Below are 144,179 nucleotides of genomic sequence, written 5' to 3'. Positions count from 1 at the left end.
CTTCTCTCCCGGGCACATGGCTATACTTCGGAATGAAATTCTAGCATTCAAGCAAGAGCCCAATGAACCACTACACGAGATATGCGAACGATATAGAACAATAAATAAAACCAACCAATGTGTAGTGAATCGACAAACTTTCTTTCGAGGGATCAACACAACCAACCAATGTGTAGTGAATTAACTTGACAGTGGGAACTTCATGACTACGCCTTATGTGGAGGCATGTGATATTTTGGATGAAATGGCGGACACTTCTTTGGCGTGGCAATCCCAGGCCAATGTTCCACAAGGTGATCCCAATGTAATTCACCTTCATAAAGAGTTGCATGACCATGGGCAAGCCATAGCCGAATTGACCACCACCATGAACCAATTGGCAAAGGCTCAACTTCAACAAGTGCAAAACCTGAGGCAAGTCAATGCAATGGAGGGAGTAATCATGATGGTGAACAAACGGAGAACAAAGGGTTCGCGAGTGCAACAAGGAGTGGACAATTTTGTGCAAGAAGATAGTGGGTTTGAACAAGATGACTCTTACAATGACCAAGAATAAGAAGTCCAATATGTGAACAACTTTCAAGGGCAAAGAAACAACTTCCAAGGCCCAGGCCAACAACAATGGAGACCTCAAAACAATCAAAGAAATTGGAATTCTCACAACCAAGGTAATTGGAGCGGTGGAAACAATCAAAGCAATTAGAATAACAACAACAATCAAGGAAATTGGAGTGGTGGCAATAATCAAGGGAATTGGCATAACAACAATAACCAAGGCAATTGGGGAGGCAACAATCAAGGCGGTTAGATTAACAATCAAAGAAATCGGGGGTCTGGTTTTCAAAGGCCCCTAATATATCATCAACCGAGCAACCCGCCTCCTTATCATTCCCATGGTCCTAGCTGTTCCAACAATGAAATGGGATGTATTGAGAACATGTTCAAGCAAATTATGGAGAAGAGTGTTGATTCTGATGCCCAACTTGCCTCACACAACACATCGATTCGCAACTTAGAAGTGCAAATGGGGCAAATCTCTCAAGCTCTAAATTCTCATCCTAAAGGAGCACTACCAAGTGACACAGTGGTGAACCCAAAGGTTGGTAACAAAATGGGGCATTCCATGGCCGTTACTACAAGAAATAGAAAAGGTGGGAATGCACCCACCTCAAGTCAAAGGAAACTTGTGGATGATGAGGAAGTAGTACAAGAAGAAGAGATCCCGAACAATGTAGTGCATGAAAATGATGAACTGTGGATTGATATTGATAACAATGTGGAAGAGACTCAAAAGGAAGTGAACCCATCTAGGCATCATGCTAATGACATACAGGATACGGTAGTGCAAAAGGCTAAGGAACCATTGCCTAAGCCTCCTCCTCTGTATCCACGAAGGCTTGCCAAGCAAAATGGCGAGAATCAATTAAAAAGGCTCATTGACATGATGAATAGTCTCTCGATCAATGTGCCATTAGTTGAAGCTTTGGAACAAATGCCAGTTATACAAAGTTTATGAAAGATTTGGTGACAAAAAAGCGGTTGATGAATTTTGAAACTATCAAAGTCACTCATCAAGTGAGTGCAATTGTGCATTCAATGGCTCCTAAATTGGAAGATCCCGGTGCTTTCACAATCCCTTGTACCATTAGAAGTGTCGAGTTTGCTAAAGTTCTTTGTGATCTTGGGGCAAGTATCATTTGATGCCCTATTTGATTTTTAAGACTTTGGGAATTGGGCAACCAAGACCCACATCTATGAGATTACAAATGGCCGATCGCACCATGAAGAGACCATTGGGAGTGATTGAAGATGTATTAGTTCGTGTTGATAAATTTATTCTTCTGGCGGATTTCATCATTTTTTATTGTGAAGTGGACTATGAGGTACTTATTATTCTTGGAAGACCTTTCCTTACTACGGGGAAGGCTCTTATTGACAAAGGAAGCCGGAGAACTCACTTTCCGGGTGGGGTGATGAAAAGATGGTGTTCCACGTGTGCAAATCGATGTGGCAACCAAATAGCAATGAAGTTTATTATTTTGTGGACTTGGTGACCGAAGTGATTGTTTATTATACAAGTGCCACGATTAATGTGGGTGATATGTTGGATTTCGTCTTGCTCAACTTTGATAATGATGAGATAGATGGTTTAATGGATTGTGTGAATTCTTTGCAAGGAATGGGGTCGTACAACTATGCACCCCGGAAACTCACTTTGGATCTTGAAAATAGGAAAACTCCTCCTACAAAGCCTTCAATTGAAGAGCCTCCAACCTTGTAGTTGAAGACATTGACTCCACATCTTCGGTATGAATTTCTTGGCCCATGTTCTACTTTACCTATTATTCTTTCCTCTTGTTTGACTAACGTGCAGGTTGACTCTACATTGGCGGTGCCCCACAAGAGGAAGAAGGCTATTGGGTGGACTTTGGAGGATATTCGGGGAATAATCCCCGCATTTTTCATGCACAAAATTAACTTGGAGGAAGATGTCAAACCATCTATTGAACATCAAAGGAGACTCAATGAGGCTATGCAAGACATGGTCAAAAAGGGGATTATCAAGTGGTTGGATGACGGGGTTGTCTACCCCATTTCCGATAGTTCGTGGACTTCTCCGGTGCAATGTGTCCCAAAGAAGGGGGGTATGATGGTAGTCACCAATGACAAGCATGAGTTGATTCTCACAAGAACGATGACCGGGTGGAGAGTGTATATGGACTATCGCAAGCTAAACAAAGTCACAAGGAAGGATCATTTTCCACTTTCCTTCCTTGACCAAATGCTTGAAAGGTTTGCCGGTCGTACTTTCTTTTGCTTTCTAGATGGATATTCGGGCTACAACCAAATCCTTATTGCTCTGTAGGATCAAGAGAAAATAACTTTTGCATATCCCTATGGTACTTTCGCCTTCAAGGGGATGCCATTTGGTCTATGTAATGCACCGATGACTTTTCAAAGGTGTATGATCGCGATCTTCAAAGAAGGTGGTTGCGGATTCCTTTTATGATTTCTTGGTAAATATGGATAAAGTATTAGCAAGATGTGAAGAAACGAACTTGATGCTAAATTGGGAGAAATACCATTTCATGGTCAAGGAATGAATTTTCCTTCGCCACAAGATCTCAAAGAATGGCATATAAGTCGATAAGGCAAAGATTGAGGTGATTTCTAAATCTCCACCTCCGACTTCGGTGAAAGGCGTGCGGTGTTTCTTAGGTCACGCGGGGTTTTACCGGCGCTTCATAAAGGATTTCCCTAAAGTGGTGAACCCGTTGTACAAGCTCTTAGAGAAAGATGCAAAGTTTCACTTCAATTATGATTGCATGAGAGCCTTTGAATTGCTAAAGTTCAAGTTGACAACCACTCCCATTATCACCGCTCCTATTTGGAGTATCCTTTTTGAGCTCATGTGCGACGCTAGCAATGTAGCGGTAGGGGCTATTTTGGGGCAACGCATCAATAAGATTTTTCATCTGGTCTACTATGCAAGTAATACCATAAATAGTGCCTAAGTCAACTATACTGATACGAAGAAAGAGCTCCTCGCCATTGTGTTTTCAATTGAGAAGTTTCGCCCGTACTTGATGGGTGCCAAGGTTATTGTTCATACGCATCATGCGTCACTTCGTTATCTTATGAGAGAAAGATTCAAAAGCTCGGTTGATGCGATGGGTGCTATTGTTGCAAGAGTTTTATATTGACATCCAAGATCAAAAAGGGAGTGAAAATCAAAAAGCGGAACACTTGTCTCGTTTGGAAGAGGAGGGGAGGCCGCATGATGGCCTTGAGATCAATGCCTCCTTCCCCGATGAGCAACTCTTGGCTATTTCAATGAAGGAGGTGTCGTAGTTTGCAGATATAGCAAACTACCTTGTGTGTGGAATCATCCCGGATGAGTTCTCTTCAAATCAAAGGAAGAAGCTCAAACGGGATTGTCAATATTATTATTGGTATGAGCCATAGGTTTTCCGGATCTGCACGGATGGGTAATTAGAAGATTTTTACCGGAAGAACAGCAAAGTGAAATTCTTGGGGCTTGCTATTCTTCGCCTTATGGTGGTCACCATGGCGAATCAAGAACGGAGACCAAAGTGCAAAGTTGCGGTTTCTATTGTCCCACTCTTTACAAAGATGCAAGTGATGTGGTGAAAAGATGTGATGAATGTCAATGGGCCGGTGGAATCTCGAAGAAGAATAAAATTCCTTTCAATACCATTTTGGAGATTGATATCTTTGATATGTGGGGTATTGACTTCATGGGTCCTTTTGTGAGTTTTTGTGGAAACACCTACATCTTGGTCGTCGTTGATTATGTGTCTAAATGGGTTGAGGCAATTGCTCTACCCAACAATGAAGCGAGAAGTGTGGTGGCATTCTTGAAGAAGAATATTTTCACAAGGTTTGGTACTCTGCGGTCTAAGCGATGGGGGGTCGTATTTTTGCAACCAGACTTTTGACACTTTTCTTAGCAAGTATGGTGTCACTCATAAAGTTACGACTCCCTATCATCCACAAGCTAGCGTTCAAGTGGAAGTCTCCAACCGGTGAACAAAGAGTATCTTGCCAAAAATAGTGAATGCTAATCGGACAGATTGGTCAAGAAAGCTTGATTATGCATTATGGGCTCATCGGACTACTTTTAAGACACCTATCGGAATGTCTCCATACCGATTGGTGTTCGGCAAAACTTGTCATCTTCCGGTGGAACTTGAGCACAGATCCATGTTGGCTTTAAAGAAATTGAATCTTGATTGGGATGCAGCCGCTAACTTGAGGGTTGCACATTTGAATGAATTGGATGAATTCCGGTACCATGCCTATGTAAGTTCGTCCTTGTACAAAGAGAAGATGAAGTACATTCATGACAAATACATTTGGAACAAAGAGTTCAAGGTGGGAGATCTTGTTTTGTTGTTCAACCCACGGTTGAGGATGTTTCCGGAAAGCTAAAATCTAAATGGAGTGGTCCCTTCGAAATTGTGGGTGTGACGCCTTTTGGTGCATTGGACTTGAAGAACAAAAACAATGAGGTATTCTGAGTCAATGGTCAACAGGTGAAGCACTACTTGGGAAAGGTTGGTGATGGCCACGTTGTGGCAGTGATTCATTTCAAATGATGGTAATCTGCATCATGCCGCGACGTTAAATCAGGTGCTTCTTGGGAGGCAACACATGTTTCTTTTTCTTTTCTTTTCTTTTCTTCTTTTGTAGTTAGGTGTTATTTTTGTGCTAACTAGATTTGATGTGTGTTGAAGGGATAAGTGTGCTTTACAGGAATTGTGCCCAAAAATCTGGTTAAGGGTGGAAAGAAATACGGACCGCAATTGTATTGTGCGGACCGCATAATTATGGTTGTGACAGCAAAAGGTGCTCTGCGGCCGCACAACTACATTGCAGACCGCACAAGTTGAAGGTGGAAAATGTCAACTCTCTGAAGTTGGTCCGTCAGAGAAATGGCCGATCTGCGGATGCGACACGAATTCTGCAGTCTGCAACAAAATCTATGGCCGCACACCAAATTATGCGGACCGCAACAACGCAAGGGAAACTGGGCCTTGAGTTAACAAAGTGCGGACCGCACACAAGTCCCCTTCCCTTGCCAGAAACCGTTCAGTATAAATATAGGAGCTAGGGCATTGTTCCCCCTTTTCCCTCTCTGAGCTCACAAAGTGCACCAATTTGAAATTTCTTGTTAAATTAGCTACTCACAAGCCTAACAATTGTTGATCACTCATCTCTTGCATTCATTCATATCTGGTTTGTTTCATCATCTTAATTAATTTCTTTTAAGTTTTGATTTTTAGTGAAAGTTTGGACCATTTGTCTTGATTGAATCTATTTAAACAACCATCTAGGGTAAATATGTAGTGGTAAACTGGACAATGCTCTAAGAGGACTGGGTAAATTAATTTTCATGCATAGATGTTGTTTCCGTGTCAAAATTGTGAAGAAATGTCACGCCCTAGGTAAAATATTGATCGTCTGTTCCTAATTGTTGGAAACTGTGGCCGCACAAGAAATTGTGTGGTCCACAGAAGTTAAGGTTTAGAGCACTATAGTAAGGCATGGTTCTACGGCAGCAATGAAAAATGTGCAGACCACAAAAATCCCATTGCGGCTGCAGAACAACCTAATCTCTGTGATCAGAGAGTTGTCATTTTGGTGACTCTCAAGAGCGGCCGCAAGACTATTTGTGCGGACCGTAGAAAACTGGTTGTGGTTGCAAAAAAAAACAACTCTCTATCATCAGAGAGTTGGCATATTGGTGATGTCTGAATTGCGACCGCAACGATAAATGTGCGGACCTCAATCCATTTTTGCGGTCACAAAGAAACATTGTGCAGTCCGCAATGGCCATTCTACGGCCGCAATGAGAATTCTGCGGACCGCAATTCCCTACCATGCATGCATGTCACTACTGTGTTTTTCACTGTAATATCTGGTATGTCCTTGCATTCATTCTGTGTCTGAACTTGAATTGCAACTAATAATCGCCTTTGTTTGGTACAGAACATGGTTCAATCTAAAGGACGAGGCAATACTTCAAAAGGAAGGGGTGACCCTTCTCGGGGATGAGAGAAGAGACCCTTACCTAGTTCCCAGCAGCCTAAAAGCAGAAAGAAGTTAGCAGTCGATAGAGGGAGAGGTGAAGACCTCTCGGAGACCAGTTCTTATGTCCCGTCTAAGGACATCTCCGAGGGAAACTAAGCCTCAGTTCATGAGCAGCCGACTGTGCAATCAAGTCCACCACGGAGATATTAGCTCAGGGATGAGACGTATTCATCACATAGCACCTCCGGGGGTTCGGAGGGTGCCAGTCAAGATTCTGAGCCTTCCACTACACTTGTCCCCCAGGCACTAGAGACATCAGTTCTGTACATCCCAGATGATGGCCGAGGGGGAGATGCTACAGTTGCCAGCCTTGAGCGGTCGAAGAAGAAAGAGGTGTGGGAGGACCAGTTCATCAGTTTGGCTACCTTTTCTAGCTTCCGTGAGTGGTGTCCAGTGAGATCGCTCACTATTGAGTGACAGTTCCAGTTGAGAGATCTAGAAAAGTACAACCCTATAGTTTTGAGGCAGTTTCGAGAGCGCAAGGAGTGGATGTGGTTCGCCCAGAGCGTGGTGGATGCAAAGGAATACCTTATCCAGGAGTTCTACACTAATTTGGCGCATATCAAGAAAGGGATAAAGGTGACTAAAGTGAAGAACCTCAAGGTGTGTTTTGACCAGCACACATTGAACACCTATTTGGGGTTTAAGTATCTCGAGCCCACAGAGTACATAGAAAATTTTGCACTTGGGGATACAGCTCGCTCGTGGCTAGCTGAGATTCTAGCAGCTCCTGGCCACCACCACCATGGATCATAGCAGGGGTTTCAATTCATAGAAACACTCTGAGTTTTGATGCAAAGGGGTGGCATACCTTTGTATGCAGCCGACTAGACCCATGCCAGAATGAGACATATTTTTCGCTCTCGCAAGCAGTTTTAATGGCTTCCATCATGGCTGGGTACCCGATCAATGTGGGTGCCGTGATGTTGGCCAATATCTCCGTGGTCGCCAGGAAAGCAGACACATCCTACCCGTATCCTAACACTATTACAGAGTATCTTACGGATGCGAGGGTGGAGCCGAGCGATTTTGATACGAAGGTGCAGGAAAAGAAGCCCTTCTCATGGTACTCGTTGATGGATGCCCACAAACCTAAGAGAAAGGGCTGATAAGCCATCGATGGTTACTGCATAGGCAATTGATATTCCATTCACTTCAGCTGAGCCTTCGGCTAGTGCAAAAGCTATGCCTCCACCTCCAGCCTCAGTGCCTTCAGCAGCCCCTATTATAGGTTCAACCTCGGCTTTAAAGCCGGTGCCGATGTCTACTGCTCCACTCTCTGCTCTGAGTCTCCCAAACATTGGCGAGCCTCAACAACTAGATGCAGATAGCTACGGCAAAGCTGTCTGAAATATCCAATACTATTGTAGCACAGTCCTCCATTCTGGCACCTCGGATGCCCCCAACAATGGAAGAAACATTGAAGAAGCTCCTGGAAAACCAGAACACGATTATGGCTACATTGGTGCAACATGGGTCAGTGATAGAAGAGCTGGGAAAGGAAGTGAAAAATATGAGAAAGTCTCAGGCCTCCAGGAAGTCAATGTACAAGCTCCGGATACATGTTACCAAGCTTGCAGTAGACGGAGACATTCCCTTTGACATGCTGATTAACCCATACCATCCAGGCCCAGATCTAGCAGCACCTTCAACACCAACTGGCTACTCTAAGGAACAAGACCTTGCTGCTGACACTACCGAGGCAGTGCGTCAGATGTTCACCAACCCAGTCACTCCCATAGTTGAGGATGATCAGATCCAGTTGGATGAGATTGAGGTCAGTGACGCTGCTGTGGACAAAGAGATGGCCAAGGAGCCACAAGGAGTTTTCTTTACTTTTACCATTCCTTTACTCTTATTTTGTTATGCATTGGGGACAATGCTTATTTTTTTTCGGGGGGTGGAGTTTATTTGATCTAATTTGATGATTCTGAGACAATTGGTTTGTAATAACTTGACAGTATTTTCTTCTCTTCCCTTATTCTGTATATATTCTCTCTTTTCTTCTCTCATTATGTATATATCTTCTCTCATTATGTATATTCGTTATGCTTTCAATAGTTTTTACTTGTAGCTTCTTTACATTTGTTTTTCTTATTAGTTAGTGTTTAAATTAGTAAGCTTCTTTTTGATTTAGTAGATTCTTCTTATGTTTTCGTAGTTAATAAGCCTTGGTTTTCTTAATGCCACAGTACTTTCCAAAGGTAGTTTTTGTGTGAACCGGGTGACTCTTCCCAACGATGGATGGCGTGACAACCTTCTTAAGGGAATGAGTCCATTTTTGTGTTTAGGTAATTATAGTAGTAGTAATGTATAAAAAGACATAATTAAGTCATGCTCGAAGAGTCAAACATGTTTCACTTGGTACCAACACACTTAACTACGTGCTTATGGTTAGAAACAAGTTTTTTGGAAAGAAATATCTCTAGTTAGTGACTTTGTGACTCTTGTGTTGACTTAGGCAATCATCAAGTGGTTAATCGAACCATAGTGATTTTCAATCTAGAATGTATTCGTTGTGGGCCCTCAACTCTATCCTCTTTAACAATCCAGTTGCGTGTGGGGTGAGATGTTTTGTTGCTAGTCCAACTACCCGTGTTAATGGTCTAGAACTTGCTCTGAATGTGTTTCATGGCGAAATCTTAAGTTTTTCTTGGGTTGAAAAGTGATTGTAGGATTTTCTTGACCCGCTTGAGTTTTTTCATTACCTACCAATATTGTTATCCCTAGTCAGCCCATTTGAGCCTTGAGTCTTTCTCATTTGATAACCATGTTACAAGCCTTTACCCGTTTTGTCGTGACCTTCTCTTGGCACCCGAGCTTTCCTTTAATACTCGTGTGAAGTATGGAGAAATCAAAGAGGGAGAAAATGAATGTCATGATCAAGAAAGAGAGATGTTAAGTCTCTCTAGTTCCCCAAGGAAAAGAAAGTGCCTCAAAGAATTGGCAAAGCATGAACCGAGAATAAAAAGTGAAGTGCTTAAGGAAAGGTGAACCCACTCAACCATAGGGTATCCAACCTTAGTCCAAAAGCCTTCATTACATCCCGAAAAAACCCTACGTGATTTCAAACTGAGTGAGCTTACATTAATGGCAATCTATATGAGGGGCAAGCTTATGGTACTTGAAACCATACTTGCAACTTTCTCTTGAGAGAGATGAATGAACCTTTCGCAAATCTTTGGATTGAGTGCTAAAATTCTTAAGTGAGCTAGGGGGACAGAGAGTAGAGGAGGAGGAGTTTGGGGACCACAATGACCTATATGAGAAAGTGAGCTCCCCTGATGAATAAAGTCAAGTCTTGATGCTCAATTGTCACATTAGAACTATATGTGCATAAACGTTTAACTTGTCACCTTGTTGATAATACATAAGTAATGTGGGTAATTGTTGGTCCCAACTGATGTGTGAATGGCTCACATTTGACTGGATGAAATGACCCTTAACTTGTGGAGGTGCGAACTATTTAGTTTGCTTGAGGACAAGAAAAAACTTAAGTTTGGGGGAGTTGATAAGTGGGGATTTTGACTACTTATTAGCACCTTTTAGCTTTTGTTTTAGTCTAAAAGCGTTGAATGGTGTTCCCGAAACTGATGAAATGTGCAAAATTGTAGAATTGTTGTACGTTGGACTCCCGAGATGACATCCGACTCAAAAAAGAGTAATCTAAACACAAGACAATAAAAGGCACATAAGCTCACAAAGTGCGGACCACCGAATTCCATTTGCGGCCGTAAAAAATGAAGAAATTCCCAGCAGGTTTTCAAGCAAACTGCGGACCGCACAGGATTTGTGCAGCCGCAAATGACGAGCTGGAGATCAACTTCAGAGGGTGAGCAAATTTTCAAAGTTCAAGTCCCTCAAATTTGCGGACCGCACAAGCATTGTGCGACTGCAGAAGAAGTGACTTGTGGCCGCAGAAGTAAAGATGCGGACCGCAGAAGACCAGATTGCGGCCGCAATGATAACTATGTGGATCGCAAAAACATTGCCTCGCGGCCGCAGTTGAGAATTGTGTGGCCGCAGAATCCAATTCTCCTGCAAGATAAAGAATTCTGCTGACCGCACATGGAATTGTGTGGCCGCAGAACGAAAGCCTTGTATAAATAGACGAGTTTCACAAAATTAGGTTAATTTATGACATCAGCAAATCCTGTAGCAGTTTTTCTGTGCCTCTTTTGGAAGTTTTCTATATTTTGGAGTATTTTACTATAGATTTTATCATTTTAACTTTACAATATGAGTTTAATTGGTATTTCTTCTTCTATTTCTTCAATTTTAAGCATGAGTAGCTATATTATTACTAGGGTTGTGACCCAACCCTAGTGTGTAAACCTTATGGGTATCTAACTTAGTGCTTGTTTATGATTGGGTGTTTATTATTTAGCCTTGTTCATGCTTTAATTTGTGGAATTAATGGTTGCAAACATGAGTTCATGCCTAATTGACTTAGTCTCTACTTGAGAAAGAGAGGCTTAGTCTAAGAAAACTTGGCTAACAAGAAATTGGGTCAATCAAGAGATTGATTAACCCAATTAAAGAGTTCAACCTAGAGATAGTAATAACCCGACTTGAGCTTTTATCAACCATTTGTGTGATACCCATTTGGACTTGAGAAATCCAAATTGGGCAAAACTACTCCTTGACCGAAATGTATTGAGTGGGTAATTGAGAGTTGATAGCTATAATACACCCCGATCAACAAAACAAGAATTAAGGTTTATATCTCATTAGCCGAACACCTAGGTGATGGTCATAGCCCTAGGCCTTTTTATAAACTTGAAAAACAACAAAAACAACTATCCTAGTATTATTCCTTTACTTTACAATATTTAGTTTTAAAATAGAAATAGAAACAACACCAATTTGTGGAAGTGCAAATTAAGATAGTTCAAATTCACGCACTAGATTATAAACTCTTAACTCCTATCTAACTCCATGTGGATTCGATCATGACTCTTTGTTGGGTTACTATAATTGCAATCGACCGATTCATACCTTGTATTGAGGTGTGAATTGTGCGCGATAGGTCAGGGACTACGAGGCGGTACCTTGGGAGCACCCCTTTTGTTTACCTCTATTTGTTGTATTGTTGTTGTTGTTTCTTAACTTGTAAGATTCTTGTTTCCTTACGTGTTGTAGTTGTCTTCTTGAATTCCGCATTGTTATCTTCTGTGAATTTCTATGGTTACACTTCTTTGTAGGGGTGTTCATAAATCCGAAAAACCGAACCAAACCGACCAAAAAATCTGATACTTTTTAGGTTTGGTTTGATTTTGGTTTTGAATGTTCAAAACCAATCAAATTTGGCTTGGTTTCGGTTTTAATCAAAAAATAACCGAAAAAACAGAACCAAACCGACTATAGAAGTAGCTATTTAATATATATATATATATATATATATATATATATATATATATATATATATATATAAAGTTTCTAAAATTTTATGGTACATATTAGTCATTTGTATTTTTTTCTAGTTCTTTGCTATTATAATAATCTAATTCTTTTCTTTTATATTCTAGTTTGATTGGTAGTTTTCTTTTTCTAAGTACATGAATTTATTTCATGTTAAAAATTATTGATTTTTAATTGAGTAATTAAATTATTCATCAGTATTTGATTCAATTATTATCAATATATCTTGGTAAAAGATAGATTACTCAAAGAGCAATTGATTTGATAGTGTTATGTTGAAAATGTACTTGCCGGAATATGTGTTTGGTAGTGTATGTCTCATATTTAAGAAAACAAAACGATCAAATAACCGAAAAAATCAAAAAACCGACAAAACCCGATAAAAACCGAATCGATAAAAACTGAATTAATTGGTTTGGTTTGGTTCCAATATTTGAAGAACCGACTTACTTGGTTTGGTTTCTTTTTAGGGTAAAACCGATCCAAACTGAACCATGAGCACCCTACCTATTTGTCATCACATTACATTACTATATCTTCTGCCTTATTTCCTATTATTTACAGTAGGGCCCTGACCTGACCTCGTCACTACTCTACCGAGGTTAGGCTTGGCACTTACTGGATAATATTGTGGTGTACTCATACTACGCTTCTGTACATCGTATAGTGCAAATCTAGGTATTTCCTGTCAGACCAAGTACCAGTGAGCTAGTCCGTACATGGAGACTTCAAGGTACATTTGCCAGCGTCTGCAGACCTCGTAGTTCCCCTCTATCTTTATTATGTTATTTTCATCACTCCTCATTAGACTTTGATGTATAGAGATATTTAGTATTTTTGTTTAGAGCTTGTGACTTATTTCTATCGGGTTTTAAGAGTTGTAACTATTTTGAATCGCAGTTTTTATTTATTTTAAATGTTGAGGTTTGAGTTCCAGCTTTATATTCAGTTATTCCTCAAACCTTTTAGGCTTTCCTAGTCTTAGAGACTAGGCTCCATCACGACATCCTACGGAGGAAAATTTGCGGTCATGAAAAATGGGATGATAACACAAGACTATTAATTAACATGTTATATAAAAACTATTAACTAACATTATTTTCCAAAAATAATAACTTACAACTTATTTACACATCCATTGTCTGTGCCCCAGATTGCAACTTGACCAACTTGGCTTCATAATCGTACATTTTCCATAGTAACACCTAGGTACGTCATTGCATCCAGACATGTCGTAATGCTCAAAAATAAAAAATTAATTGAAAGTTGTTCTATTCGTTTCGTTACAACACAAATAATAACTAAAATGCGCGAGGTTTTTATAGGAAGTTACGAGTAATTTTAGGTTACATAACGCATATTAGCGATACGTTATGTATCGCGTGCTAATGATTCTTCAGGTCGACAGCTTTTACATGTCGATAGCTTTTTTAGGTTGACATGACAATACATATAATGCATATGGGTGACATTCTATGTATCGCGTGCTAATGATTCTTTAGGGTACAAGTGGGTGCAGCTTTTCAGATCGATATCTTTTCAGGTCGACAACTTTTTCAGATCGACATGACAATACACATAACGCATATTGGTGACGCGCTATGTTTCGCATGATAATAATTCTTTAGGGTACAAGTGGTCCAGATTGACAGCTTGTTTAGGTCGACAGTTTTTTCAGGTCGACAATTGCTTTAGCTCGACATGACAATACACATAAGGCATATTGGTGATGCCTACGTTTAATATACAAGTTCGTGCAGTTTAGTTCTTCTTAAGTTAAACCAAAAGATTAGTATTCAAAGACCATTTGAAAAACCATTACAACATCTATTTCAGAAATGCCACTAACATTTAATAAGTGGTTTAAGAAGAGGCAAAAAGGTGAAGGTAGTTCAACAGATCCACATGGAACACGTCAGAACACACTTGATCCTTACCTTGAAAAACATATGCTAGGTTGCTATACTGATTTAGTTGATGAAAATTGGTATGGTGTTCTAAATCCCTTGGAAAATAAGACTATCAATATACATACTGATCTCAAAGTTGCAGGGCACATTATTGAGGACGAAGCGCATTCTGAAAATCCTGAAGGTATGAGAATTTGGGGAGAAAAACTACAATGAGTTCCCCTTTACTCAAAACGGTGTAATTGTGAAGTACTATGTCACTGAATGGGCTAGCTATACCACAAGCACTGTCTGTAACCTTCCAAACAAACACACATAAAGATGAACCAGAAGTGATTCAGCATTTGATGAAGGAGCTTTTAGAAATGGAAAAGGGACTAGTCGTTCATCATGCACTGGATGATCTTAATTACCTGGAAGAAATGGAGGATCATTATAGGGATTTATTAGAAGATGAAAAATTACATAGAGACAATGATTATCCTGTTTGTTGTCGAGTGGGAGGGACTACCTAAGTTTATACCACAAACTTTGGACGTAGAAGTCCCAAATTATTATAGAAATCAAGCAAGTGATCTTATTGATGATAGCGATGAAATACAAGAAATGGGTGTCACCTGGGGCCTAGATTACGATGCCCTCGGTCCGGAAGGGTGCGTACAAGATATTGACGAAGAGGATGAAGACAATGACAATGAAATAGTGCCAGACAGTGACGATAATAGCAAATGAAAATTGTTATTTATTTCTTGGGGTGTATGTTAAATTGTTGTATTGAATCTTTAATATTAAATATCAATTAGATTTAACCCCATTGGAAACATAATTTTATTTTAGAAATTTTGTAAACTGAACATTTACAGACTTCTAGTACAACAAACAACATTGCAATAAAACATTATGTTTATCCTTGATAATTGGGCACATTGGATGAACTATCACCTGAAGCTAATTACCACTGGTTCCCAAACCAACTGAAGGACATTTACGATGATTGTGTCCTATTTGGGAACATATGCCACATTTACGCACAGAAACGGTATCACCAATATCCATTTGGTTCTGTATTCACATTCTTTTTTGCATTTGCTGTTGACGCACATAATCCTTGTTACACACCATTTTAAATGGTTTCGGCGGCCAATAATGCTCAACACCCAATGGCTGCAACTGTCCATTGTACGTGTTTAAGTATGCAGTAACACTATATTCCTTATCAACGTACCTCTTTGTCGCGAAACTTGTATATTGAAAGCACTTCATGACATGTGAGCATGGCAAATAATAGAATGACCATTTTCTACAGGAGCATAATCTTCTGGATTCATTGACGGTGTGTGTATTATTCCCGCGGTTGTGATACAGACCAATGCGAACTTCAAAACTATTTCAGTCGTAGCAATACTGAAAATATGTATGACATTGTGCTCGCTTCCTATATTTCTCAAATCGTTTCATTGGTTTTGGCATAAATTCAAAACCCCTTTACATCAATGATGATGCACCTCTAGATCTTTCAGCAAACCTCTCTGCCATTTGTTTGAATGACATTCGCACCATAGCAGTGACAGACAATCCACGTGCAGACTCCAATAACCCGTTGAAAGACTCTGACACATTTTTAGTCAAAATTCGCCATCTTCTACCACCATCTTTATGCATAGTCTACATGTCAATCTCATGTCGCATCAACCAACGATAGGCTTATGGGTCTTCCTGCCTAATCAATTCCACCTGAATTTACACTCTTGGTGATCCGTTGCACCCATCCACATTGAATCATGTAAGTCCTTATTTGGATAAGCCCTCTAGAAATTGGCCTTCAAGTGCCTAACATAGTAACGATGGTAGGCATATGGTTCCTTCTATGCACGTAAGTTCTGTACATAACTTAAAATACCGCCATGCCGATCAGATATTAGACAAATACCTGAACGTTGTCTCACAACATGCTCCTTCAAGTGGTTCAAAACTAATTTCCACGTCTCTTGGCGTTCATTGGCATAAATAGCAAATTCTAGGGTCAATATACTTCCATTAGCATCTACTGCAACGGCGATCAACAACTTAATATCATACTTTCCATAGACATGAGTTTCGTCTATGGATATTACCGGTCGACAATGCACAAAACCATCAATGGTTGGTTTAAATGCCCAGAACACATATCTAAATATGTATTCTAGTATTCCCGGGCTCCGCTCAAGCTTCCATTCAAGAACAGTCCTAGGGTTAAAGTGTTGTAATGCAGTCATGTACCTGGGTAGAGCGGTAAAGGACTTATCCCAGTTACCATAAATAATTTCAAACGTACGTTTACGCCCGAGAAATGCCTTTCTTTTGGTAATGGTACATCCATATACCTGGTGGACAGATGGTATATACTCTTTAATCTTGTACCTTATGGACGCTTCAATGTGTGGAATCAAGACAAGAGAAATCAAGTCAACATTCAAGTTAAAATGATTCCCACTGAATGTGTCCATTTCACAAGTATGGGTGCCAATGTATTTCCCCACAATCCACATATTTGTTTTCAACATTCTCGCATGCAACATCCATGTACAACCTTGAAACCATCTACTAAAAATACCCTTGTATACTTCTGGAGATGACTTATCAACCACGATCTCACGGCACTCTTTTATGTTGTATATTCGCATCGCCCTGCTTAGGCGCGCTTTATCAGCAAAAAGCAGCACTATTGCTCTAGATTCATCCCATATTGCTGTCAGAATTTCATCAAGATCCTTTGTAAGGGCATCCACATCCCGCATACTTAGCAACTGATCAAGGTATGAAATCTCCCTTGAATGAAATGGCATATGGGACTCATACACTCTCGGTCTAACGGGAGGTGGAGCATGCTCCCTCCTTACATCAGGTTCATCATTCACTTCCTCATCATCATCACCCTCATCAGGGAAGGGTGTGTCATCTCCAGACTTATCAACATTGTTGTCATAAACATTGTCATATGCCTGACTCTACGCATCTGTAACGACCCGACCGGTAGTTTTGAGCTCTAGTATGTCGTTTGGTAGTTTGAGACCTCGAGTAGCTTCACTTCATGTTTTATGACTTGTATGTGTGGTTGGAATTAAATATCGAGAAATTCGGAGTTGTTTCGGAAGAAAAATTCTCAATTCGAAAGCTTTAAGTTGGGAGAGTTGACCAAGGTTTGACTTTTGAGCAAACGACTGCGAAATGGAATTTTTATAATTTCAATAGCTTCATATGGTGATTTCGAACTTAGACGTATGTATGGATTTGGATTTGGAAGTCCGTTGTACAATTCGGTGCATTTTGGCAAAAAGTTGGAAAGTTAAAGTTTTGAAATATTCATAAATTTGACCGAAGTTGACTTGGTTGATATCGAGCTCGGATTTTGATTCCGGAAATTGGAACATGTCCATTATTTCATTTATGACTTGTGTGCAAAATTTGAAGTCATTCCGGATTGATTTGATACGCTTCGGCGCAAATTATAGAATTTAGAAATTTCATAAGTCATAATTCGATTCGATGCGCGATTCGTAGTTTCTGTGTTGTTAGATGTGATTTGAAGCCTTGACTAAGTTCGTATCATAGACTTGTTGGTATGATTTGATGGGGTCCCGAGGGGCTTGGGTGAATTTGGGTCATTAGTTGAGAGATTAGTAAAGTTAAGAAATTTGGAGATTGACCATGGTCAATATGAGGTCACGAAGACCTCTTTTTAGTGTTTTGAGAGCATGAGCAGGTCTGTAGCGTGTGTTATGATTGAAATTCATATATGATTTGTGTTCGGGAGGTTCCGGATGAGTTTCGGGTTAATTTCAGATCATTTCGGAGAAGTTTGGGTTTTCTGGTTTCTGGTGAGGCACTGTTCATTCGCAATTTGCGAACACTGTTCATTCGCAATAGCGAACAATTATTTTGGAGTTTACTGTTCATTCACAAATGAGTACCTGGGTAGAAGACTTAAGGATCAAAACTTGGTCATTTTTCCATTTTCGTTTTGGATTTTGGAGCTCGGTGTTTGGGCGATTTTGAGGAGTTCCTCACGACTTTGACTTGAGTAAGTGTTCTATATCCTAAAGTGATTATATTTCATGATTCCATGGTTATATTAATCAATTATTAGTGAATCCATTGCAAGAAAATGAGATTTTTGGCAAAATCTTTCAAAAACGATAAAATGAAGATTTGGAGGTCGATTCATTATCGGAATTTGATACAATTGGTATGGTTGAACTCGTATCGGAATGGGTGTTCGGATTTTGTGAATTTTCATCGGGTTCCGAGAAGCGGGCCCCTAGTTGACTTTCGGGTTGACTTTTTAAAGTAAAATTCAAAGTTAACGTTTTATTATCCAGAATTGTTTTCGATAAATTTTAATGATGTTATTTAATTAATTTGGCTAGATTTAAGTCGTACGAAGGTCATTTCACACGAGAAGGCTATTTTGGAATATCGGCTAGGTAAGTCTCTTGTCTAACCTTGTGAGGGGAAAAACTACCTCTAGGTGACGTGATTGTTATGTGCTACTAGTTATGGGTGCTACGTATGCACGAGGTGACGAGAGTCCGTACGTAGTTAAAGCATGTTTATGTCCGAGTAAACTTAGTACTTTGTCATGTAATATTTGAATTATTTGAACTTATTATGCTGGTTTAATCAATCGAATTTATATATATCGAGCCTTATCACCTTGAAATGTTGGCAAGTTATTTGAGAAACGGTAAAGGTTGCATTCACTTTATACTCATGTACTGTATTGTAATCACGTGTCTCGTAATGCGATAAGTTCCTTTCTTTAATCATGTGTCTCGTAATGCGATAAGTTCCTTTCTTTCTTGTGGACGGGCCGAATGTCTCGGCAGTATAATAGATGCATCTATGGTTCGTGTCACTCGACCCTCGACAGAATGCACATTATTCTGGATCGGATCTTATGTCCTCAGCATAATCGTTCGTTATATCGCTAGCAGTCAGAATGTTCACGAGATTATCCTTCCACTGATGCCCGGCACTTTATATGGTATTTCCTTATCCGCTTGATATAGGCACATGATATTTCTAAGTTGTTGAGATAGAATACGAGATTCAGAGATTGATATCGTTAAAAGAAATTTTGGAAGATTATGTTAGCTACAGATTTACCTCACTACTAATGTTATGCTTCTTATATGTTTATGATTTACCATATTGATTTATTGGACCATTAGTAAGTGTCGATGTCGACCTCTCGTCACTACTTCTCCGGGGTTAGGCTAGATACTTATTGGGTATGCGTTGATTTACGTACTCATACTGCACTTCTTCACTAAATGTGCGGGATCTGACAGGTTCATTTAGTGATCATCCTAGCGTGTAGGCATAGTTGTTGAGGAGACTTTATGTGAGTTGCATTCCAGGCTACGCATCGCAGTCCACAAAGTCCCCCATCATACTATTCACCTTGTCATGTCTTATTTACATCTCAAATAGATGTTTTTTATTATTTTAATCCTTGGTAAATTCTCATGCACTTGTGACACCGGGTTTTGGGATATACCAGTTGATGCTTATGGTTCTGTATATTATTATCACATTTCATTTCTTTTATAAACTACTAAATTTCCTTCCTTATTAAAATTTATGATTTCGAAAGTAATAAAATGAACAACTAATGCGATAGTTCACTGTTGGCTTACCTAACAGCGACATTGGGCGTCACCATGACCTATAGCGGGTTTTGGGTCGTGACAGCTTGGTATCAGAGCGTTAGGTTCAGTTAGGTTTCACGAGTCATGAGCAAGTCTAGTAGAGTCTTGCGTATCGATACGGAGACGTCTTTACTTATCTTCAAGAGGCTACAAGACTGTTAGGAGCAGTTCCCTTCTTGATTGCTCATCGTGTGATTTGATTCCTTTGAGGCTTATGACTTTATTTTCTTCCTACTCAATCTTATGCGATGTGGAGCACTTGTTATCGATTGGGCATCGAGGAGTTGTAATGGTACTACAAATGTGGTGCAAGATGTTTTTCCCTCTGTATTCGAGTAAGCTATTATCATTGCCTTGCGTAAGGATGTTCTGTCATTTCAGCCCAGTATCTGTATTTCTTATGGTTTCGAGGCTATGCACATATTATTATGATGTTCATGCGTTGTTATAGCACAGTGTTGGTGTAATGGTAGGGTGCTTATCTATGTGTCGAGGCAGTGAATGACTCGAAAGAGGGATTTCTCAGTGTATGGTTTAGAGGTTCAGCATTTAATTCCAGCGGAGGAAAGGAAGGCGGACTATGAATGTTCCGGTTTTGGTTAACAGAGTAGCGAGACTTGATATTTTCGAGCATGGTGGAATTCTCATTTGTGGATTGGTGTCGTCGTCCCTGTTGGAATGCATTAAGGCCTATGGGTGCTAGGGTCTCCTTTAATTTGCCTTCGGGCAGGGTGTTGTAGAATGGTACTCAAGCAACGGTTATCAGATATGGCAGTGTATGTTGGCTTCGGAGTCAAATCGGTGCTCCTAATGTTGATGGCTCAAGGGAGATAATCTTTATGAAGTCTCAAAGTTGGTGGCATATTACTCGTTCGGGTGCTACAAAGATGGATTATGATTTGAGGTAGTATCTTGGCAGCAAGGGAGGAGGAAGGGCATGGTGGATGGTGTCTCGCAGTGGTTGAATTGCCATCAGGTCATGTATGAAAAATAGAGGTCGGTTAGTTGCTTAAAGGAGATGGGTTAACCGAAGTGGGAGTGGCAGAGTAGCGTATGGATCCTGTGGTAGGATAGCCACTTGCCTTGAGAAAGTTTAGAGTGATTTGGGAATCATGGTGGAAAGTGACTAGGTATACGAATTTTACTTGGGATGGTGCCTACTGTACTGAGGAAGATTGAATATGGCAGAGAAGAGTTTGTTTGAAATGAAGAGGGGTGTGAAAACTTGATTATTGTTTTTAGATGCAACGTGACTTCGAGTTTGGAATGTATTGTCGGACTTTCAGTTGATGTCTATGGGTAATGAACATACTCTTATAGCTGGCGGGCGAGCATGGTCTCAAGAGGGTTTGCTGATTTCATGGCAGTTGTACCCAGTGCAACGTCGTTGAAAGATGTCGGGGTGAAATTCCACAGGTGAGCTATCTCCTATGAGCAGGACAGCGGTTGCATGAATTCTAATGAAGCTTCTATGAAGAGTTGTACTTACTACCCAACGGGAGGTCAAATAGGCAATTGTGCCTGATAATTTGGGTTGTTTTATGAAAAGTTTAACAAGAGATTTCGAGAAATTTGGCTGGTTAATAGTGCGAGATCATGGTGATTGAGAAGGAGGAATCTTTGGGGGTTCTAGATTTATGAGATAGTAGCTTAAAGCTAAGTGGGGGAGCCCACCGTCCACGATTGGATCGCGTGGTTGTCGGCTTGTGCGGTTTCTGGCTATCGGTGCATTGGTGGATTATTTATGACTAAGAAAAGAAAACATCAGGGGTAATTCGAGCAAAGAACTTGATGAATGTGTGTTATAGTTCGCCTTATCGATTCATGTGCAGGTTATTGGGAAGACTCAGAGTTTGTGCTTATTGTGGATGTGATGTACGAGGAAAGGAATTCATCTGGCTGCTTCTTTGGGAGTGTTCATGTGCTATCAGTGCACTAGGATTGGGTTATATATTCAGGACCAAGTGGTTCTAATGGGTTCAAGAATGTAAGAGCGGTGTCTAAGGACTTTTGGGTTCGTTATATGACTGAAAACCGGGATTTTGTAGTAGAGTATGAAGAATACTTGGGAAATTTTTTATGTTATCATCGGGCCTGCGGGGCAGTATTAGAGAAGTGGGAGAAACAGTTTCGGATTCGCGGAAGATCTTTTAGAATAGGTGTACCAGTTGGAGATGCTATTATGCGTGTGATGAGGGTATGAGGTGGTTCATTGGTATTGAGACGATGTGGTCTCGTGAAGGGTCACTCGGGATGTGAGTTGTTGAGTTTAGTTATGTTTTTGAATGGAGCTATTATTATTTCTAAGGCAAGTTAAGAGCAAATTGGAAGAAGTGGGGTCGGTTAGTAATGATTTCAATCAGCATGATTGTGACAACGATCAGTTCCTTTGGCGAGTTAATTTATACAGGTGGTTGTGGTTGTGTGGGGGGGCTTGACCGCCACCACAATTTGATTGATTTGAGAGCTATTTGATTCTAATAGTTTTGTTGTGTGTAAATGGATCCCGGAAGAGTTATGGCAGTTTAGACCACGACTTGATGTTTGTATTTTTTGTGGTTATGGGAATTCAGTTGCATGTTGCAATGGTTCTTCTGAAATGAGTTAAGTGAAAGGTTTCTAGCCAATGAAGCTTTTTTTTTACTAGTAGCTCAGGGGTTATGATGAAGCTCTGGGATTTTCGCGTAGCAGCACGTTAGGTGCAGTGAGGGGCATGGAAATTGGAAGTTGAGGATCAAGGTTGCGGTTTGGTGTTGATGAGAATGTCAAGAGCTCAGAGGAGTGGGGGAGAATTTCAGATGTTCAGAGTATGTTGGCACTATTTTTGGGCAGCCTGAGGATGGTGTGTTTCGTGGTAGGAGTGTTGGGTATTAAAATGCGGATGTTTGGCCAGTATTATAGAAATAGCATGGTCGATGGCCATTAATGTTCAGATTTTACTACCTGGTGTGGAAGGTTGTGGGAGTATATCCCACGGGAAGATCATATAGGTGTGACGTATAAGTCATTCGATTGTTAGGTATTTAAAAGAGGTATGGAGATTTTGGTACTGTCGCCAATGGGAGAGGTTATGACTGAGAGGCGCTCTATTCCTCTGGTTGTAGACTGTGGGAGTTTTTTCAGGATTTGACGGTTGTTCTTATGTGTCATGAATAGGGTCATTGTAGATCCTTGCAAGGTTAGTGGCCCAGTATGGGATGATCGAAATTAGCTTGAGGTCCGCTAGCAAACTTAATGTGGATGTGTGCTCTACATCAGATCAGATCAGATGTGTTCATTCAACATAGCACTGCTTATGGAGGAATCTTCGGGTGTTGGGTGTTATTCATGTCGTCAGCTATTCTCTGTAATACTCTATTATGCCATGTGGGTTGTGAGATGGCCTAATTATTCGCACGTGTGTTGTGGTCCTCTGTAGCTTATCATTATTGCACCTTAGTCGAGCTCGAGTTTTGTAGCGCATGGCGCTATCCGTCTCCCCAGGGTTGTATTTTTGCACTTGGCGTGCTTGTGGTCGATATTCGGGTATTACGTAGGTATAAGCATTATGGCTTGATGGTTATTTCTTTATTTATTGTTATGTGTGGATCGGGCGGTACGTCGACGCGGGTATGTTGCTTGGATCGGGTTGCACGCCGCAACGGTGTTATATTTGGATTGGGTTGCACGCCCCAATGGTATCATGCGTGGATCGGGTTGCACGCCGCAACAGTGAGGTGTTGTGTACGGTTCCCTATACTTATTTTTGTGTATTTTGCTCCTCATTTCTTGAGGAGGGTTCATAGCATCTGTTTGACCATTTTATTCGTTACGCTGGCCGAGTAGTTCTTTTCCAGAGTTCATGTTTCCTTAGGTATCACATTTGAGTTTGTAGCTTGTTGGCATATTGATGGCGTCATATGAGATTTTTAGCGGTGTTTGAGTTATCTTATTGCCCGAGCAGTTGTACTGGGTGAGACAAGATTATTGGACCTGAAATCAGTGCAATCAGATTTATATAAGGTATATTAGAGGGGAAGAATCCGTGAGTTATTGATTTGACGGGTGATTATGAGTTCTTGCGCATCCCTTTCATCGTTGCAGTATTGTGAGGATTGAAACCAGACTTATATGTGTTATGAGGTATACTACGGGCATCGGGTCAGTGAATTTACAGTTGTAGTGCTTGGAGGAGGTTACCATGGGCAAATGAGTTATGCGGTGCATTTTGTGTTGTCAGCATGGGTGCATGATCTTGTGTGGGTTCAGCATTGATACTATGTTCGTATGTTAGAATCAGGTCTTGTAGAGAAATTCGGAGGTTGGAATTTGGTTCTAAGGCTTATTGACTAAATAAAAGGGAGGATCTTCAGTATGTCTCGAGCTAATGTGCTCAACTGGGTTGTGGTGGAACGGGTAGGTGCACAAGGTGTTGAACAGTGATTTTGGGGCAACTCCGGGGCAGTTCTTGGCACGTTCGAGGACGAACGTATGTTTAAGTGGAGGAGAATGTAACGACCCGACCAGTTGTTTTGAGCTCTAGCTCCCCGTTCGGCAGTTTGAGGCCACTAGTAGCTTCACTTCATGTTGTATGACTTGTACGTGTGGTCAGAATTTAATTTCAGGAAGTTCGGAGTTGTTTCAGAAGGAAAAATCTCAATTCGAAAGCTTTAAGTTGGGAGAGTTGACCAAGGTTTGACTTTTGAGAAAATGACTTTTGAATGGAATTTTTATGATTTTAATAGTTTTATATGGTAATTTCGGACTTAGGCGTATGTCCATATTTGGATTTGGAAGCCCGTAGGACAATTCGGCGCATTTTGGCGAAAAGTTGAAAAGTTAATGTTTTGAAATATTCATAAATTTGACCGGAAGTTGACTTGGTTGATATCGAGCTTGGATTTTGATTCCTGAAATTGGAACATGTCCATTATGTCATTTATGACTTGTGTGTAAATTTTAAAGTCATTCCGGATTGATTTGATACGCTTCGGCGCAAATTATAGAATTTGGAAATTTCATAACTCATAATTCGATTCGAGGCACGATTCGTAGTTTCGGTATTGTTTGATGTTATTTGAGGCCTCGACAAAGTTTGTATCATATTTTGGGACTTGTTGGTATGATTTGATGGGGTCCCGAGGAGCTTGGGTGTATTTTGGATCATTGGTTGAGAGACTAGTAAAGTTAAAAAATTTGGAGTTTGACCATGTTCAATATCGAGTCGAGACGACCTCTTTTCAGTCTTTTGAGTGCGCGAGCAGGTCTAGCGTGTTTTATGATTGAGGTTCATATATGGTTTGTGTCCGGGAGATTTCGGATGAGTTTCGGGGTGGTTGCGGATTATTTCGGAGAAGTTTGGGTTTTCTGGTTTCTTGTGAGGCACTGTTCATTCACAATTGCGAACATTGTTCATTTGCAATTGCGAACAATTATTTTGGAGTTTACTGTTCATTCGCAAATGCGAAATTTTTGTCCGCAAATGCAAACCTCGGCAGAAGACTTAAGGATCGAAACTTGGTCATTTTTTTATTTTCGTTTTTGATTTTGGAGCTGGGTTTTTGGGCGATTTTGAGGAGTTCCTCGCAACTTTGACTTGGATAAGTGTTTTATATCCTAAAGTGATTATATTTCATGATTCCATGGTTATATTCATCAATTATTAGTAAATCAATTGCAAGAACTGAGAATTTTGGCAAAATCTTTCGAAAATGATAAAATGAAGATTTGGAGGTCGATTCGTTATCGGAATTTGATAAAATTGGTATGGTTGAAATTGTATCGGAATGGGTGTTCAGATTTTGTGAATATTTGTCGGATTCCGAGATGCGGGCCCCGGTTTGACTTTTTAAAGTAAAATTTAAAGTCAACATTTTATTATCCAGAATTATTTCCAGAAATTTTAATGATGTTATGTAATTAATTTGGCTATATTTGAGCCGTCCGGAGGTCATTTCACGCGAGAAGGATATTTTGAAATATCGTCTAGTTAAGCCTCTTGTCTAACCTTGTGAGGGGGAAAACTACCCCTAGGTGACGTGATTATTATGTGCTACTAGTTGTGGGTGCTACGTATGCACGAGGGGATGAGAGCCCGTACGTAGTTAAAGCATGTTTATGTCCGGGTAAACTTAGGACTTTGTCATGTAATATTTGAATTATTTGAACTTATTCTGCTGGCTTAATCAATCGAATTTATAAATTGAAATTGATTTAGAAACACATGTATATATGTTAGGCCGAGCCTTATCACCTTGAGTTGTTGGGAAGTTATTTGAGAAACGGTAAAGGTTGCATTCACTTTATACTCATGTACTGTATTGTAATCACGTGTCTCGTAATGCGATAAGTTTCTTTCTTTCTTGTGGAGCGAGCTGAACGCCTCGACAGTATAATAGATGCACATATAGTTCGTGTCGCTCGACCCTCAGCAGTGTACATATTATTCTGGACGGATTGTATGTCCTCGGCATAATCGTGCGTTATATCGCTAGCAGTCAGAATGTTCACGAGATTATCCTTCCACTGATGCCTGGAACTTTATATGGTATTTCCTTATCCGTTTGATATTGGCACATGATATTTCTGAGTTGTTGAGATAGAATACGAGATTGAGAGATTGATATCGTTAAAAGAAATTTTGGAAGATTGTGTTAGCTACAGATTTACCTCACTACTACTGTTGTACTTTTTATCTGTTTATGATTTACCATATTGATTTATTGGACCATTAGTAAGTATCGATGCCGACTTCTCATCACTACTTCTCCGGGGTTAGGCTAGATACTTAGTGGGTACGCGTTGATTTACGTACTCATGTTGCACTTCTGCACTTGTCACGACCCAAAATCCCACCACAGGCGTCGTGATGGCACCTAGTCTCTAAGACTAGGTAAGCCGACTTCTATTACATTTTGAAGCCATTCTTTTTTTATATATAAATAATCAAAACTAACAGCGGAATAAATATGAATATACAACCTCCCAAGACTGGTAGTACTGAGTCACGAACTCTAACTAAATACATGGAATGATCACGAGGACCAAATATACAATATTGTTTGATTACAAGTTAACAGTACAATGAAATGAAAAGATTCTAAGGGACTGCGACGACCAAGCAGCTCTACATTGAATCCTTACGATCCCGCTTTAACTCTGCTCAAGTCCGATATCTCTAATACCTGGATCTGCACAAAAATGTGCAGAAGTGTAGTATGAGTACACCACGCTCGGTACCCAGTAAGTATCAAGACTAACCTCAATGGAGTAGAGACGAGGTACAGTCAAGACACTCACTAGTCTAATAACATGTGCAATATAATATATAAAATAATAGAAAACAAATAACATCAAGGCAACATAAAACAACCATTGATATGCACAGTAAGACAATAAAATCACCATTTAATATCGCTCAACAATTAATAAATACAATTACACCCAATTAAATCAAGTTCATTAATTAAATATCTTCCACATATAATTCTTACGAATAAAACTCTTTTTCAAATATAATTTCGTTGAATAAATATCTTTCAAATAAAATTCTTTCATATAATTCTTCTTGAATAAAAATCCTTTCAAAGAAATATTTTGCATATAATTCTTTCGATTAAAGAGTCACCATGTGACACCTCATTTCAAAATCATAAAAATAAGGGTCTCAGCCCATTTTTATATTTTTTTTATAAACACGGGTCTCGGTCCATTTTTCATATCTCTACGGCACTTCGTGCCCATAATTAAATCATCATATTTTTCCGGCACCTCGTGCCCTCATTTCATATCTCAACTGCACGGACAACTCACGTGCCAATATCCTCAATGTATATAAGATCCACATGATCAATATATTTTTTAATAAAGTAAGGTTAAAATCGGTAAATCAAGTAAGAAATCAATAAATGAATGAATTTATTTTAGAATCATTTGGGTGGAGAAAATAACATTTCAAATAAAATAAAATATCAGATAAACTACTGATTTGGATATAAAATTTATTAAATTAAAACATATTAGAATTTTTCTTTTATTTAAAACAACTCAATCATCAAAACAAGTACAACCCAAAAATGCAAAGTCTCGTACGAAAAAGTCGAGGTCAACACAATACCTCAAGAAATACAAAACACTTAATATTAGGTGAAATAATACATCACGAAAAATACAAGAATTTACAAATTTCAGAAAAATAAAATAACCAAATGCAAGTGCAGCCATAGAGAAATATCAATAAAAGGGCACTCCCGAGGTACTGCCTCGTAGTCCCAAATCATAAATAAATTCACAATATCTCATTTCCTTATATTACCGCGGGAGCCTTCACATTTAATTTTAAAGAAATTATTTTTTTCGAAATAGCATCCCGCATTTTTAGCCATCCTTATCACACCGCATAACTTATAGTAATTCCCCTACTAGCCACGCGTTTCAAGCCACCCTTATCTCACCGCATGCGTTTCAACACCCTGACCTTATATCACCGCATGACTTCTAGTAGTTCCCCCTAGTAGCCACGTGTTTCAAACCACCCTTATCTCACCGCATGCGTATCAATATCACAATATTTCACATATCGTACCTCAAGTGCCCAAATATCACAGCATAATACAACTTGTACCTCAAGTGCTCAAATATCACAGCATAATACAACTTGCACCTCAAGTGCCCAAATCTTAAAGCATATCACAAATTGCACATCAAGTGTTCAAATCTTTCAACACATCACAAATTTCACATCAAGTGCTCAAATCTTACAATATATCACAAATTGCACATTAAGTGCTCAAATCTTACAACACATCACAAATTTCACATCAAGTGCTCAAATCTTACAACATATCACAAATTGCACATCAAATGCCCAAATATTACAACTTGCCATAGAAATCAACAATATATTATTTTTCACAATAAGGAGCACATGGCTCGACCAAACAATATGCTCAAGACTTTAACTCAATAAAATTTATATATATAAGCCCGAGTACGTACTTGTCACCTCGCGTACACGGCTTTTCACATTTCACAAATGGCACATAAGACTCGATACCTATGGGGTAACTTCTCCACTCAAGGTTAAGCAAGACACTTACCTTTTTGAAGTTAGGCCGATATTCCAAAATAGCCTTCTTGCTTGAATTAACCTCCGGACAGCTCAAATCTATCCAAATTAATTGTACAACTTCATTAAAATTTATTGAAAATAATTTCGGATAATAATACGTCGACTTAAAATTTTATTCCAAAAAGTCAACAAAAGTCAATGCGGGACCTTGCTCTCGGAACCCAACATAATTTTCATAAAATCCGAACACCCATTTCGATACGAGTTCAACCATACCAATTTTATCGAATTCCAATAACAACTCGACCTCCAAATCTTAAATTTTCGGTTTTGGAAGATTTTACAAAAATCTTATATTTTCCTCCATTAAATCTGAATTAAATGATGGATTCAAAGACATAATCATGGAAATTAATCAAAACTGGATAAGAATCACTTACCCCAAACACCCACGTAAGAATATCTCCAAAAATCGCCTTCTACCGAGCTCCCAATTAGATTTTGAGTTATGAACTCTAACCCCCATTTTTTGGGACTTTTAATTCTACCCAGATAGGCCTTCTTCGCGTTCGCGACCTCTGTCTCGCGTTCGCGAAGGCCAAAAACTCGCTGCCTCAATTTCTTCTTCGCGTTCACGTTACCAGCGTCGCGTTCGCGAAGGCCTGCCATGCATATCATCGCGTTCGCGTTCGCGATTCACTCAGGTCCTACTGCTTTGCGTTCGCGATTGAAGCTTCGCGTTCGCGAAAGCTGATGACTCCAAGCCCAGTCCCCTCCTTCATTCTACGCGTTCGCAACTGGCCCCTCGCGTTCGCGTAGGTTCTTCCGGCATACCTTCGCGTTCGCGAAGGCCAAATCCCAGCAGCCTCAAAACTCCTCTTCGCGTTCGTGTTCGCGAAGAAGGAAGTCAGATACCAGATACAGCAGTTCCGAAACACACCCGAGGCCCTCGGGACCTCAACCAAATACACCAACAAGTCCTAAAATATCATACGAACTTAGTCGAATTCTCAATTCACCTCAAACAACATCAAAACGACAAATCGCACCCCAAATCAAAATCTATGAACTTTGAACTTTCAAATTCTATAACTTGTGCCGAAACACTTCAAATTAATCTGGAATGACTTCAAATTTTGCACACGAGTCATAATTGACATTATGGACCTACTTCAACTTCCGGAATCAGATTCTGACCCCGATATCAAAAAGTCCACTCCGGTCCAATTCACCAAAAATTCGACTTTCGCCATTTCAAGCCTAAATTGGCTACAGACCTCAGATTCACAGTCCGGATACGCTCCTAAGTCCAAAATCACCCAACGGAGCTAACGGAACCGACAGAACTCCATTCCGGAGTTATTTTCACACAGTTCCGACTACGGTTAAAATTCTAAGATTTAAACTTTTGTCTTAGGGACTAAGTTTCCCAAATCACTCTGAATCATCCGTAAATCAAACTCGATCACACACGCGGGTCATAATACATATTGCGAGGTTGCTCGAGACTTTAAGTCACTGAACAGGGCATAAATTCTTAAAATGACAAGTCGGGTCATTACAGCACTAAATGTGTGCGATCTGACAGGTTCATTTAGTGATCATCCTGGCACGTAGGCGCAGTTGTTGAGGAGACTTTATGTGAGCTGTATTCCAGGCTATGCATCGCAATCCACAAAGTCCCCATCATACTATTCACCCTATCTTGTCTTATTTACATTTCAAACATATGTTTTATTATTATTGTACTCCTTAGTAAATGTCCATGCACTTGTGACACCGAATTTTGGGATATACTAGTTGATGCTTACGGTTCTGTATATTATCATCGCCTTTCATTTCTTTTATAAACTACTAATTTTGTATGTTCCCGTGGATTTAAAAATGTAAATTTCCTTTCTTATTAAAATTTATGATTTCGAAAGTAATAAAATGAACAACTAATGCGATAGTTCACCGTTGGCTTGCCTAACGGCAACGTTGGGCGCCATCAGGACTTATTGCGCGTTTATCTGCACATTTTTAGTAGATAAAACTTAAATTTTTAAAATAAATGTAGCTGTCTCATTCAGAGGGATTCTGTAGAAAAAGGAGAGTTAGAATGTAAATGTAATTTACCAAGTATTTGTATTCTAGGTCAATTTGATGAAAATTCTCTAATTCTTATTTTCCTGACGGAGGAATTAGAATCTTGACTGTTGGATAACACTTTATTGCACTTGACCATTAAGCAGTCAATTCTCTTGATCTCTTGTTTTTTTCTTTTATTATGTTGCTTAGAGCGGGAGAAATGCTTTAGAATAATTGAATAGAATGCCGCATACATTTACTAATATATGTCAGCTTAGACAACAGTAACAAAAGTTTGAAATTGTTAGGTAAAGCAACTTCCTCTCTCTTTTTTCCTTCTTCTAAAAATCATTTTCAGCTATTGCAAATTGATTGACATTATTATAATTTTAATATATAAAAGTGTTGGTTGGAATAGTGTAAGTTCAGCGCTGAGCTGATGGAAGTGGGAGTGGATGTGAAACTTGAATCACAGGTCATCCCGAGTAGAGGCAGCTTCAAGTACCTTGGTTCGATTATCCAGGGGGGAGGGGAGATCGACGAGGATGTCACACACCGTATTAGGGTAGGATAGATGAAGTGGAGGTTAGCATCTGGAGTCCTGTGTGACAAGAGAGTGCCACTGATACTCAAAGGTAAGTTCTAAAGCGGTGGTTAGACCAGCTATGATGTATGGGGCTGAGTGTTGGCCCGTTAAGAACTCACATATTCAGAAGATGAAAGTAGCAGAAATGAGGATGTTGAGGTGGATGTGCGGGCACACTAGGATAGATAAGATTAGGAATGATGATATTCGGGAGAAGGTGCACGTGGCTCCCATTGATGACAAGATGCGAGAAGCGAGGCTTAGATGGTTTGGACATGTTCAGAGGAGAAGCTCAGATGCTCCGGTACGGAGGTGTGAGCGGTTGGTTGTGGAGGGCACGAGAAGAGGTAGAGGGCGGCCTAAGAAATATTGGGGAGAGGTGATCAGGCAGGATATGGCGAGACTCCAGATTTTCGAGGACATGACACTTGATAGGAAGATGTAGAGGTCGAGTATTAGGGTTGTAGGTTAGGAGGTAGTTGAGTCTTGCCTTACGTCGTACCATTGTGGGACTAGCCAGGTAGGGTTTTTGTCTAAGATAGCTAGTGGCAATGTTGTGTCTTACTATTTCGCTTTTCAGTGAATGGCTTATTTACTAGCTATCGCTTTTGCTTTGCATCTTTCTTCTGGATTTCATGGTGTTCTTATTTTTCCTGTGATTGTTGTGGTGATGCTAATATTGTCTCCTTTTGTCCTTTTGTTTTCTTGAGACGAGGGTCTTTCGAAAACAGCCTCTCTACTCCTTCGGGGTAGGGGTAAGGTCTGTATATACACTACCCTCCCCAAACCCCATTAGTGAAATTTTACTAGGTTGTTGTTGTCGTTGATTGGAACAGTGATATGGAAGACGAGGAGGATGAAGGTGAAGATGAAGGGGATGTAGTTGAATAAGGTTGGAATTTTGGTGTCAATACACAGAGGCGGATGCAGCCTACTAGCTACGGGTTCAACTGAACACATAACTTTTGACGCGGAGTAAAAATTTGTATGTAAAAATTCATTAAAATTGCAAAAATAGTAGATATGAACCCATAACTTTAAAAATATAATGGGTTCAATGTTAAAAATCTTAAAATTGAACCCATAGGATTTAAATTCTGGATCCGCCTCTGTCAATACACGTAAAAAAAGCTAAAACTAAGGTTATAGTTGATTCAGTTATGGAAGAGTTGAAGTGCCAAAAGGACAAAGATAGGCACTTGTTTGGCCTCTTAATATATTTGTTAAAGAGGTTCATCATATAATCCAACGTAGTCTTGCGGAGCTTCCATTTCTGATCACTGGTTTCTTTCTCCTCCTCACCCCCTCCCCCCTGCTTTGGCTTTCAATATTTTTATTACATCCATATATAAAAAGTTATATCAAGTGTATATAGAAATGAAAGGTAATTTGAATGGAAATGATTATATGGTTTCTTTCATTTTTCTTTTGCCCCACTTTTACCTCCTCCTTGTTTCTTTCTTCTGTATACAATAATAATGTAACGATAATAACAATAGTTAAGTTAGACTTGAAATCGGTTACATGAAAACTTATTGATCATGTTACTTTATTTAAACTTATATCATATCAATATTATATAAAATAAAATTAATAATAAAAATTAAAAGTTAAAAACTCTTTATATTTTCTATTAACGTATTAATAATTGAAAGACTAGGAGTATTTAATAATAAAGGTAAAAGTACTAATTCTTTCTTCTGTATGTATCTTGTACTTTTTTATCTTTTACTTTATCACTTTATCGGTTTATATATAAGGTTGTCATGAAATTTGGTGGGGTAGAATAACCTCATGATTTTGCTAGCCACCCAGCATTAATGATAACGATGATACATAAAATCTCTACAATCTCGTACCACAAAAGAAGCGGGTATTACTAATGTTCTTTTCTTCTTTTCTTTTTGGTCTTACCAATAAAATAAATTTAGTTACATACATTGGCAATGTCAAGAATTTCTATAGCATCAATATACTTTAACTGATTACAGCATATTATGTGCTTTATTAAATTACCATTTTAGGCTTACTATGAACAATTATATATTGTTTGAGGTTACTTTAAATTTTATGGTATATAAAAACTCTACACAGTAGGTATACAAAAGTTAAACTCAATCACAAATTAGCAACTAATTAAGAGCTTTTTTTTTCTTTTTGTTTTCACTCTTAAGAATTGCTAATGGGTTAGCAATTCTTTATATCAAAGGAACCAACATGTTTGTCTACAAGATTAAACTTAGTTGTAGTAGATTAACGAGAGGACCAAAATGATTGAATTTGTTTCTTGAAGTTATTGTACAATAAAAATCCTGCTTTGAGTGAGAGAAAAGGGTATCTCTCCACCCTTTACCCGTAGGTCGAACAACCTCGTATATAGCTTGTACTAGTAATGAAAAGAAACCAAAGAACGTAACGTTCTTGCTCCATTTTGATTTTTTGCAAGTACATAGCTTGTACTAGTAAAAGAATTTACAGAAACAAGAGAAAAATTAATGATGGTCCTCAACAGTCAACAACCATATTTTGATTCAGAATTTAAAGATATTAGATACACTCTAAAACTTCTATACATATTCTTAATTTTTTTCTTTTAAATCTCTTACGTGTATATATAATTGAAATCTGATACATAAATACACATGCATCCACAGCTATATACTGATTACTGGATCTGCTTTGGCCTTTGCCAATATCAAGAAGCAAAGAGTATTTATTGGTCACATATGTGGAATGAGATCCTATCAACTGAAATATTCATACCGAGGAAATTGCGCAATGGAAAATCATAGCAACAACTTAATGTGGTTGAATCTAAAGCGCACCATGTAGCGTATGCAAGATAATACTGTTCCAAGAAAAAAATCACATACTTCAAATATTAAGAACAAATGGAAATGGAGCACAAATAAACTTGCTTCAATCAAATTCCCACTAACACAATCGCCTTTCACTGCTTTATCCACTTTTCTTAAAGGAAGGCTAGCCACTCTCCAAAAACAAGTACTAACAGATTTGATTAAAGAATTATTACCAATTAACAAGATTCATGAAATATGAAAGGGAAAAAAACGCAATCTTATAGAGAAGTTCCCTACTATTATTCCCTTGTTAAACCAAAAACATTACTTTGATTCTTATCTGAGATTAAGGACTTTGTTCTTTTATAAGAATCATCTTCTTTTCATCATCTTCCTTCGACAATCTTTATTTTACATCAATTTTAACTGGTCAACATTAGAGAGCCGTTGCTCTGCTGATGAAACATAGGAAATAATCAGCCTAAAGCTGAACAAGGATTCACAAGTCAACAACAAGCAAATCATTCAGTGTCTAGACTAAGCCTAACCAACAACACTTTACATAAACAGCCATTCACTGACGATACAGAGATTTAGAACTTCCAAAAGATGCATCGCCGGAATAGATTCAATTTGTATTTCCACATGCTCCAGTTAATCTGCTTGCACCTTAAGCCCCACAGAAACAGTAAGCTGCTCTTGTGCTAGTGCTCAAGCCTGAAATCCCATTATTTACTATCATTTAAACACGAAGAATCTCCATCAAAAGTGGAAGAACTCGTGGGGTTATCGTGTTCACTACACAAAATTCCTTCTAGCTGTTTCCGGAAGTCATTTTTTGCATGATCGTTCTCATCCAATTGCCGTAGGAAGCTTCCTTCCATTTCACTCAGTGATTCGATTTCATCTCTGTCTTCACTGCTGTAGCTGTAACGAGGTTGCTCATCATCATCTTCTGATGCGGGCCCTGTTGATTCACATCTAGTCTCCATCTCTCGTTGAGTGTCAAATTCCTTCTCAGTTTGTCTATCAGAAAAACTAGATGACATGGTTGAATATCCTCCATCTTCTGTCTCTCCACGTTCTCGTAGTGTTTTCACAATCAGGGCCTTCAGTAAGTTCATCACTTGAACAGCGTGCATGAGCGCTGTCAATGGATCAGACATCTGATACCAGAACAACAAATTTAACAAAATGCTTCAACCAGTTAGTGAATTTAAGATTCTGTATGCCTTGACAAAAGTATATTCCACTTACCTGTGTCATATTTGGGGCGAAAACCATCGCAATATTTCTGGCATTCATTTTGTTGGATTCCTCTTGCTCAACAACATCAGCCATTAGCTCAATTGCCCAGTTGAGCAACGCGGTCTCAGTTGGTTTAAGCTGTTCCACAAGCTCGATAAATTCTTCCTCCGTGCTGCACTGCAAAACCTGTTCTGGTGAAAGCCCGTCAAGCACACCTGCTGGAAGCTCTCGGAACCAAGCTTTGATGAGACCGGCCAAACAGTGGACATTTATATCGTCGGGCACAATCCCTCTGTTGAGCTGGTCCCTTACTTCCTCCTCATGGCTATTCTCTGGGTTTATTCGAAAAATTCCTTCAGCCTAAAGGTTCATCCAGCAATACTTAGAAAACTATTTGGCAAGAAATATTGTTATGGAAGAGACTACTCATCCATCAGAAACGAGAGAAAAATTGAGATACCTTCAGACCACCTTGTGAGTATAAGCGTTCCTGCATTAACAGGAGAATAGTCGGGACACTGTTGCCTCTTGTATCATAAGAACACTGCATCGACTCTGCAGAGATACCAAAAACGCTGACGCTGCAAAAAGAAAATTGCTACAAATTCAGCATGATACAATAAATAGCTTGAAACTCTGTTTATAAACTCTGGATGCAAATTACAGCCAACCACTTACATCATAAATGTGACTCCACAGAAATAGAAACAGGAATCAACATCCGCTGTGCATTTGTTATGTTATAAAAAATTAAAAAGTGTTTTCTGAAGAATAACCTTGATAGAAATTCACAAACTACTGTTAGAAAAGTTTAAACTACACATACCGACAGAGTTCTAAGAATGGAGTAAAACTGAATACACAGTAGAGAGACCAACAGTGCAAAGCATTCAGCATCTGCATGATATGGTGGAATCACTGTCAATTGAAACAATAGCAATCACCATTCAAGAGGACCCTCAAACTTCCAACATCTGGAATGGCTTCTTCATCAAAACCAACTATAACCAGTTTACTCCGATATAGCATTTTTTTTTCTAATTTTTGTTTTCCCTTTTTCTTTTTAAGGGATTGACTAAAGAAAGACAAAAGATACATACAACTAGGGGTGTCAATGGTTCAGTTCGGCCGGTTATTTTATAAAATTTGTACCATACCAGTTTTTCAGTTATTCTATTATGTATAACCAAAATTAGACTTTTCGAAACCGTCCCAATCATGTTGGTTTCTCTTCGGCATCGGTACGGTTCGGTTAATTTTTGTTATTTTTTTAAATATCATGTAAAATTCACCAGTAGAAGTAGAATGCAATAACATATGTTCTTTTATAGGACTTAGCAAAACTTTCTAGACATTTTTACTGTTTAAAGAGTGATGAATTAAAAAAAATAAAAGATTGCTAGAGTATAGATCCATCAACTATTCTACAACAACGTAAAAGAAACCAAGCAAAGGCAAAAAAAATTTAAATCACACGAGTGGAAAGATATTAACCAAGTTGGGACTCAAGAATAAAGTCTATAGAAGATTAAATATTCAAAAAGATAAATTTAAATTATATGAAAGGAAACATATTCAATACATTGTAGTTTGCTACTCATAATCGCTAGAATACTTTGTGTCTTGCTAATGAAGATACTTGAAATAACTTAGTTTAAGTAGAAGTAGCATAATAGGTTTTAGGAATTAGTATTTTGAGTTTAATTACTTGTTGGCTTGTAACAATTTTCATAATTCCAAGGCCCAAAGAAAACTTTAATGCATTATTATTTTTAAACTTACTATATAAATATATTTTTCACATGTAAAATTTATTCGGTACGGTTCGTTATTTTTTCGGTTTATTTTCATAAAATAAAAAACCTACCCTAATTATCGGTGCGGTTATAGATTTATATAAAAACTTACGGTTTCTTTAAAAGAAACCTAAAAATCAGTTAGCTGCGATACGGTTCGGTCGATTTAGTCGGTTTTCGAATATCCATTGACACCCCTACATACAACCATCCTCCTTGTGCTGTCTTTACTAAGTATCTACGCTTTGTGCTTACTTGGATAGCTAAATTCCAATCACTGTTGTCCTAAGAGTTTGTTCTTAAACTGAAGCTACTTCAAGTCCCCAACCATGGCCATCTTAGTTTTGAAGTGATGAGTTTAGCCCTTAGCAAAAGATATGACAATAAAGCACAAAAAATTGAAAGTTATGTAACCAGTGAGATAAATTAGGGGCAAAACTTAGTAGTCTAGATATGTTCGAAGAATTATCTTAGGATCTTCCTTGTTACCATTTTAACGGGAGACACCACAAGGATTAGATATAGTACAGGAACATTCCCATCTTTGCATAGTGCATACTGTCAACGAAAGTTGCTGGAAAATAGTTATTTTGACGTTTTGGTCAAGGAACTACTACTTCCATTCATAGTTACTACTCGAGTTGCAATGGTAAAAGCATCCATCTTGACATACTACAGTTTTACAAAAGCCGCTTCCAGTTGGTAGCAAAACTTTACTAAAATGATAATTTTGAAAAAGTTGGATGTAGATGCAGATACAACCTTAAATAATCAATTATAGAGCCAACCAAATTATGAGGGGTGATAAAGCCACTACTAATTCGGCACAAGGACACTCGTGTGACAAATTAATAGGAACCCAAAAACCAATTAAACCTTGTCGGTTAGTGAGGCATGACATAAAAGTGGTCTATTATGATCATGTACCCAAAAGGATAGGGGACCATTGAAATAGGCACATCACAACTATTGAATTACAAAGTAGGATAGAGACATAATAGAGGTGTTGACTAGTTGAGCATGGTTAGAACATACTGATGCTATCCTTATCCTCAATTAGCTTTAAACTCTAAATAGGAGTAAAACACAGTAAATCTGTTTTATAAAAACTTCACTATTTCTTCAGAGTTTGCATGAACCACTCCTAAACTTGTTACATTGCAGATTCTGTTGGCAGATCATTATACTAAGACATATTTACTAGTATTTGAATAAGAAACTGAGCTTTGCAAAGAATGTCTGTCCAAAGCTCAGATTAAGTAGAAGGGTTGTAAAGATAGTCTAACTATGATAAATCCTCCAGTTATTACTAACGAATTATATAGTCAGCCCTAACTAGTTTGGGATTTGAATTGCAGCCTCGAATACTGGTAATTGAGCTGAAAACTAGACAAGCTTATTCTGAGTAACTATCACCCCCTAAAAGTAAAAGTCTCAGCTTTATATCAGTTTTATGCTTTGTTAATCAGATGCAAACAACATATAAAACAAAAAAGAATCAATCTTTTCGACAAACAGAAGTCGACCCAGATCAAGAAATTGAAATTCAAGAGCACCCAAAAACAAAAACTGAGGTTCTTAAACAAACCTGGCACTGGGTACTTTGCAAGGGATTTCAACTTCAAACTCAAGAGGAAGACCCAAAAATCCATGAAACCGATCGAAAGTGACATGAGTTAGATGCTGGACATTTGTGGGCCATCCGATTTCCATATGATGAAGATGAACGGTGGATTTCATCACCTCCTCCTCCTTTTGATCATCACGACAAGACATCATAGATTTCCTCAAAGCTTGTAAGATAAAATCCAACAAAGACAACTGCTGCTGCTGCTTTTGCTCTTCCTTTGACCTCTTCCCATTTCCACCACCTCCGCAACCCACCCCCCTACTCACCATAACCAACCCCGTCATCTCTCTTCTTGTTTTCTTTCGCCAAAAACACACACTGGCACACGCACAGAATCCTTTTTCTATCTCAGTTTCTTTAGGCTGTGTTTGGGGTTGTTTAATTGGTTGCATTGAAGATAGTTTTTTGAATTTCGAGGTTCCTGAGGGGTTCAAACGGCAACTGGTTTCAAATTTTTTGTACTCTAGACTGACCAGAAAGCCCTTGCCAATAAGATAGTATTTCAGTTATGCCCACATCCTTCTACAGAAAGTCAGAAATACAGAACATTTCTGGTTTCAGGTGGGTGTAGTTTAGTTTACCAGTCATCACTATTATTAAGTCTTGCTACATCTAACTAAAACCTAACTGCTCCTTAGGTCTATGCTTTATTTGTTTGAATTATGTCAAATCATCAATTAATGTAGTTTTATTATAAGTATTTAATATATGCACACTTAGCTTCTGCTCACTCTTAATTGTCCTCAAGATAGTTCAATAATCAAACTACTTACTACACAATCCAATTGCAGCATTACAAATTTAAGTCTGCAATTGGGTCTTTCCTCTTTCACAATTACTCTGCAAGTGTGTCTGTCTTATCTTCGCTAACTTCTACTAGCTCAATTTAAATTATCATGTGATCTTATTTATATATACCCATTATTGATGATATGAAGTCAATCTTTATTTAACTACTGGAGTATATTGTAATGTTATAATGTTACCTGACGGAGTATTGTAGGAGTAACGAATTAAAAAATTTGACTCTTTTCATTCTTTTCAAAATAGATGGAGTAAATTACTAAATTTACTCTCAATCCGTTTCAAATTAGGCGAGATAATTTCTTTTTTAGTGTGTTTTAAAATAAATTACTCATTTTTAAATTTAAAAATAATTTAATTTTAAACTATTCATTTTAACTTTAATAAGAAACTTTTATAATCACGCAAATATTATGTCCTACAAAATTTTCAAAAAAAAAAATTTTAAACTCAGACAAACTGGCTGATATAAATTAAAAGGGAGAGATACTCAAAAGTGAGAATTTTTCTCTTGAAAGGTATGACAAAAGTTATGTGAGGCATCGAGACTTGTGCAGTTAGAAGAGCGGGCCGACTTATTTTGACTTTCCTTTATCCCGTTAGGCTGTTACGTGTGCTTGTCTGAATAAGTTAAGTACACTTTAAGGTTCCATTCACTACTTCAAACATTATACATAGTAATAAATAAAATAAAACTCCACTTGTATAGGCTTGCTTACATTATCCATCCCAAACTCATATAAAGGAGGAGAGTTGCAGGTAGGTAGACAACTACCTCAAAACTTGTCAATAATAATGAATCCTTATAATACAACTGAATCTAAAAAAAAAAAAGTGAGGATTCGTAAAATTGGCACCAACTTGATTGACTAAGGCATAGTTATCGTTGTAATATACATACTAAATAAAGAAAATTCAAATACTACTTTCAGTCCTTGAACCTAATGCAGCTACGTGTAGAAGTTTGTCTCTAAGCTTGTTTTGTATTGTATTGTATTGTATCGTTTGATTGATACAATATTTGGATAGATTGTATCGTTTTTTGTCATTTTATGATATCACACACCAGTAATATGAAGAATAAACTTACAATATTATTAAAAAAAATTATGATACGGTATATAAAAAGGTAGGGTAAATGATGAAATAATATCATTTAATAATAATGAAGGATGAGATTGAGAGAAAAAGACAACGCAACGACGCGACCACACCAAATCGGCCGTTATATAAAGTGACACATTTCGTTGTTACGTAACGACGGATTTAACTATACGATACAATAATATTTAAATAACAATCAAAACAAACATCGTATTTAAAATAACAATACGATACAATACAATATGTATCAACTATCCAAACAAGCTGTTAGAAGCTGGCCGGAGAGAAGGTTCAAAAGTCCAAATGGTTGTGTTTTTATATACTCCAATTAATGGAGTGAAGAAGGTCAACTAAACAGCACCAAATTCTTGGAAACCAATGATACATCTACTCTACTAACAATTGATGCAAATGTATCCGTTACTTTCGACTCCACAGGTATAAATATTCTTGGAAATATGTATTTAATATTAAATTTGTACCTATTAGACGCTGCCATAAACTTGTAGTGAGTGCATTTTGATCAACTTTACTCTTGATCAAACACAAGATCGTAAAATTGGACTTTCGAGGTTATTGATAACCCTATCGTAAAAGAAATTTTAAAACTTCAAAAAAGAAATGAAACAAAAAGTCTTTTAACCAAAGTATAACGGAGGTCTTAAAACATTGTCAAAAAGTAAAGGGTATCAATGGCCTGGAAGTGTAACAAAAGGTAATCTTAGAACATTTCTAATAGTGGAAGGGCAAATTTGGACCTCTTCTATTTATAGTATCTGTAAGATAATATCCAACTCTTGCTGATACATTCTTTCACTATTCCGTTCTAACATGAAAATAATACCTGAGCCCATATGAACCCCTTGCAAGGAGGAATTTTGACCTTCCATAGTTTGACATCTAATGTGATAGGGGAATCATAATTTCTAGTCTAGCAAACTTATTGTGGCATATTATACCACTTAAATCTTATAAAATTTAGGCAGAATAAATGAGGTCCAAGCAATAAGAGCTTGACATTATCAATGGTTTCTTCCTCTTCCATTAGACTATTTGGCTTTATCCTTAAGGCATCTTTTGCTTTTGGACAGTTGGAGTACCTTAACACCTGTAAAGTCCCCTGATCATTTTTTGGACTTTGTTAGCTCTTTAACATTAGTATAGGACTCTTTGTACTGAAACTAACAAATCTTTTGTATCTATATTTCTGCATCTTCTTGATGTCATTTATAATATCTCTTACTTTATCAAAAAAATAAAAACTGAGTGTTTTACCTAAATGAGATGAAGTTCACCAATAATAAGGTTTTCGCTTAATAGTACATATCAAGAATGCACTCCAAAATTGCAGTGCAGTAAGCATTAGCAGAAAGTTTGCACTGCAGTAAGCATATTGCAAGAAGTATGCAGCAACTTGTCTGTCTTAACATAAAGATTCCGCCCACATCTTAATATTCTGCACATTCTGTTCTCTTTTGCTTGCGGAATTTCCAACTTCACAGACATGAAAAGAATTTGATGGTAGAATGAGCTCAAATATACCAGTTGCTAGTTATGTCAAATTGGCCTAGCTAATTAAGTAGCAGCTTAAACAAATACTCATACAAACTAATCCCTTTCAGGAAAATTGTAATTTTGTAAGGATGAGATTTAACAACTTACATAAGCTGTGACCTGCATGTATTCTTCATGGGTAAAAGAAGGACAATCCCATATAAAAGAAACAAAATTTCTTGAAGGAATACTACAATGTATTTCCACGTGAAAGCAGATAAGAAGTCTCGTCTTCATCCTATTGTGATGTCATCTCTATTAAACCTGCTATTCCTATCATGCTATTGCTTGTGATGGCAAAATTTTTTGTAGTCACTCAGTTGAAGGAAATCCTAGCAGTAAAAAAGGCAAAACGTAGAGCCAGATAGTCGACAGGCAACAATAAGCAAAATATCATCTCCTTGCAGCAATCTTGAGCAGAGGACATACAATTCCCTGTATCTGTTGCAATGTCTGTTGTACTCTTATTTCCTCCTCAACGTCCCGTTTAAGATTCCTAATGTGACCTCTCAGTTCATCTGAAGACTTAATATCTTCAGTTCGCATCTCAATAACTTTCTTTGTCAAGCCCATCAAGAACCTTGAAAATCTAGGCATGGTCGAGTACCTCTGCAGAAACCTCAGAAGCAAACCAAGTTCCTCAGTTTCCAAGTTTGACACACACCTCAACAACTTCTTCCTAGCAACCAATTCCTCCATAACAGCAACCACATTTTCCGGGCTCTTCCCACTCAAAGCAGCTACCAAAGCATCCTTATGCATAAATTTCTTCAACAACTTATCATGCTCCGCCACCTTAATCTTCTTCGGCTTCTTAATCAAGTAATCCCATTCGGATGGCTTCTCATTCTGCCCCCGCTGAAAATACCTGAAATAAGATGGCCTCAACACCCGCCTCCGAGGCTCCTCCACTGGAGCAAATCCACCACCAAAAACCCCAAGCTCCAAACTTTCACTATCCTTCACCTTTCTCCTCCCAATATACAAAGTCCCATTCGACGCCCCAATCACCCTCGTAGAACAATCCGGTGAAAACCCAACAGACATTAGAGGATTAGGGAACCTCATCGAATGAGTAATCTTGAACTTAGCATAATCAAAAACCTTCATATATCCATCCAAAGACACACTCAAGATCCTATATTGTTGCGCCTCCTCGCCACTCTCCTTCCCAACTTTACCAACACAAATTGAAGTCACAGTCTTGTTATGACTCTCCATTGTGTATAACAACTTTCCACCTCCAAGAACATCCCAAATCTTCACAGAATTCCCACCAGCAGTAGCAACTAACCCACCAGATGGCAGATAAATCACATCCTCAACAGGCTTCCCATGATCAAACTCCATCACGGAACCCGAATTCAAAACCCTAACATCCCAAACTTTCACCGTATGATCATAAGAACCGGAAACAAACATATCATCACTAACCGGCGAAGCATCACCACACCTCACATAATCCTTATGCCCTAAAAGATCGTAAATTTTTGATTCAGTAGTAATATCCCAATACTTAACAACGGCATCATCACCACCGGAGAACAGGTGGAGCTTATCGGCGCGTGGGTAACGGACAGCACGAACGGGTCGGGTATGACCGCGAAGGCGACGGAGAGGAACACGGGATTTAAGGTCGAGAACCTGAACGGCGCCGGAAAGATCACCGGCGGCGATGAGACGACCATCGGAACGGAATGAAGCGGAGGTGACGGTGTCTTTGAAGGCGGAGGAGATGGTGGTTTTGGGTTCGAGAGTTTGGCCGGAGAAAATGGAGACAGTGGCAGAATGTGTGGCGGCGAAATCGTGAGGGGATATTGGGGAAAATGATAGGGAGGTGATTGCAGAAACTAGGGTTTGGGATTGAAGGTCTTTAGGGGTTTTGAATGATCTCCAGTACTTGGATTCAGGGGTTGGGGTAGTGGAATTTGCTGAAGTGGGTTTTAATTTGGGCTTCACCGGGAAAGTTCTTGCTATGGATTGATTTTCTGCCATTGTTGGAGCTCTCTGCTACGCAAGTGAACTTCGGCTGAAGAGGCTTTAGGGTTTAAGGGCACTTTCTTCTTTATTGCTTACTAGGTGATTAGGGTTTATGAACCTGAATCTGAGAGAAGTAGAGAATACGAGGGGCGGGTTTTTTGATACCCGACTCGCCCCACATAAGTTATAAGCAAGGGGCTTCGTATTTACTCAAAATCAATACATGTATTATGAATATATATTTTGGTTTTAAATAGTAACAGTTAAAATTAAATTGTTGGATTAATGTAAATGTGTACGACTAAATATTTTTCCTATGTCACCTCCTAATTAAACTTTTGACCAAAATGGTTTCAAAGTACTGTATTTGAAAAAAAAAAAAGAAAAATCAGATCCTATTGAAAATCGAAATGCCATGAAGTGTTTTACTTGTTCTTTTAATGTTTAACTAATCGAAATAATCCGATAAAAACTATTTTGATTCAAAGATATGAGAGAAAAGTATTGTTGAGTTTTAAGGAGACATGTTGTTTGAATTTAATATTTCCGTAATGATTTAAAAATAATTCTTTCTCTTTTGCATGTATGTTTTTCTTTTTACCTTTTTTATAGTTTGAACAATAGCTGTTCTATAGCCTGTTTGGTCAAACTTCTAAAATTAGATGATTTTAAAAATATTTTTGGTAAGAAGTAGCTTGTGTTGTCTAATTAATTTAAAAAATACTTTTGAGCAATAATTAGTGTTTGACTAAGTTTTGAAAGAGTACTTTAACAAAAGTGTATTTTTCTCAAAAATACTTTTCGAAAAAAAATATCTTTGGAGAGAAACTATTTTTTTCCAAACATATTATTAGACTCGATTTATTTTGTATTTACAAATTAAGATGTTTGGCCTGAGTATATATTTGATTGTTAAGATCATATATCTAAATCTAGATACTAAATATTTTAGATTTTTTATATCTAATTAAGTATATTTGTCTTTATTTTAAAACTAATACATATAAAAATTAAATAATGTAACAACAACAAAGATGTATATTTGTCTTTGTTGTTGTTAATCATCTTTTTCTTCGGTAAAAAACATCCATAAGCTCAAATTTTGAAAATTTGAAGTTGATGTGAAATGTAGCCATGATTTGTAGCATTAATATAAATCAATCTCTCATAATCACTAATTTCTACTTAAAATGTAAACATGATTTTAAAATTATGCTCTACGTTAAATTTTATCCGTTTGTTGTTAGAAATCTACATAAAATTAAGATATTATTGGAGTAGTTGCTCATTAAAGTAAGGTTAGATTAGCACTAAGGGGCTAGCCATTATTGTATCGACGGACCCGAAAAATATTGATTCAAATTTTGTGTTTATCTTAAAAATTTTATTAATTATGTATAAATTATTAATTTAGAATTTAATAAATTAAATAAACTAAAATCCCTAAATAAGACCGTGTGTTTACACCAAACCATGATAACTTACTATAGTTAAGCGATTTAATGAGGTGACATTGCACATAACTGATCATGGTTAAGTATTTGAAATTCATGTGCAAAACACATGTTATGCATATATTGGTATGATGCAATGCGAATAAATTTTTGCCCTCGGTAATGGCAATGGTCAATTGTTTACTACTCCTTCCATTCACTTTTACTTGGCATGTATACTAAAAATAGATTTTCATTTTTACTTGTCACTTTACGCATATCAAGTGAAAATAATTTATTTTTTCTGTTATACCCACAGTATTTATTACTCATTTCAAATCATTTTCTCAAATCCAATAAAATATGCATCAATTAATATGAGTATCATGGTAAATTATGCACTTCATTTATTATTTCTTAAGAGGCGTGAAAAGTAACGCGTCAAGTAAAAGTGAACGGAAGGAGTACTAGATTTACCATGAAGTCATCAAGATGGATAGTTGTAATACTTCAAATGTGTCAATACAATACACAAATAAAACAAAATATACTATCAGAAATTAAAAGGAAAAAACAAACAAGAAGTCTCGGCATCTACATTATCTATGGCTATAACTAGATCAAAGCAAATGTTTTTAAGAGAAAAGCAAAGCGTGGGTAAACAAGACAGCTCAGTGTTACTTTTCCTATAGTATTAAACTATTGTAGGTGTTTAAGTTTCTTCTTTCACTTATGTTAGCTAGGAATAGCATTTGTATTCAGTAATAAATATTAAAACATCATATATTTTCCAATTATCTTTGAATTTTAAAGTAATCAGCCCACGCTCAATTCCTAATTGAAATAAGAATAATCAACAATTTATTAGAAACGACTAATTAAAAGATTTGATTTTGGTTTCCCTATAGAATTTATAAATTTCAATAGGTAAATATAATAAATTAAAAATCAAAAAGTATATATGGCTTCACATAATCTTCATTTCAGAAAAAGGAAAATGGTTACATCATCATATTGATAAGAGAACATAACTCAATATATTATCAAATATAGGATTATTTTGTATTTGAAAAATCATATTTTCCGCTATATGATAGTATTTGATTAAACACAAAATTTAAAATATTAATTTGACTTAAGTAATATATAGTAGTTGATATGGAAGTATAAAATATTAGTTGAAAAGAGATCAATTAGTATATCAAAGTTAGAATGTGAATAATTTAACCAACTGAAATATTGAAAATTATATAAAAATAAAAATATGATATATTTTGAAATAAATAAGTGTTGTGTTAATTAGAACAGGAAGAATATATGATAATCTGAAGTAAAATTTAAAAAGCTAGTATTATATATATAATATTTTTAATATACTGCTTGTATATGAACATTTCATACCCAACCATAAGTAAAACTTTATTAATTTATTTTAAAAAGACCATTATATATATAAAGAAAAAGAAATAAAACTTCCCTTGAAGGAGTATTAGGACTTAATAGTCAACTGGGAGTGTTTATATAATCGAAGAGCACGAGAAATTAATACAAGAAGTAAGTCTCATTACTGTTCGCTCTATTTTCTTGCTCCGTCCCATTCTCTCTCCCCCAACCAGCTCTCTCATTTTGCAATTCGCGAAGCTCAGGTCTCGTTGCTTCATCTTTTTAACCTTTCTGATTTTGAGTGTGTTTCTTTTTCTTTTGTTTTTTTTGTGAATTAAGAAATTTAAACTTGTTAGGCATTGGGGGATTCTTTAATTTTCTCTGATTTGCTGCATATATTGGTCTTATCTGAGATTTTTGCCAAAGAATTATAACCCTTCTATGTTTTATTGGGTACACGTCATCAGTTGGGTTGGAGCATTCTGCTTTCTTGAATTTGGTGCAGATTTCTAAGTATGAAAGAAGAAGGAGCATCATGCAGCACTGACCCAGTTGCAAGACCCATCCACCCTGTAAGTTAACTAGATTAACTGTTTGATTCATTTTCTGATGCAGTAGCAGCTAATTTCTGGTCTCTTTTTAAGGGGCAATAATATTGCTCCATAAGGCGTATGCATGCGTGATAGTTACTTATTAAAGAGGAGAATGGGAAACAAATTTAATAGCAAAAAAGAAAAAAGAAGAAGGAAATAACCCAAAAGTAACAGCCTTGGCGGACAGAGTTACCCGGTACCTGTTTTGGTTTGAGATAGCGAGTATAAGTGTAATTAGTCGAGGTGCGCGCAAGTTGGTCCAAACACTACACTTAAAACAAAACCCAAAAGGAACAGCTATTATCCTGTATGTATGTTTTGTTTTTTTTTCATTTGTGTATACTATTTTGAAATTATCAATCTCATGGTGTCACAAAAAGGGAACATTTGTTGTGTGCTGAAAATAGATAACATAGTTGTATTGTATCCAACAACATTGAATCTAACAAGAAATACATGTTTATTGATAATTGTGGTGTTGGGCCAGCTTGCGCGTGCCTTGACTGTTCGTTCGGATACCCTGCTACCTCCTACTAGTATACCAGGTACTAGGTAACTCTGCCCACTAAGGCTGTGGCTTTGGCAGATAAGAAGAAATCACCTAGTGTTCGAGCTAGGCTTAGGCAGCTGATAAATAAATGTTTGAGCTGCTGATGCATGCATATGCTGTGCGCCATCAGATTAATTCTGTACTCTGGCATGGACAGTGTCTTTAATGTGTAAGGGGTTTTGGATGAGTAGAAGTAAGATAGAATACGGATGGGAATGGAATGAGCACGGATAGATTGGAATGGATATGGAGGATTCACGTAGCCAATCAACTAGTTTGGCATTGAGAGCCATATGACTGCTTGTCAACAGTTACGCTGTGCTCCATTGTGCATGTTTAACTCATAAAACTCTTTTGATTATAGGCACTTGACCTGATTTCAGCTGTGAAAGGTCTACATGGTCTCAGCTCTCAAGAGCTGAGCAGGCTTATAAGAGAAGCTGAAAACAATATCCTTCAACACATACCTGATAATGGGTTAAACATACAGGTTGGAACTCTTAATGGCCATGGCAACGTGTGATCTTCTTTATTATTCCATTATGGTGAAATTATATTTTGTAGTCTTTTAGGCGTTCTGAGACATTCTTAAGTTTGTAGATTGACGTGGAAAAACTTGCAAGATATCTTGCTTTGCACCTTATTGCGGTGATTTTGGCATCGGAAGCCAATGCAGGCTTACTCAAATACTTGCTATCTGGGTTTCAACTGCTGCACTCCTTGAGTGATCTAGCATCACGCAATCCAAAAATAGAGCAGGTTGGCACCTTATTTGTTGGTATATTTATGTGGTCAATGACATTTTTTATTTCGTTTACACAACTGTTAGCTAGTACAAGAGCCGATTTAATGGTTGTTTTTATTCCATTTCTGCTTCTCCTATTCTATTTGTGGGCCAAATGGAGTTTTGTATTTCTCTATAATATTAATGTATTTGGATAATGAAAGGAGAAAAAACAAAACAGGAAAGGTTGTTTAGCAGGCCAATACAAAAGAAATCATAAACAATTAGTAGTCTATGTGGCTCATTTTTATGACACTATTACTAGTTAGGCAGTTGGACCGTTTTTCTTTGACTACAATTATCTCTTACATTTGCAAATATATTGAACAATGTGGGTTTTAAATATGTAAAATCTATTTCACGTAAATTAAAGTAATCGATGTCCGGAGGTATACCAAAACTAGCTACTTCAAGCCTTGTATTTCGAACTCATATTCTACTTGGGATGAAGAGCGTATATTGAGCTAGGTTTCAAAGTTCTCATGAATATATTTGTTATATGTTGCTCTTCTGAGTGTAATTGTCTTATTTGGGTTGCTGATCTTGTGACCTGTCAATTTATTTCTCTTCTCAAAGGTTGTACTTTTGACATTCTACAGCTATATACTAATTAAGAAAGATAACTTAAGATATCTATAGGTTATATGGCCTTACAATCTTCCGTCCCAAATAGTTATAAGTGCACATATACATGTATATTTCCAATTTTCTGCATTTGTTGTCAAAAGGCGAGCAGATCATGAACATTTGTTATTATATCTTGTGACATAGAACAAGATCACGCTGAAATCTTCATGTACTTGTTCCAGATATTGCTTGATGATGTGAAAGTATCAGAACAGCTGCTTGATCTCGTCTTCTATTCTCTTGTTATTCTCTGTACTTACAGTAAGGTTGTTTTTCCCCTCACCTGGATTTTTTATCTTTATGTTTCTATTTTAACTGTGCTGAGGATTATTTATCGGTATCTCAAATTTTCAGGTTTCAAATGATATGGGCCTTTTGCATTCTACTCTGGTTGCTTCCAGTCTCTACTTATTGACTGTCTGTATATCTTCACAATGGCATGAGCTTGCTCAAGTTTTGCTTGCATATTACAAGGTAATATTCTGTGTATGAACAGTACAGGACCTTCATGTAGGAATTAAAAAGATAACGTAGTACTTGTATGCATTACTTTTGTATTTGAGAGATTGTTCTTGGGCTTAGGATCGTCCACATTCTTTGGCAGGTAGATGTACTCATAGATGCTGCCTTTGCTGCTGTTACTGTTGATATTAAAATTCTGCGGAGGAATTTATCAGCTGATCATACTCATTCCCAGCAAGAATATGGTCTTAAAGCTGAAGAAACTTTAAACCATCTCTGCCAGCAGTGTGAGGCTTCTCTGCAGTTTCTTCAGTCACTATGTCAGCAAAAATCATTTCGGGAGCGTCTTGTTAAGAATAAGGTTTTTCCCTAGAATTATATTAGTTATAGCACCTGAAACGAAAATAACTGCTGGAGAGTTGGATAAAGAACATTTTTTTAGCAGGTTTAGCTTCAGTAGGGTGAGTCTACAATTGTCTGATGGAACCAAATATGACGCACAAATTAACCTTTTTTTTTTTTTTTTGATTAGGTGAACCCTGCTTTCCTTACTCGGCATTCTTGTCCCCTTTACATGCTTTATGGTATAAAGTGGATTACAGAATCAAATTTCTTATCTCACGAGAACAATATGATTTATAAACAAAATTAGTTTGACCAAATTTAACTTCTGCAAGTTCAAGAGAGTACTTGATTACCTATCTTCAACTTCCTCTTGCTGTCTTTCTGAACCTGGCAAAGCTGCATGGTCCCAGCTCATACTACAGCATTCTTATTTTGTGCTTGCTGTGTAATTTCACTTAAGTTGTCCGAGCATGCGTCCGTTCCTTTTTTGCATTTATAGAACTATGAACCTATTTTACCAGCATATAAAACTGATTGAGGTGTAGTAGTAGTAGTAGTAGTAGTTGTTGTTGAAAACTGATTTTCTGAGCATTTATTGTGATGATCTTTTTCATAATTCTTTTTTGAAGTGGATCTTTTTCATAATTCTTGCAAGCCTTTGACATCTTCAATGTGTTTTTAACTGTTCTATGTGAAGAGATTTGAAAAGTTTTCTTAAACTCAACTTTGTGCGTTTTCTTCTTAATGATTTGGTTGTTCTTAAATCTACGCCAGGAGTTGAGCAGCAAAGGTGGAGTTCTTTTGTTGGCACAAGCTATCATGCACTTAGATGTATCTCCCTTAGTTACATTATCCTCCTCAATTGTTGCTGCTGTATCAAGACTGAAATCTAAAGTATTATCTATTGTAAGTCCAACTGATCAGTGGGGTCTTTGGCTATTCTTATTGCTTGAGGCCTTGTAAAATTTGTAAATTTGCTGAAAACAGTTAGTAAAAGCATTTTTTGTGGGAATTAATTTAAAGCAATATTTTCTGCAGTTGTTGAATCTCTGTGAAGCAGAGAGTCTATCCTACCTGGATGAGGTTGCCAGTACCCCTGCAAGCCTTGATTTAGCAAAGTCTATTGCTCTCGAGGTCTGTCCCTGGACACTAATCATGTTTTTCTTTTCTCTTTTAAAGTTGCTAATTCAGGAGGTGAATAGCTTAGTGATAGACAGGGCAAGTTCTCTCGTGGTCTCGTTGATGATTCACTATTGGTATGACCGTGGATCTTCAGGCTTCTGCGTGTCCGTTAATAACAAAGTGTTCTTATTTTATTTTAAAAAGTCAGATTTATCTTCTTTCCCTTAATCAAAACTCATCGCACTGACTTGTTATGTTCTTTCGGCTATCCACTGGTAAAGACCAAGATGTGAGAGTTCAATTAATTTTGTATCCTACATGTAGGCACCAAAAGTAGACAATAAACCACATTAAGTGATATTCCTATAGAAGCTCAACTTTATTCATTTACAATTTATCTTGTTGGCATGGGCACTACTTAATGCATTCCCTATTCATTTTGACAGTACCATTTTTTAAGTTAGGTAACCTTAATCTGTGCAAGGCTGAATAGACCAAGGACATTAAAAATACAAGAAAGCCCCTTTGAAGCAACACTGTAACTATCAAGCTTTGAATCCGTTTTAATGTGGTGAGGTGACCTAAGGCATGGAAACTCTAGGATACTTGAAAATTGAGATTTCTGATTATACGTGGGTTGATTGTTTGTTGATGAATCATGTGCACTCTATCTTAAATAAAACCCAGCATACCGGGGGGGGGGGGGTGTTACTGTCCCTTTTCATCTAGAGATGCCTAATTCCATGTTACAAAGTAGATAATTGATTGGAGATGGTATTGTATAAGAAGGGGTATTTATAGATAGGATAAAGGAATCACTCAATGAAAAAACATGGCATGAGGTGGGTATTGCCCCTGTTTGTGATGCAAAGACAACTTATGGGAATCACTCCGAAAGTTGAACAGTTACCACCAGAAACAAAAGTAGCTGCTTTAAATGGTTCAAAGTTATTCATTCAGATACCATATGTTACAGTGTGCGGGATGCTTGTTGAGATGTAGTATGTCTCGAACTGCATGCTTTGTATGCTGCTACTTATCTTTCTAGTTGGAAATAAGTTTATTAAAGCAGACAGTTTGTATGATGCCATTTTGTTGGCCTAGGTTCTTAATTTGCTGAAGAAAATGTTTGGAACGGGTTTCCAACAATCTGTTGCTCCATCTGAGAAAATTTATCCGAAAGGACAGTTACAACTCAATGCAATGCGGCTAGCTGACATCTTCTCAGACGACTCAAATTTTCGGTCATTTATCACCACTCACTTTGTAAGAAGATATTTTTTCCTATAATAGCTGCTAAAGGATTTTCCTGTAACAATATTACTCCCTCTGTTTCAATTTATGTATTTTAGTTTGACTGGGCACAAAGTTTAATAAAGTAAGGAAGGCTTTTAAATCTTGTGGTCTTAAAACTAAAGATGTATGTAATGTACCAAAATGTCCTTGAATCTTGTGCTCTTAAATATGCCATGTGGAAAGTTGAAGCTAAAAAGTTACTAAATATAGAAAGAGGCATTCGTTTTGAAACAGACTAAAAGGGAAAATAAGACGCATGAACTGAAATGGAGGGAGTACTATTTTGGGAAATTCTGCACCATGTTCATGCCTGTTCTTTCATTTACCAAGAGATCCTTTTTTCATGTTTACCTTGTTATACATTCCTTCAGACTGAAGTTTTGACGGAAATCTTTTCGGTCGCGCATGGAGAGTTCGTGTCTAGTTGGTGCTCATCTGACCTTCCAATACGTGAAGAAGATGCTACTTTGGAATATGACCCTTTTGCAGCAGCTGGATGGGTATTGGATTTATTTCCATTTTCTGATCAGTCAAATACAATGAGTATAGAGCCAACTTTTGTTCCTTCCCATGTGCCTCGACTGTCTTATCCACATCAGAGAACATCATTGTTGGTCAAAGTATTAGCAAATCTCCATTGTTTTGTTCCTGATATATGCAAAGGTATAAAACCTTCTTGACTGTCCTGATGTGTAGTACTGCTGCCTGGTTATTGCTAAATCATGCTAGTTTTGATTGCAGAGGAGAAGGATCTTTTTTTTAATAAATTTGTTCAGTTTTTGAGAACAAAAGTTTCCAAAACCCCAGAAGGGTTTAAATCCATTTCTGATTCTCATAAAGCAGCTACTGTTAGCCGAAACCTTGGTAAGCATCTTTAATTTGTAGAGTGTCATCCAGTTTTAAGCAATGTGCTTTATCATTGACTTTGTGCCTTGTAGGTTCCCTGTTAAGTCATGCAAAGTCTCTGATACCTGCTTTTCTGAATGAGGAGGACGTGCAGCTTTTAAGGTGACTAATAATCTGGCATCTTTCTTATTCTCACATTCGAACCGTAAAGTATGCATCTTATATGATTTGCTTTACGGTGGTCGTGTTCTGTAACTGCAAAATCATGCTCATTATGGTACCCTGTGTTGCTTGATCCATTAGACTTAATGACAACATCTTACTTATCAGAAAAAAAAACGACAACATCTTCTATAGAAAGCTCTGCATCTTGTAAAAAGGTTATGCAAGAAACTCAATTAGAACAATTATCTTTTCTACTATAAATTAATACTAATATTGTCACTTTTTTTTTCTGAAGGGTGTTCATCACTCAGTTAGAGTCTCTGATTACTCCCCGTGCATGCGGAGAAAATCGAGTTCAAGTAAATCCTCTGATCTCTACTTTGTTTTCTCCTTTGGATACATCCTTCTTTTCCCTTAGTTATATACACTGCATTATTTATTTATTGGACCCTTGCTGTGCGCCATGGAGCATTCACTATTCCTTCTTAGTAGTTTGTTGATATTGTCATTTTGTCCCAATTCAATGTGTTATTGAACTATGCTGCTGGATAACATTTAGGGAAGCATGTTTGAGGAATCATTGTCATTGGAGAAGCTGTGAAAACTCAATCTCGGAGAAGATTGTTAGGTGTATTTGGATTTTCAGTTGTTGTAATCCAATGACTTTTACCCGCGAGCTGTATTTCTTACTGAATTAATTATCTATTCTTCGCAATAAATGTGAGACTCGTTTTAAAATTGAGCAAATGTCACATTAAGTCCTCAGTTAAGAAGTGCAAAATCTGATCAGTTCTTTCACTATAGAGGCATGCATCAGGTATCTAAATAATAATCCAGTATGCTCCTCCTCTTAATTTAAACCAAAAGAAGGGACTGTTCTTCCTCATTTTCCTGACTACCTTCATTGCCGTCCCCAACTTCCAGGCAGCCTCTAACACCACCAACCTGGGCTGGTGCCTACATAGCCTCCTTACAGCCACCTCTACCTCCCATTCAGCCCCTCATATGTTGCCCACAACTGTTTTCTTCCTTATTCTTTCCTTAGCGTCTATGACAGTCAGCTGCCCAACTTAACCATCTAAGAAAAACCGATTAAAAAGAGAAACTTCATGATCTAAGAAAAGACAAATATATATTCCGTCTTTTGGTAGCATAATGTACACTTGCCCCATCAAAATTCTAGGAGGGCCTAATGTACACTTGCCCCATCAAAAGAAAAAAAAAAGGGGGCAAGTGTACATTAGGCTATGTGCAACAAACAAAGTACAAGGATAGGCGTAAGGCCCTCCTGGAATTCCTTCTGGAGCATGTTGAATAATCTTTATGGATTTTGTCATTTCACCGATTTCGTTCTAAATAACGAGCGGGGAAATGAAAGTAAGAACCATGCGCATGGATGAAAGAGCGCTCTTTGAGGGAAGAATGGAAGAAAGACTATAGAAAGGCTAAGTGAAGTACTTAGGGGGACTTTTTTCTATTTTTCATAAGAAAGGAACTGATGTATACATAGGGAAGGCCGTGTGCAATGAACAATGTTTCATTTCTTGGTTTATGGATTGGATTCGGTCAGCCTCACGACATAATCAGAGTGAGGCTTTGGTTATATATATAGATTAAATCAATTAAAGCAAATGAAATCAGTAAAGCAAAATAAAGACCTGCGCAGAGTAGAAAGATTAAAAAGCCGAGTTTACAGGGAAACCTTTGGACAATTCATTTCGAAACCCTAAAGGGAACGATTAGGATTTCTAACGAAAGGAGTGGTTCAATGAAGAATAGGTGTATGGACTATGGTGCTGCTTCTTGAAAGGCTACAGGGGAATGATGATGCTGATTTGCAGTTTTAGAGATGAGATGTGGTGGAGTTTGGTCAATTGTTTATCATTTTGTTTTTCCTTTTTGCTTAGGTAGGTGTGTTTTGGGGGCTCAGTGGTAACTTTCGTTGATGTGTCTGTTTCCTATCTTCCTGGTTGGAAGGGATAAGGGCACAACATGGGCTGGGAGGGGAAGGGGGGTGGAGAAGGAAGAAGACCATTAGTGCTGAAGATATGGCTGGGCAAAGTGGGATCAACAGAGTAGTATTCTTTTATATTAAATTATATGATAACTAAATATTTCATCAAAAACAGTGTTATATACAAATAATCAATAAGTTGGGGGATTAGGCTTTACAAAGGTAGTTCGTTTGGTGGCATGATGTGCACCTGGCCCCATCTTGTGGCAAAATTGCTAGGAAGAAACTCTTAACATTTCAAGGACCTAACAAAGTAAAATGCGGTTCGAGGGCACTGTTTAACTTCTTATAAAATGTTTCTAGGATTTAACACAAGTAAATTGCGGTTCGAGGATACAGTTTCACTTCTTTAATTAGTTCCAGAAAACCTCTGCTGCTCTTTACTCTTTATACTTGAAAGTTTGCTGGTTTTGATTATGTAGGGAGAATAACAACAACATGAGATCCTGACTATTTCTTGTTTGCAACTTTATTTGGCAGAACTATTAGAGAGCTCCAAGTTGGAGATTTTAAATCTGTGATCTTTTTTATTCCTAGAGGATTGTGTCCCTAGTCAACTTGGAGACATAGTTTCTCATATAGTAACATTGACAAAATAGGAACTTGACACATGCTGAGGGGGAGAAGAGCAGTTGGGGCGAGGGGAGGGCAGCAGTGGTGTTTATTCTATGGAAAATGGTCGTATGCTAAGTTTTGCTGAGAGGAGGAGAGCAGTTGGCCATAGGGAAGGGTAGTGGTTGTGTCTACTGTTGGTGGTATTGGTCACATGCACATAAATTATACTATCTAAAGAAGAGAAAAGAAGTTATGTATGCATATCTCCTCCATAATCTGGAAATCTCTTTAGGGAGAAAATAATGAAATTGAATTTCTTGTGAACCACCCATGATTACTCTTGCCAAATGTGACCACCTTGTTAGCAGAAATAAATATAGTGCTGTCAAGTGACTAAAATGACTGGAGTACTTTAAAACTGGACATAATGATGGCTTGAAGTTTATTTATACCAATTTATGCTCGTGTTTTTTGTTTTCATTCTTTAATCGGCTTAAACTCAATTTATTTAGGAGGGAGGATTAATTATTTCATTTTCTCTAGGAGGCTCAGAACCTGGGGGCATGCTTGCCCCCTCAACTCAGGGAAGTAGCCATGGATCTTAACAACAGACTGAACCAGCTGAATTCCAGGATCAATGGCGAAGGTCAATCAGGTGAGGCTGGGATGAAAGCCGAAATGACAGAACAAGATAAATTTATTGCTACAGATATAGAGATGAAGGATATTGAGAAAGATACTCAGAATGTGGAAACTAGTGGCTCCGATTCCAGCTCCTCACGAAGTAGGCACCCAACAGATCAAGCTGGGAAAGTTGAGAAAATAAATTGCAATGGTCCTGGAGAGGGTAGAGAGGATGAAATGGTTGAAGCTTCACAGCATGAAGAGAAGCAACAAAGGAAACGGAAGCGAACTATAATGAACGAAAAACAGATATCACTTATGGAGAAGGCCCTTATGGACGAACCTGATATGCAACGAAATAAAGCGTCACTAGAATTTTGGGCTAAAGAATTAAGTGTTCATGTATGTTGCAAGCCTCACGTAGATTCTTTTTTCCGCTCTTTCAGTCAATTAATTTTTTTCCTCCCTAACAAGTTCCTGCTTTATTTCCAGGGTTCAGAGGTTACAAAGTCGCAGCTCAAGAATTGGTAATGCTGATAACCCTTATGTTTTTTGTTAACACCTTTGAATAGTTTATCTTAAACTATTTCATTGTCAGAATGGTGGGGGTCTAAATATGTTTATCGTGAAGTACCTAGACGGTTTTTTCTTTTCACACCTCTTTGTACTGCCTTACCACTATTGAGGGCCAGCATCCATGACTACCCAAGTTACTGTTGCCCAGGGAACACATCCTAGTACCTTATGAAAGATAGGTACCTGTTCCATTGGTGTGCTGAGTCAACAAAAAGGTCTGAGGGTTTGATGTGTTGCTCCCACAGTTATCTGAGGGTCCAACAGAGTTCTACTGGTGTATCATAATGCAACTTTGTTTTGCTTCATGTATTCTCTAGCTAATAAGTGTGCCATCTATTGAGATAATGCACAAATAAGTCACTTATTCCTGAGAGAAAAGAAAAGAAAAGAAAAGAAGACTTACAATTTACAAATAGGCCTCAATCTGATTTAATGAGTTATGTTTCTTGTCTTGTCCTCACGCTGGAGAATCATTTCTATTTTGAATACATACAGGCTAAATAATCGGAAAGCAAGGTTAGCTCGTGCTGCTAAGGATGGTCGTACGCTGTCTGAAGGGGATAATCTTGACAAACATGGTGGGTCCCTCGTACTACCTCCCTGTGACTCACCTGGCAGTCCTGTCGAGGATGTCGGTAACCTCTCTGCTGCTAGAGAAAATGTGCAGAGGGTAACTGACCCGGTTCTGAGCACTTGTTTTACAGAAAACCCAGCGGCTGTATCTGTAGCTTCAACTGAAACGGCCAAGTGTATGGCAGGCCAGTACGTTGTGCTTGTAAATGACAAAGCAGAAGAGATAGGGAGAGGAAAGGTATGTCAAGTCAGTGGCAAGTGGTATCAAAGGGACCTGGAGGAGTTAGGGACTTGTGTTGTGGATATTATTGATCTCAAGGTCGACAGGTCTGCTAAGCTTCCTTACCCATCAGAACTAACTGGAACATCATTTGATCAGGCTGAAAGAAAATTTGGGTTCATGCGAGTCTTGTGGCAGTCCAGCAAACTTTTTGTGCTGCCAGCTCGGTGAATCAAAAGCGCCTCAGTTCCTGGTAAGAATTGTTGGACTCGTGTTACCTCTTGAAACTTCTTGCTAAAACTTGTTTGATTATGTATAGATTAAAGAAGCGACACCTATTACAATATTTGCACACTGGAGTTCATGTTCCAAGTACTTAAAGCGAAAGCTGGAGGCGCGTGTTTCCTAATATCTTTTGTTCCAGTTGTCTATATTTTACTTTAGCTGGTAACTCCTAGCTGATTTGTTACAGATTTGATAATTCCCGCGGAATTTGAGGTCCACATGTTGGCGGTCTTATGAATCTTTCCCATGCTGTCACTGAGCAGGCCATTTGCATCTGATGCCTGAACTGGAAAACTATCCAGTTCTCGTGAAAGGCGATACTATCCTCGTGGCTTGTTGTGGAACTATCTCGGGATAGTTCACATCCTACCGTCCATGGTGCTGGCCGTGATGATATTACTTCTGCAGAAAACATGCCCAGATTCCCAAAGACAAGTCTCAGTCATTTGCTCCCTGTACATTGTGGAGGTTTAGGATTTACAAGATTACGTTCTCATGCAACATTCTGTATAACATCCAAAAGTTTGAAAAATGGCATTTTAGATCACACATTTTCACCTTACAAAACACTGTTTATTTCTTTCTTTTCCTCTAGTTTGAGTTGCTTATCAGGGTGCAGTTTACTAGCTTGTCACAATTAGCTTCTGAGGTAGCTGTACCAAGAAATGCAACACTTAAAAATTCAGGCAGTTGAATACTTTTATTGATTGAAACCCAAATATTTCAACCTTAAAGGGTCTGCGACATGATCTGGTACATGTCGACGTAGATGATTTTTCTAATTTCAGTGAAATAATATTTTACAGGGAAGCCACACTGATAATTAAGTTAAGAAAAAACACATCCGTAGCTTTTTACATCACAACACCTAGCACTCTGCTAACAATACTCCCTTTTCTATAAATAACCCTGTTTAAACTTCATTAATATTAATCTATATCAATTTTTCACTCTTTAACAGCTAAACCTCTACCTCTCCAGCTATGTTACATGTTGGATGCCTTCTGACTAGTATCTGTAGAATACAACAGGGCTTCTGTAGACTGTACGGAAATAGTTACATGGTCGATCTGTGCTGAATTTCCAAGCAATTTATGAATGCATCACAACGGAATTTGTGACTCCACAATAGAGCAAAATGAAATATCCAAAATAGACGACTGGGCATCAAATATAGGCAAGTGAGCTCCGGTCATGATCTGGTTGTGGACGACCCCTAGTAGGAGTAGGCGGTCTTTGAATGTTGAGTTCCTAAAGACAAAGAACATCTATAAGTACACCTCAGTAGGAAACAATATGACAATTGTAAAATAAAATGTCTGCTCAAATAGGAAAAAATAAAGTAATATTAGTACCTGCATCCAAGTGTCCTCCATTACTCGTTCTGGAGACGTTTCAGGGGATTGAAGAGGAGGAGGCAAAGGATGGATCAACTTTGGAACAATAACCAACCCTCTGCCTACTACTAGTATAGCACCAGCATTGTTGGCGGTTCCTGAATGTACTTTCTTGGTTAGAATGCGTACTGTAATACATGGGAAAGAAAAAAACTTTAGTATTTAATGCATACCACAATAGTTGGTGGCAGAAAAAAGAGTGATCAGCTGCCCCTGGGCAAATCTTTCAAATCCATCCATAACACACTCATGTGCTCTTATAATCAGCTGTAGTTTGTTTTTCTTGCAGAAGTCAGTAACACGATCAGGCTGCAAAGTTGTGAAAGCCACAATTGTCATAAGATCACATTGTAGTTTGTAAATGAAACTTGACATGAAAAATATAAGGTCCCATATGATAGTAGACATGTGCATCCTTCTGTTAATCCGTAATATGGTGGATCAAATCACGAATAATAAATAAAAATTGAGTTTAAAAGAAAAGAAAAAATTTCAGTGAAGACCATACAAGATGAAAAACACAGAATTAAGAAATTTAACACTTAAAATGATTTATCTATCGCAGGCTGTCTGAAACTTTTACTATCAATTATCTAGTTGAACTGGTGAAATCAATTAAAAAAAGCGTGACATACCCCAAATGTTACAAGACCAGGCCCTCTGGCATTAGGTCTTAATCCTTCTACACTGTCATTTTCTGTGGGATCAGACCTGCAAATAAAATCAATGACAAAAATCTTTCCCTGAATGCTTGACAGACGGTATTGAAAAAGCAACATACCATAGCAAATCCATTAAGACTATCGAACCAGCATCCATTGTTATAGGCCTCTCTATCTTTTCTATCTGCTCAACTGAATTAATTGACCTCCCTATGCCACCATGCATGCAGATGATTTTCTTTTCGATGAGGGCAGCCAATGGAAGATAGTTAAAAAGCTGATTGAAACGCGTCCATGCCCAGATCCCATCACTCTCTCCCTACATGGATGTCTTACATCAGAATAGCCCAATACATTTTAAGGATATATATTCGACATTATAACTTACCATTCTCTCGATGCATTCAATACGGAAGCCAAAAAGTGCATTTATATCAGCAGCTTCATGATTCCCCCTTATCAAATGTACATTCTCTGGATATTCAATCTGAAATTTAGAACAAGTGAACGATTTGGTTAAATAAAGGGATGTCAATACATGACAGGCAAAGTACCATGTTAGACAAGTCAAGGATTACCTTCAGAGCCAGGAGTAAAGTGATTGTCTCCAAGCTGTGCTGTCCTCGATCAACGTAATCACCCAGAAACAAATAGTCAATGTAACTGAAACACACAAAGCAGTGTGTCATCAGACACTAGAGAAGTTGATAACGGGAGATAGAGTACAATAGTAAATATTTCATTAATTGTTAAAAAGCTTCAAAACTGTTTAACATTTTCTTTTGATTGTTACAAAGTGATAACAACTTTCGAGCCTCAGAAAGACAAACATCAAACTTCTTAGTTTATAGACGATGAAATTATAGCAAAAATAATCTTGCAAATAATGGCGGACCTTAGGAATCAAGACATTGATCTTTCAGGCACAAGAAATAGTATTTAATAGGATAATTAACAGTCTTCGGCATATTGGTCAGCAAAATATAAATATCTAGACACTGGATTTTCTACTTAGTGACAGGGATAAAGAACTTGCAACATCGACCTGGGGATTCACTTTTTTTTTGTGTGTGGTAAGAATCCAGAGATTCATTGTTTTCAGCTTTGAAACTCGGGGGGATAATGGGACCCACCCCTCTAACCACCTCTTAAATACCAGACTTGGTTCATCAGCCAGGATTCGAACTTCTGATGTGTGCCTAACACACATCCCCCGTTGTTCTACCTATGTTGAACCAAAGTTGAGAGCTGGAGAATATGGATTACTAGCAATTTAGTTTGGCAAAACCAACAATAGTGGTAAAACTATATCAAAAGTACAGTATTCCAGACTTCCAACTAATAATTCCTTTAACAGGCTACCTAAGGCCAAAGAACGAACACTTGTCCGGATACTTAAGTAGTAAAAAAGTATTAGGAAGCTGCGCACCCATGAACTTATGAGCAGGTTTAGAGTCAAATAGGAGATATTCCACAGAATCCAACTAACACTTTAAGCTAAGGAGGAGTTATCCCAATTATTTAAGCTATCATATCATATGCTAGGCAAACTAATCTTTCTTTGGCAGGGGTAGCTGTCATCTATAAGTTTGTCGCTGACTGCTGGTGCTAGGAGACATTCTTTACACTCTGATCATGGAAGATTTTCTTCCCCTAAGTTATTTTACTACAACTACTACTTCTGTATATGGCTGATTATCTGCAGAAGGATTTTGACAAGGATGAATAAACTTTCCTGGACAAATTAAATTTCAGATTCCTTTCAACTTATCTCAAATTTAACATAATTACTTCCTTTACTCATCTTTGTTCAGAGTTAAGATAATTAGATTTGGGAAGCATGCTAGAAACTGAAACGCAAGCTTATGTTGAAATTGTTCAGAGCAGTCTGGCTACTACAAATGAAAAACCTAATGGTCAAGCTTCGATCAGACTTACGTAATATCTCCAGCAGTTGAAGGAAATCCATATTCATCAAATAGCCGCATCAGATCACCAAACTGTCCATGAAGATCACCAAAGACTTTGACAGGAGCTTTCAATTGAAGTACTGTAGGCTCATGCATGAAGATCTGCTCAGCTGCATAACAAAGCTCACCCACTTCATATGAATCGAGAAAGAACTTTCTATTAACAGGTGCTTTCCAATTTCGCGGCCTAAGCAAAGTGGATATGATCTGCAATACAGCAACAGAAGATTACATATTCCGACAAGTAAAGATCAGCAAAAGGAATATAACAAATAGAGATTACTGTTGTTAAATCATTAAGGATTGAGAAAAAAAGAAATTGCAGCTTGCTGGGGCTTACCTTCTTATGCAATCCTTGAGGTGATTTCTGCCGCGCGAATTTTTTTGTTGGATTTGAAATATCATTATATGAGGGAAGCATTCGTCTGCTCTCATTTTCAAATTGATCCAATGACAATTGCCTCACCATTCCCCCCAGGTTCCCAACAGTTTCTTTTGCAACTACAACCTGCAGTATTAGAAAAGTGATTTCGCCGCCTGCCAAAATAAACTAACACTAGACGAAAGAGCAGAGTACATACAGCTCTAGTATGGAGGCGGACAGCTGACTCACTGTCGCTACCCTCAGAACCGGTGTCTGGAACTTGAGAGCTCTCGTCTGAGACGGATGTTTCTTCAGGAGTGGCAGACGCAGCCTGCGCTAATTGCCAGACAGCATTAGCAGCCTCAGCTTCAGCAGCAAAATCCTTGGTCAATTTTTCCATAGAATCTTTATCCATGCTGTTAAAATGCAACGCTTCAAATAATGAGGATGAGCTAAATGAAAAATGATATCAAGAACTAGAGATAACAGCGAAATATTACCTCAACCCACCAGATGGGTGGATCTCTGGTTTTCCATCTGGAGTTAATATATTTGAGTTGTTTGACATTGGAGAGCCAACGGTTGGGGCTCTCTCAGATGTTAAGACTGGGGAATTGATGTCAGAATGTAATGGAGAATTTTCTGCAATCAGACATTCATCCAAAAGCGTATCTGCAGCCAAAGTATCTGATTTAAGAACACCGTGAAACCAAATGATCCAGTGAGTATCTTGATCAGCATGCGACTAACAAAAGCATAGACCACCCTTACTATGAGGTTCTTTTGGTTCCATATGAAGGTCCTTTCCACAATAACATTCATTGCAAAACTAAAATGAGATGGAGGGGGTACTTGTTTGATGTAGGAATATTGGTTTTTTTTTTTTGCAAAACTAATATTCCTACAGCAAACAAGTATTCCCTCCATCTCATTTTATGTGACATAGTAAGTATGGAGCACGGAGTGTTACAAGGAAAGTCAGCACTAACAAGAGAAGAAAAATATGAAAGTAGTAGTTGATAAGTTAGTGTAACAGTGAAGACATTTATTAGAAGGGAGGGGAGGGGAAATCAGTCTCTGAGGGGAGGGGAGGGCTCACCGGATCAGTGGACTAAGCCGGAATCAAACGTTAGATCGAGAAGAGACGGGAGGTTTGAATTTGGGAGAAGAAGACAAAATTTTAACAGGAGGAAAAGACGTGAATGGGTTAGTGATGCGGGCTGGAAAGGCAGAATGGGCCGGTCCTCTTTTAACTATCATAGGGCCGGGCAAGATTTCAGCAAGTATAGGCCTGGGCCTCCACACATAGGCCAAGCAACTTTTCCCAATTCTATTAAAATTGATCCCAAGGGGCCCAGATTATATCAAGCTGCGTCTGATAAGGCTCCTAAGCATATGGGAGCCGTCGCTCCTTCTTCTTCTGTCAATGATGCCTCACACAGTGGTATTTCTTCACCAAGCACTAGTGACCTGCGCCCCTCTTCGGCCACTGCTCCAGGGGCAGCACCGGCTAAAGCTGATGGTGTCATTCCACGGCCCCCGCCTTTGATGGACCCAACTCCATCGCCCCCTCATCTCCCCCTGTGCTGAGGTTACAATACAAGCTCCTTCCTCTTCTGGGGAGATTGCCGCGCTTGCCCCAACTGATGTCAGAAGCGGGCCAGTAATACCAGTTAATATGCCGCCAAGGGTTCCATCACGTTACCTTGCCAGAGAGGCATTAATTTCAGAGGTTGGTGCCTCTCAAGGAAACGACGAGATCCACCCGGCACCTAAAGTTCTTATTGCTAGCAATGCTATGGTCTTGCATTCCTCCGGTAGGGGCAAGGAAAAGGTACTTACAGAAGACGCATGTCCAATTTCGTCACGGATTAGAGAAAGGGATATGTCCTTCTGGATGGAGGATAAACTATTAAACTTTGGGAAGTTCTTAGGTGTTTCTTTTGAAGGGAAGGAAGATAGGGTGCTAGAACTGTTGAGGGAGATTGAGCAACAGTCTTTTTACGAAGGTGCAGGAAGAGAGTTGGGTAAAGGTGTTAAGCAAAATAACTTAGGGGATGTAGTGGTGTATCAGAGAAGGGGCCGGGTGTGTGACAGGGAGAAAGGGACCTCGGCTAGGGGGGTGAGGAAATGGGGGCTATTGTTACTTATGGAAGTTAAGATTCTTTCATGGAATGTGAGGGGAATGAATGACCCAAACAAAAATGGCCATCATCAAAATGGGAGTTAGGGAGTGGGGTGCCAACCTAGTTTGTTTTCAGGAGACCAAAATGGAAGTTTTGTCGGATGCGATCGTGAGAAGTGTCTGGAGAGGTAGTTGGGTGAAATATGACTGGGTTCCAGCAACGGGAAGTGCCGGGGGCATTCTACTTATGTGGGATGATAGAAGTTTGGAGGTAAAGGAGATTAGGAAGGGAGTTTTTTCTTTAGCAACTCTCGTCAAAGATAGAGTGAGTGGGGTGGAGTGGGGATTTGGGGAAGTGTACGGACCGGTAGGGGAAGGGTCCAATGTGTCTTTCTGGGAGGAAGTGGCCAATATTATGGGGGAATAGGACATTCCATGGGTTCTAGGGAGAGACTTTAACACTATTAGATTCCCGGATAAGAGATTAGGGTGTAATCTGATTTCGAGGGCCATGGAGGAGTTTTTTGACTTCATCAATGATCACTTTCTCATTTGATCTTCCTCTGTCAGAGGAAAGGTTTACTTGGGCCAGGGCGGAGGATTCCAACTCAAGGTCTAGACTTGATAGATTTCTGATATCGCCCTCCTGGGATGAGCTGGTGCCGAATGTGCTGCAGATTCCTTTACCTAGGCTGACTTCGGATCATTTGCCTATCTTGCTAGATGGATGCAGAGGGAGGGGGTGCGTGCTCCCTTCCGATTCGAGAACATGTGGTTGAAAGTGCCAGGATTTGGTGACAAAGTGAAAGAATGGTGGACAAGCTACGGGGTATCAGGGTCACCATCATTCCGTCTGTCGAAGAAACTCAAATTGCTCAAGGGAGATATTATTAGGTGGAATAAGGAGGTCTTCGGGAGGGTAGAGGTCAAAATGAGGGAGCTTATGCATGAATTGGGGGAATTAGAGAGAGGGGAAGGGTCGAGGGAGCTAGATGAATCTGAGAAAGCGAAATTGGGGGAGGTTAAGAGGGAAATAGTCGAGTTAGCAATAGCTCAGGAGACTAGTTGGCGACAAAAATCAAGGGCGTTCTGGTTAAAGGAGGGGGATTCGAATACCAAGTTTTTCCACAGGGTTGCGGTTGCAAATCGAAGGAGAAACTTCATAGAGTCCTTAGTTGTGGATGGGGTGAGGATTGAGGGAGATGAGGAGGTAAAAGGGGCGATAGTGGGGTTTTATGAGAACTTATACAAAGAGGAAGTTAGTTGGAGGCCTACTTTGGGGGGAATAAAGTTCAACCACATAGGGGAGGGAGACAGTGAGTGGCTGGAAAGAGCTTTCGAGGAGGAGGAGGTGCACGATGCTGTGTCGAGTTGTTCTGGTGATAAGGCCCCCGGGTCTGATGGTTTCTCCTTGGCCTTCTTCCAGCTCTGTTGGGACACCATTAAGGGGGAGTTGATGGAAGCCATTGAATACTTCCACGTGAATGGTGCTTTCGAGAGAAGTATCAATGCTTCTTTTATTACTATTGTACCTAAGAAGGAAGGCGCATCTTGTATCAGAGACTACAGGCCTATCAGTCTCGTGGGGAGCATTTACAAGATTATTTCTAAAGTGCTCTCCAACAGACTCAAGAAGGTTCTTGACGTATCTGTTTCGTCCTCCCAGAATGCGTTTGTGGAAGGTAGGCAAATCCTGGATGCTGCTCTGGCGGCAAATGAACTTGTAGACTCCAGAAGGAAAAATAGAGAACCCGACTTACTGTGCAAGTTGGACCTTGAGAAGGCTTTCGACCATGTCAATTGGGAGTTCCTGGACTTCATTATGAAGCGGATGGGGTTTGGGGAAAGATGGAGGGGATGGATCAAGTTCTGCATTTTCCTCAGTCAGATTCTTTGTCCTGGTTAATGGTAGCTCGTGTGGTTTCTTTGGCAGCTCTAGGGGTCTCAGGCAAGGTGACCCCATATCCCCCATGCTATTCATTTTAGTGATGGATGCTCTGAGTAAAATGATGGATCGTGCGGCGGGTGGAGGTTTCTTGAGAGGATTCTCAGCTCCGATCGGGGTGCTCAGTGCCCGAAGAGTCTATCATTTGCTTTTTGCGGATGACACCCTGGTTTTCTGTGATGCCGATATGGATCAGTTGACCTGCTTAAAGTAGGTACTGCAGTGGCTTCAGATAGTATCAGGACTCAAAATCAACCTCGGCAAGTGTGAGATTTTCCCGGTGGGTGAGGTTGCTAACATTGATGCTTTGTCTCATGTTCTCGGATGCAAGTTGGCCTCTCTTCCCACTACTTACCTGGGTCCACCATTGGGCGCTTTGCATAAGGATACTACGGTTTGGAATCCAGTCATTGAAAGGGTTGAAAAAAGATTAGCAGGCTGGCAGAAACGGTACTTGTCAAAAGGCGGTAAAGAAGTGCTTATCAAAAGCACTTTGTCGAGTATCCCTACCTATTACTTGTCCCTGTTGCAAGCTCCTGTGAGCATCACAAAAAAACTGGAGCGGCTTCAAAGGAATTTTCTTTGGGATGCGGCAGATGGAACTAGAAAGTTTCATCTAGTGAATTGGCAGACAGTCACTTCCCCAAAGAAGTGGGGTGGACTTGGAGTAAAAGATCTTAGGGTATTCAACAGAGCTTTGTTGGGGAAGTGGATGTGGAGATTCGGGGTAGAAAAGCATGCTCTATGGAGGGAGGTCATAGTAGAAAAGTACGATTCCACGGGGCGGGTTGGAGGAACAAGGCAATCACAGCATCATTCGGGTGTGGCATGTGGAGGAACATCATGAAGAACTGGGAAGCTTTCTATTGCAACATCACTTACAAAGTGGGAGATGGAAGGAGAATCAGTTTTTGGAATCACAGGTGGTGTGGAGAGGATACTCTGAGGATCTCTTTCCCCACGTCTTCAGAGTTTCAAACCAGAAGGAATTGATGGTCCAACAGATTCGCAAGGAGCATGAAGGGGGTAGTATGGGACCTTTCTTTTAGAAGGAACATACAAGATTGGGAGATTTCGGAGCTCCAAAATTTGTTGGCACTGCTATACAGGCAGACATGCCCCATCCATCTTGCGATTTTTGGAGATGGGGGTTGTGTGGCGATGGTTTGTTCATCGTAAAGTCATTTTACCAGAGTATGTTGGCGAGAGAGGAGGCTACTTTTCCATACTCATCGATCTGGATTCCTAAAGCGCCCACGAAGGTGTGCTTTTTTGCATGGCTAGCAGCGAGGGGAGTGATCTTGACAGCTGAAAATTTGCGAAAGAGAGGAATTACACTTGTTAGTTAGTGCTACATGTGTAAAAGCTCAGGGGAAGAAGTTGATCATCTTCTGCTGCATTGCCCTGTGTCCTGGGGTTTGTGGAGGGCAATCTTGAATCTTTTTGGTGTTCAATGGGTGATGCCAAACACTGTAAAGGAAATGCTATATAGCTGGGCCGGTTTCCGTAGAAGAAGCAAGCAAAAGGCGTGGAAGTTCGCCCTATTAGCTCTCACGTGGATAGTCTGGGGAGAGAGAAATAGGAGAGTTTTTGATGGGATTGAGTTTCCGTTTTCACATCTTAAGAATAGTCTTTTATCTTTGATCGCTTTTTGGTGCACACTTTGATCGCTTTTTGGTGCACACATATAGCCCCTGCTTGTGTAAAAGATTGCGCGTCTTTTGTAGAGAATCATGTTCGATATAAATTCTCTACTTTTTGGTATACTTCTTGTATGCGGGAGTTTTTTCTCCCTTTTGATTAATACAATTTACTTTATAAAAAAAACAGTGAAGACATTTGACCACTGGTTAAAGCTGAAATGTATCTGTGAATTTTAATCTTTGTAATCATTGTAAATTCACCTTAAATATTTTCGAAGGTCCTAAAATCGAAGTGTCATACAAATTGGGACAAAAAGAGTACAAAATGCTACTTCTACCAACATAAAATATCCGTGCATGTGACTTGCCAAATTCATCTCTTAGGTACGACATCAATCTGCTCTCACTCTTACAAAAATATTATGAATTTAAAACCAAAGATCTCACTAGCTAGCTTATTATTACTTCAGAAAGGACATATGACCTTAAATTTAGCTAACCTTTCCCAAGTCATTGTTCATCGCTCTCTTCAATAATTATCTAATGCTGGACTAATGATTGTAAATTCCGTCTAAAATTTGATTTCTTATGGGTACGTAAAAAAGAAGAAAAAAGTCATTGTATCACATCTGTTGCTGAAAGTGAATAAACTCCGAGCATTTGACAATCCTTTTATAGATGGAGTGCTAACAGAAGAATTTTGCTTAGAGGGTGTTTGGATTGGCTTTTAAGCTGGTCAAATAAGCTTTTAAGCTCTTTTTAGCTTTTCCCAGTGTTTGGCAAAGTCAAAAAGTGCTTAAAATAATTTAAAAATTGCTTAAAACAAGCCAAAAGCAAGAAGCTGGGCAATCCCAACTTATTGCTTTTTGGCTTAAAAGCTATTTATGCGGAAAAGCCACTTTTTTTAAGCCAATTCAAACGGACTCTTAGTCACACAGACCTTTATAGAAACCCTAACCTTCTCAGAGCTTAACTCATGTAAATACATTTATCACTAGATCGAGCATTCTGCAAGATAAGTGTACAGAGATTAACCAGTTGAAGCTTTTTTACTAGTTGGGAGTGTGGTTATTAAAAGGAGAAGAATAGACATCATTCGAACAGTCTAAAATCTGCATCTGCCTGCGGCTTTCATTACCTCCTCTAAGACCACCATAGATATATATCCGAACACCAACAGATGCAGCTGCATGCCGACAGCGACGCATAAGCTCCAAAGAAGGATCTTGTTCAGCGTGGGCCTTGCTACCACGTGAAGCGGTTACCAGGCCATTTCTATCTAGCCAAACTCCAGCTGCTGTGTCCAACACTTTTTAAAAGCAATAAAATTGAAAAGATTTAATGACATCCCATTAACAATATATACGCAATCAAATTATGCACAAAGGATAATCCCACATTTACCTGCAACAGCTGCTTCACCTTCTACTGCACGTCCACCTCTAAGAACACCTCCTGTAACATGCAATCTTGCACCAACAAATACCTGATCACCGGCAAAAATGATATTCAAAAATTTTCAGAAAAAGTGTGGACCGTGGGAGGCAAACAGGATAGACATGACCCAAACTGCAGAAATATTACTCCCACACTCATTCCTCTTAGTCTGTCCCAAAAAGAATGACACCTTTCTCTTTTTGGAAGTTATTTAATCTTAGCGTCCCCATTTTACTCTTAACGATATGACTTGTTTGGACCCACTTGATATAGAAGTTCATTCTTTTTTAAGGAGAGAAAAGATGAAAAGACATGTAGAAAGATAATTTTGGTAGTTTGCATATATTTAGCTTACATGTCAAAAATCTTCTTTAGTTTCTGAAGTCAAACACTTACACAGAAAATAGAACAGAGGGAGTAGTACTCACCGCAGCATGTTGATACCTCGGTGATGGTGCTACTCCTGGTGCAAGAGTCCACTCCCACTGACCATTCCTATGCATAAGCAGGCCATAAGCATCTGTTAAGGGCTGCACATGGAAGCACATCCAGGAATCAGCAACCACATCATCTAAAGGCTACATATCAAAAGCACTATCCAGGTCGTAACCAACAGTAACAGAGGCCATCCTCATTTAGGACTATTAGTTGCATTAACAGCTGCTGAAAGAACAATTACATATCCAAGAAGATTGAGCTTACAAACACCTAAAACCAGCTACTTTAGTTTTCCTTTGTATGCCAAAACAAAACACAATTTGAATGCCATTTTCAAAATAATGTTAAAAATCTAACAAACTGTGAGCATCAGCTAAAAAGAACTCGCTATTTTGAAGCAGGAAACAAGCCAGTGGAAGAGTTTATCAGTCTAAATGTTGATGACTATATAAACAACTTACTTACCGTGCCTGAAGCATCTCTCCCACCGCAAAGCAAAAACATGCCATCGGTCCGAGCACTAGCTGTTGCATACCTAAGAGAACATAAATTTTCAGTACCATTATGAGTAAGAAAACCACACCATGAATGAGTATGTAGGCTACCAAGAACAAATAATAAGTACAAAGAACAAGAGAGAGTGAGAGAAAGAGCGTGCGAGAGAGAGAGAGAGAGAAGCAACCGTAGATTGAAAAGGCAAAATAAAAGAAGTCTACTGTGGTAAGATTGAAGGAGAGAATTATGTTGGAAGCAGAATCTTGGTGGAGGTATCAAGTCAAAGACATTTTCTGATCAACTACTTCAGAGAGGTATGACAGAGTAAATAATAACTGCGAGATAGCAGCACCAGACAGTTTTCAATGGACAATTTCGAGGACAGAAACACATTTTCATAGCATATGGGGAAGAGATATATAAAAAGTGGATATGTGCTTCTGCAATAAAATAAAAAGAATTGAAAGAACACCATAAGTTGCGAAGTGGCATTTTATGCCCAACGCGGTGACAAGGTATGAATAGAAGACACATGGGTGATCAGTGATCTGAACAGAGAGATTAAAGAGGAGAAAGTCCTAAATGGGTCAAGCGACTCAAGCCCTTGCTCAGAATTAAAGGATCCTCGCATAAGCTCATAGATGAATAAGTACGCCAATACCTCAAGAGTAAATATTTTTGTTACTCCCGTCTATCATTTGTCACCTAGTTTCTGAGAAACGCTTCTATAGTCAACCCAGAACAGCTTTTTAGCATGAACATAGGGTAGTATTCAATGGATATAGAAGATCTATTTGTCTGAAATTCATGAATTGGACTATCTAATGATAGTACATTAACAACAACAATAACATCAAGAAAAACCAACCAGGAAGACCCTCGAAGTTACCAAGAATACTTGGAACTGAGATTAAACAGTGGAGACTCACATTCTAGCTGACGGTTTATCGCCTTCTGGATTGAGCCTCTGCCACACATAAGGTTTCTGAGCAGTATCCAACGCCCAAGCATCAGACAGAACTCTTTTCCCTGGAAATCAGTGAAAATTAAACATATAGAATATATACGAGGGCTAAGCAACAGAGAGCTATAAACTACATGCAGCATATATGTTTTTTGAGAAGGAAATTTCATGCAGCATATATATGTTCAGCATAGAACTCTCAATCCATCTGAAAGGCAAGCTGCAGAATGAGATATGACGTGCATTATTCAATCAAGTCAACTTGATCCAAAACAATGGATGTTTGTCTAGGACAGCTAAGGAAAAGAGGTCTTCCAATCATCTTTTATCAGTCACGTTACAGGGTTTTATAAAGGTAAATTTTTTAATGATAAAGTAATGCTACCACTGCATATTTCTTTTTGCTGTCTCTTTTCTGCTCCTAAGGTATGCCTAAAAACTGTGATAAACCATGCGCTTTTAATCTTCAAAATTACATTGTTATGGATACATCACACTGTTACTGAGATTTTAGGAAAAATAAATGTGGTCAGATCATGCTATGACACCATTGAAGTAAAGTCGTGGAAAACTAAGCTAGATCAAGACATAACTATCCATAATGTTATTCCAAATATGATAATTCTATTTATGACTACATAGTCAGTCAGTAAGCAATCTATCAATGAACTACGCCTCAATCCCAAATCAATTAAGGTCAACTATATGAATTGTCTATACTAATTCTGCTCTATTTAGGTACATTTCATTCGAATAATAAAATAGTTTGCTTAAGGCAATGAGAGGTTCTCTAAATCTCACAATTATCTCCACATGGACGATTAGTATAATCCCAACTAGTTCGTATCACCTATACAAATCCTTTATTTGCATCATGCTCCTACTTTGTTTCCATTGTGTTCTGATCTTTGCTAAATATGCATTGGTTCCTAGAGATTTTAAGTCTTTTGAGACAACTCTCCTTCAAGTGATTTTACTCATACCTCATCTCCTTTTTAATACCTTTTAAACTAACATTTCATACGTACTGGAGCATATGGAGGTCTATGTAAGTCATGGCTAAACTATCCAATGCAGTCTTCTCCATAAACCTGGTTAGGAAACAGATCTTGGGTCTAAGCTAACCCCCAAAACCTAGTTATTGCTCTATAAAAAAGCTAGCTAATGAGGCGAGGATTGCCGAAAATCATATAAGGAGACAACAATCCATTTTCTCAACCAGTGTAGGATTCTAACCCCCCCCCCCCACACACACACACACACACACCCCCACACACACGCGCGCGCGCCTAAAATTAGACATTTGGAGCAAGGACACCATAACATAGGACCCCAACATTTCGATAAACCAAGAATAGGGATGGATCATACCCTTCATGCCATGTTAAGAAAATGAACCTTGAGCCTAACTCAATCCTAAAAGTAGCTCATGAGGTGAGAATTATCCAACACTAAATAAGAAGACAACAGTTCATGCCCTCAACCAATGTAGGACTCCAACATCTTCATGGTTGCCAGTTGTACCATCTGTTAGACTTTATTATTTCTAATCTTGCCCAATCTTGTATTACTTCGCATCAATCTTAACATTTGCATTTCTAGGACATTCATCTTATGACTATGTTTGGGCCTAAGAGGCCAATGTTCACTCTCTCATAACATTGTTGGTCTGATAAATGTTCTATAAAATCAGCATTTTACTTTAGTGGCTATCTTTCGTTCTTACATCTTCATTCCTCTTCTATGAAGGGGAGAGCGGCAAAACTAGCCAGTGCATATATGTTTTTTCTTACTTTGACTTGTCCTAAAACCCTAATTCTCTAGAGTGCTTTTCTGTGATTCCAACTTTTGGTTGGCCAAACTTGTGTGTGTGTGTTGGTTGTGGGGGGGGGGGGGGGGTCGAAGATATGTAGCATATCTCATCTGCTCATAGTCATAATGAATACAGCCTGCAGTGAATTATGTTGAGAGTTGAAAGAACGCAAACTCTATCTTCTGATAAGGTAATAAGAAAAAGAACCTGCTCAATCAGTAATTCATAGAAATATTTGCTCACCATCATTGCCACTGACAGTTACCAGATATCTTTGTGCAACCAAGTCCATTACATGGCCATACCGCGGTCCAGGACCCTGACCTTGAACAACAACTCTAGAAACAAACGAGGTAATTAGTCATGGACCGAGAGCTGTACAATAATTAAAAAAAGGAGATGAAATTCAACTGCATATCCAGAAGCTAACCTATGCCACTTGAATTTGTCATTAGTCAAGTCAAGCACATAAAGATCATCAGTTGAATGCCCTGCCGGTCCTATCCCACCCTAGTAACAAAACAGCAAGAGATATGGAGTAGTAGTTATTGTTTCTAATGATCATTTTAGTAATAAAAATAAAAACGATAATACTTTAATTTAGCTTTCTGATCACCTGAAATACAACCATAGTTCCAACAGCCGCAGCCGCATGTGCAGCCCTTGGTGAAGGTGGGTCACCAGCAGGTCTAACTCTGGTTAATTCGAAGAGCATGAAATCAGTATCACCACCATTAAGAAACTATCATCATTTAGATTCCAAACTTCCCTTAAACCCCACCACACACAAAGAGTGACGTTGTAGCGGAGCCAGAAATTTTAACAAGGGGATTCAAAAAAAATACAAACTTGCATAGAGAGGGAATACACTTAACTATCAAGGTGATTCAACAATTCACATATATACAAAAAAAAAGTTTGTTTTTACCCTATTTTTTCAGTGTAATATTTTAACAAATGGGATTCAATTGAACCCCCTTCAACACACTTAGCTCTGCAGATCCTAGAAGAATTAGAGAAGTAGAGAAAACACACCTGGTCCATTTTCTGGTAAGAACATCATATGAATGAACACAATTGGTTACACCAGCCAGCCCTAAAAATCAAGATTAACACCCAATTAAGCTAAGTATCAGTCCAAGAAACAGCAAAGTTTCAATCTTTACACAAAAAGGGCAAACATCATATGGAATGAACACAATTGGTTACACCACCCAGCCCTAAAATCAAGATTAACACCCAATTAAGCAAAGTATCAGTCCAAGAAACAGTAAAGTTTCAATCTTTAGACAAAAGGGTCACAAAGCAAATAGGGTAAAAGAGAAGAATTTTACGTATGCCAGGAGCAGCACCACTGCCACCCTCAATAGCAGTGGCGCCACCAAAGAGGATGAGTCTTGGACCATGAATTTTGGTAGCGGCTACAGCAGTAAGAGTATGACCACAACGTGGACCTGGGGCATCATCATCTGTGTCCCAAAACGTCTCCAAAATACGATAGGTTGGAGCCGGATGTAGCCACGGCTTCGAACCCATCACCAAAAAGTTACAAACTTTCTAATGTACACAAGTACAACAAACAAACTTCTTACTTGCAGAGCAAAAAGACTGAGAATTACAGAACATAAAAGTGGATGTTTTTTGGATCTTGAGAGAGGACATAAAAAGGAAATGACTTAAAGTAGTAATACAGGTAGTAGCAGGAGTAGCTGGCTAACTCACTTTTCAAAGTTGGGCATGGGAATAATGTTTAATATTTTTGAAATTATTTTTCTTTTTTTGTTGAGAGAAATGCAAAAAATGGTGATGAAGATGATGTTGAATCATAAAGTTTTTACCTTGTGTTGTTTGATTTGGGAAAAAATGAATGTGGGGAGGAAGAAAGATTGGTCAACCAGATATCGTATTGCTAACTTATTTCCAAAGGAAAACGCTGCCTGCTTGGTCAAATTTTAGACTTGGAAGTCTACAACTTGAAGCATTGAAATCAACTTAAATCATATTTCCTTCTAGACTTCAAAGCTAAAATAAAATTAAAGAAACCCTGGAAAAATCTACACAAATATGTGCATGCTTAAATCATGTTTACTTATTATGGCTAAGTGGAGTAATAAAATGAGATTAAAAAGTTAATTAATCATGATTAAGTGATAACCTTTCGTATTCTTTTCTTGTGGGAATTAAAAAAATCGCTAAATCGCACCAAACCGATAATTCGAGTCAAACCGAAAAAAAAAATCGATGTAGTTTGGTTTGATTTGGTTTGGTATTGGAAAATAAAACCCAACCATAAATGGTTTTGTTTGGTTTTAACTTAAAAAAGTCAAACCGAAACCAAACCAAACCAAACCAACCCGATAGCACATTTATATAATTTTAAAAAATATTTTATACATATAAATATTTATTGTAATGTAATTTATAAATATTTCTTAAACTTTTTCACAGATTTATCTTTTAACGTATTATTTCAAGTTTAGACTTAACATTCTTGAATGATAAATAAATTTTATAACGCATAAATGTAGTAACTCAAACAAAGTTCAAATCAATACTAATGCTAACAAAAGAAATTCAATTCAATACTAGGAATGACGATAGTGTTGGATAATTATTTTAGCTTTACATTGGTTTATAATGAAAATGCATAACTTAGTTTATCTTTTTCTTTAGTGCTTAGATATGTAAATAATATTAGTACTTATTAGCTATACTTATTTTAGCATGACCTATATAATATTTTTAGATTATGTTAATTTTCATTATGGCTTATTATTTAGCAATATTTGTTTTATGTAATTTTATTATTTTATCTTTGTTATTGAATATTTTAGTATAATGCTATGACTTATCTCATATTATTCTGTTAGTTTCTTGAAAAATACATTATATAATTGTATTTTACTAGGACTTAAAAAATATTTGGAGCACAAGTTACATATTTTATGCTATGAAGACTTTACTGGAAAAAATCCGAGATTGAAAAACATGACTTCGTTGGTTTGGTTTGGTTTATAAATTTAAAAATCCGATATCATTGATTTGGTTTAATAATTGAAAAATTCGAATCAACCCGACCTATATACACCCCTAGAGGGAATGTATAATGGAATAAGAACTTCTCCCTACACTTAAATAAATGTCTAAATATCAATTGATTAAATAAATAATGTATTTATTTTCGTACTTTCCTTTAGAAACGTGTACCTACGTCGATATTTCATATCTAAAGGAAATGGTAACACATTAATTATTCGAAAGATACAAGGTTGAAATAAATTTGTTAACATATTATGATAATCAGATTAGACTTTTTCCTCTGGACCATTTACCCGATAATTTTCCACAAGAGTTGGGAAATTTGGAATGTTTAGTGCATCTTGATAATTTGTCCACCTCTTCTCTTATCTCGGTTGGACCAACTAATTTGATTTTTCTACGCTTGTTTCTTACCCTCAGATCCCAAGTCTTTTGTTTCCCAAGTCCTCAAAGAAGTCATCAACAAATAAATACTGTACAATTCAGTTACTATGAATCCTTTTAAGTGTCCCAAGGCATGTCTTTTCACCTATTACCCTTGAAAAGTCATTGGAGAAAATAAACATATTCTTGTTGCAAAAAGAAGTATCATCGGCAGCGTGGCCTAAGTGACTACTTAACAGCGTTGGTTGCCGACTTGCCGTGTTGAATTCTACAATAAGAAACAATTAATACAAAAAGGAAAAGAAACAATTAATACTCTCAGATTCCTATCTTTTTCTTTCCTTTTCATGCTAGATAGATACAAAGCACCAATCGACAGCCCAAATTCTTGGTTGTTATCACATGTGATTGTCATTTTCACACATTTGATAGACCTCCATCAGTTAATGATAAAGTCCAAATATTCTAGCTAAAATCTTTTCAAGCAGAGTATTTTAAATTGCCTCTTCAGAGCAGGGACATTGCGTTGATTATGGACCTATAGAGCAATACTTTTCAAGGACAAGGGCTTGGAAACCTCGAGTGAACCTTGTTAATCTCAGTAATTATCTCAGGACTGAGGTTGACCTTGCACGCATCAAGAACCTCTTCGAGCTGCCAAACTTTTGTGGCTCCAAAGACAACACTAGCCACGAGAGGGTGTCTCATAACAAAGGCTGGCCAAATAATTCAAAATCAAACGAAATATATTTTTTGGTGACTAAAGGACAAGTCTTAAATCTGAAATTAAACTCAACAGCAGAAGCAAGAATGTTACCGATTCACATGCATAATAATGTCAGTTTAGCCTATTAAGAAATAGCCATAAAGGCTAATCTGTGATTAGTAGATGACTTTAAACTAGAATGGGGAATTCGGAGGAAGACTGGTCATACCAATTGCAAGAGAAACTGGATGAATACCATATCTGTCTGCAATCTCTAGGTATGACTGCAAAATGAGCAAAATTCATCACAAAGGTAAAATTCAATTGGTGTGTCACATAAAACTAAGAAAAACTAAAAACCTTTAGTGAAGACAATAGGAACTATAGAAACAGACATAAGAGGACATGTTTTACAGTCTTAAAAGATAAAAGGTATTCAACTACATAGTGAAACTATATCAGAACCATGAGAAAATTTGTTTATTGTAGAAGAGCATCCTCCTCCTTTTTTTCCCCAAGAAGTTTGGGTTCTACTGTCAAGCAGAAAATGAACAAACAGATACTAGATCTCACACACGCGCATATTAAGTGTTGCATCATCTTTGTACAGAAACAGTGGTCTTTCTGTACCAAATGTTGTGTTTTTTTTATAACAGTGATGTCCGGGCCAGCTTTCGCGCACCTCGACTAATTCCACGGGGTACTTGCTACCTCCCACCAGCATAGGTACCGGGTAACTCTATCCACCAAGGCTCGGTCAGGTAGGAAGAGATCACCCAGTGTTCTTTGCCTCTGTTGGAATTTGATGCTGAGACCTCATGGTTCTCAACCAACTTCATTGACCACTAGACCATACCTTTGGGTGCCAAAAGTTGTGTATTTACTGACCAGTATATATTTGAGTTTTGCAAAATTATAAGACAGCTTTAGAAAGAAGAATTCCCTTACTTTGGCAGCATATAAAGCATTAGATTTTGACAGGTTGTATCTGGACTCCCCTTCCTTATACCTCCCTATCAGAGGTTTGGGATTAGTATAGTAAGAAAATCTACAGGCATTAGTTAAATATTCAAATGAAACTGGCAATTGATCTGACCTTTAAACAGATTTAAACGAGCATCAGATGGACCTCCATCTTCGGCAAAGTACTTTCCAGAAAGTATGCCCATGGCCAGAGGGCTGTATGCCAACAAGCTTATCCTAGAGACATTCAGCAATAGGTAAGCAAAGAGGTTAGCAACAGTCAATTCCGCAAATATTTCAACTTAATAGATGAACCTCATCTTTGTCAGTAAGTTCACAACAAATTTTTCCCATTAAGTTGACAATAGGCAGGTTGTTATTGCAGAAAGCAGCCAGACTGAAGAAAGATTCTATCAGCTATATCGTTTTTGTCATTCCCTAGTCCATAGGTTCAAATCCTAAAGAGCAATGGTCGTTTTCTTCTTAAGTTGATTCTCAGAAAATGATACATGAAACTCTTGATTCTCAGAAAATGATACATGAAAATCTCTTCTATAAATATGCTAAGATCAAACAATGATGAAAAGTAGCAAACGATGTCATGGTCAAACTAACTGGAATAAGTCAAGTTAGCTCCAGGGACATTAATCATGTAGTACAATTTAATGATGCCTTTGCAGGAAAGACAACTAGACACAATGATGTACCAGTGTCACTAACAAAAATGAGATAACAGGACATAAAATAGAAAGCTTTTAGTGTAGCTGTGAAGGATGTTAAACAGTGCTAATATGATTGCAGCTTAAATTGTAATATAGGAGTTACTAGATGATCCCTGAACAGTTCGAAAGTTAAAAAAAGATTGTTGGAATCAATTGATAAACGATGTGCTTTTCTGACACACGCCTTTTAGTTTCCTGATCTTGTCAGAAAATTTAAGATCAATATCCCCTTATTAGAGTCATTCATGTTCTGCAAACAATATTCTAGAAGGTTCCCAATGCACCCTCACTCTTCATCATGCATCCTACTACATGCAATAAGAGTGCATAGAAGCCTGTGAAGATCTGACTAGTAGTTGATTTTTATTGACAAGGTAATATTTCATTGATGTTTGGGGAAAGAAACCCGATAAGCAAGCAGTATACCATAAGTTGAGAACCTACACAGAAATATGGTTCTCTATTAAAAGACACTCAATCATCATTACAATCAGAGATCTCGTGGGTGCACCAAAAACTAATCAAGAACAAAAGAGATGTCCTAATCTGTACAAAATCATATTATACCCTTCGGATGTTCTTATCTTCCTTTCCCTCCAAAGAACCCACATAAGTTCTAGTGAGCCTACATCGATGCTCTATATCATCTTTCCCTTCTCCTACATGCCCAGCTATGCATCACCCCCTCCATTGTCTCAGGTATTTCCCATTGTACATCCATAATATTTATCTCACCCTCATTATTAGTATAATGTGTGCTTCTAGGACAACAAAGCAAGACTGCACTTATTCCCATTCTTAGATGCATCATTTGCACAAATGGATGTTCTAGTACATAAAGCAACACCACGTACTCATATAGAATGCCTAACCCAAATTTGTCCATACAATACAGGGATTACCTCTCGTTGTGACAGCATTCAGCCATAGATAAATCGAAATTTCGACATAGCAAGTTAAATGCATTCTGGAAAGAAAGAAGCCGAATCGAGCGTTATCTTATATTAGTGATGAACGAATATTTGAAGGAGGCAAAGACAAAGAAGTGCCGACATTAAACAGGATTGAGCAATACAACACCTGAACAGACACTATTTGAAGATTCCCCGCTCTGCTTTTGGCAACTTGTTGGAACTTCATAATACCATATGGTGTTTCATTGCTAAGGCCAATGTATCTGATCTAAGGAGAATATATTGAACACCCAATAGAAAATAGTGACCAAATTTATGAAGTTAACATCTCGGCCTTCATGAGGAAAAGTAGTTTGTGAAGTTAGCATCTTCGCCATCATGACTGACCTTACCAGCATCAACAGCTCTTTCTAAAGCATCAAGTTGTTCCTCAAAACTAATTGACGTATAATTTCGAAGCGGGTCATAGTCAGTTTCTCCAAACATAGGAACATAGCTGCCAGAAAGTTTAAAATGGTGAACATTAAATGGGATGTTGACAGGTGAAGAAGCAAATGTCTTAAGATATCTGTTTAAACTTTGATTTTTTTTTATTTTTTTTTGAGCATTTACATATGTGAGAAAACAAGCAAGAAAATGTACTGTAGGATTTATCTACAAACCGATCAGGCCAGTGAACTTGATACAAGTCAATGTAGTCAGTCTTTACACGCAACAGGCTGCATCAATTCAATAAGGTACCACATCAGAAGCAGCACAAAAATATAAATCATAGCAGATAGAGGTCATCTCCAGAAGCAAGCTTAATTGTCAAAAATCATCTGATATTCTGATGCAGTCAAAAACTGCATGGACAATGTAATGGTAACAAAACAACAACCAAGGATTTACTCAACCTATTATCAATAGCCTCAGTTATGTTCTGAGCGTCCAAGCTTTCTGGTCCATTTCGGATCCAAGACATCTGTCCAGATGGTCCACTGACCTGTACCAATATAGTTGTGCAAAAATATCAAAATGCTAGTGCAGTTGCAATAAGATCCCCAAACAAAGAAAAGGAAAAATACCACTAACCGCATGTTAGAAACAAATAAAGTACTTTCATTATTAAGAAATTAAAGATGAAAAAGAGATACTTTCACAGATAACAACAAATTTTACTCCTTATGACGCTGGAACAAGCATGGATGCGTCTCATAATGCAATTGTTTTCTAATGGCAACAAAGCATTCAATCCTGCCTCATGGCCTAGCTAGGCATAGGAAAGAATTACTAATTGCTTGCATAATCAACTCTTTTGTCACATTTAAGTACCATAAAGACCAGACATATTTAGGAAAATCTAGCCTCTTCAGCCTAAATTCTCCTAACCAGTCCTACACATCATACACAGTACATTCAACATGCAACGCTTAAACTGAAAATTCAATCTTTTAACACATTTATATATCTTTCATACAATATTTTAATCTATAGGATGAAATGCAGAGGGAAATAAAGAAGAGCTAAATATTGAAGACCTTAGTGGCGAGAACAACACTATCGCGAGGGACTTTTCTTTCTCTAAACCAACGCCCAAAATACTCCTCACTTCTGCCATGAGTTTCTGCACGCTGAGGTACTGGATACCTGGTTTTCATAGGTTTTAAAAAAGAATAAAATAAATGCAGTTTAATATCAACATAATCTATCAATCAGTTAAGCTTCAATCCTAAATTAGCCGAAATTAAATTAATCTTCTCAGAATTATAGTTAGAGTAATTTAGTAATCCTCATTCATTATTCGATTTTAAAGCCGGTTTTTCCTTTTGAAACTTACATAAGGGTAGTACCAAATCCACAGTTGAGGTGTTAGCATAAACTTGAGCAGAGAGACGTAAGGTTTGAGGATTACATTTCAGCAGAATCGAAGAAGTTGATTCCGGAGTTGAAGGCTTTGTCGAGGATTTGAAATGATTCGGCCAAGGTGTTTTGCTCGCCGAAAGTCATGGTTCCTGTGAGAATAAATGAGGCGTCAAAAAGGCCACCTTTCTCCGGCTTTGTACAAAGTAAAGACAGGATGAAGCAAAGAGTTTAACCTAAGCAGAGTTTCGAGACGGTTAAATCTGGAGCAAGGTTGCACAGAGGAACTACAAACGCCATTGACAACTTCGGCGAAATTCATAAAATTCTCAAAATAAAGGGAGGGAGAGTTGGAGTAAATATGACTCTGCTACGAGAGAAGAACCGATAAGGAAAACGAATTAAAAAAGAAAAGTAAAATTGCAGGAACAAAATTATGGAGATGCGGGGGATCGAACCCCGTGCCTCTCGCATGCAAAGCGAGCGCTCTACCATTTGAGATACATCCCCGATTGATTCTAGATTGCTAAGTAAGAAATATGTAATTAAGACAATGTCTAAATCTGTTCTATTAGGAAAAGTGTTTTAACTTAATTCCTATTGTTTTTGAGTGGATATTTCTTAATTGTATAACTACTATACATGCTTAGAAGTTAGTTAGACCTTTTATTTTTTTTCGGCACAACATAAACATAGATAGCTGTAAATTTTGATACCACTAGACACTAGTTATAGACTTTAGAATGGATTCTTGTTTATTGCAAAGGTACTAAATCATTAGCCACAAAAAAAAAAAAAAACTAACTAAAATCTAGGAATTAGGATTGCGAAATATTGGTATTGCTTAAACTATTTGGCTTCCATTGGCTTCTAAATATAGTAATATGTAGTTTGGTAGCTTTAAATTGTTGAAAATACTTAAAAACAATTTTCTACAAAAAGTTACACCATGTTGTTTGTTGCATAATTCAATGGCAGATAGCAATCGAACAATTTGTATTATCATCATGTTAACTTAATTATTATTTGATCTATGCCAAAAGTTTATGTTGCAGATGGAGATTCGAGCAAAGGGGACTACAGAATTCAATTTGAGAAATGGTCTTATTTTAGACAATTGGAGGAGATAAGAGTTTGCTGAGGGACCAAAAGATTCCCTTAAAAAGATGATACGCCAGTAAGTAAAAGTCCACTTACGTAATATATAGAATCTGATTTAAGTTTATTTCAATCTTCATCGTATTGTGAGAGACTATTTTGATCTGCAGATTCTTCAAATTTGCGTTGCCAATAAGTATATAATTAAAGTCAGGAGATAGAAACAGAAGCAAAGAGAAACTAAAAATAGGTCTTCTAACAATTAAAATAAACCCATTAATTTTTTCTTCATTAAATTCTACACACTTCAACATAATAGGATGAGGATACAAACTTGTCATTCACATAAAACCATTATGAACAAATAAAAGTTCACTACCAAATCCCCTAATACAACACCTACATATCTAAAATTCCTGAGAAATAGAGGCAAATTCAGCTTTCCCTTTGCCAATCTTCTTAGGAAGCAAATTCTGGTGAATATTGGGCAAAACACCACCATTAGCAATGGTAGCAGATCCCAACAACCTGCTCAATTCCTCATCGTTTCTCACAGCAAGCTGTATATGCCTAGGAACAATCCTGTTCTTCTTGTTATCTCTCGCAGCATTCCCAGCAAGTTCCAATAACTCAGCAGTAAGGTACTCAAGAACCGCTGAGAGATAAACCGGTGAACCGGAGCCAACTCGCTGAGCATAACGACCCTTTTTCAAAAACCGAGCAACTCGGCCAACGGGGAATTGGAGACCCGCCTTTTGAGATCTGGAGATGGATTTTGAAGTTTTTTGGGTTTTCCCTCTACCGCCCACCGATTTGGTTGCTGTTGTTGAAGGCATGTTGAAAGTAGTTTTCGAATTTGAATTGCTTTCCCGGTACGTTTTTCCAGCCATATATTGTTCTGTGTTTATATAGAGTAGATGTGCGAAGTTTGATTGGTACGTTTAGGTTCCACACGGATCGCCAATGTGGCATTGTTTTCCTTTTTTTTGGTTTTCCTTTTTAGTTTTACTGGGATAGCCAGCCTGGCATCTAAATTTCTGAGTTTTGCTCCTTACTTCTGTCATGTGTATTTTTTTTGGTTGATTGTTGCTTTTTCTTATTTTCCTTTCCTAGCTTTGAATATTTTCCTTCACACGATTAAAGTTAAAGCTAGCACATGACCAAAATATAGTCTCAACTATTAAGTAGTACTGTATATGTTAGATAGATCTTATTGTACAGTCAGAAAGAAAAGAAAAGAAAATACCTTCACAGCCAACGACTATCTTACGACTCCTGAGCAAGCAGGAATCCATCTCATAATGCAATTTGTTTCTAATGGCAACCAAGTAAACCATCGTGCCTCATGGACAACTAGACATACGAAAGAACTGCTAATTGCTTGCATAATCAACTCCTTTCAGTCCTTTGTCACAATTTAGTACCAGAAACTCGGAGAATTTGGAAATCTTTCATTTTCAGCCTAATTCTCCTAAGTAGTCCTATACATGTATAGGGTGAAATATAGTATGACACGTGATCATTTAAAGGAAAGACACGTGCAATCCTAGATGGGGATGGCCGAAAATCGAACGCAGTCATTCCGCTTGTCACCGAAAGAGATAATGTTCATAAAGGTGTATTAAATGCTCTGCGTCCGGTGGCATTTAATAAGGAATATTCTACAGCATTAAGAGCGACGACTCGTTACAGAGAATTTGGCATTTATATTCACCGTTACGTCTTCATCAATTACCCTCATAATTGACATTAAAGGAGAGCACGATCCTAGGACCTCCTTCCCTAGACACAACTATAAATAATGAGCCAAGTTATCATTGTAAAGGGCACAAAGTTTTTGGCTAAACTTACAATACATTCTATACAAAGCTTAATACAATCTTACATTTTCGCTTTTTGATCTCATCATTGTTGTACCCGGAAACCTTGTTCCCGGAATTGTCATCTCTGTTTCATCTACATTTTAAGGCTAAATATTATACATTTCTTCAATTATCGCATTATTTCAGGATCAAATTAGTTCACTTGTCTAGAAAACACATATAAATTCAACTATACCGTTTTACGGGTAAATAGTTTGAAGCCCACTGTGGGCCTAGACAATCGTGCAATTAAATTGATCCCTGCCTTTTTACTAACGTGATTTGATTATTTTGTCTTAGAAAAAATCACAAAAAATGGAAGATAACACTGTTAACAACACGTACAACCCTAAAATTCGAAGGGATCAGCCTCATTTCGAGGATTCAATTAGTGACACCCGCAACGAGGGAAATGAAGCCACGCCGGTGCATGACATGCAGAACCCTTGATATGTTCGGGAGACAACTCTCGATGATGTTGATGAGGAGCATGTCGTGGATGCAATGAGGATCCTGCAAGAGCAACACACGATCATTCTAGGCCATCTCACGCGGCAGGATAAGGTTATGACAGAGTTGAAGCAGGCGTTATCGGGGGCTTCGAATAATGCAAACAGACGAGATCCAATTCCTCCAGGTGCTCCCGCAAACCAAACAATGCAGAGAGTCGACAACAACACTCCCAGGGGTAAAGCTGGCCCCTGCGGGGCTGGGGAAACGAATCCGGTCTCAACAATGAGAACGACTCGTTCAAGAATGAACTTTTACGATTTATGAGGGAAGTAAACACCCGTATGGACCAGATCCCGGTGCACCACCAGTATTGAAAGTCCTGAACTCGAAAAAGTATACTCAATAGTCGTACAAGTCGAGTGCGACACCAGAACTAATACCAAAACGGTTCAAAATGCCTGAAATGCCAAAGTATAACTGGACTTCAGACCCACATGAGCATATTACCACCTACACAACGGCAGTAAAAGGAAATGATTTAGCTTATCACGAAATTGAATCTATGTTGTTAAAGAAATTCGGAGAAACTCTCACGAGGGGAGATCTAACGTGGTATTCATTATTACCCGAGCATTCCATAAATTATTTGACCGTTAAATGAGAATTTGAAAAAGGAACCTTGAAAAGGCTAAACTTCATCCACTTGACCGTTAAATGAGAATTTGAAATTTTGAAAATATTTGCCTCTTAATAAAATCTTGAATTGGTTGTTTAATGTGTTTTATCTTTTGTGGAGCGGGCCGAACGCCTCGGAAGATTAAATAGATGCATATATGGTTCGCGCCGTTCGACCCTCGGTAGTGCACAGTTTAAATATCGTTATATTGGTTCGGGTCGTACGTCCTCGGCATTATCTGTGCATGACTATATTTATTTTTGAGATTTTATACTCATAACTAATATTGCTCCAATGTTTAATGGAAGATAAATTTGGAAATAATATTGTGAAAAAGAGGGTATTTTGCCATCACTTGCTGTTGAGTTTTAGTGTATTTATGGTAATCGGTGCTCAATTACAACTTAAATTTATTATCATTTGCCTTAGTAAGTGTCAAGTAGACCCCTCGTCACTACTTCTTCGAGGTTAGGCGGGATACTTACTGGGTACATGTTGTTTTATGTACTCACGCTACACTTCTGCACTTGACTGTGTAAGATCTGAGGCAAGTGCATCTGGATATCCATCCGTCGCGCATTCTTGATCTGGGTTCGGGATTCCACGGTGAGCTGCCCTTCCGAGTCGTTCAGTAGCATGTCGGAGTCCCCTTTTTTTTGTTTCTGTCTATTCCCTTTCAGACAGTAGGATAGATATATTTTGTATATTCTACTAAGTTGCCTATATACTTGTGACACTAGATCTTGGCATGTATTAGTAGACTTGTGATTTTTGGGTTTTGTTCTTATGATTGTTAATGTTTCTCGCTGTTTTCATTTAACAATTCAAACCAATTTTCATTAAATATTTTAAGTAAAAGAAAAAGATCACTACGTGGGAAGAATCGTCAAAATGGAAAATCATTAAGTTATTCATTGTTGGCTTGTCTAGCAACGATGTTGGACGCCATCATGAAGGAGCCTTTGATATTCAAAATGTTGAGCATACTTCTTTTACTCAGGACAGGGACAACCAGGACATGACATAAGAGCATCAAACTAATCCCAAAGCACTCTTAGTTTGGAGAAATAGTTAGTTACAGTCATAACTCCTTGAGTCAAAATGTGAACCTCCCTATGTAGGTACAGAATTCTCAAACCATTTACTTTATCAAATATCTCTTTTAATCTTCCCAAACTTTATGAGCACTAGATGTATATAGAATACTATTTAGCAACCCTGACCTCACAACATTCATTATCCATGACAAGAGAATAACATTCACTTTCTCCCACAGATCATGGAGTTCAGGCTCAAACTTAGACTTAGGAAACCTACCATCGACAAATCCTAATTTACTCTTATCTAGCAAGCCAATTCTCATTGCACGACTCCACAAAGCATAGTTATCATATCCAGTAAGTTGAAGAGAGATACTACCTGGTGTGTCGATTGGCTGCAGATACAGAGGGTGATTATGATCAATGGTAGGGAAGGAAGTAGTAGTCATGAAATTGCTATTCGCTGAGGTTGTGGCTGTGTAAACAGGAGTAGTATTGTTGATTTGATCGTCTTCAATTGCCATTGTTGACTGGGAATTGGCTTGATAGAACACAATTTGCAAACCCTAGCTTCGATCAAGAATTGCTCTGAGACAATTCAGCACCTCAAATTGCAGAATTGAAGCAACCTAGATGAATAGACTCGTTCGCAAACTTGCTTAAATCCACACCGATGGCTCTGATACCATGTTAACAACCATGGAAATGATGATCAAAGATAACGTGACGGAAGAATCTAGAAGGAGAAAATGAAAGAAGAATGAGAGAATAAGAGAATCAGCTCATTTCATTTTTTCAAAAACTATGTTGTGTACAATAACCTACACTATTTAACAAACTAACTGCCTCTAACACTAACCAGCTTTTACTAACTCCTAACTAACTAACTCTAGTTAATATTACACTTAAGCTTAACTGTAGTTAGCTATCATCTTGCCACTTAGCTGCTAGCCAACAGATTACATCTCAGCAGGATCGAAGAAGTTAATTCCTGAGTTGAAGGCTTTGTCGAAGAGTTGAAATGTTCTATTCACTGAAAGTCATTGTTCCTGTGACTGAGAATAAACGAGGCATTAAAAAGAGCTGCATTCTCCGACTTTGCACAAGCTAAAGACAGGGATGAAACCAAAGTTTAACCTAAGCAGAGTCTCGAGACGGTCAAATTTGGAGCAAAGTTGAAAAGAGGAACTGCAAATGCCATTGACAACTTCAGCGCAATTCGCAAAATAAAGCGAGGGAGAGTTGGAGTAAAAATGACATCGAACCCTGTGCCTCTCGCATGCAAAGTGAGCACTCTACCATTTGAGCTACAATTACCTGGATATATATTGCTATAAATCAAGTATATTTGACTAAAGCAATGATTGAAGCTTAAATTTGTACTACATGGTAACTTTACCTTCCAATAAATGATAAATATATCAATTAAATAGGAAGTCATTGGCTTGAAATTTCCATGATTCCGCCAAGCACTTATTTATTTTCTTGAAATTAGAATTACTTCCATCTTTTAGTGAGTACGTACTATGTCTATTCATTAATGTTTTGAAGACTCTTTCATTTTCAAAAAACATTGTCTCAACATTAGCCGAAGGGTTGTACCAGAATTGGGTAATCAAAGAGTTATAGTGTTGATGACTATTTTGCCATTCATTTTGTAAAGATAAGAAAAAGGAAATAGTTTAATAAAGTTAACCGAAAAAGTGGTAAAATCCAAAGAAAGAGAAATATTCAGATGAGTTCTAAGTGGCCGGCCTTTAATAAGATAATCTTTTAATAAGGCCTTTGGTTTTGTGTAAAGCTCAATAGTGAAACTGAAACTTTTTATAAATAGAACAGGCTACCTGCAGAGAATTGTTGTGAAAATAGCACGGGCTAATAAGTTTTCGGATAGGTAAATGAAAAATAGTCAGCATTTGCAAAGTCATTGAAAAATAACCACTATTTTGCTGCACCACGGAAAGTTCCAGCATAATATACTGGAGATTGGTGCACCTGTGTATGAACTTCCAGCATATTATGCTGGAACTCCAGCACACGGAAAGTTCCAGCATAATATACTGGAGATTGGAGCATCTGTGTATGAACTTCCAGCATAATATGATAGAACTCCAGCACATGAAAAGTTCCAGCATAATATAATGGAGATTGGAGCACCTGTGTATGAACTTCCAGCATATTATGTTGGAACTCCAGTATATTATGCTGGAAGTTGACATGTAAAAAATTCAAACTCTAGTATATTATGCTGGAATATTTTCCGGATTTTTAACAGTCTTTTCGTTCAGATTTATCTTTACATGAAAAGTGGCTAAATTTTGATTATTTTTGAAACTATGGCTATTTTTCAATTACCACTTGTAAATCTGACGATTTTTGAATTTCGCCCATAATTGTTTCATCTACCGGCCAGTTGTTATTGGCTTATCGCAGGGTGTCAGTTACGTAATTTTTTACATTATTATTTACAAATCTTTTCACATTTTATCCTTTGTTATTGTTCCTTTCAGCTCCCACTGTAATAATATTATTACACAATCTTTGACATTCTTTACTTTAATTTATAGAAGTGCACAACTAAAAGTTCTTATTTCTCTTGTTTCCATCACAAATTCCCTTTTCACGTACTTCACTCGGCATTATTTGTAGTAGATCACAGGTAAATCTATTTTTTTCTTATTAGACAAGTTTATTTTCTTCTACTGCCTTCTATGTTAGGAGTTGTATTTATTGAGTGAAATGTAATATGATATTAATTTTCTGCAAAAATCATTGTGCTTACTTGCCAATCTTGCAGTCAAAAATTTCGACCTCATTGAGTACTATTAATCTATTGAGGGGAAAAAATAAGATGTGCTGATGATAAATATTCAGTAGAATGCATTCTTTTCTTTTGGTGGAATTTCTGTAAAAACTTAAGTGGAATAATTAATGTATGATTAATAAATAGAGAACTGTTAGTTTAATTCTGTATAAGTTGTTGAAAAAATAAATGATTTTCTATAGTACATAGAGATATGATCTACCATTTTTTTAAAAATTTGTTGTGAATAATACGCTTTAGAAATGAGTTTCGTAGATTTTTTTTTTATGGAGTACTTAATTTTCATTATGAATGTAACATTTATAGCAAGTATATTCTCTATTTCTTCCCATTTGACAAGGTGGAAAGTATGAGAAATGTAATTTTTAAAAGTAAAGTTACAAGAGTTTCAGAAAAAGAATAGAATTTCCCAAGAAATACTTACAGTATTTTTTCTTTCTTTTTCTTCGAGAACTTGAACGTTAAAGTGTTTAAAAGAGATTACCCGATAGCATAAAATTTTGATTACTTTTGCGAAAAACTTGACACTTTATTACAAAGGCGAATATCAGAATTTTATCCTAAAAAATAATAAAGAATATAGGGGAAAAAATTTATACTCTGAATGACTGCATCTAAATTTCCAATCTTCTTCCGCATTCAAATAAAATATTTTCAAATAACGAAGAAAATTAGCTCATCGCACTTACCTATTGTTGTACTAATTGATATGGGACACACGTGCAATGCACGTGTTTATAAACTAGTATAGTTCAAATAACCATAGTGTTAGCACAAATGAAGAGACATTATGTCAATATATCAATTATGTAATTTAATGAGAAGCCATGCAAAAGAGCCAAAGGTCTACACACTACTAGGAATTCCGCAAAACCGACCAAGGTCGACCGATCAACTTTGGCCGGTCAAAAATCCGACCAAAGTTGGTCGGTTTTTCAAAATATTTTATTTTTTAATTTTTTTTTACGAACCCGATCAACTTTGGTCGGTTTTCTTTGGCGCAAAAATGTGGGAAACTATTTTTGAGTCCCGCGAAATTTATTTTTTAAGAAACCGACTAACTTTGGTCGGTTTTTCAATTAAAATAAATAAAAATTAATATTAAAAAAATCGACCAAAATTGGTCGATTAATTCAGCCGGTCATTTTAAAAAACCGACCAACTTTGGTCAGTAGTTTTATTTTTTAATAAAATCGACCAATTTTGGTCGGTTAGTTTTGTGCCAAAATACAATTAAAGAGTATAAATTAAATAAAAGACAGTCTTAAAATAAAATGCACCAATAGTCTAGTGGTAGAATAGTATACTGCCACAGTACAGATCCCAGTTCGATTCCCAGATGGTGAATCTTTTGATTACATAATTAAAATACCGACCAACTTTGGTCATTTTTTTGCAATATTTTTTTGAATTTAATTAACCGACCAAAGTTGGTCGGTAATTTCCAACCAACTTTGGTCGGTATTCCTTTTCGACCTCTAAAATATCGTCCACACATAAATGGTCGCATTTTGGACGGTTATTGGCCATTACCGACCAAAGTTGGTCGGTTTTTACCAATTTCTAGTAGTGACAATATTAAAGAAAAAAAATTGATTCCCTACAAGGTGTTCCAGCTTATATAGCTATAGTTTTGGCCCACATGACATGGAGAGTGTATATCACTTGTTTAAAGAGAGTTAGGGGATTAAAAACAACAACAACAACAACCCAGTATAATCTCACTAGTGGGGTCTGGGGAGGGTAGTGTGTATGCAGACCTTACCCCTACCCTGGGGTAGAGAGGCTGTTTCCGATAGACCCTCGGCTCCCTCCCTCCAAGAACTCCCCACCTTGCTCTTGGGGTGACTCGAACTCACAACCACTTGGAAGTGGAGGATGCTCACCACTAGAGCAATCCACTCTTGTCGCTAATTTGAGATCAATGGAATTATATTCAAGAGCTAGAAATTTGTTCGAGGTGTAAAAGATCTACGTAATTTGATCTTGTTCTTGTACTTATTTTAATTTCTCTCGGGCTTAACTTTTTATACATTGCTTATTTCGTCCTTTTCATCTGATATATAGCATCAAATGTGTAGATATAAAAGATGTTGAAATGAGTACTTTTCCCTTTTTCTTAGCTAAACTTTCTTATTGATATATCTCTTGCTAGGGGGTGCTTTGCGGGGATTGGGATTGGAATAGGGAAACGCCAGAAAAAATAGCTGTGAAAAAGAATTACTAACATTTTGACTATGTATAGCAAATTTGTTTGGCAACAATACAGATATTTTAAGTCCATAAAATTTTCAAATGAAAGGCAACTTAAACTCTAATGCATTATAGAGGTTTAAAACTTTTTTTCCTTGTTCTGTGGCAAAAATGCCACCAAGAAACCCAAATATCCTTCTAAAGCTACTAAATTGCTAATGAAGAGACTGCAGCTTAGGCTATTGTAACTTTTTTATTTTTATCTGGCCGTCCCTATATATATGTACTTGTCATTGGAAGTCTAGAACATGTTCATTATTATTCCGGAATATTTCAAAGGAAAATAATTGAAACTGTTAAATCTGTTATATCTACGTTTCAATGATGACAAATTGCGCAAAACTAAATCCTATCTACTTTGATTGCAGGAATCAAGACACCATCAAAAAGGAAATCAATCAACACTGATCAAGATTCTCAAGTATGCAAAAATGGAGCAAATCACGGAAGATTCAGCAGAAGCTCAAGCCAAGAAAATCAAGAAGGAATGGCGAAAGCAATGGGAGACAATTTGAGTAGGAAACAAAACATAATGAGAGACAATTTGAAGTGCTACTCCTTTCTTCAATAAAAATGAAGCACTCCTTGGATTAAATAATCCATACCATCAAATGGAGACAATTTGAAGTGCTGCTCATTTCCCAAATAAAGCACGGAGCATTTCGGCATGGAATAGAGCACTCTTTGAATTAATTAATCTAGCCCATATCTCTGGAAGGAATCAGAGACACATTTTATCAGTAAAATATTGTGGGCATCAATCAAAGACCAATCCACAACAACTCTCAAAACTCGCCTATAAGAATACTGGCAAACTCAAGGATTCAATACGCAACTACAAATATTGTATTCTTGAGTCTACAAGTGTCATAAAAGATAGGAAGAGTTACAACACAAAAGATAGATGTGTCAACATCCAGAAATTATTGTTGCTAAACATCGTTGGTGGTAAACGAGCTAAAACCATCACTGTTGTAATTCTTTATCAAGATCTAAGAGAACCCTTGTGACCCAAGGGAAACTGAACGTAAGTGTTACACCAGTATCGAACCAGTATAAAAACTGTTGTGCCTTATTTTGCTTTCAATTCATTTGGTTCATCTCTATCTTATCTGTGTGCTGTATGAAAACTAGTCGACTAAACTCATACTTAGTCAACCAAGTTTTAATAGACCACAATTCACCCCCTTGTACTTTCAATTGGTATCAAAGTCAGGCTCACAAACTTTGCTTAACAGTTAGTGAGAAAAAGATAATAGGATCAAACACAGTCGTCGGTGCATTATTTCAAGAAGGAACCTCTCATGTACGACCTCTATATTTCAACGGACAATATTTCTCTCATTGGAAAGTTCGTATGGAAACACACGCTATGTCATATGATATCAAAGTTTGGCGTATGATCAAAAAGGAAAATTTTCCTATTCCGCCAAAGAAATATGCGAATGGTCAAGTCATTGTATCAACTGATCCACTTGACTTAGATGATTACACTGATAAATAAGCTGTTGTTATAACTGTGAATGCCAAAGCAAAAAATCTACTGTATAATGCTATCAGTGGAGAAGAGTATGAAAAAATTTTAAGCTGTGAAGCTACCAAGGAAATATGGGATAAATTAGAGATCACATATGAAGAAACCAACAAGGTGAAAGAAATAAGGATCAATCTTCTAGTTCGTGACTATGAGCTATTTCAAATGAAGGATGGAGAATCAATGGAGGAAATTTTCTCCAGGTCCAGCAAAATCCTTGGAGATCTAAAATCTTTTGGTAGACCAATAAAGAGCGGAGAACATGTCAGAAAAATCCTTAAAAGTCTACCCACAATTTGGCAGCCCAAGGTTATTGCTATGGAATGTTAGGACCTTGACAAAATATCTTATGGTAAACTTAAAGGTAATCTAATTGCCTTTGAGAGAACTCACTTGGACATGCAGATTCAACAAGAAAAGAAGAAAACAGTAGCCTTTAAAGCAACTGTGGCTGAACCAAAAAATGAAGAGGAAGAGGAAAGAGGAGAACAGGATGAAAACATAGCCATGCTTTCCCAAGTTGTAACAAACATGATGAGGAAAAACATATATGGCAGAAGAGGGAAATCAAATTTCAGAAAAGGAAGGACAAATAATAAAAATGATAAAAATGATGGAAGATGCTATGAATATGAAAAATATGGACACATTCAAGCTGATTGTCCCGTACTGAAGAAGAAGCTCAACATGAACCTTCAAAAGAAGAAGTCTTTTGGAGCCTAGAGTGATGAAGAAGAATCTGACCATGAAGAAATTGCAAATATGTATTTCATGGCCATAAAAGAAGATATCAATGAGTACTCGTGAGAGCTTGGGCTCATGGCAGACAAAGGAACTGGTGAGGTACGTCTTCCTACATGTCCTAATTGTTATGAACTACAAGAATTTATTGATATTGCTCTTGCAGATATTGAAAAAGTTCCAAATGAACTCAAAAAAATCCAAAGAGAAAAGAAAGACTGGGCCTTGAAGCTGGAAGGTTGTGAAATTGAGCGTGACATGCTTCAAGATGAAGTAAATGAACCTCAACTTCAACTGAATGGATTACAAAAAACCACTAGTCATAGTTCTGTCAAATCAAATCAGACTACTCCACATAATTCTTTGATTAGAACTAAAAACTCTCATGCATGCTCTTATTGTGGTAAAAATGGTCACAACACTAACCAATGCAGGAACAGAATCAGGGCAGAAAAAGGCTCTGAAAATCTCAATAATCTGTCGTGTTTTTATTGTGGAAAACGTGGTCACACTTCTAACCATTGCAGGTTCAAGGACAACAGGAGAAGGATCTGGCGACCTAAATCCTCCAGTCAAGCTAACACACAAAAATCTAACCATTCAGGACCCAAGCAAGCTTGGGTACCTAAAAATAAGTAATTTTATTTTGCAGGAACACCGCAAGAAGAATCGAAAAGGAAAATGGTATCTTGACAGCTCGTGTTCCAGACATATGACTGGTGATAAATAATTATTTAAAACAGTCACCAAACTCGATGGAGGAACAATTACCTATGGAGATAAATAAAAGGAAACGTAATTGGAGTTGGAAAAGTTTCTCTAAGCTCAACATGTGATATGGACAAAGTATACCTGGTTAATGAACTCAGTTACAATATTCTCAGTATCAGTCAACTCTGTGACAATGACTATGAGGTTCGTTTTAAGAAACATGGTTGGCTTATAGAAGACGAATCAGGTAAAGTTATTCTTTCAGAAAACAGAAACATGAATGCCTATACTATCAGTAATGTAGATAGTCTTGATGATAAAATTTGTCTTGCTTCTGTGATTGATGATCCTTGGGTTTTGCATAGAAAGCTTGGACATGCTAGCATGCATACTATTCAAAAACTTTCTAAACATGATCTAGTCATTGGTCTTCCAAAACTAGACTTTTCAAAAGATCATATTTGTGATGCATGTCAACTAGAAAAATAAACTCGCTCATCTTTTAAAATAAAAATATTGTTTCTACTACTAAATCACTTCAACTATTGCATATGGATTTGTTTGGTCCGACTAGAACTGCTAGTATAGGCGGTAGAAAATATACTTTTGTTATTGTGGATGATTTTTTTCGATTTACGTGGGTTATTTTTCTAAGTCATAAAGATGAAGCTCTAAGGAATTTTAAAGTTTTCTGTAAGAAGTTTCAACGTCAAAAAGGATACTACATTTCCACTATCAGAAGTGATCACGGGGGAGAATTTGAAAGTAGAGCCTTTGAAAACTTTTGCAATACCCAAGGAATCTCTCACAACTTCTCTTCACCAAGGCCGCCCCAACAGAATGAAGTGGTAGAACGTAAAAATATAACCTTACAGGACATGGCAAGAACCATGATTGTGGAAAACTCTCTACCCCACCATTTCTGGGCAGAAGCTGTAAGCACAATATGTCATATTATCAACATGTGTTTGATTCGGCCCATTCTTAAAAAAACTCCATATGAGCTATGGAATGACAAGAAACCCAACATCAGTTACTTCCATCCTTTTGGATGCAAATGCTTCATTCACAATAATGAAAAGGACAATCTGGGTAAGTTTGATCCAAAAAGCGACGAAAGTATATTTTTGGATATTCTCCCTCAAGTAGAGCATATAGGGCTTACAATAAAAGAACCTTATGCATTGAAGAATCAATTCATGTTATTTTTGTTGATACTAGCCCTTGCTCAAGGAATGAAAAACTTCCTGAAGATGAGGAAATTTCTATTTTTTCAAAGTCTGTTGTTGTAGGAAAAGGCTGTCAAGATGAGTCAACTAGTCAGCTAAATCAGTCAACTAAGGAACACATTGAAATCGAGGAATCTTCCTCAACAGAACACTCGACAACTGAGGAAAGGGAACCAACCACAAACATCCCAAATAAGTGGAAAAGTGAACGTGGATATCCTCACAAATTCATTATCGAAAATCCACAGGAGGAATTACTACCAGAAGATCTCAAAAGCTCAACTCTCGCATGGATCTAATTTCTCAACTTGAGCCAAAGAAAGTGGATGAAGCACTGAAATACGTTTACTAGATCAAAGCAATGAAAGATGAACTTGATCAATTTGAAAGAAATAAAGCGTGGAAACTGGTTCCAAAACCTTCAAATGCTTCTATTGTAGGAACCAAATGGATTTTCAGAAATAAGTTGAATGAATCCGGATAAGTGGTACGAAATAAAGCACGGCTAATTGCGCAAGGTTAGCAAGAAGGAATTGACTACGATGAAACATTTGCACATGTAGCAAGATTGGAATCTATTCGAATATAACTTGTGTAACGACCCGATCGGTCATTTTGAGTATTACAACATTGCTTCCCCCTTTACTGCTCAAATTGTACTTTATAGTTATTGTGTGAATTGCCGGGGTAAATGGTTCGGGTTCGGTGAGGTTTTGGAATGAATTGAAACATTAGTCCCAAGGTTTAAAGCTTAAGTTAAAATAGTGACCGGATATCGACTTATATGTAAACGACCCCGGAATGGAGTTTTGATGATTTCAATAGCTCCGTATGGTGATTTTGGACTTAGAAGCGTATCCGGAAAATTATTCAGAGGTCCGTAGTGGAATTTAGATTGAATTACCGAAAGTTAAATTTTTGGAAAGTTTGACCGGGGGGTTGACTTTTTGATATCGGGGTCGGAATCCGATTATGAAAATTGTAATAGGTCTGTAATGTGAAATGTGACTTATGTGCAAAATTTGAGGTCAATCGAACGTGATTTGATATGTTTCGATGCAAGTTATAGAATTTGAAGTTTCAAGGTTTAATGATTTCGAATTGAGGTGTAATTCGCCATTTCGATGTTGTTAGGTGTGATTTGAGGCCTCGAGTAGGTTCGTGTTATGTTATGAGACTTGTTGATATAATTGGTTGAGGTCCCGGGGGCTTCGGGTGAGTTTCGGACGGTTAGCGGATCAAATTTGGACTTAAGGAAATGCTGGAACTGCTGCCTACTGGCGTGATCAAACCTGTGAATATTTTGATCGCAGGTGCGAAGCCGCATGTGCGCGAGATCAGTCGCAGAAGCATCCAAGAGTGGGACTGGGCAGTGCTCGCAGGTGCGAGGAATTTGCCGCATCTGCGAGGCCGCAGGTGCGAAGGGGAATGCGCATCTGCGAGCCCGCAGATGCGAGGTTTTGGGAGGCTGGCTATTTCCGCAGGCGTGCATTTTTGTTTGCAAAAGAGGATGCGCAGGTGCGAGTCCAGGCACCGCAGGTGCGGAAATGCCTGGGCGGTGTTTAAAACGAGGAATCTGAGATTTGTTTCTCATTTTGGACATTTTGGAGCTCGATTTGGGCGATTTTGGTGGGGAAATTTTTCACACAATTTGGGTAAATGTTCTTAAATCCCTTGTGATTATATTCCATGAATTCATCTTCATTTTTGGTGTAAGATTATTGAATCTTCAAGGGAAATAGAAGGAAATTTCTATAATATTACAAAATAAATTTTTCAAGTTTGAATACCGATTTGGAGTCAGATTTGAGTGAAATTAGTATGGTTGAACTTGTAATTGGATGGGTTATCGTTTTTTGTGATGTTTCATCAGATTTTGAGACGTGGGCTCCACGGGTGATTTTTGGGGCGTAATTTCAGATTTTGTGGAAAATATTAGCATTTTGATATAGAATTAATTCCTATGAATTGTGTGGACTGAATCAAATTAATTGTGGTAGATTTGACCCGTTCGAGAGTTGATACGCGCATAATGGGATTTCTGGAGCATTGATTAGCTTGCTCGACTTTGGATTCGTCTTGTTCAAGGTAAGTAACTTTCTAATCCTGGAGTTGAGGATATGAACCCTGAATATATGTATTTTGTGAATTGTTGGAAGGTGACGCACATGCTAGGTAACGAGCGTGTGGGCGTGCACTATAGAAATTGTGACATAATTGATTCTGTGGAATTTTATAGTTAAATAATCTTGGCATTTTCCATGCGGTTTATGTGTTAAAGAAATTGAGCTGAAAACATATTAAAAATCATGTTGAGGCTATGTGCCAGTATTATTGGGACCCACAGAGGTCATATTGCTGTGAATTATCGTGTTAAATTAAAAATTCATACTCCATCATATTTATTTCACTGCATATCATATCTCACTCTCTGTTGTTATTTATTGATACATCATATCATCATTTTGGGCTATTTTTCATGACATTGTGAGCCCGAGAGACTGGAGAAATTGATGACTGAGTGAGGTCGAGGGCCTGATTTGTGATGATATTTATGAGATCGGGCTGCACGTCGCAACATGTTGTATATTTATGGGATCGGACTGCACGCCGCAACATGTTTGATATCGGCCGAGGGCCTGATTGTGAGGATGAGTGTGGATCAGGGCTGCTCACCTGCAACATACTTTATTATTATAGCACGTGAGTTGTCCGTGCAGCACGTGAGTTGTCTATGCAGATTATAGTGCTTGGGCTGTAGGAGCCCCTCCGGAGTTTGTACACACCCTAATGAGCGTATGTACCTACTGAGTGTGAGTGCCGAATGTCGAGTGCTGAGTGACTGGGAGGCATGAGTGATTGTGAGGTATGCCCGAGTAGCAAGAGTGATTGTGAGGTATGCCCGAGTGGCAAGAGTAATTGTGAGGTATGCCCGAGTGGCACGAGTGACTGTGAGGTTTGCCCAAGGGGCTGTATATGAGTGATGTTCTGCCCGAGGGGTTGTTTATGATTTTTATCATTGAGTTGCATCGCATTGGCATGCACACATGATATACAGGCATAGAGATGTATTTTTCCTCATGCTGTACAACATCACATCATTCATGATTTTTCACACATTATTGTTTGGACAGATGAGCATAGTGATGCATTTGTTTTTACACGGGTTATCCGGAAGGAAAATAAAACATCTTATTTATTTTTGACAAGAATTTGGGAGGAATTTAATGTTTTCAAACTATTCACATTTTTGGCAACTCCGGCAAAAGGTTTGAGTTTTCACTGATGAATTTGAAAGGAAGAACTATTATTTTTGAAATCATGATTTGGCTGAGCATGTTATCTCTGAGTTACTTCTGGTATTATTTGCTTATTGTTGTTATGGACTGTTGTGGACTATTGGTTTTGGACCCGACCTTGGTGGAAGCTCGTCACTACTTTCAACCTACGGCTAGGTTTGTTACTTACTCAGTACATGGGGTCGGTTGTATTGATACTATACTTCTGCACATTTCGTGCAGATGTTGGCTGTTGTTGTTGCTGTGCTCGATGGTTGCGGGATTTGAAGATGTACCTGCATTCCTGTTGTAGCTGTCTCTTGTTCAGGGTAGCCTTAGATTTATAAAAGCTCTGTTTATGTATTATTCAAATACACTATGTATTTATTTCATTTTCGTTTTGTATATTCTATTCTTAGAAGCTCAGAATTTGTACTACCAGTTCTTGGGGATTGTACAAGATTAAGACCTTTATTTACTTAAATTGCTTTAATAATTTTTATTGAAATTGGATAGTTGGTAATTGGCTTACCTAACGGGTTGGGTTAGGTGCCATCACGACTAGTTGAATTTTGGATCGTGACAAGGTGGTATCAGAGCTCTAGGTTCATAGGTTCTACGATTCATGAGCAAGTGTCTAGTAGAGTCTTGCGGATCGGTATGATGACGTCCATACTTATCTTCGAGAGGCTTCAGGGCATTTAGGATAAATACTTCCCATCTTTCTTTCCTTATCGTGCGAGATTGATTCAGCTTGAGACATAACTCTTTGAATTCCTTCCACGTATTTGTATGCGTACATGAGCGCTCAGTATCAGCTGTGCATCGTCGGCTTGTGATTTCATGAATGAAGTTCGAGATGAGTATTCTATGTATGGGTGAAGGGGCCAGTCTGGAGGACTTGAGGCCAAGTTTAGATCGCAGCTTAAGCTCGGTAGCTTCAGTTGTAATTTGTACAATTGGACTCATATGTCCGGTGATGACCCTACAGTGAAATTTGTGGCTCGATGAGCGGTGAAATGGTGGTATGATGGGTATGATATGACCGCAGGATGTGTTAAGACAATTTGAACATAACGAGAAGTGTTTCCTTCATGTGTAAAGGGAAGTCCATTGGATGCTTGATTTTGATTTGATGTGACGTACAGTCTCAAGTACAAATATTTTGAAGGATCTTTCACATTGTTAAATTTTGGGACAGTCTAAATTCTCGTGTCTTGTTAATAAGTTTGGACTTGGAAAGATTTAATGATTGCGTAGAAATTGTGGCTGCGAAAATACATAACAAGATGCCAATTTGAGGTTAGGGAGGTGGGTTATCTCTTGGAGAGTAATCTACGTAGATGTGTTCCTTGTAATGTGAGTGGAGGGTTTCTTTTCTGTCAGTGGGGCGTATGTGTGGAGAGTTGAATTTGAATCTGGCTGAGAAAGTTGACTTGAGTGTCAAGAGAAGGATTGTGAGCTTAGCAGATGATTTGGGGTATTTTTGTGGTTGGCGTTGAATGATCTTGAGAAGAATTTTTCGTTGAACTGACGGAAGTATGAGGGCAGTAGTAGAGTATGGATATTGTGAGTTATGGAGTGATAAAATTTATGGCTTTGAGCCAAGTAAAAGAGCCTGCTGCAGACGGCTTAATTTCATGGTTATATATTAAATTTTAGTTTTGGTCTGAGGCATACTTGTGGGTTAGCTATGACTTGCAGAAGTTGAGATCGAGGATGACTCGAATAAGGAAATTCCTGGTTAAGGATTATATTGCACGTATGAGCAAATGAAATTCGCGGGATGAGTGAGTTGTTATTGATGAATGATATAGTGCGCACAGAGTATGAATTTGATATGTGGTGTTAAAGTAGGGTTACTTCTTTGAGTGTTGTTGTGCTAATGGGGCACGTGTCTTTTGTCCCATTTGGGCGGTGCAATTAGACTTGAGCAAAGTGGGTGACTCCCGAGAAAATTCCAGTGGGATTGAGAATTATATATAGCAATTGAGAATGCTTCCGGACTTGTGTATGGATAAAATTCGAGATTTTCGTTTGATGGTGCCTGGACTTGCGAAAATTCTATATGACTATGGATTCTACATTTTTGTATGAGGAAGGTAAAAAGAACAATTTCAAATTCACATAAGGTATTCTTAGAGTGAGTGTTATAGTTGTGGTATTTTTGAAGGTGCTTAAGAAGAATACAGTTGCTTATAGGCCGTAGGGCGTTGTGGTTCTATGCTAAGGTTTGTAGGATAAGTTGTGGTTAAAGATCATGGTATTTTAGCAAGAAGAAGTATCAATCTGAAGACAAATTTGGAAGGGACTCGGAGAAAAATAGGACAACTGGGTAGTAGGTTGGATCAGTATGGTAATAGATTAGATCAGTTCCTTGGGTGTATATGATATGGGAGTTTTCTGCAGGTGCTTTGTGGCAATACACCTGGACTTGGCGACTTGCGTGGGTTGGTCGAGTTAGAGGAATTTAGTTTTAAGGGCTTGATTACGTGCAAATGGATTCCAAAGTATTCTTGATGGTTTCTACCAGTATGGAGGACGTGTTGTGAATTGTGATCTCCTCCTGGAAAGAAGCAAGAGAAAGGTTTCTAACTAAAATGGTATGTAAACTATTGGTGACTCAAAGTTGATAATAAGATTCTTGTGCTTTTCACATGATGGCAAGATAGATGTTATGTGTTGTACGAAAGCTAGATTTTCATGTACATGGCGGTAGTACAATCTTGAAGAGAAGGTAACGAATGTTGGACAACATGGACGGTTTCAAATAACTAGATGAATACTATCACTACTTGGTGTTGTATGAGAAAGGGGCGGACTTTAAAAGGCATATTGTATTTTGACTTACGGATATAAATTAGTATTACGGTACTCAGATGATTGATAGACTGATGATATTCAAATTTTGTCAATTGGCATGGAAGAACTTTTAAAGTATTTCTCGTGGGATGATCGTGTATGAGAGAGGTGTTAGGCATTCGGGCGGTGGAGATGGAATCAAATATGGTGATTCGCGTGTTCTATGGATTTGGAGATTGGGAGTTCCCAAGAGCAGATTGTTTCATGGTTGTGGACTGTGAAGGTGTGGCCGAAGCTAGCCGAATGATGAAATGTGTCATGATTCAGTCATTATGAATTTTCGGAGGGATTTTTATCTATTTGTGGGTAACCCGAGTTGATTTGGGGGTCCATAGGTAGGCCCAATTAAGATGTGTATTCTACATCGAGCCGGAATGGTTAGCTCCATACTGCTATTATTGAGGGATGTATCATTTGGTTGATGTTGAACTTATTCGTGTTCTCAAATGATCTGTGAGTTACTCCTTTATGCTACGAGGAGTTGTGATTCATTGGTTATGTGCACAAATGGTGTGGTTCTATTTGAGCTTTATAGTGGAAGTTGAGCGTGATGAGTATTTGGGTATTGCATGATCGATTGCGTAATGGTTATGTTCTTTTAGGTTTTTGTGTGGCATTTTTTTTTGTCATTTGCCTCTCCGTGGTTGTTGATTCGGAGCAGGGTGGCTCGAAGTATATAATATGAACCTCGTGTTAGAATCGGGTGATGGTTCTACATTGTATGATGAATTTTCAGCATTTCGTCGTGGAGGTACTTGTTAATCTGGCGGGGCAGTTCTCTCATTTGAGTCATTTTCCATGAGTGGGTACATTTGAATTGTTGCGTATTAGTACACGGATGGCACAAATTGTGGCTCCGAGTTATATTGGTGCGGTATATCTGTGGAAAAGTTATGTTTAGTAATATAAGGTCATTGGACCTGGAATAGGTACTATCAGGTTTAATTTCGGTATATTCGGGAGTATAATATTGAAAGTCAGCTCAGAAAGTGATTATGGTTCCGGTTGGGGTGAGAGACCTTCATGACTTGTTGGTCTGATAAAGGGTTACGAGATTCTGTGTGTTTCTTTTATTATCAACACTGTACGAAGGTTTTGGGATGAGGTTTGATTCGATATGAGTTTAATACTAGTATGCAGTTGGTTTGGGAGTAGTCACTGCGATCAGGAATGGTGCTACAAGCATGCGAGTTATGTAATATGTTGAGTGATTATATCCATGGTTATAGTTATAGCTCGATGCAGCTTATTCGAACTTATACAGTGTGTAAATGTAAGATTCGTGTCTTGAGAAAAATTTAAAGGTTGGAAATTAGACTCCAAGGTTTATGGGTTAAGGTTAAATTAATGATTTTCAGTTGCATTGTGTAGTCAAGCCTATGTGGGATAGGGTGACATAGGTTCACCCCCGAATACGTGTGTCGTAAGATAGAACAGTGATTTGATGGCTTGGAAACAACTCTTGGCACGTTCGAGGACGAACGTATGTTTAAGTGGGGGAGAATGTAACGACCCGACCGGTCGTTTTGAGTATTACAACATTGCTTCCCCTTTTACTGCTCAAATTGTACTTTACAGTTGTTGTGTAAATTGCCGGGGTAAATGGTTTGGGTACGGTGAGGTTTTGGAATGAATTGGAACACTTAGTTTCAAGGTTTAAAGCTTAAGTTAAAATAGTGACCGGATGTCGACTTATGTGTAAATGACCCCAGAATGGAGTTTTGATGATTCTAATAGCTCCGTATGGTGATTTTGGACTTAGGAGCGTGTCCGGAAAATTATTTGGAGGTCCGTAGTAGAATTTGGCTTGAATTGCCGAAAGTTAAATTTTTGGGAAGTTTGACCGGGGGGTTGACTTTTTGATATCGGGGTCGGAATCTGATTCTGGAAATTGGAATAGGTCCGTAATGTGAAATGTGACTTGTGTGCAAAATTTGAGGTCAATCGGAGTGATTGTGAGGTATGCCCGAGTGGCACGAGTGACTGTAAGGTTTGCCCGAGGGGCTGTGTATGAGTGATGTTCTGCCCGAGGGGCTGTTTATGATTTTTATCACTGAGTTGCATCGCACTGGCATGCACACATGACATACAAGTATAGAGATGTATTTTTCCTCATGTTGTACAACATCACATCATTCATGATTTTTCACACATTTCTTTTTTGACAGATGGACATAGTGATGCATTTGTTTTTACACGGGTTATCCGGAAGAAAAATGAAACATCTTATTTATTTTTGACAAGATTTTGGGAGGAATTTAATGTTTTCAAACTATTCACATTTTTGGCAACTCCGGCAAAAAGTTTGAGTTTTCACTGATGAATTTGAAAGGAAGAACTATTATTTTTGAAATCATGATTTGGCTGAGCATTTTATCTTTGAGTTACTTCTGGTGTTATTTGCTTATTTTTGTTATAGACTGTTGTGGACTATTGGTTTTGGACCCGAACTTGGTGGAAGCTGTCACTACTTTTAACCTACGGCTAGGTTTGTTACTTACTCAGTAATGAGGTCGGTTGTATTGATAATACACTTCTGTACATTTCGTGCAGATGTTGGCTGCTGTTGTTGTTGTGCTCAATGGTTGCGGGATTTGAAGACGTACTTGTGTTCCTGTTGTAGCTGCCTCTTGTTCAGGGTAGCCTTAGATTTATAAAAGCTCTGTTTATATATTATTCAAATAGACTATGTATTTATTTCATTTCCTCTTTGTATATTCTATTCTTAGAAGCTCGTGATTTGTACTACTAGTTCTTGGGGATTGTACAAGATTAAGACCTTTATTCACTTAAATTGCTTTAATAATTTTTATTGAAATTGGATAGTTGGTAATTGGCTTACCTAACGAGTTGGGTTAGGTGCCATCACGACTAGTTGGATTTTGGGTCGTGACAACTTGCCTTTGCTGCTCATAAAGGATTCAAACTATTCCAAATGGATGTAAAAAGTGATTTTCTAAATGGATACATCTCTGAAGAAGTTTACATGAAGCAACCTCCTAGATTTGTAAATGATACCCTCCCAGATCATGTATACAAGTTGACTAAAGCTCTATACGGACTCAAGCAAGCTCCCTGGGACTGGTATGAAAGATTAAGTCCCTTACTTCTAAATCAAGGTTTCAAACGAGGTAATATCGATACACTCTGTTTATTAAGCACTCAAATTCAGGTAATCTTATTACTCAAATTTATGTTGACATTATTATTTTTAGAAGTCCTAACTCTATTCTACGTGAAGAATTTGCTCATTCTATGAAAGGAGAATTCAAAATGAGCATGATGGGAGAGATAACTTTCTTTCTTGGACTACAAATCAAACAGTCTCCCAAATGGATCTTTATCAGCCAAACCAAGTACATCAAGGAACTTATATAGAAGTTTGGAATGGAGAATGCTAAGTTCACTGGGACCCCAATGAGTCCAACAACTACGCTTGATGAAGATAACAATGAAAAAAGTGTTGACGAAACTATGTATAGAGGAATGATTGGATCCTTATTATATCTCACTGCTAGTCGACAATGATTGGATCCTTATTATATCTCACTACTAGTCGACCAGATATAATGTTCAGTGTGTGTAAATGTGCAAGGTTTCAGTCGGATCTCCAAAGGAATCCCATCTTATTGTTGTTAAGCGCATTATAAGATATCTTATTGGGACCTCTAAATTAGGATTATGGTATGCTCACTCTAACAATTTTGTTTTAAAAGGTTTTTCAGATGCAAATTTTGCAAGTGATAAGATTGACAGGAAAAGTACTAGTGGCACATGCCAACTGTTGGGAAATGCACTAGTTTCCTAGCATAGCAAGAAAAAAAATTGTGTTGCCTTGTCAACAACTGAAGTAGGATATTTAGCCGTTGGAAGTTGTTGTACACAAGTTCTTTGGATCATGAATCAACTTATCGACTATGATTTATCTCTTACCTCTACTCCTATATTTTGTGATAATACCAGTGTTATATGTTTGGCAAAAAATTCTGTGCATCACTCTAGAGCAAAGCATATAGAAATCAAGCATCATTTTATTCGTGATCATGTTTCTAAAGGTGATATTGTATTAGAATTCATTAATACAGAATCTCAACTTGCTGATATTTTTACAAAACCTCTTTTAGAAGAAAGATTCTGTTTAGTACGAAAAAAAATTGACATTATGTCTATTTTGTAAAACAAATCTTTTGTATATCTTTAAAATATTTTATTTCCCTTCTTATGTGTGTTTAGTTTCACTTTGATGTAAGTATAATTATTACATCTTCTTCAGTACCGCTGAAACATCTCCTCAGAAGAATCACTTCTTTCTGAATTCGTCCTTTCCTTTAACCAATGCAACTCCTCAACCTTCCCAATGACTAGATAAGAACTCTCTTCTCTCCCTTTCATTATTCATCCTCTCCAAAGAAACCCTCATCATGGCAAAAAGAAACCTCTAATCTTCCACTACCACCAGCCGAAGCAGACGGTTTCAGAAAACCCTCAACCCTAAAGAAACTGTAGACTTGGAATCATCCATCAACTCAGATTTTCTCAAAACCGACAATGAAAGCAGTGAATCTTCGAAGGACCTTCCCATTAGCCAGAAAAAGGCAGGAAAGAGGCCCATGGAGCAAACACCCAAAAAGCCTGCATGCAAGAAAAAGAAAGTGGAGGGTAAGGAATTTGGGATAGAGGACAAATTAATCTTCTATGGACCAAGTGAGAAATTAAGGCTTGAGTCTTATAAGTCAAAATCTATGGCTTATGGATGCACTGTAAGTCTTTCTCTTATGAAAAATCTACACTGTGATATGATTGCTATTTTTGATTTTCAGTATCTTTCCTCTCTATTCGATACTATTGGGAACTCTATGTATGAAGAGCCTATGAGAATGTTCTATGCAAATTTGTTTGTGAATGATAAAGATGACTTGGAGTCCATGGTTTTAGGCACTCGAATTGTTCTTGACTCATATCAATTTGAGAAGATTTTCTCTGCCAAGTTTAATGGGTATGATGTTTTTGTGCAAAATTCCTGGCCAAAAGATTTTGAAGTTTCCTTAGAAAAAGCAAAAGCCTTCCTATCTGATAATCCTCCTGACATTGGTCCCAAAAATCTAAAGTTTGAACACCGTGTTTTGGCCTACATGATCTCCACCACTTTACTTTCTAGAACTGGGTCCCTCAATACTTTGTCTACCAGAGATATCTTTGTTCTTTACTATCTTGTGAACAATAAAAGACTTGACTGGTTTGTATGGATTTCTTAGTATATGCTTGAAAGTATTAGGGACATATCTTCCTTCGTTGCTTGTTTACCATATGGTATGCTCATCTCACACATTCTCGAAGTTATGAAAGTAGATTTGGCACCTTTACACCCAAGCATATTACCAGTACCTATGATCAGACAACCTTTTCTATGATGGGTTACACTTTAGTGATGATGGATAGGCCAAGCGCCAAAGTTGAAAGTGTCCCAGCATAGGTTAAATATCCCACTGAACCACCAGAGTCTCAGTTGTCTGCCTCTCAAAATCTTTAACAGATTCAGCAATATCTAGATGGTGTAAAACTCATGCTCATTGAGATAAAAGAACAGGTGGACAAAATCAAGAAAGTCACCAAGGAAACAGGTACAGATGTGGCCAAGCTTAGAATGGATATGTGAGCCACACGGAGATAAGGAACTAGGGGCATTCAACTCCATGACAGAAAAGATGGACAAGCTCGTCAAAAATGTTGAAACCTCCTATGACTCCTTCTGCACCAAAGTGATCAAAACCAAGCACTTCCTGGGGAGACATTAAGGTGTGTTTGTGTGTGTTAAAAAACAATGTTTTTGTGTGTTTGCTTTTATGTTAAGACTTATATTTGCACTGGTCTGTATGAACCATCATTTTATGCCTCTGCTGAAGGAATTACTTCTGTTGCCCTAGTATTCATATTATGTGTATATTATTTCCTATGTTATATATACTTGTCTTGCATTTTCTTTCTTTTTTGATGAACATTATGGAGAAGTAAGTGTCACGACCCAAACTAACCCCTGTCGTGATGGCGCCTATCGTGGAACTAGGCAAGCCGACTCATTTCCAAAACAAACCGATATTTTTATTTCAAAGATAATTTCAATGCTATTTAACATAAAAACCTTCGTAAATGAGTTCAAATCAAAACAAAAGTGCGGAAAAGAAAAGCGCAACATCGGTGTGTCACTAGTCATAAGCATCTACTACCATTTGTCTGACAATATCAAGACTAACATAGTCTGGAAAATAGCTAAATATAACTAAAGGAAGATAAGAGGGAGAAGAGCAGGGGTTGCGATCGCCAAGCATCTACCTTGCTATCCCCGAGAAAATCTGCAACCAGAATAATCAACAACCACTACCGTGTCCAGCTATACCTGGATCTGCACACAAGGTGCAGAGAGTAACGTGAGTACGCCAACTCAGTAAGTAACAACAATAAATAAAGACTGGGCAGTAATGACGAGCAATAAAGCATATCAAGTTCATATCACAAAAATTTAGTAAGGTACAACATGCTTCAAAAATCAGTGTTTGAATCAAATCATCTCGTTTAAACCCGGTTCCAGTAAAAGTCATTTAAAGATATTTTTTTTCAACAGTTTTTCAAACAAAGGCTCAATGCAAAGGTGAGAAAAAATGATGAAATCATAAACAGACCCTCGGGCAAACTTCACAGTCACTCGTGCCACTCGGGCATACCTCACAATCACTCTTTCCACTCGGGCATACCTCACCATCACTTTTGCCACTCGGGCATACCTCATAATCACTCATGTCTCACAGTCACTCAGCACTCGCACTCAGTAGGTACCTGCACTCACTGGAGGTGTGTACACACTCCAGAGGGGCTCCTTCAGTCCAAGCGCTATATCAAGCCAAATCATGGAATAAATCACTCAGGCCCTCGGCCTATATCAAACATGTTGCGGCGTGCAGCCCGATCCCATAAATATCCTCACAAATCAGGCCCTCGGCCTCACTCAGTCATAAACCTCTCAAGCCACTCGGGCATTTAAGTAAAAACAGGACATTCAGTCCAAAACAACATTTATATGCATCAAAATAGAGTCATAAAACTGAGTTATGCAGTAAACAAGTATAACCATGACTGAGTATAGATTTTCAATCGAAAACAGTGAGAGGATAGTAAGAAAAAGCCCCTAAGGATCCAAACAGCACTAACACAAGGCCCAAATATGGCATTCAGCCTAATTTACAGAAACTCTTTCTAAAACATATAAGTATCATATAATTTCCACAAAAATATACAACTTTACAGTTGCTACGGGACGGACCAAGTCACAATCCCCTATAGTGCACGCCCACACACCCGTCACCTAGCATGTGCGTCACCTCAAAATAGTAGAATGGTACAAAAATTCGGGATTTTATACCCTCAGGACTAGATTTACAATCGTTAGTTACCTCAAACCAGTCAAATCTCTACCCCGCAATGCTCTTGCCTCTGGACTCGGCCTCCAAATGCTCTGAATGTATTCACAATTAGTACAATACTATCAATACACTCTAATGGAATGAATTCCACAAGAAAAGCTACAAAATTAGACTAAAACCTGAAATTGGCTCAAACCCGCCCCCCGGGTCCACGTCTAGAAAATTGACAAAATTTATAAAACTAGAAATACCATTCACTCACGAGTCTAATCATGCCAAATTCATCAAAATCTGACATCGTTTGGTCCTTCAAATTCTTAAATTACTTCTCAAAAATAATCCCAAGCCCTAACCCCTCATTTTTACTAATTACATAATTAAACAACGGGAAATCACCATATGTACGAGTATTAGGGCTCAAGTAACTTACCTCAATGAAAACCCCCTTGATTCCCTCTCCAAATCTCTCCCAAAAGCTCCAAAACCAAATAGAAATGGTGAAGAATGCACCAAAATTCGCGAAGTGTGCAATATGTACCTTCTGCCCAGGCTTCTCGCACCTGCGGCGTTTTACTCACACCCGCGCGACCGCACCTGCGGTCCCAACAAATAACCGCACCTGCACAAGTCACTTAAACACCCAGGTTTCGCATCTGCAGCAAACCTGTCGCACCTGCGTGTGGTGCGCCGCATCTGCGAAGCCAGCCTTCTTCCTTCCTTCCGCATCTGCACCATAGGTCTCGCACATGCGGACTCGCAGATGAGATAACCTTCCCGCACCTGTGCATCCTGCCTAGCCCAGCATTGCCCGCACCTGCGAACCCCTATGCGCACCAGTGGCCCCGCACCTGCGATCCTTCCTTCCGCAAGTGCAAAAATAACATAAGCAACAGCTTCAGCTGCATCTTCCAACTTCGACAAATCTTTTAACCATCCGGAATCACCCCGAGGCCCTCGAGACCTCAACCAAAAATACCAACAAGTTATATATCAACATACAAACTTAGTCGAACCTTCGAATCACTCAAAACAACATCCAAACACCAAATTACCCTCGGATTCAAGCCTAAGAACTTCTAAATTTCTAAATTCGGCAACCGATGCCGAAACCAACCAAACCATGCCTGAATGACCTCAAATTTTACACACACGTCACAAATGACACTACGAACCTACTCCAACTTTCAAAATTTCATTCCGGTCCCGATATCAAATTTTTCACTGCCGACCGAAATCGCCAAATTTCCAATTTCGTCAATTCAAGCCTAATTCTACCACGGACCTCCAAATCACATTCCAGATGCGCTCCTAAGTTCAAAATCACCTAACAAAGCTAATGGAGCCATCAGAATTCAAATCCGAGATCATTTACATATAGGTCAACATCCGGTTGACTTTTTCAACTTAAGGTTCTAAATAAGAGACAAAGTGTCTCATTCCACTCTGAAACCAATTCAGACCCAAACCAACTAACCTGGTATATCATAATATAGCTTAAGAGCATAAAGAAAATAGAAATAAGGAAGACAGGGCTATAACTCCCGAAACGACCGACCGGATCGTTACAGTAAGTCAACAACTCAGGGGGAGCAGTAATGAGTACATCTAGTAACAACTCAGGGGGAGAAGTAATAAGTACATCTAGTAACATCTCAAGTGATGAAAGAGAAGTATACTTGTTTATTCTCTCTTTATTGTCATCATTAAAAAGGGGGAGATTGTTACATCTAAATTTTAATGATGACAAATTGTGCAAAACTAAATCTTATCTATTTTGATTGTAGGAATCAAGGCACCATCAAAAAGGAAATCAATCAACGCTAATCAAGATTCTCAAGTATGCAAAAATGGAGCAAATCACATAAGATTCAGTAGAAGCTCAAGCCAAGAAAACCAAGAAGGAATGATGAAAGCAATGGGAGACAATTTGAGTGGGAAATACAACATAATGGGAGATAATTTGAAGTGATGCTACTTTCTTCTATAAAACATGAAGCACTCCTTGGATTAATTAATTCACCCGATCAAATGGAGACAATTTGAAGTGTTGCTCCTTTCTTCAATAAAAGCATGGAGCATTTCGGCATGAAACAAAGCTCTCTTTGGATTAATTAATCTAGCATGTCTCTCTTGAAGGAATCAGAGACACCTTTTATCAGTAAAATGGTGTGGGCATCAATCAAAGACCAATCCACAACAGCTCTCAAAACTCGCCTATAAGAATACTGGCAAACTCAAGGATCCAATACGCAACTATAAACAATCTTCTAAGTCTCTTTAGTTCTTAATACAAACACTGTATTCTTGAGTCTACAAGTGTCATAAAAGTTAGGAGGAGTTAGAACACAAAAGAGAGTTGTGTCAATATCCAGAAATTATTGTTGCTAAACATCATTGATGGTGAACGAACTAAAACCATCACTGTTGTAATTCTTTATCAAGATCTAAGAGAACCCTTGTGACCCAGGGAAACTAGACGTAAGTATCACACCGGTACCGAACCAGTATAAAAACTGTTGTGCCTTATTTTGCTTTCAATTCATTTGGTCCATCTCTATCTTATCTATGTGCTGTACGAAAACTAGTCGACTAAACTCACACTTAGTCAATCAAGTTTTAATATACCACAATTCACCCCCTCTTGTACTTTCAAAATTATGTTAGTTCTTTTGACTTCTGGTATTATCAACCGATCCGCATGCTGGTATTTGGTGATTAAAAGATTAATATTCTATTAATTTAAGAGATAAGTAATTAAGGAATCAAATATCAATAAAGTTATAGTACACCAACTTTATGGTTTAGCTTTTAATCTCTCCAATATTAAAATCCATGTCAAAAGCCTTTCTTAATTTACTCTCTTTTAGCTAAGATAATATAGAACCTTGTTCCCTTTCGTTTACTCATATCCAATTAATGATATAGGACGGAAAACTAAAAAAGACTAAACTCTTATTTAGAATAGGAGGAGATAGATCTAAGTTATGGAACAACCGATTTGGCGTGGTCGCGTCGTTATCTTATCTTGCCCTTTTTTATTCTTAAATAATCATATTTGATGTTTTACCCTATTTTTTTATATAATAATTTTACATGTACCTTATTTTTCATATTATTGGTGCATGACATCATGAAACGACGACAAACAATCCAATCTATCCAAACATTGTATATATCAAAACGATACAATACAATACAATATAATACAATACAATAATATACGATACATTATGAAACGATACATAACAACCATCCAAACAAGCTGTAAAGGACATAAGGTAAAATGAGAAATTTAAATTTTTTTCTAATATAAAAATATGTGATTCATTTTTAAAACGTACTAATAAAAATAGTATTGCATAAATTAGGACACACCGATAACATTGTGCATCCAGGGTTGTGCTAGGAGTCTCTCTCAGTCTTCTCAATACTACTTCTAGGGATTAGCGAAAACCACAAGTATTTCATGCCTTCGCAATTTCTAAGATTAAGTGATATTCTAAGAGACGAAAAGAGTATCTCTTTAAATTACTGAAGCAAACAGAATACATTATGACTCATTAATAATAATTGCATATAAGTTGAATTTCTTTTAGAATTTTAAGCTAGTATGAGAACACTGCACCCACTTGGTAGTTGGTATAATATGTGCAAACATAGTGTTAATTATATATTAAATTTTCCTAATCATTCACACATATATAAAACTCTGAACCTAAAAGTGTGTGTATTGACTGGTGGCATTGTGCGCTACCTTTCATGCCTTTGCAATTTAAAAGATGAAATGACTTTTCTAAGAGATGGAACATGATATCTCCTTATTTACTGAAATAAAACTGAAGAATATATATACTCACTAGGATGACTACCATACTACGACTGAAGTCACTTAAAAAATGATAAGAAAAAATCAAAGAGTTTGTTTTATTGGCGTCCCCGCGTGGAAAATCGCCTTATGGTGCCCACACGTAGAAGCAATTGTCCATTTGAGCTATTAACTGTGCAATAGAAAAATGAGGACTTGCCTTGGGTAGACTTATTCGCCAGGTTTGACTGGAAATTAAGCCAGAAGACATGGCCTCAATTTTTCTTTCTTTTGGTAAGCTTATGTTGGATCATTGGACTGTCTTTTGAAGAGTTGATTTCCACTTACTCAAGCAGATCCTACTTTCTGAAAACCAATCCAATGGTTCTTGATTATAGCACATGTCGTGCCACTCTTTTCATGGTTAGTCTCCTCATCTTTTCTTCACATCATCTGATTAGTGGGCAACCTTCTCAAACTTTTATTAACAATTCCTCCATTTCCTGGATCAACAGCCCCTCCTATGTAGTGAATTCAACAGATGGAGTCAATTTGACACCCATCCTTCTCAGGGAAAGCAACGGGACAAGGTTTGTTTGTGGCTTCTTATGTGATTACAATGGCACTGCTTGCGTTTTTGGTGTCCTTTTATTTCCAAATATCGATTATCCTTATATGGATAATCCGAGATTAGTCTGGTCAGCAAATAGGAATAATCCAGTTAGAGTTAATTCAACCTTGCAACTTAGGCAAGACGGAGGAATGTTCTTGATGGACTTAAATGGCACTTTGGTTTGGAATACAAACACAAGTGGAAAGCAGCTTGTTTCAGGCTTCAACTTGACAACGATGGGAAATCTTGTCCTCTTTGGCAAAAGTAATGACACCATTTGGCAGTCTTTTGATCACCCTACTGACTGTTTGGTTCCTGGACAAAGAATGCCTCCTGGACAGAAGCTGATATCCAGCATATCAGCAACAAACTGGAATAAAGGTTTGTTCACATTTGAAGTTAAAAGTTCTGGCCTTTTTGCATACATTGAGTCAAATCCACGCCAATTCTATTTCTCAATGCTTTATTCGGACTTAGACGTAATGTTTTCTAATAATGTGAGGAATCTACGCAACTTGGTATATTTGAGTGTTTACCTAGGGATGTTATTCCCTTACCGTGAAGGAGAAGCTCGATTTTTGAAATTTGAGGCCGATGGGCATTTAAGGGTGTATTACTGGGAAGGATCATCTTGGTCAAAGGAGGCTGATATATTGACAGCCTCCATTGGTGACTGCGGGTATCCGACTGTGTGTGGGAATTACTCTGTTTGTGGAAATGGGCAGTGTAGTTGTCCTCAAACTGCAGTTGGTCAGACAAACTTTCTCCAGCAAATAAATTACAAGAAGCCAAATGAGGGGTGTGTCCTTGTCACACCTGTATCTTGTGCGCATTCCCAATATCATCTTCTTATGGAGCTTAAGGACACGGCTTATATTCCCCTCTATTTGGAATATAGTACCAACAATACGGAGTTGGAAGATTGCAAAAGGTCTTGCTTAAGCACCTGTTCTTGCAAAGCAGCTCAATTTCGATTTAGTGATCCTGCTAACTCAATGGGTAACTGCGTACTGTTGAATCAAGTGTTTACGCTCGTGAACAATGATGGAGCACTCAATAAAACCACTCTTTTTATTAAGGTGCAGAACTCTTCTAACCTACAAGCCTCTCCATCACTTGTGTCTTCAGAGAAGAATCAAAAGCGTGTGGCAACAATTGTAGGATCCACCATTGGAGCTTCGTTTGGTCTGCTTTTCATGGTTTTAACTTGCTTTGCCTTTCTATCCAGAAGGAGAATAGGACTCGAGGAAGCGGAGGAGGAGGAGTTCCTTGACCATGTACCAGGAATGCCTACCAGATTTTCCTTTGAGGAACTAACTGTTATGACAGAAAATTTCAGTAAGAAACTCGGGGAAGGAGGATTTGGTTCTGTAAATGAAGGAACAATGAGCGATGGCACTAAAATAGCAGTGAAGCGTCTCCAAGGTTTCGGTAATGTGAAGAAATCATTCTTAGCTGAAGTAGCAACAATAGGTAGCATTCAACATGTCAATCTGGTAAGACTTGTTGGATTTTGTGCTGAGAAATCACACAGGCTTCTGGTTTATGAATACATGGCCAATGTCTCTTTAGACAGGTGGATTTTCTGCAGAAAGCAGGAACAATTTCTCACATGGGATGTCAGGAAAAAAATTATATCAGACGTCGCCAAGGGCCTAGCTTACTTACATGAAGATTGTAACAACAAAATTATTCATTTGGATATTAAACCACAGAACATTCTTCTTGATCATGATTTCAATGCAAAAGTATCAGATTTTGGGTTATCAAAGCTCGTGGGAAAAAATGAAAGTAAGATAGTTACAACAATGAGAGGAACGCCAGGTTATTTAGCACCAGAATGGTTGAACTCGGTCATTACAGAGAAAGTAGATGTTTATAGTTTTGGAGTTGTGATCTTGGAAATCATCTGTGGCCGAAAGAATTTGGATCGTCTTCAAGATGAGGATGATATGCATTTGCTTAGCGTGTTCAAGAGAAAAGCAAAGGAGACACAACTCTTGGAAATGGTGGACAAGAACAGTGAGGATATGCAGCTTCATAGAGAAGAGGCTGCGGAAATGATGAAGATTGCAGCATGGTGTTTACAAAGTGATTATACTAAGAGGCCTTCGATGTCATTGGTAGTTAAGGTGTTGCAGGGTTTAGTGGCTGCTGAAACCGACTTGGATTACAGCTTTCCATATCCACCAATGACAAGAAGAGATGCCGAAGCTAATCAAGAAAGGGAAGCTGTCGTTGGTATCAGCTTACCAGTTCCATCAGAGTTATCAGGGCCTAGGTAAATTGCAGGTTAAGTTCCTCCATCACTTGTATTTCACTCTGTAACAAAATGTATCTGTAATGTTAAAGTAGTATAATTTCAATTATGACCGGATTTGTGATTGTTAGTGGTAGTATTTATCATCAGTATTGAACAGCTAATAATCACACCATACATCCATACCTTTGAATTATCACTTGTTCTTTGCTGCCAAAAGCCATTTTATGTATTTCAGTAGCAATCTTTGATGCATCATTTGTTTGCCTCTTCTTAAACCATAGTGCACACAAGCTTCCAATTAGTTCTTTCAATGTAAGTCTTTGGAATTCCACCGCCAGAGTTCCCACTTTCTGGATCAGTAATCCTTTTGTTAATCGTAATTATTCCACCACAGACTTCTCTGCCATTACACCCATCCTTCTGAGTGGAAAAGATTCTGGCCCTCAGTACCTTTGTAGCTTCTTCTGCAATTACAAAGTCAAGGGACACCTTCTTGGTGTCCTCTTAGTACTACAACATCTCCGTTAATGGGAATCAATATACTTTTATTTACCCCTAGTTAGTTTGGTCTGCTAATAAGATCCATCCAGTGAAAACCAACGCAACCTTATGATCAAGGTTAAGGAGATGAAAACAGAAGCAAGAGAAACTAGAAATTCTAGCAATTAAAATAAACCCATTAATTTTTTCTTCATTAAATTCTACATACTTAAACATAATAGGATGAGGATAGAGGAAATAAACTTGTCATTCACATAAAACCATTATGAACAAATAAAAGTTCACTTCCCAATCTCCTGAAACAACACCTACATATCTAAAATTCCTGAGAAATAGAGCCAAATTCAGCTTCCCCTTAGCCAATCTTCTTAGGAAGCAAATTCTGGTGAATATTGGGCAGAACCCCACCATTAGCAATAGTTGCAGACCCCAACAACTTGCTCAATTCGTCATCGTTCCTCACAGCTAGCTGTATAATGCAATTCGTTTCTAATGGCAACCAAGTAATCTGTCTTGCCTCATGGACAACTAGACGTACGAAAGAACTGCTAATTGCTTGCATCAGAGGCGGATGTAGCGTACTAGCTACGGGTTCAACTAACCTTATAATTTTTTATGAGGAGTAAAAATTTGTATGTAAAAATTCATTAAAATTGCAAAAATAATAGATATTAACTCATAACTTTAAAAATATAATGGGTTCAATGTTAAAAATCTTAAAATTGAACCCATAAGATTTAAATCTTGGATCCACATCTGGCTTGCATAATCAACTCCTTTGTCACATTTTAGTACGATAAAACCAGACGTATTCTAGAGAAATAAGAAAATCTTTCATTTTCAACCTAATTCTCCTAACTAGTCCTACACATCATACACAGTACATTCAAACAATGCTGAGGCTTAAACTGAAATTCAATCTTCAGGAAGAGGAAAATAAACAAGGGCTAATAATAGAGGACCTTAGTGGCGAAAACAACACTATCCCCAGGGACTTTTCTTTCTCTAATCAAACGCCCGAAATACTCCTCGCTTCTGCCATGAGTTTCTGCATGCTGAGGTACTGAATACCTGATTCTTAATAGATTTTAAATCATAATAATTCAACAATTGGAATTTAATACCAACTTATTCCAAATCTATCAATTAAGCTTCAATCCTAAATTAGTTGAAGTATCCATTCCGATTCAGAATAGAGTTAGACTAATTTATAATCCTCACTCATTGCTCGATTTTAAAGCCGGTCTTGCGTTGCGGAACTTACCTAGTTACATTTCAGCAGAATCGAAGAAGTTAATTCCTGAGTTGAAGGCTTTGTTCGAGGATTTGAAATGATTCGGCCAAGGTGTTCTGTTCACCGAAAGTCATTGTTCCTGTGAGAATAAAAGGAGGCGTTAAAAGAGCTGCTAAAGACAGATGAAACGAAAGTTTAACCTAAGCAGAGTCTCGAGACGGTCAAATCTGGAGCAAGGTTGAACTGCAAACCATTGACAACTTCAGCGAAATTCATAGAAGTCGCAAAATAAAGCGAGGGAGAGTTGGTGTAAAGACGACTTTACTTCGAGAGGAAAAATGCTAAGGAAAAAAGAAATTGCAGGAACCAAAAACTATGGAGATGCGGGGGATCGAACCCCGTGCCTCTCGCATGCAAAGCGAGCGCTCTACCATTTGAGCTACATCCCCATCGTTGTGTTAGGGGCCTGGCTAGCTATTCTTCTCAAGATAAGTATATTTGAGTCAAACAATAATTGCAGCTGTTCTATTTGGAAAACTGTCTAGCTTAATTCCCATTGTTTGGGGTGGATAATTCTTAATTGTATAATAACTACTATACATGCTTAGAAGTTAGTTAGACCTTTTAAATTTTTCGAGATCATTACCACAACATAAACGAAGATAGATCTAAAATTTGATACCACTAGTTATAGACTATAGAATGGATTCTCGTTTCAAAGGTACTAAAATCATTAACCAATAAAAAAAAAGTGATAAAATCTAGGAATAAGGATTTCGAAATAATGGGAGTATTGCTTAAACTATTTGGCTTCCATTTAAATTGTTGAAAATACTTTAAACAATATACATCAAAAAGTTACACCATGTTGCTTGTTGTGTAATTCGATGGAGATTAGTGCAACACAATTCAGTAAAAGAAATGGGTCTTATTTTAGGCAATAGGATGCCCTTAAAGATGGTCAAATCGCTAATAAGTAAAACTCCATTGACGCAATATATAGAGTCTGATTTCAATTTTCATGGCTGTGAGAAACCATTTTGATCTGTAGATTTTTCAAATTTGATTTGCTAATAATTATGATCAAGGTTAAGGAGCTTAAAACAGAAGCAAGCGAAATTAGAAATCTAGCAATTATAGGAAATCCTTTAATTTTTTTCTTCACTAAATTCTACATACTTCAACGCAATAGGATGAAGAAACTCGCCATTCACATAGTACACTTATGAACAAATCCAACTAATTTGCCCCAAAACTCAAAATTCACTACCCAATCTCCTAATACGACACCTAGAGATCTAGAATTCCTCTGAAACAGAGCCGACTTCAGCTTTCCCTTTGGCAATCTTCTTAGGAAGCAAATTCTGGTGAATATTGGGTAAAACTCCACCGTTAGCAATGGTAGCAGATCCCAACAACCTGCTCAATTCCTCATCGTTTCTCACAGCAAGCTGTATATGCCTAGGAACAATCCTGTTCTTCTTGTTATCTCTCGCAGCATTCCCAGCAAGTTCCAATAACTCAGCAGTAAGGTACTCAAGAACCGCTGAGAGATAAACCGGTGAACCGGAGCCAACTCGCTGAGCATAACGACCCTTTTTCAAAAACCGAGCAACTCGGCCAACGGGGAATTGGAGACCCGCCTTTTGAGATCTGGAGATGGATTTTGAAGTTTTTTGGGTTTTCCCTCTACCGCCCACCGATTTGGTTGCTGTTGTTGAAGGCATGTTGAAAGTAGTTTTCGAATTTGAATTGCTTTCCCGGTACGTTTTCCAAGTGATAACATTCTGTGATTATATAGAGTGGATGTGACTTGTTTTGATTGGTTCGTTTAGCTTCCACACGGATTGCCAACTTGGCTATCTTTTTTCTTTTTTTGGTCATCCTGTCCCTAAATTTGATTGGCTGTTTAGTTGTACTAGGATCGCCAGCCTGGCACTAAGTTTCAGCATTTTGCCTTTTCTTATTCTATCTTTAATGTTTTTTTTCTTCACAGAATTAAAAGGAAGTGTAGGGAAGATTAATTGAAGGCCACGGTTAGATGACAACACAATTATTTGAATTATGAATTTTGTTGTCTTTAAAAGGTATTTTTCACTTATTTTTAGTTTATGGTTCATAATGCCATTTTCCTAGAGTTATTTATTGTATATTATAAGTTTGTGTGTAATTTAAATAAAATAATGATAAAAAGAAAAGGATTTGAGGCAATTCGAGCTAACATGATAGGCTTGTTTATGTAACCGACGAAATTTAGTTGATTTTTCAGCCATATTTATTTTTTAAGAGATTATCTATTATAAGTTAGAGTGATTTTATTGAGACAAAAAATCATTTAATAACTTTTATAAAAAATGATTATAAGTTCGATGATATCATGGGTGGTCCAAAAACTTGTAAAGCGAAGTTGTAAATTAACGATGCAGGGTTAATAATGGATGATTTGCTTAGGCTGACACTCTTTCAATTAAAAAGCTCTTTCAAAACATAAGTGGGAGTTTTCATAAGGTTTCTTGGAGGAAGTTAACTTGTAGTAACAATCTTAGCTTTTCAAAGTGGATCACTGAATTTGGCTGTCCAAGGAAGACTATTGACCAGAGATAGACTTGCCAAACAGGGGTTACAGACAACCTATCATGTCCCTTGTACAATGTCAAGACCCGAAATTTCCACCTTCGGGATCGTGATGACGCCTAACATTTCACTTGCTAGGCAAACAACATTAGAATAATATTATTCATTTTAAAATAATTTTTATATTAATTAATAACAAGAATTAAATGTGAAAGTAAAGTCTGAAATGTAGTGAATAATTCATAAAATAACGGTGTTTAAATACCATCCCAGAATTGGTGTCACAAGTGCACGAGCTTCTAGAATAATACAAATAAAGGTCTAAATAAAATAAAGTTGTCTGAAAACAAGCACACAGCTAAAGTAAAGTAGATGGGGACTTCAGAACTGCGGACGCAATGCAGTTATACCTCAAGTCTCCTCTGGTAGCTGAAATACGAGCAAATCTATGGTACGTCGCTGGGACCAACTCCGAAATCTGCAGAAGAAGTGCAGAATGTAGTATCAGTACAACCGACCTCATGTATTGGTAAGTGTCGAGCCTAACCTCGATGAAGTAGTGACGAGGCTAAGGCAGGTCACTTACATTAACATGTACGCAATAATAGTAATAACCACAATAATAGAATTAAATAAGGTAACTCATTTCTAATAGTTGAAGTCAACTCATCGGTCATAATCAATTATTATTTAAATCAATTTCCGTTGCAACGTGCAACCCGCTCCCACAACGTATTCATTTTCAATCATCCCATATATATATTTTAATCAAGTATATATAGACTTTTAAATAAGTCTGTTGCGGCGAGAAACCCGATCCCCCAATATGGACTTTTAACAAGTCTGTTGCAGCGTGCAACCCGATCCCCCATTATAGACTTTTAATAAATCTGTTGCGGCGTGCAACCCGATCCCCCAATATGAACTTTTAATAAGTCTGTTGCGGCGTGCAACCCGATCCCCCAATATGTTCATTTACCAATTCTTATAGAAGAAATTTACCCCAATAAATGCAACAATTAATATAAAAATTTTAAGACAACAAGCATACAATAATTATGATTTAATTATGAAACAAACAATGACAAATAGCAATTTATTATGGAAATCGGGGAGAAATTAGGCAGTTTACTATTTAATATGCTAAATGTCAAGTAGCAATTAATGCACATAAATCAAATCAGCATGCAGCAATTATTGCAGAAATTCAAGAATTAATATTTGACAAAGAATAAGAGAGAAACAATTATCATAACAATTAATTCGTGTATTAAAACAAATTTAGGATTTTCAAATAATTATGCAAATAACTAATTTGACGACGTGTAGACACTCGTCACCTCGACTATACATCGTTCACATGCATTTCACGTAACAAATAATTTAAGGATTCTATTCCCTCAAGTTAAGGTTAACCACGACACTTACCTCGCTTTGCAATTTCAATCAATTATTCGACCACAACTTTTCCTTATGAATTTGTCTCCAAAAGCGTCAAATCTATTCACCAACAATTCGATATGCTCAATACGAATCATAAGAATTATTTCCATATGAATTTACTAATTTTCCGGATAAAATCTGAAATTCACTTTAAAAATTGACAGTGGGGCCCACGTCTCAAATCTCAGAAAAATTTATGAAATCCGAACTTCCATTTCGAGACGAGTCCAACCATACAAAAATTATCAAATTTCGATGTCAAATGGACCTTCAAATCTTAAATTTTCGTTTTTGGAAGATTTTATAAAAAAATAATTTTTTTCCCAAAAATTCACGGATCCATGATATAATTGTGTATGGAATCATGAAATATAATCACGATAGGATAAGAAACACTTACCCCAATATTTTTTCGTGAAAATCGCCCAAAAATCGTCTTACCCGAGCTCAAAATCAAAAATGGTAAAAAATGGGTCGAAATCCCATTTCCAGAACTTAAGTTATGTATGCCTAGATTTTTATCCTATGCGATCGCGTACAATGCTTCGCGATTGCGAAGCACATTTTTAGACTGCCCAGCTTTCGCATAGTACAAATTTCTATCAGTGCTCAACAAGCCTTCACGATCGCGGATACAGCCACGCCATCGCATAGAAGGAAACTAGAACGGGAAATACCAGATTTTTCCAAAATTTTAAAACACCCGTAGCCTATCCGAAACTCACCCGAGCCCTCGGAACTCCAAACCAAACATGCACACAAGTCCTAAAACATCATACGAACTTGCTCGCACGATAAAATCGCCAAAATAATACCTAGAACTACGAATCGGGCACCAAATCAAATGAAATTTTCAAGAAAACTTTAAAACTTATATTTTCACAACCGGACGTCTGAATCACGTCTAATCAACTCCGTTTCTCACCAAATTCGGTAGACAAGTCATAAATATTATAATGGACCTATACTAGGCTCCGGAATCAAAATACGGACCCGGAGTCAATAAATCCAACATCAGTAAATTCTTAAAATTTTAAGCTTTCAAACTTTTAATTTTTCATCAAAATTCCATATCTCGGCCTAGGGACCTCGGAATTCGATTCCGGGTATACGTCCAAGTCCCAAATCACAATACGGACCTACCGGAATTGTCAAAATACTGATCCGAATCCGTTTGCTCAAAATGTTTACCAAAGTCAACTCAGTTGAGTTTTAAAGCTCTATTTCACATTTTAATCCACTTTTCACACAAAAACTTTCCGAAAAATTATATAGACTGCGCATGCAAGTCGAGGAATGATAAATAGTGCTTTTCGAGGTCTTAAAACACAGAATTATTTATTAAATTTAAATATGATATTTTGGGTCTTCACATGCAATCTGGAGAATGAATCTATGGATCACTTGTTCTTTAGTTATGATTAACCTATAAGGCTATAACTATAGTAATTTACTACAGTGACAAGGCATATACAGATGAGCACTGAAATGGCAAAATAATTGACTTTGAGCTAAAACTTATGGAGAAATGCTAGGACAGAGATATCGAGACAACTGACAACCCAGATGAATCTCATATGGATAAAACACACGAAAGATGCTCGAAATATAAGGAATTAAGCCTTAGATACTAGCAACACGTTTGAAAGTCGTGGGGCATGGGTCCAAAGCGGATTGTTGACGTTGAGTCCCAAAAGGGGTTTGTGACACTTTAGGCGATTTTCGCCTTGATAAAAATAAGGTAGCAACACTTATATCTTAGTGACACGTTTTAAAATTGTACGAGTTTGGGCTTAAAGCGGACAATATCACTAATGGATTGAGCTCCTAGTGACGCGGTTTAAAGTTGTACGAACCTACGCACAAAGCGAAAAATATCACAAGTAGATTGAGCTTTTATATATATACTAGTTTCTATATATGTGTGTTGGACGAGTATATCATGTCACAAAAGTTATTTTAAAAAAAATTATGAAGCAAGAGACATTAAACACTCTTTAAGATGTTGAAAAATAGTGATAGTATATTTACTTATAAAATAATTGCTTGTCGCTTGAACCAGCACAACTGATCAATTTAGTTAATTTCGTAAGATAATATTTATATTTAATTTACAGTATAAAAATATATAATCTAGTCGTATATATGCTCTATGTTATATTTTATTGTAATTGCAAAACAAAAATAATCAAAATTATTCTTAGATGAATCTAAAAGGATATCATTCTTATCCGGAGACGAAGCAGGAAATCAATATTCGTGCCCTCATACTCTATTAAGCTTGCTCGTGAATCGTGAGACCTAAGCAACCTAGGGCTCTGATACCAATTGTCAGGACCCGAAATTTTCCACCGACGGGACCGTGATGGCGCATAACATTTCACTTGCTAGGCAAGCCAACGTTAGAAAAATCATTAAACCAATTCCTTATTTCCATTCAGTAAATAACAATGATTAACTAAGATGAAATATAATAAGTAGAAAATATCATAAAACTGTATTAATTACTACCACCCGGATTTGGAGTCACATTTTACGAGCATTCTAGAATTTACTACAAGTAATAGTCTGAAAGAAATACAACTGACTGAATGAACAAAAACAGTAGGACATAAAAGATAGATGGAGACTTCAAGGTCTGTGAAAGCCGACAGATCTACCTTGAGTCTTCGGACAACAGACCAGTAGCAAATCTCAATCAACCTGAGTTGATATCAAAATCTGCACAGAAAGTGCAGACTGCAGCATCAGTACAACCGACCCTATGTACTGGTAAGTGTCGAGCCTAACCTCAGCGAAGTAGTGACGAGGCTAGGATAAGACACCCACATATAACCTGAACAGTATAATCATGCTAGTGACAACAATAATAAATAAAGCAATAACGTAAAAATAATGGGAAGGGGACATACGGTAGGGGAATACAACATAAAGAGTGAGAATAATGAAAAGACAGAATTAAACAGAAAATCCTTAAACGAATTGAGCAATTAAAACAACCAAGGAAAACTGCACGGCATCACCCTTCGTGCTATTACTCTCAACCTCACTAAATAAATAAATAAATAGAACGACACGACATCACCCTTCGTGCTTTTACTCTTAACATCACCAAGTAAATAAATAGAACGACACGGCATCACCCTTCGTGCTTTTACTCTCTACCTCACCAAATAAATAAATAGAACGACACGTCATCACCCTTCGTGCTTTTCACTCTTCCTCACAATATAAATAATGCTTGCACGGCATCACCCTTCGTGCTTTACACTCTTCCTCATAATATAAATAATGTATGCACGGCATCACCCTTCGTGCTTTACACTCCTCCTTACCAATCACAAAATCAATAACAATGGATAGATAAGAGTATCACAAAGAAATCAGTATTTTACCCATAATCAATAGCACAATGTAATCTCAACCTTGTATCAATATTCAAAAGTTACCAAATCTCAGTGAAACCAGATATGAGTCACCCATCATTTCAAATAACCCGATAAGCATGGATAGTAGAATTTAAGACTACAAAATAGACATGAATAGAATTTCACTCGCATTCTATGACTCGACAACGACGCATAGATGCTCGTCACCTCACATATACATCATATTTAACAATCAAACACGTAGCAAATGAACACATAATACCTATTCTCTTAAGCCAAAGTTAGAAATGACACTTACCTCGCTTCGAATGCCACTTAATACTCAATCACAGCTTTCCTTTGGAATCCACCTCCAAATCACTTGTATCTATTCAAAAATGACTTAATAATATCAAATATTGCTAAAGGAATCAATTATTGTTCATAAATTAAATTTTCCAAATTTTCGTCCAAAAAATCGACCCCGGGCCCGCTTGGTCAAAACCCAAGGTTCGGACAAAAATCCTTTTACCCATTCACCCCCGAGCCCGAACATGTAATTAGTTTTGGAATCCGACCTCAAATTGAGGTCTAAATTCCCAAATTTCCGAAATTCTTAGTTTCTACCCTAACCCCTAATTCTACCATGAAAACTCTAGATTTTAGGTTGAAAATTCAAGAAATGTAATGGGTAATTGAAAGACAATGGTTTAGAATCACTTACCAACTATTTAGTTAAGAAATGACTCTTGAAAAATCGCCTCTCACCATTTGTTTTTTGAGAAAATGAATTTTTGGCTAAAATCCCATTTTTGGATTCTGTTAAGTGCTGGGCGACAGTGTTCATCGCGTTCGCGAGAGCACTGTCGCGTTCGCGAGACCCAGCTTGCGTTCGCAATGGTTACTCCCCCTGGCCTTCGCGTTCGCGAGGCATTTCTCGCGTTCGCGATGAAGGAATGGCTGACTCCCCCTCTCGAATGCCTAACATTACGCGTTCGCGATGGGCTTGTCGCGTTCGCGAAGGGTAACGCCCCCATCGCTTCGCGTTCGCGACCAAGCCTTCGCATTCGCGAAGAAGAAATCTTCAGTTTCCCAGTTTACTCTTCGCATCGCGAGAGTACCTTCGCGAACGCGAAGAAGAACATGTCAGAACACCTGCTGCAGCAAAATATCAGATTTCCAAAATCCAAAACATCCCGTGGCCTATCCAAAACTCACCCGAGCCCTCGGGGCTCCAAACCAAACATGCACACAAGTCTAAAAATATCATACGAACTTGCTCGCGTGATCAAATCACCAAAATAACACCTACAACCATGAATTTAGCACCAAATCAAATGAAATTCTCAAGAACACTTTAAAATTTCTATTTTCTCAACTGGACATCCGAATCACGTCAAATCAACTCCGTTTCTCACCAAATTTCACAGACAAGTCTTAAATATCATAATGAACCTGTACCGAGCTCCGGAATCAGAATACGGACCCGGCACTAACAATGCCAAACATCAATCAATTCTTAAAAATAATTAATTTTCAGACTTTTATTTTTCATCAAAAATTCATAACTTGAGCTAGGGACCTTCAAATTCGATTCCAGGCATACGCCTAGGTCCCATAATTCGATACGGACCCATCGAGACCGTTAAAACATGTATCCTGGCCTGTTTACTAAAAACGTTGACCGAAGTCAACTAAAATTAACTTTTAAGGCATAAATTCTTATTTTCTTGAATTTTCAACACAAAAGCTTTTCGAAAACCTGCCCGGACTGCGCACGCAAATCGAGGAGGATAAAATGAGATTTTAAGGCTTAAGAGTGCAAATTTGAGTTCTAAAACATAAGATGACCTTTTGGGTCATCACATTTTCCACCTCTAAAATAATCGTTCATCCTCGAACAGACATAGAAAAGTACCTGGGGTGGTGAAAAAGTGGGGATATCTACTCGGCATATCGGACTCGGACTCCCAAGTAGCTGCCTCAATAGGCTGACCTCTCCACTACATTCGAACTGAAGGGTAATTCTTTGATCTCAACTGGCGAACTTGCCGGGCTAGAATTGCCATCGGCTCCTCCTCGTTAGTCAAATCCTTGTCCAACTTGACAGAGCTGAAATCTAACACATGGGACGGATCGTCGTGATACTTTCGAAGCATGGACACATGGAATGCCGGATGAACAGCTGCTAAACTAGGTGGCAACGTAAGCCTGTAAGCCACCTCTCCCACTCTCTCCAGAATCTCAAAAGGTCCGATATACCTAGGGCTCAACTTGCCCTTCTTTCCGAACCTCATTACACCCTTCACGGGTGATACCCGAAGTAACACTCTCTCTCCGACCATGAACGCAACATCACGAACTCTACGGTCGACATAAGTCTTCTGCCTGGATTGAGCTGTGCGAAGTCGATCCTGAATAATCTTGACCTTATCCAAGGCATCTTGTACTAAGTCTGTGCCTAATAACCGAGCCTCTCCCGACTCGAACCACCCAACTGGCGACCGACACCACCTACCATATAATGCCTCATAGGGAGCCATCTGAATGCTCGACTGGTAGCTGTTGTTGTAGGCAAACTTTGCAAGGGGCAAGAACTGATCCCACGATCCTCCGAAGTCTATAACACAAGCGCAGAGCAGATCCTCCAAGATCTGAATAGTACGCTCGGACTGTCTGTCCGTCTGAGGATGAAATATTGTGCTTAAATCAATCCGCGTACCCAACTTACGTTGAACTGCCCTCCAAAAGTGCGAGGTAAACTGCGCACCTCGATCAGAAATGATAGACACGGGCACACCGTGAAGACAGACGATCTCACGAATGTAAATCTCTGCCAACCGCTCTGAGGAATAGGAAACTGCCATAGGAATGAAATGCGCTGACTTAGTCAGCCTGTCCACAATGACCCAAAATGCATCGAACTTCCTCTGAGTCTGTGGGTGTCCAACAACAAAATCCATAGTGATACGCTCCTACTTCCACTCAGGAATTTCTAACCTCTGAAGTAAACCACCAGGTCTCTGATGCTCACACTTTACCTGCTGGCAATTTAGGCACCGAGCTACATAGGCAACTATGTCCTTCTTCATTCGCCTCCACCAATAATGTTGCCTCAAGTCCTGATACATCTTGGCAGTGCCCGGATGAATAGAATACCGGGAACTGTTGGACTCTTCAAGGATCAACTCACAAAGTCCATCCACATTAGGCATACAAATACGACCCTGCATCCTCAAAACTCCGTCATCTCCAACAGTAACCTGCTTGGCACCACCGTGCCGCACTGTGTCTCTAAGGACAAGTAAATGAGTATCGTAATCCTACCGATCTCTAATGCGCTTAAACAAAGAAGACCAAGCAACTGTACAAGCTAGAACACGGCTGGGCTCAGAAATATCTAACTTCACGAACTGGTTGGCCAAGGCCTGAACATCCAATGCAAGCGGTCTCTCACCAACTGGAATATATGCAAGGCTACCCATACTGACTGACTTTCTACTTAAAGCATCGGCCACCACATTGGCCTTCCCGGGATGATACAATATGGTGATATCATAGTCTTTCAATAGCTCCAACCACCTCCTATGCCTCAAATTGAGTTCCTTCCGCTTGAAAAAATACTGCAAGCTCCGATGATCAGTGAATACCTCACATGGCACGCCGTAAGGGTAGTGCCTCCAAATCTTCAGCGCGTGAACAATGGCTGCCAGTTCTAGATCATGAACAGGGTAATTCTTCTCGTGAAACTTTATCTGCCGCGAAGCATATGCAATAACCTTGCCACCTTGCATCAATACCACAACCAGACCAATACGAGATGCGTCACAATATACTGTATAAGATCCTGAACCTGTGGGTAACACCAATACCGGTGTCGTAGTCAAAACAGTCTTGAACTTCTGAAAGCTCGCTTCACACTTGTCTGACCACCTGAACGGGGCACCCTTCTGGGTCAATCTGGTCAACGGGGCTGCTATGGATGAAAACCCCTCCACAAATTGACGGTAATAGCCCGCCAAACCTAGGAAACTACGGATCTCTGTAGCTGATGTGGGTCTAGGCCAGTTTTGGACTGCCTCAATCTTCTTAGGATCCACCTGAATACCATATGTCGATACAACGTGACCCAAGAAAGCAACTGAACTCAACCAAAACTCGCATTTTGAGAACTTAGCATATAACTGGCTATCTTTCAGAGTTTTAAGAACGATACGAAGGTGCTGCTCATGCTCCTCTCGACTGTGGGAGTAGATCAAGATATCATCAATAAACACAACCACAAAGGAATCCAAGTAGGGTTTGAACACCCGGTTCATCAAATCCATGAATGTTGCTAGGGCATTTGTCAGCCCAAATGACATAACTAGAAACTCATAATGCCCATACCGAGTCCGAAAAGCTATCTTAGGAACATCAAATGCCCTAATCCTCAACTGATGGTAGCCAGATCTCAACTCAATCTTTGAAAACACCTTGGCACCCTAAAGCTGATAAAATAAATCACCAATCCTCGGTAATGGATACTTGTTCTTGATGGTGACTTTGTTCAACTGTCGATAATCTATACACATCCTCATCGATCCATCTTTCTTCTTCACAAACAATACAGGTGCACCCCAGGGCGAGACACTAGGTCTAATGAAGCCCTTATCAAGCAAATCTTACAACTTCTCCTTCAATTCTTTCAACTCTGGCCGGGCCATGCGATATGGCGTAATGGAAATAGGCTGAGTGCGGAGCCAAATCAATGCAGAAATCAATATCCCTATCGGGTGGCATCCCCGACAGGTCTGCAGGAAACACCTCTGGAAACTCATTAACAACCGGCACCGAATCTATGGAAGGAACCTCCGCACTAGAATCGCGGACATAAGCCAAATAAGCTAGACACCCCTTCTCGACCATATACCGAGCCTTCACATAAGAGATAACCCTACTGGCAGAATGGCCAAGATTACCTCTTTACTCTAATCGAGGCAACCCCTATAAGGCTAAGGTCACTGTCTTGGCATGACAATTTAGTATAGCATGATAAGGTGACAGCCAATCCATACCCAATATGACATCAAAATTAACCATATAGAGAAGTAGGAGATCTACACGAGTCTCAAGACTCCCAAGGGTGACCACACACGAACGATAAACACGATTTACAACAATAACATCTCCCACTGGTGTGGACACATACACCGGAGCACTCAAAGAATCACGGGGCATGACCAAATAGGAAGCAAAATAGGATGACACATAGGAGTAAGTAGATCCCGGATCAAATAGAACTGAAGCATCTCTACTGCAAACTGAAACAGTACATGTGATAACAACGTCAAATGAATCAGCCTCCGGCCTGGTTGGGAAAGCATAACACCGGGTTGGGCCCCACCACCCTGAACTATGTCCCTGGGACGGCCTCTAACTGGCTGGTCTCCACCTCTAATAGCCTGACCTCCACCTCTAACAATTTGGCCTCTACCTCTGGCTGCCTGATCCCTGCCTCTGGCTGCCTGAGCAGGTGGTGCAGCAACTGGTGCCGGAACCATGGCACGAGAACTCTGATGCTGTAAGCTGCCCGTTGCCTGAGGGTAAAATCTAGCAATGTGCCTCGGATCACCACAAGTATAACATAACTTCGGCTGTTGTGACTGCTGACCCTGAAACTGACCCTGTCAACCTGAATAACCACCCTGATAACTCTGGAGTGGAGGTGCACTAATAGGAGCTGGTGGTGCACTGTAGGCTAGCTGGTCGGAATAATGCATCTGAGGGCCACGACCACCTGAGGCACCGTGGGATGCATGGAGCGCTAAATGAAACGGCGTGGGAGGATGGCCTCTACCAAAAGTACTCCTGCCTCTAGGTGAGGCACTGCTGAACTCACCGGAATGATGAGGTCTCTTATCAGACGCCTGACCTCCCCGAGTAAGAACCAGTTCGACTCGTCTGGCGACATTAGCAGCCATTTGAAAAGAAATCTCACTCCCAGAGTCCTTAGCCATCTGCAATCTAATAGGCTGAGCAAGTCCATCAATAAACCTTCTTACCCTCTCTCTCTCGGTGGGAAGCAGAAGAATAGCATGACGGGCCAAATCCATAAAACGGGTCTCATACTGAGTAACAGTCATACTGCCCTACTGGAGACACTCAAACTGACGGCGACGCTCCTCTCTCAATGTGATAGGCAGAAACTTCTCTATGAAGAGCTGAGAGAACTGGTCCCAAGTAAGAGCAGGCGACCCAGCTGGTCTGGTCAACAAATAATCTCTCTACTATTTCTTGGCGGAACTAGTCATCTAAAATGCAGCAAAGTCGACCCCATTGGTCTCCACTATACCCATGTTCCGTAGAACCTCGTGACAACTGTCAAGATACTCCTGGGGATCCTCTGAAGGAGCACCACTGAAGTGAACAGGAAAGAGCTTGATAAACCTGTCCAATCTCGATAAAGCCTCGGAAGACATAACTGGCCCATCTCCGACCTGTGCCGCAATAGCCGGCTAAACTAATCCGACTGGCTGAGCTGCTGGAGCCTGATACTGGGGAGCTATCTGCTCCGGAGTGGGAGTGGTGGGAGTCTGGGCCTGAGAGACTACTGGTGCCATGGGAAATATGCCGGTCTGGACCACACTCTCCATAAGGCCCACCAAACGGACTAAAGCATCTTGAAGTACTAGGGTAGCAATGAACCCCTACGAAACCTGAGCTGCCCCGACAGGAACAATCTGGGCTGGAACCTCCTCGTTAAGCTCTATCCGAGGCTCCACTACTGGGGCTGCTGCTCGGGCTCTAGGCTGAGCCATGCCCCGGCCTCGGCCTCTGACATGGCCTCGGCCTCGACCTCTGCCCCGCGTAGGAGCTGCCACTGGAGGCTCTGGTTGCTGCTCAACTTAGGAAGCGGTACGTGTTCTCGCCATCTGCGAGAGAATAAAAGTAGAAGAGTTCAATCAGTACTGAGAAAGCAAAATCACACAACAGAAAAGAATAAAAGTGAAACTTCTTTCTAAACTTCATAGCCTCTAGAAGATAAGCACAGACGTCTCCGTGCCGATCCTCCAGACTCTACTAAGCTTGCTCGTGAATCGTGAAACCTAAGCAACCTAGGGCTCTGATACCAACTGTCACGACCCAAAATTTTCCACCGACGGGACCGTGATGACGCCTAACATTTCACTTGCTATGCAAGCCAATGTTAGAAAAATCGTTAAACCAATTCTTTATTTCCATTCAATAAATAACAATAATTAACTAAGATAAAATATAATAAGTGAGTAATATCATAAAACTGTATTAATTACTACCACATGGATTTGGAGTCACAATTCACGAGCATTCTAGAATTTACTACAAGTAATAGTCTGAAAGAAATACAACTTTCTGAATGAACGAAAACAATAGGACATAAAAGATAGACGGGGACTTCAAGGTCTGTGAACGCCGACAGATCTACCTTGAGTCTCCAGACAACAGACCAGTAGCAAATCTCGATCAACCTGAGTCGATGTCAAAATTTGCACAGAAAGTGCAGAGTGTAGCATCAGTACAACCGACCCCATGTACTGGTAAGTGTCGAGCCTAACCTCAGCGAAGTAGTGACGAGGCTAGGACAAGACACCCACATATAACCTGAACAATATAATCATGCTAGTGGAAACAACAATAAATAAAGCAATAACGCAGAAATAATGGAAATGGGGCATACGTTAGGGGAATACAACATAAAGAGTGAGAATAATGAAAAGACAGAATTAAACAGAAAATCCTTAAACGAATTGAGCAATTAAAACAGCAAAGGAAAACTGCACGACATCACCCTTCGTGCTTTTACTCTCAACCTCACCAAATAAATAAATAGAACGGCACGACATCACCCTTCGTGCTTTTACTTTCAACCTCACCAAATAAATAAATAGAATGGCATGACATCACCCTTCGTGCTTTTACTCTTAACCTCACCAAATAAATAAAGAGAACGGCACGACATCACCCTTCGCAATTTTCACTCTTCCTCACGATATAAATAATGCATGCACGACATCACCCTTCGTGCTTTACACTCTTTCTCACAATATAAATAATGCATGCACGGCATCACCCTTCGTGCTTTACACTCCTCCTTACCAATCACAAAATCAATAACAATGGATAGATAAGAGTATCACAAAGAAACCAGTATTTTACCCATAATCAATAGCACAATGTAATCTCAACCTTGAATCAATATTCAAAAGTTACCAAATCTCAGTGAAACCAGATATGAGTCACCCATCATTTCAAATAACCCGATAAGCATGGATAGTAGAATTTAAGGTTATAAAATAGACATGAATAAAATTTCACTCACATGCTATGACTCGACAACGACGCGTAGATGCTCGTCACCTCACATATACATCATATTTAACAACAAAACACGTAGCCAAATAATCTAAGGTTCATAATTCCCTCAAGTTAGGATTAGACACAACACTTACCTCGCTCCGAATGCTACTTAATTCTCAATCACAGCTTTTCCTTTGGAATTCACCTTCAAACCACTCGTATCTATTAAAAAATGACTCAATAATATCAATATTGCTCAAGGAATCAATTATTTTTCATAAATTAAATTTTCCAAATTTTCCTCCAAAAAGTCAAAAAATCGACCCCGGACCTGCTTGGTCAAAACCCGAGATTCATACCAAAATTCTTTTACCCATTCACCCTCAACCCGAATATGTAATTAGTTTTGGAATTCGACCTCAAATTGAGGTCTAAATTCCCAAATTTTTAAAATTCCTAGTTTCTACCCTAACCCCTAATTCTACCATGAGAACTCTAGATTTTAGGTTGAAAATTCAAGAAATGTAATGGGTAATTGAAAGAAAATAGTTTAGAATCACTTACTAACAATTTAGTGAAGAAATGGTTCTTGAAAAATCACCTCTCACCGTTTGATTTTTGAGAAAATAAAATTCTGGCTAAAATCCCATTTTTGAATTCTGTTAAGTGTTGGGCGACAGTGTTCATCGCGTTCGCGAGAGCACTGTCGCGTTCGCGAAGGGTTCTGGCTGCCAAGCCTACACGTTCGCGAGACCCAGCTCGTGTTCGCGATAGTTACTCCCCCTGGCCTTCGCGTTCGCGAGGCATTTCTCGCGTTCGCGATGAAGGTATGGCTGACTCCCCCTCCTCAATGCCTAACACTACGCGTTCGCGATGGGTTTGTTACGTTCGCGAAGGGTAACGCCCCCATCGCTTCGCGTTCGAGACCAAGCCTTCGCATTCGCGAAGAAGAAATCTTCAGCTGCCTAGTTTACTCTTCGCGTTCGCGAGAGTACCTTCGCGAACGCGAAGAAGGACATGCCAGAACACCTGCTGCAGCAAAATACCAGATTTCCAAAGTCCAAAATATCCTGTGGCCTATCCGAAACTCACCCGAGCCCTCGGGGCTCCAAACTAAACATGCACACAAGTCTAAAAATATCATACGAACTTGCTCTCATGATCAAATTGCCAAAATAAAACCTAGAACTATGAATTTAGCACCAAATCAAATGAAATTTTCAAGAACACCTAGAACTTGAAGAATGTTTTGGTTTGAACTTCAGAAGCCAAAAATATTTTTATCATTGACTTGGGTTTTCTGGGAAACAACCAAATGTGCTATGTTCAAACAATCAATTATTTTATTTTATTTGGATTTTCGGATTACGAATTGAATTTTGTATTTAATTTTTAAAATTATTGGATATCGGATTTGGTACTTCAGATTTTTGGATATCCGAAAATCTAAAATTTTTATACTTTATATTTAGTCCATTATCCATATGTCAATAGTAATAAGTTAAATATTCTAACCATTAGATATTATCTTATATATTCAATATTCATTAGTTATTGTCATAATACAAAATATTTGGACATGGTTTTACTATTGCTACTTCTTATCGGCCGTATTAATATCTCTATTATATTTTATTGATAATAATTTTATTACTTGAATACTTTATTTGAATGATTGCGGTGAGAATGAAGAATGTTTTAGGCAATTTAACATGAGTACTTCATTTGGATATGTATTTTTGTTAAAAGAAGAAATATCTCAACTTACAAGCTCAAACCGAAAATCCAAAGTATACAAACCGATTATTCTTTTCTTTTACTTCTGTCAGCATTTTCCAAGAAGTGCTACTCAACAAAGTCAAAATATGCCACCACCTCCACTAAGATCATCTCAGGAAATACCATCTCAATAAAGCAATCCATCCTCTATATGTGAGGATACAAGTGTTGTCAAAAGACAAAGCAACAACCAATCAACTGGGCTTGGTAGAGGAAGAGGAAGAGGAAGAGGCCATGGACTAGGTAGGGGAAAAGGAAGATGAACTACACTAGGAGGAGGCTCGGCTAATGCAACAACCATTGGACATAAAAGGCCAAGGCATACTGGTTTTGGGATTTTCAGTGACACTATGACTGGAACTACTATCATGAATGTAAGGGTGTATAGTTTATTATAATGCAGCTTTGTGGGCTAGAATTGTTCTGTTTTTTACTAATTCATTATATTTTATAGCCTGGTATATCATCTGAGAGAGTCATATCAGCTGGGACATTCAAGGATACATCTGCAACTAACATAAACATTGAATTTAAGCCCCCCAGATTGAAGTTTAAAGGAAGAAATGCAGTGACAAGGTCACAACTTCAGCAAATGAGTGCAGCAAGAAAAAAAGATTCTTCAAGTCAAACAAGTTCAGCTGCATTCACACTGTGAAGCATACCAGTTTTTATTTATGTTATCTAAGATGTCATTACCAGTTTTTTGTTTGGGCAGTTATGCTCTATTAGAGTTTACTAGTTTGAGCAGTTATATATTTGGGAAAATAATGCTCTATTTTTTATAATTTGTAGACCAAAATAATGCTCTATTTTTTAGCTTGGATGTAATGCTAGTCCATCACACTATGCAATGGAATGTTTAGGCAGTTATGTTTTCAATTCATGAATATGAATTTGCATTTCATTCATAACACATTATGGAAGTGCAGCTGAACTTAAATTTGCATTAAAAATTGGTCATTTCCATTTCATTCATAACAAGATAATGTACATTAACAAAAGGCCAAATTCCTAGTACCTACTTCCAACATACTACATTTTTCTTGAACTAATAGCAGCAACTACAACACTATCAGCACCAGCATATCATAAAAATACTACATTGTTCTTCAAACCACCAGCATCACCAAAATCAAATCCATAGAAACAGCACCACCACCACAACAAATAACCATTTCAACCGCGCAATTGTTTTCTCAGTTCTTTCGACTCTATTCAACAGCCACCTCGTTATGAATGGTCAAGCATTCATAATCATGCCATTTGAAATATTTGCAGCCACCTCGACCCTACAAAATTCAAAAAGAAATGCGGCCAAAAAAATTAAAATTAAATTTCTTTATTAAGAAATTCAAGGGTCTAACAAAAATAATACGATCGACTTACCAATTTATAACCATAAAATCGACGACCTGGCTTTGCAGATGACCATGATATAGTCAGTGGCACATTAAATTCACAGTGGCAAATTTTCATTCCACTGCGAGAAATTGTTGATTTTTGTGACATGGAACTGATAAACGAGAAAGATGAGGAAGAAATCAGATCAAGATTCAAGTTTAGGCACCTAAGCTTCAGTAGAAGGGAAAAATGGCGAATTTGCAAAGGAAGAAGACGAAAGAGGAATTAGGGCATTCTTGAGAGAAAAAAAATGGAAAAATCGGGTATTTTAAAGTGGATCTAACGTGTGAGTTTTATTTTTACTGTTGGAATATCCACCTAAGCAAATATTAATAACATTCACGCGCTTATTATGTGTGGACATAACGCTACTTTGGCCGGACATGCGTTGTGTTTAAATGGTATACACCAAAATAGAATTAAAGTGCTCAATAGGAAAAGCTCTAAATTAAGGTGTCAAAATGAAAACGAGAGCAAGTTTATGAAGCAAGTGACATTAAACACTCTTTAAGTTGTTGAAAAATAGTGATAGTATATTTACTCATAAAATAATTGCTTTTCGCTTGAACCGGCACAACTGATCAATTTAGTTAATTTCGTTAGATAATATTTATATTTAATTTATAGTGTACAAATATATAATCTAGTCGTATATATGCTCTATGTTATATTTTATTGTAATTGCAAAACAGAAAATAATCAAAATTATTCTTAGATGAATCTAAAAGGATATCATTCTTATCCGGAGACGAAGCAGGAAATCAATATTCGTGCCCTCATATTTTTTATCATCTGAATCTTTTCAATTTGATGCCATAGGTATGGTTTTATAGAGCTTGCTCTCAATTCTTGTTGATTTTGGAACGATATGTTAAACTTTACGAAAATCACATTTAGAAACCATTACTTCTCCAGCAAGCAGTTCTTTAACATCCTTTTTGTGAGTGCTAACAGAATTCATTTAAAAAAATCTTATCTCCTTCCCTACAAAGTTTATTCTTTAGGTGGTGTTATATTTTGCTTTGGCACATAAAATTATTTTAATAACTGGTAAAACCTACATTTAGACTATTTTAATTTTGAAGAATGTTTTGGTTTGAACTTCAGAAGCCAAAACTATTTTTATCATTGACTTGGGTTTTCTGGGAAACAACCAAATGTGCTATGTTCAAACAACCAATTATTTTATTTTATTTGGATTTTCGGATTACAAATTGGATTTTGTATTTAATTTTTAAAATTATTGGATATCGGATTTGGTACTTCAGATTTTTGGATATCCGAAAATCCGAAATTTTTATACTTTATATTTAGTCCATTATCTATATGCCAATAGTAATAAATTCAATATTTTAACCATTAGATATTATCTCATAAATTCAATATTCAATAGTTATTATCATAATACAAAATATTTGGACATGGTTTTACTATTGCTACTTCTTATCGGCCATATTAATATCTCTGTTGTATTTTCTTGATAATAATTTTATTACTTGAATACTTTATTTGGATGATTGCGGTGAGAATGAAGAATTTTTCAGACAATTTAACATGAGTACTTCATTTGGATATGTATTTTTGTAAAAATAAGAAATATCTCAACTTATAAGCTCAAACCGAAAATACAAAGTATCCAAACCGATTAATCTGAAACCGAACTTAAAAAATTCGATTCAATCAGAACTTATTTGGATTGTTATTTTTTCAATCTGAAAATCGAAATTTTCATATCTAATACGAACTGCCCGGACGCCTAGTTCATTTATTATTGAGTCCGGACATTCTTCAACACCAGTTAGTAAAGGAAACATATTCGTTCATTCATTATTTGAATGGAAATCAGATTTTCAAAAACCTTTCCGCACCGTGGTATCCAACGCAATCTTACCATTAAGAAGCACAATTTGAATCTGTAATCATGATGAAGAAGCATCTTCTAGAATTATAAAATGACATGATTATGTCTTTAGTATGACAGAAGTCATAAGAAATTATTAAAAGGAAAATCGACATCCCTCACTTATGGGTGAAAGTTATTTTCTTACAACTGTATAACTTTAACTCATATTACTTAATTTAACAAAAAAAAAAGCCACTTGATTCAACTAATAGTTAGACATTATTTTTATTCTTTAGTGCTAAAAAATTTCATCATAATATATCTCGATATGCTAATCATCAGAACTCCACATCTTAATTATCGAAACTCTTTAGTTTTGTGATTATGTAGGAGAATCTCATTTCTTGTTATCTTGTGAACTCAAATAGAGTTGAGATTTTTGTTAGTCGTGCACCCTGGAGTGTCCAAAAATTCAAGTATAGCCTTTTTGACATGAAGTTCTGTAAACTACATATCTGAAAAATAAAAAAAAGATCGTTACATGACAAGAATCAGAATGAATAGTGTTGAAATTGTCAAAAGTCCCACGTGGGTGGATGACAATTTTGAATATGAATTTCACCCTATAAAAGGAGGCCTAATGTTTAGGATTAAAACACACCTCTCATTTGCCCTTTTTATCTTCTTAAGACATTTGTATCTTCTCTCTTTAGTATTATTTCACTTGTAATTTTGAAGTGGAATAAAATATTGATTGTGTCCGAGGAAGTAGGCAAAATTGGCCGAACCTCGTAAATGCTGATGTTCTTTTATTGTTGTCTTATTGTCTTGTTTATTATTTAGTGGTTGTCATAATTTTTGGTATAGTAGTTGTGACTCATTCACACTATATACATTTGGCTTCCGCAATAATTGGTATACGAGCCAAAGTACTGTCTAAGTATGCTCTGTGGTTGCAGCATAGTCTGATCTTCCACATCAGAAAAGATCTATCTTGGTAACTGAGTCAAGGTTCTGTCTGAGTATGCTCTTTGTTGCAGCTTAGTCTGATCTTCCACACCAGAAAGGAAATAATCTTGATTTGTGTCGTCAGCTACTAAATAATATTAGTGTCAAAATGGAAGATAATAAACAAGAAGAATCTACATCAAGTGTCAATAATACGTCATCGTTGGCATCTTCGCTTATGACAAGAATTGTGTCAAATGCGAAATTTGTGATAGAAATTTTTGACGGGTCAGGACATTTTGGGATGTGACAAGGCGAGGTTCTAGATGTTCTTTTTCAACAAGGGCTAGATCTTGCCATTGAAGAAAAAAAGTCAGATGTTATTGGAGAAGAAGATTGGAAAATTATCAATCGTGTTGCTTGCGGTACCATTCGATCCTACCTTGCTAGAGAGCAGAAATATCCATACACAAAGAAAACTTCTTCAAGTAAATTATGGAAAGCACTGGAGGATAATTTTTTGAAGAAAAACAGTCAAAATAAATTATACATGAAGAAGAGACTGTTTCGCTTCACCTATGTTCCTTGTACCACAATGAATGAACATATCATCAGTTTCAATAAGTTGGTCACAGATTTGCAAAATATGGATGCAACTTTTGATGATGGTGAATTGGCCTTGATGTTGTTGGGGTCACTTCCTAATGAGTACGAGCACCTTGAAACTACTCTACTCCATGGAAATGACGAAATTTCTCTCAGATAAGTTTGTTCGGCTTTGTACAGCTATGAATAAAGAAAGGGAGAAAAACAGAAGGGCGGAGAAGGAGAAGCACTAATTGTGAGGGGTCGTCCTCAAAATCAAACGAGGACTAAGAAGGGAATATCCAAGTCGAGATCTAGACCCAGCAAAGATGAATGTGCCTTTTGTCGAGAAAAGGGGCACTGGAAGAAAGACTGTCCAAAGTTGAAGAATAAGGCCAGACATAACAATGGAAAGGCCATTATGGATTCAAATGTAGCTGATTGTGATGATTTAGACTTCTCATTAGTTACAACAGAGTTATCAACATCATCAGACATATGGTTGATGGACTCGGCTTGTAGCTATCATATGTGTCCCAACAAGGACTGGTTCATGAATTTTCAAGAAGGAGAATATGGAGTCATCCACACAGCGGATAACAGCCCTCTTACCTCATATGGCATTGGTTCAATAAGATTAAGAAGCCATGATGGAATGATCAAAACATTAACAGATGTTTGATATGTACCGGGTTTGAAGAAGAATCTCATCTCTGTGGGAGCCCTAGAATCAAAAGGGTTCAAAATCATTGCAGAAAATGGAGTGATGAGAATATGCTCCGGTGCACTAGCGGTAATGAAGGCCAATCGGAAGAACAATAACATTACCGCTATCATGGTAGTACAGTGATTGGGACAGCGACAGTGACATCCAGTGATGACAAAGAGGCAGAAGCAACCAGGCTATGGCACATGCGCTTGGGACATGCTGGTGGGAAATCCTTGAAAGCTCTATCTGATCAAGGATTGTTAAAAGACGTAAAGACTTGCAACTTGGAGTTTTGCGAGCATTGTGTCAAAGGGAAACAGATAAGGGTTAAATTTGGTACAGCGATCCATAATACTAAAGGCATTTTGGAAGCACTATTTTGTAACCTTTGTTGATGATTTTTCCCGAAGAGTGTGGGTGTATACAATGAAGAGTAAAGATGAAGTGTTGGGAATTTTTCTCAAATGGAAGACGATGGTGGAGGATCAAATAGGCAGGAGGATCAAGTGTATTCGCACAGACAATAGAGGTGAATACAAAAATTATCATTTCAATAAGGTCTATGAAAATGATGGCATCGTCCGACACTTCACTGTCAGACATACACCACAATAGAATGGAGTGGCAGAACGTATGAACCGGACTTTACTGGAGAATGTACGGTGTATGTTGTCCAATGCTGGCTTGGGCAAAGAATTTTGGGCTGAGGCAATTACATATGCATGCCACCTCATTAATCGTCTACCATCTGCTGCTATTGATGGCAAGACACCATTTGAAAAATGGTATGGAAAACCTGATGTAGATTATGACTCTTTGCACGTGTTTGGCTCAATTACATACTATCATGTGAAAGAGTCAAAATTGGATCCGAGAGCAAAGAAGGCTATATTTATGGGGATTACTTCTGGAGTCGAAGGATACCGCTGATGGTGTCCAGAGACAAGGAATATTATATTCAGCAGAGATGTTACCTTTGATGAATCTGCCATAACAGATAAGGTGACAGTTGAAGATGTCAAACAAACTGGTGGTGCATCAAAGCAGGTGGAGTTTGAGGGAAAATTTATTTTTCCTACACAAGAAGCAGAGGAGGAAACTCATGAAGATTACCCTCTGGAAGAAGAGCCAGTAGAGAGGGAGATTCCAACTCAGGAACCTCGACAACAACTTGAATCAATAGCAACCAGCAGGCCAAAAAGGACAATAACGAAACCTGTTCGTCTCATAGAGACGGTTGCTTGCGCAACCTCAATTGTAACTGATGGTATTCCTACCACTTATAAAGACGTAATCCAAAGTTCAGAAGAAGATAAGTGGAGGATTGCCATAAATGAAGAAATGCAGTCCCTTCATCAGAATCATACATGGAAATTGGCCAATCTCCCGAAGGGAAAGAAAACAATTGGGTGCAAATGGGTATTTTCAAAGAAAGAAAGATTTCCTAACCAAGAAAATGTTCGCTACAAAGCAAGATTGGTGGCCAAAGGATATGCTCAGAAGGAGGGAATTGATTACAATGAAGTATTTTCTTCAGTTGTAAAATATTCCTCCATTAGAATTATGTTGGCTTTGGTAGCACAGTTGGATTTGGAACTAGTTCAGATGGATGTAAAAACTGCGTTTTTACATGGAAACTTGGAGGAGAAAATCTACATGAATCAGCCAGAAGGATTCAAAGTTGCTGGAAAAGAAAATATGTTATGCAAACTTGAAAAATCGTTGTACGGATTGAAACAATCTTCTAGACAATGGTATAAGCGATTTGACAAGTTTATGTTGCGGCAAGGGTACAAGAGAAGTACATACGATCATTGTGTGTATTTGCGCAAACTTAATGATGGTTTCTTTGTATATCTTCTCCTATATGTTGATGATATGTTGATAACTTCTAAGAATTCAGAAGAAATTGATAAGTTGAAGATTCAACTGAAGGAGGAGTTCGAGATGAAGGATCTAGGTGAGGCAAAGAAAATTCTTGGCATGGAGATAATAAGAGATAGACGTTCAAAGAAACTCTGTTTATCTCAGAAAGAATATTTGAAGAGAGTACTACAGCGTTTTGGCATAGATAAGAAGACTAAGCCAATTAGTACGCCACTTGCTCCCCATTTTAAGCTAAGTACTACTATGTCGCCAAAGGATGAAACTGAACATGAGTATATGTCAAGGGTACCATACGCAAATGTTGTTGGTAGCTTGATGTATGCAATGGTTTGTACGAGACCTGACATTTCACAAGCCGTTGGAGTTATTAGCAGATATATGCATAATCCAGGAAAGG

The 144,179-nt window shown here is 38.1% G+C and overlaps 9 protein-coding genes and 2 non-coding genes across 19 annotated transcripts; 2 read left to right on the top strand and 9 right to left on the bottom strand.

Annotated features, from left to right (window-relative positions):
• Window positions 1-34,496: 34,496 nt before the first annotated feature.
• Window positions 34,497-39,502, bottom strand: LOC107800863 (rho GTPase-activating protein 2). Of its 3 annotated transcripts, XM_016624112.2 has the most exons (5): window positions 36,217-36,831; window positions 36,069-36,114; window positions 35,851-35,971; window positions 35,400-35,750; window positions 34,497-35,308 (listed from the first exon to the last, which is right to left on the bottom strand). In XM_016624112.2, the coding sequence occupies exons 2-5, from the start codon at window positions 36,071-36,073 to the stop codon at window positions 34,871-34,873; spliced, it is 915 nt and encodes a 304-aa protein (XP_016479598.1). In that variant the 5' UTR covers window positions 36,074-36,114; window positions 36,217-36,831; the 3' UTR covers window positions 34,497-34,870. The 3 variants fall into 3 exon arrangements, with proteins under 3 accessions (XP_016479598.1, XP_016479596.1, XP_075093908.1); XM_016624110.2 differs by lacking the exons at window positions 36,069-36,114; window positions 36,217-36,831 and adding an exon at window positions 38,775-39,502; XM_075237807.1 differs by having other exon boundaries at window positions 36,069-36,831.
• A 2,824-nt stretch (window positions 39,503-42,326) lies between these two features.
• LOC107800862 (protein SLOW WALKER 1-like) lies at window positions 42,327-44,427 on the bottom strand. Its single transcript, XM_016624109.2, has one exon. It carries the CDS (start codon window positions 44,271-44,273, stop codon window positions 42,672-42,674), a length of 1,602 nt encoding a protein of 533 aa, XP_016479595.2. The 5' UTR covers window positions 44,274-44,427; the 3' UTR covers window positions 42,327-42,671.
• A 2,804-nt stretch (window positions 44,428-47,231) lies between these two features.
• Window positions 47,232-59,258, top strand: LOC107800856 (nodulin homeobox). The gene is made up of 18 exons (XM_016624097.2): window positions 47,232-47,337; window positions 47,542-47,646; window positions 48,582-48,707; window positions 48,818-48,976; window positions 49,811-49,894; window positions 49,983-50,102; window positions 50,233-50,451; window positions 51,210-51,341; window positions 51,474-51,569; window positions 52,662-52,823; window positions 53,225-53,516; window positions 53,595-53,717; window positions 53,792-53,861; window positions 54,160-54,223; window positions 56,977-57,459; window positions 57,550-57,584; window positions 58,129-58,679; window positions 58,899-59,258. The coding sequence occupies exons 2-17, from the start codon at window positions 47,590-47,592 to the stop codon at window positions 58,655-58,657; spliced, it is 2,751 nt and encodes a 916-aa protein (XP_016479583.1). The 5' UTR covers window positions 47,232-47,337; window positions 47,542-47,589; the 3' UTR covers window positions 58,658-58,679; window positions 58,899-59,258.
• Window positions 59,259-59,432: 174 nt separating this feature from the next.
• Window positions 59,433-75,889, bottom strand: LOC107800858 (serine/threonine-protein phosphatase BSL1). Of its 2 annotated transcripts, none has more exons than XM_016624100.2 (21): window positions 75,803-75,889; window positions 75,000-75,060; window positions 74,581-74,659; window positions 74,395-74,474; window positions 74,208-74,302; window positions 72,117-72,216; window positions 71,158-71,227; window positions 70,683-70,784; window positions 70,222-70,303; window positions 69,956-70,126; window positions 63,605-63,776; window positions 63,322-63,520; window positions 63,081-63,248; window positions 62,709-62,947; window positions 61,349-61,433; window positions 61,159-61,257; window positions 60,890-61,089; window positions 60,744-60,819; window positions 60,282-60,417; window positions 60,067-60,206; window positions 59,433-59,962 (listed from the first exon to the last, which is right to left on the bottom strand). In XM_016624100.2, exons 3-21 carry the CDS (start codon window positions 74,593-74,595, stop codon window positions 59,879-59,881), a joined length of 2,313 nt encoding a protein of 770 aa, XP_016479586.1. In that variant the 5' UTR covers window positions 74,596-74,659; window positions 75,000-75,060; window positions 75,803-75,889; the 3' UTR covers window positions 59,433-59,878. The 2 variants fall into 2 exon arrangements, with proteins under 2 accessions (XP_016479586.1, XP_016479585.1); XM_016624099.2 differs by having other exon boundaries at window positions 75,299-75,880.
• A 1,811-nt stretch (window positions 75,890-77,700) lies between these two features.
• Window positions 77,701-82,915, bottom strand: LOC107800860 (uncharacterized). Of its 5 annotated transcripts, XR_012702712.1 has the most exons (13): window positions 82,771-82,915; window positions 82,587-82,686; window positions 82,213-82,321; window positions 81,589-81,677; window positions 81,355-81,411; window positions 81,080-81,188; window positions 80,859-80,960; window positions 80,681-80,745; window positions 79,190-79,293; window positions 79,042-79,106; window positions 78,776-78,949; window positions 78,323-78,377; window positions 78,054-78,103 (listed from the first exon to the last, which is right to left on the bottom strand). XR_012702712.1 is itself a non-coding variant. In XM_016624103.2 (12 exons), exons 1-12 carry the CDS (start codon window positions 82,832-82,834, stop codon window positions 77,943-77,945), a joined length of 1,080 nt encoding a protein of 359 aa, XP_016479589.1. In that variant the 5' UTR covers window positions 82,835-82,915; the 3' UTR covers window positions 77,701-77,942. The 5 variants fall into 5 exon arrangements, 4 of the variants coding, with proteins under 4 accessions (XP_016479589.1, XP_016479590.1, XP_016479592.1 ...); XM_016624103.2 differs by lacking the exon at window positions 78,776-78,949 and having other exon boundaries at window positions 77,701-78,103; XM_016624104.2 differs by lacking the exons at window positions 78,776-78,949; window positions 82,771-82,915 and having other exon boundaries at window positions 77,701-78,103; window positions 82,512-82,646.
• Window positions 82,916-82,971: 56 nt separating this feature from the next.
• On the bottom strand, window positions 82,972-83,044 carry TRNAA-UGC (transfer RNA alanine (anticodon UGC)). The gene has a single exon. It is a non-coding gene; the product is annotated as a tRNA-Ala (tRNA).
• An 828-nt stretch (window positions 83,045-83,872) lies between these two features.
• On the bottom strand, window positions 83,873-84,537 carry LOC107800861 (histone H2AX-like). Its single transcript, XM_016624108.2, has one exon. The coding sequence runs from the start codon at window positions 84,520-84,522 to the stop codon at window positions 84,040-84,042; it is 483 nt and encodes a 160-aa protein (XP_016479594.1). The 5' UTR covers window positions 84,523-84,537; the 3' UTR covers window positions 83,873-84,039.
• A 3,248-nt stretch (window positions 84,538-87,785) lies between these two features.
• Window positions 87,786-88,187, bottom strand: LOC142173514 (uncharacterized). The gene has a single exon (XM_075239119.1). The coding sequence runs from the start codon at window positions 88,185-88,187 to the stop codon at window positions 87,786-87,788; it is 402 nt and encodes a 133-aa protein (XP_075095220.1).
• Window positions 88,188-114,390: 26,203 nt separating this feature from the next.
• Window positions 114,391-117,407, top strand: LOC107800859 (G-type lectin S-receptor-like serine/threonine-protein kinase SD2-5). Of its 2 annotated transcripts, XM_016624102.2 has the most exons (2): window positions 114,499-114,738; window positions 114,831-117,407. In XM_016624102.2, the coding sequence occupies exon 2, from the start codon at window positions 114,991-114,993 to the stop codon at window positions 117,211-117,213; it is 2,223 nt and encodes a 740-aa protein (XP_016479588.1). In that variant the 5' UTR covers window positions 114,499-114,738; window positions 114,831-114,990; the 3' UTR covers window positions 117,214-117,407. The 2 variants fall into 2 exon arrangements, with proteins under 2 accessions (XP_016479587.1, XP_016479588.1); XM_016624101.2 differs by having other exon boundaries at window positions 114,391-117,407.
• Window positions 117,408-119,302: 1,895 nt separating this feature from the next.
• On the bottom strand, window positions 119,303-119,375 carry TRNAA-UGC (transfer RNA alanine (anticodon UGC)). The gene has a single exon. It is a non-coding gene; the product is annotated as a tRNA-Ala (tRNA).
• A 685-nt stretch (window positions 119,376-120,060) lies between these two features.
• On the bottom strand, window positions 120,061-120,712 carry LOC107800855 (histone H2AX-like). Its single transcript, XM_016624096.2, has one exon. It carries the CDS (start codon window positions 120,651-120,653, stop codon window positions 120,225-120,227), a length of 429 nt encoding a protein of 142 aa, XP_016479582.2. The 5' UTR covers window positions 120,654-120,712; the 3' UTR covers window positions 120,061-120,224.
• Window positions 120,713-144,179: the final 23,467 nt, after the last annotated feature.

Source organism: Nicotiana tabacum, chromosome 19 (assembly GCF_000715075.1).
Source record: "Nicotiana tabacum cultivar K326 chromosome 19, ASM71507v2, whole genome shotgun sequence".
NCBI lineage: Eukaryota > Viridiplantae > Streptophyta > Magnoliopsida > Solanales > Solanaceae > Nicotiana > Nicotiana tabacum.
This window is presented reverse-complemented; position numbering and strand designations above follow the sequence as displayed.

Bases quoted from the DNA above. Each gene is read 5' to 3' on its own strand.
- LOC142173514 (XM_075239119.1), bottom strand. From the start codon at position 88,187: ATGGCAATTGAAGACGATCAAATCAACAATACTACTCCTGTTTACACA.
- LOC107800861 (XM_016624108.2), bottom strand. From the start codon at position 84,522: ATGGCTGGAAAAACGTACCGGGAAAGCAATTCAAATTCGAAAACTACT.
- LOC107800863 (XM_016624110.2), bottom strand. From the start codon at position 39,208: ATGCAACCAATTAAACAACCCCAAACACAGCCTAAAGAAACTGAGATA. The intron at 35,972-38,774 runs GTTTGTTTAAGA...TTCTTTTTGCAG, and splicing joins TGCAAAGTACCCAGTGCCAG to CGTCAGCGTTTTTGGTATCT. The intron at 35,751-35,850 runs GTATCTCAATTT...ATGAACCTTTAG, and splicing joins ACTCACAAGGTGGTCTGAAG to GCTGAAGGAATTTTTCGAAT.
- LOC107800860 (XM_016624103.2), bottom strand. From the start codon at position 82,834: ATGGCGTTTGTAGTTCCTCTGTGCAACCTTGCTCCAGATTTAACCGTC. The intron at 81,678-82,212 runs GTCTTCAATATT...ATATTGGTACAG, and splicing joins GTGTTGTTCTCGCCACTAAG to GTCAGTGGACCATCTGGACA. The intron at 79,107-79,189 runs GTCAGATCAATT...AACCTCTGATAG, and splicing joins TCGTTTAAATCTGTTTAAAG to GGAGGTATAAGGAAGGGGAG.
- LOC107800855 (XM_016624096.2), bottom strand. From the start codon at position 120,653: ATGCCTTCAACAACAGCAACCAAATCGGTGGGCGGTAGAGGGAAAACC.
- LOC107800862 (XM_016624109.2), bottom strand. From the start codon at position 44,273: ATGGCAGAAAATCAATCCATAGCAAGAACTTTCCCGGTGAAGCCCAAA.
- LOC107800858 (XM_016624099.2), bottom strand. From the start codon at position 75,500: ATGGGTTCGAAGCCGTGGCTACATCCGGCTCCAACCTATCGTATTTTG. The intron at 70,304-70,682 runs GTGAGTACTACT...GCCGGTGATCAG, and splicing joins CGAGGTATCAACATGCTGCG to GTATTTGTTGGTGCAAGATT. The intron at 61,090-61,158 runs GTAAGTTATAAT...ACATCCATGTAG, and splicing joins TTGAATGCATCGAGAGAATG to GGAGAGAGTGATGGGATCTG.
- LOC107800859 (XM_016624101.2), top strand. From the start codon at position 114,697: ATGGTTCTTGATTATAGCACATGTCGTGCCACTCTTTTCATGGTTAGT.
- LOC107800856 (XM_016624097.2), top strand. From the start codon at position 47,590: ATGAAAGAAGAAGGAGCATCATGCAGCACTGACCCAGTTGCAAGACCC. The intron at 52,824-53,224 runs GTAAGAAGATAT...ACATTCCTTCAG, and splicing joins CATTTATCACCACTCACTTT to ACTGAAGTTTTGACGGAAAT. The intron at 53,718-53,791 runs GTAAGCATCTTT...TGTGCCTTGTAG, and splicing joins TACTGTTAGCCGAAACCTTG to GTTCCCTGTTAAGTCATGCA.